The sequence below is a fragment of the Corapipo altera genome, unplaced genomic scaffold (genome assembly GCF_003945725.1).
Source record: "Corapipo altera isolate COAL_440 unplaced genomic scaffold, ASM394572v1 224, whole genome shotgun sequence".
Taxonomy (NCBI): Eukaryota; Metazoa; Chordata; class Aves; order Passeriformes; family Pipridae; genus Corapipo; species Corapipo altera.
In genome coordinates, this window is record NW_020884959.1 from 2076373 (window position 1) to 2219173 (window position 142801).

The window sequence follows — 142801 nt, forward strand, 5'->3', positions numbered from 1 at the left end:
AGCTATATGAGCATATCAAATGATAGCACACATATGAGCTATATGTGCATATCAAAAAGTGAAACTGGAGGTGTGTTGAAATCAGACAACACTGTCATGATAAATTGTCACTCAATAACATTCTAATGGTATGCTCTGTTTTCCCTGGTTGATGCCTTCCTGCTTCCCAGTTTCAATACATTATTAATAATGTCAATAAACAGTTAGAAAAATCTTTCCAGAAAAGCTTTTCATAAACATCCTAAGTTTCACATGGCAAAGTTTTTCTATTTCCCAGAATTTTGATATATGTGATGACACAGAAAGAGTAATTTCCCTTTTTTTAAAAAATGACTTTTGCATATGACTTTATCTGACTCTGTAAGCATTCCTTTTTCTCAAAACTATGCTACTTCCCTATAACTGCTTTAATAAAATGTCTGTGTGAGAAGCAGGTTGCTGTTTTCACATTCAGTACCTAAACCACAACAAATGTATGTGCTCAACACTAAATCTTAGAGAACCTTCCTGAGGGTATTTTTCAGTTATTTGTATACATGAAGGAAACAGAAAGAATCCATTCATTCTTGCTTGTCTTTCCTATTTATAAGCATAATTCTCCAAAACTTCAATATCTTTTGCTTTGGTCATCACATTTCTCTGTGTTTCAGAATCCCAAACTATTTTTACCCCACCAGAACTAATCAGAAGAATTTACATTGTCAGAATTTGCAGATTTGGCAAAGAAAATGTAGCTGATTCCATCCTGCCCAGCATCCAGCCTAAAGGGCTGCTGAGAAGCCTGGTCTTCCAGATTCCACCGTTCTGGGAAGCACATCATTGGACTGCAGCCCTATGGCTTGGGATGTGAAGGCTTCCAGGGTCTGGAGCAGACAATTGCCACAAAATCAGGGAGCCCAAATCTGCCACTCAGCAGATCTGAAAGCCACAGATGGACTGACCTAGATCCAGTGTAACACTCTTCCACAGAGACTTGCTGGAGTTGAGAGGGGTTTGCTCCTAGGTGGAAGGAACCAAATTTTTAAATATCAGAAATCAGCACATTTAACAGAAAGGTATTTAAAACAGCCTTACACAGACAATCCTCTGAAGAGAAAATTTGTTTAAGTAACTACAAACACTGTGACAGTACCACACACTGGTGTCTGTGCTCATTTGAGGTGTCTTACACTGCACATCTCAATTAGCATGTGTCAGTAAGATCAGCAGTTATTATAAGAAATATTCTGGTTTAGTTGATAATAAAGAATAGTATACTACCCACAAAGGCAGAAAGCCCTTTTAAAGTTTTAAACTAATTAGCTCATCTTCATCTTTGAGAATTAAAGAAGCTCTTGAGTGATACAAATATTTTAATTTGTTTGACTTACGCTTCGAGCTCTTACATGTTAAAGATACTTCATCTTATTAACGCTGGAAATTTGGAAACCAAAGCTTATGGCTGCAATTAGGGCATATAGGAAACTTATAGAAGGGGATACAGAGAAGAGACAGTGGATTAAAGTGAGTAACTTCAACATTTTCAATATGCATCTTCTATTGCATGGGCTCTTAATTAAATAAATAGTTAGAACCAATAGTGTTCCATACCATTTAAAGTAGATTCTTTTCCACAGGCTACAGCAAAATTTAATAGTTGAAAAGCAAGAAATATTTCTCCTAACAGTGAAAAAAAAATCTACTACATCTCTTACACCAGTGTAATTTCCAAAAATAAGTAAAAAACCAGCAGTAGTTCATGTTTGTTACTAAAGCAAGCAGACACTCACTACACAGGAGAGAACTGCTGGGTTAGTGCATTTCATTTTCACACAGTAGTATCTTTTAATAGAGCCATGCTTCAAATTTATGAAGTTCAAATAATATGGAAGGGTTTATTTGAGGTTGTTTTGGGTTTTTTTAAAGCAAAAAATAATTCTGGTAGACAACAAGGGTAAGCTTCCAGACCTAAGTTTAGCAACAGTTTTTAAACTCCTAATTTTTTTTAAAAAGTGAGACTACCTAATTTTATTAAATAAATTTTATTAAATAAAATAATACTACTGGCAACTGCAATATCTTTCCTTTTAACTTACAGAGATATTTCTAAATTGTCTACTCCCTGTTATTCATGATTCAGATATTTATTTGGAATCTGGGGAACATGTGTTTCAGGAGAAGCAATGTTCATATTCAGCTGCAGACAGAGCTAAGGAAGGAGGACAATCCTGACCTTATCTTGCAGAAAGTGCTTAACCTGCTCAGCTGGTCTTCACATGGGCACAAATACAAAACCCAAAAAGAGAACAAACAATCCCAAGTATAAGATTTTAGACAAAAAAACCCGAAGGCATTCATGCTCTAATTCTTGATAAAGCACAAGAAAAAACACTTAACACAGATGTTTAAAAAAAATTAAGGCATGAAAGCACACATAGCAACAAAAATCCCACTAATGGCTTCAGCCAGGTTAAAGTAACTATTGACACTTCTGTAGCAGAGCAAATCCATGAGTGATGGCAATTTTAAAAAAAGGAAATACATGCATACATATGTAAATGTATAAACATATATATATATAAATATACACACATGCACACACAAATTTAATGGATTTTCCCATGAACTGAAAGCTACACATGAACTCAAGTACTTTGCAGGTGTTGGACTTAAGCTGTGACTCATTTCCTACTGAAACCTGTAAGATACTTATTATTGATTTCACAGCTTCAGTATCCCACTTTTTATAAATCAATATATAAATTTATATAAATAAATATATATAAATATATATAAAGGAACGTCTGAGTGTGCTCCTCAGAGCTCATGGCACTGCACGGATTATATTTCCTGTTTATCCTTTGAAATAAAATGTAGTTAAAAAGTTTATGTATAAAATTGTAATGAATAATCTTTTCCTTGTTTCCCTCCTGTCTTTTACAATCTAACATCTCCTCCCACATCATCATTCCATTTCCAAATCTGTTCTACTGTACTTTGATGTCATTGCATACAAATCTTTGCAGACCCATGACCCAGCCTGCGCAGTGTTTCTTCAGACTGTATTTATTTATTTAGTGCCCACTGCTGAGGCACCTGTTCAGAGTGTTGCATTGCAAACAATCCTTGTTAGCATTGGTGTGTTTGTTATAGAAAAATTGAAATTAAAGGGGAAATTTTCTATGGCTTCAGTAAGCTTTGGAATAAACACAATATCATTGTATAATAACTAATTAGACGCTTAAAATTCACTGTTAATTATTGAAGATTATATATTTGGGTTCTACTGCTGATGTAAATTTTTCTTCATTTTTCTCATATCAAATACTGAGTTAAGTTTTCTTTTTTTTTTCCTTAAATATTAATTTTTTTTAAATGCCTTATTTCAGTTTCTGCAAGGTGGAAAAATCTTGCAGTGCTTATTTTGAAGGCACTGCAATGTTTGCCAATTTTTTTTAAAGGTCAATAGCAAATTTTATGTCATTAAATTGTGCTAAAATTTTAATTTAGGCCAGAAATGACTAAGCAAGGATTTCATCAAGCAAGGATTTTGCCAAGCAGGGATTTCCAGTGTATCTTCCAATCAGAAGTACTAAACATGGAGTTTGCAGAGTGTTGTCATAACTGTAGGTATTTTGCTTTATTTGCAATTGCTTGAGGAAGGAGATGTTTTCTTCATTAGCTTATTCATGCATTGCCATTCTTCTGTTATGGTTGTAATATGGTGTCATTCCAAGGATGATTGTAAGGTCAATGTGAGCATTACTGAAAGAGACACACCATTTATAGTGATTAAAACCTTGTGGAAGAAATCAGAAGCATTTCTTGAGCCCTCTAGTGTCTGAGATGGAGTCTCAAAGGGCTCGGGAAGGATCCTGCTTATTGACATTGATACCCTTGAGATTTTTACAGATCTTTTACAGTACTTTTCCTGTCACTCTACTGATCTACTAATGTACATATAGTCCATTATTCCTGGCAATCCAGCTGATACTTAGCACCTTTCACAGCTGACATTCTTAAAAAATACAAAATATTAGTTTTAAAACAATGGGGGAAAAAAAGACTTTTTAAAGCATCTTTTTTCTGTTTACCATTTCTCATCGATATAAATGATATGCAGAATTCCGTGGATATATCAAATGTGTTTAAAACTTTCAGGAATCCACCATTTCTGCATGACATTTAAAGGTGCTGAATGTTATAAAGCAACTCTATTGATACTGAAAAATCTGTGTCTGTCCTTCCATGCTTTCACATTGGGCTGCCCAGTTTGCAGAGGAAATGATATGTGCCTCCAAGCTGAAAAAGAAACTAGCCAAAAATCATACACAACCTAAAGCACTGTGCTGCATGACTCCAGATTCCTTTAATGAACTAAACTCTCCCTTTTTGCTTCCCAAACGTCACACTGTAATGGACAATAACTATGACAACACCTTCTCAAAACATGAAAACTCATCAGCTGCCAGCTCACTGCTAATAAACTCATCCAAAACACCTTATTAAGTCATAACCTCCAAGTGTGTGAGCAAACAATGTGCAATCAAACTCGCAACACAAATATCTATAAAGCGAGATGAAGTATTAGGATTACTGCGGCTTTCTCTGAGCGAAGCCAAGCATATGGTGGTAAAATGGAGCATGAATTTACAGCAGCAGAGATGTACGATATAGATTAAAGCTTCATCTGTGAGAACATACTGCACGGAAAAAAAAACAAACCAACAAACCTTTTTTTGGTTTCTGGTTTACGGCACGATGAGCACCAAATGCTATTGCGTGGACCGAGGGCTCCCTCTGCTGCCAGCGGGGAAGGGAAAATGAACTAAAACCAAACCCTGCCTCCAAAGCCACTAAAAACGTGCTCCCGAAGCAGATTTTCAATTTATCAAGGACTAAACAGGCTATGTGAATGGATGAAAGGTTTTCAGGTAGGATGGACAGGCTCCTCTGATCCAATTAGAGCGTGCAACGTGGAAAGAGCCAAAGAAAATTAGTTCCACTCCACCAATTCTGTCAAGCCCTTGACACATTTTGTTACATTTTAAAACTAGACCAGAAATATTTGGTAATTTATCCTTATAGAAACCTCTGTTTTTAGGAAGTTGTGGATTATTCATCCTGGTGGAACAGGTTTTCATGTTCAAGTTGTTGCTTTGGTTAAATTAAATCTCAAAGCACAAGTGAAAGACCTACAGCCTCTAATGAGAATATGTGAGTGACCAGCACTGAGAGCTGAAATTTCAGATGTCAAAGTTACTTATTTAACATGACTGCAGCTATTAAATGACTGTGACAACAATAGCTGCTTTGAGTTGCTATTAAGGTTACTTTGTACCCAGCCTGATCAAGGCCAGTACCTTTGTCAGTTTTGTTTTGGTTTGGGGTTTTTGTGGGTTTGTTTTTGTTGTTTTTACGGGGTTTTGTTTGTTTGTTTGTTGGTTAGGTTTTTTTGTTTTGGTTTGGTTTGCTTTTTGTTGGAGGTGGTTTTTTTTGGTGGGGTTTTGTTTGGTTTTGTGGGTTTGTTTGATTTTGTTTTCTTTTGTTTTGTTTTTTTTTCCTTGGGTTTTTTGTTTTTATTTGATTCCAGGGACAGGGCCATGGCTGAGGGGCAGGATGTCTTTCAGTCCTTGTTGCTAACTGTGGGATGCAGTGAGCACAGCACAGTGAGGTGCTTTTGGGGAGTCACAGCCGAGCAGAGCCTGGGGAAGGACGAATCCATATTGCCCCTGTGGGATGCTTGGCCAGATCCTGCCCCTCTGCCTGGATTTTAGAGGCAATCAGAGGGCCTGTGGCAGACCCAGAGCCCAGAGCCACGAGTCCAAGGGCAGCAGTGACCGTGTGGAGTCACTGGTACCAATGGACACAGCAAACCCTCGGAGTTCCAGGAGCCTGGGAGCAGCTCCCTGGGATCACAGACACAGTGGACACACCCTGTGTGTTCACACACGGGGCACTCACAGGTCTGACCCCATCCCATTGCGACTCCCGACACCAGCAGCTCCCAAAAGAGGGGCAGCTCAGGAAAGACCAGGAGCTGCTGGAGAGGGTCCAGCAGGGGCCACGGAGATGATTTGGGGTCTGGAGAATCTCTCAGACAGGGAGAGACTGTGTTTAGTTTGGAGAAGAGAAGACAGAGAGGGGATCCCAGCAACCCAATGTCCAAGAGGTGTCAGGGGAATCCCAAACTCTCAGCGGTGCCCAGTGACAGGACAAGGAGCGATGGCCATGAATGAAACCATAAAAAGTTCCACCTCAACATGAGGAAGAACTTCTTTCCATGTAGGGTGGCAGAGCACTGGAACAGCCGCCCAGGGAGGGCGTGGAGACATCCCAAAGCCAGCGGGACACGGCCCTGCGTCCCCTGCTGCGGGCGGCCCTGCCTGCACCATCGGCGTTGGATTGGCCGCGCCTGGCGCGGGCGCCGCGCTCGGCGGGGGATTGCTCGGGCCTGGGCGGGCCTGGCCTCAGCAATGGCGGACGAGGAGCTGGAGGCGCTGAGGGCCCGGAGGATGGGAGAGATCAGAGCTGAGCACGGGGTGAGAGATCAGAGCTGGGCACGGGGTGAGAGATGGGGGAGATCAGAGCTGGGCACGGCGTGAGAGATGGGGGAGATCAGAGCTGGGCACGGCGTGAGAGATGGGGGAGATCAGAGCTGGGCACAGGGTGAGAGATGGGGGAGATCAGAGCTGGGCACGGCGTGAGAGATCAGAGCTGGGCACGGGGTGAGAGATGCGAGAGATCAGAGCTGGGACGCGGTGAGGCACCGCCCGTGCCCCCGCCCGGGCCGCTCTCGGCGAGCGCGGCGAACGCCCCTGGGAGGCTGGAGGGGAGCGGGGACAGGAGAGGCCTCTGGTGAGTGAGGGGGCGCGGCCCGGCCGTGCCGGGTCTTGGCTACAATCGGCACTGCCCGGGACCCGCGGTCACCTCCCCTCAGCAGCCCTCCTTCCCTGGAAGGTTCCGCACACGAGCGGTCCCTCCCCCGACCTTGCTCCACACCACTCGCTATCCCATGGATTACCTTCCAGCCATCTCGGTTTTCAGAGCTGAAGAGTCACGGCATGGTTCAGGTTGGAAGCGACCCCTGGGGATCACCCGGTCCAACCCCACTGCCCAGGCAGGGTCACCCGGGGCAGGGGACACAGGAACGCATCCAGGTGGCTTTGGAATGTCTCCAGAGAGGGACACTCCACGCCCTCCCTGGGCAGCTCTTCCAGTGCTCTGCCACCTTCAAGGTGAAGAAGTTTTTCCTCCTGTTGAGGTAGAACTTCTTGTGGTTTAGTTTATGTCCATTTCTCCTTGTCCTGTCGCTGGGCACCACTGGAAAGAGTCTGGCACCATCCTCTGACACCCCTGGGAGATATTTGTATGGATTTATATGAACTGGCAGTTTTGTTGTCCCTGTGAAGGCCCTCCCAGACCTCTGAGCAGCCCTGTTCTCTTTCTGTACAGTTTCCCATCCTGCTTCCACCCTTTTAAGTGTTACCTGTAAAATCTGAGGTGCAGATTCTACATAAAATTCAGTTTTTTCCTCTTTGTTGCTTGCTTCTGAATAGTCATCACTAATAGTGACTTGGAAGTTTGTCCCCTTTTATTTTTCATATGTATTAGTATTTAATGCAGGACCAACTCTTGCAGAACCCCCATCATTGACTTTTCATTGGCTCCAGGAGTTAGACTTGATGATCCTTGTGGGTCCCTTCCAGCTCAGAATATTCCATGATTCTGTGATTCTCTGATCTCAGCTGGGATTGGGTTTTCTTTTGTTTTGATAAATACAAAGCATTACATTTAATTTCACTTATCCTTAACTTACCTTATGGGTTTTGTCAGTTTTCTGGGCTTTGGGGAAGTTTATTAACCTACACCTAAGGGGAAGTCTGTGGATAGATCCAGGAGCAGCACTCACCCCACTGTTGGCATCGCTGCGCTGTGAGGAAAGCAGAGGGTGGCATTTTTATTTGCTGGGGCAGCAGATTCCCATTTCCAGGATCTCATCCATGGCCAGGCGGGTTCAGGCAGTTTTAGCTTCCATGGATGCTGCTGGAATATTTAAATGGACTGTCCTGTGTGAAATGTTCCTGGACTGTGGTGTTTACTCCACTCTCATTCCTTAGGAGCCTCCTGGTGATCCATCGCAACAGGAAGCAAAACAGAGGTACCCATGAGACTACTGAATTTTGGTCTTGCATCTAATAATAATTTGTAACCATTTACACTCTGGGTTTTTTTGAGTATTTAATTTCTTTGGAAAACTCCCCCTCATTTGTTTTGTTGTTGGAAAAAACACCTTGGCTCTTCGAGGTTGGGAAGAGTTCGTGGTACAAATCTTGAAGGCTGGCACAGCTCCTCCCAAACTGCTGCTTTGTCTGAGTGACCACTTTGGGTTTGGCTCCGTTACTGCAGCAGGAACAGCCTTTCCTAGCTGGTTTGGTTTTTCTGGGATAGCTGTTGCAGTTAAAAATATGAAACAAAATGCTTTGTGTGGGAACAGTGTTTAGTATTTGTGCTCAGGGGAACACTGAAAACAAATGTTTGAAGAGCTGACTTGGCACACAGTCCAAGTTTGTATTGACTGAAATGCATAAACTAGAATTGCAGATGGTCAAATATTGCAAATATATGAAGACTTAGTGAAAAATGCCAAATTCATAATGAGGTTTGGGTTTGTCTTGCCATTGCAAGGACTATTCCTTGTGCCTGCTCTGCCATACACTGCCTTGGGATGAATTCCACATGGAACTGAACACAGGATCCAAAGTGGGTAGTCTCTGAGATGTAATCATAAGCAGTAAGAAGGTGTAAGTATTAAATTCCATCTTGATTTCTTGGAAGACATTGCCAGCTGTGTAACTTCAATGTACATAGAAGTGCCCTTGAGAGGAAAAGCTGTAAAAGAAATCATGTAACTATAAGGTTTGAAGTGATCTTCCATGAATCAAAAGCGTTCTGTAGTTTGCTGTTCTGTACATGTTATTTTAGGTATTTGAAATCCCACTTCTAATGTGTGGTTCATTTTCCCTTACAGGGAAGCAGAGATAAGAAATACTATTTTAGCCCAAGTTCTTGATCAAGCAGCCCGTGCAAGATGTGAGTATCCAAGTAACTTTCAAAATTCCTCACCTAGTGGAGGAATCCAGCAGGTGCTTGTATGGAGGCCAGACTAGAAAAATACTGTTGTTGCTGAGAAGATAAAACTTGCAGCAATATCAGTGATTGGAGGGGAGGGTTTAACTGACATCTGAATAATGTTAATCAATTTTTTTTTTTAATTGATAATAGGAATTTTAGGGAAAGTAAAAATTGGTTAATCTAATAATGAACAAATACTTTAAAGTAAGAAATATAACTGCCTTGTTTCTGGCATAAGTGAAAATGCTTTTTTCAATTTATTTCATGACCCTGGCATGAAGGAGACGATTTCAAAGGGACATTTGTCACTTTTTAGTTACTTGGTGAAGGTATTTGAGAATGTTTTAAACCCAAATGAGCAGAGCCTGTTTTTGTTGCAGTAAGCAATTTAGCACTTGTGAAACCAGACAAAGCAAAAGCAGTAGAGAATTATCTTATACAGATGGCAAGATTTGGACAGCTAGCTGGAAAGGTGAGTATCTTTTCCCAGTTCTTTCTCACATATATTCATTTTCAAACCCAATTCACTCTAAAAAGAAAAAAAGGATGTTTCTCATAGCTGTAAATTAAATAACTGAAAAGGTGATTGAGAGCTTTTAAATGTTACTATATAATTCCATCAAAAACCTTTCATAAGAAAGGAAATTGTGATTCATTGTTTTTTGATACCAAGCATTTCTCAGAATGTGTTTGTACAGCTGGTCTTTCACTCTCCTAGGTATCAGAACAAGGTTTGATAGAAATACTTGAAAAAGTGAGTCAGCAAACAGAAAAGAAAACAACAGTGAAGGTAAACTCTCTTTCCTAAATGTGATGTTGTTACAAAACAGCAGAAAAATAACAGATATTGGACCAGTTTGGTTCAGGGCAGAACTTGGTATTGCCACCTCTCAGCCCTGCACTGGTGAGTGCTGGGATGAAATCAGAGCAGGAACATCTGCAGCTGGGCTGTGACACTGGCAGCCCCACTGGGAGAGGAGGGATGGGGGATGTTCTGTCAAATGCAGAGTGGGAAAGGCTTGTGCCAGCCTGGAATTACTGTGACCCCTCTATTTTCACCTTATCTGTTTCATTTTAGTTCAACAGAAGGAGAGTACTGGATTCTGATGAAGAGGATGATTATTAATACCACTGTAAGGCTGCCAAACAAACGCCTGCAGAAAGGCACCTTGCTGTTATCAGGCAGAACACAAGACCTGAACATGTTTACGCTTCTTCACTTTTTTTTTTTATTATTATTATTATAAAAGGCCAACAAATGAACTTGTAAAATAAATTTGAGAAGGGGGATTTTATAACTTAAATTTTTGTAGTCTAAGAGTCCCGAGCAGTGCGAGGTTCCCCACGGCTTCATGAGCATGAATGTTTTGTTGCCCCTTACTCAGTGTGTAAGCTCTGCTTTCAGCCACTGCACACATTTAACTTGCTGCTGGTGGAGATACCAAACACAGCAGGAGCCAAGTGAGAAGCTGGGAACAGCCACTCTCCAGGAGTTTAAAATCTTGCCTCCAAGTCCCAGAAGTGTTAGAAAGGAGATTTCCTGAGCCCCTGAAGGACCCCTGTCGAGCCATTCAATGGCTCTCAACTCCTTAGTAGAAATTTAAAAATAAAGTGAAGGCATCAAATAGTGTTTGGATCAGGGGACTCCATATCAGGCAGTCTGTGTAAAGAAATGGTAACAGCAAACAGCTGAACCACTGCTCTGTGAAGTTCTTGGGCTATCTCCAAAAAAGCAAGTTAACTGTGTAACAGCACTGTTCAGACACTTGGTATCGTATGTTCTTAAAACTACCTCCACTTTTATCAAATGGCTGGAGTGTTTCTTACTGGAAAAAAAAAAAAAGACCATTTTCCTAAACTTTCTGCAACTCCTGCATGCATAAATTAAAACTGAACTTGTGCTACACCTTTATTCAAAAATATGGTTATGGAAGTTAGTAGGATAAATACTGTAATGTGTTGATAAACACTCTACCACCACAGACCCCCTTATCTGACATAACAGGATCATGTATGATTCCACCTGCAGTGTTTTTTGGAACAGAATAAAATTATTTCAAGTGAGCACTAGTGGGTGTTTTTCATCTTATGTGAATGTGTTTAAAAAAGTATTAAGCAGTTGTTATTTTTGTTTCATTTGGACTAGATCTGGAATTTTTCTTGAATATCGAGGTTATTCTTACAGGTAAGGACAAGTGACTTACTCTGGGTCATCTACAGTGTCACAAGAGGGAAGAAAACCTGGTTTGTCTCTTTCCTTTCGGGTCTTTTGGCTTTTAAGAGCTGAACATCCATCCATTCTTTTTTTAATGTGAATGTAGAGCTGGAAAAGGAGGTTATGTGAAAATGCTCAGTTTCACTAACAATTATATTTTGTACACCTCTGTGCCTTAAATCCCAAACCACACAAACTAATAATCCGTGAATGTGGGAGGGAAGAAAATCATATTGAACTGAAGAGTAAATTCCAGGAGATCCTTTAATTTACAGCTGGATGCAAGGTGAAGTCTTCAAATGCCTAAAAAAACCAAGCAAGGAAATCTGCACAACAGATCAATGCTTGGACAAAAGGACTCAAAGAAAACAGCATTTTTCAAGAGTTATTTTACTAGTTTTTGCTTTCTATCATTTGGCACAAATCCAAGGCACATCAGAAAATCATATGAACTCATAAATTATTAGAAAAATAAACACATTACCATCAAATCCAAATGTCATTTGACATTTTAACTCTTAGATTAAAAAGTTATTTGAAAAACCCATCAGTCTGTCTTCCAGCTTTGTACTTTGCCAGGCAGGTTACTAATACCACAGTTAAAAGAAAGTTATCCATAAAAATAGTTTGGAAATAGAAATAAAAGGCAAGCTGGATGTGATGAGCCAAGAATAAAAAATCCTGCACTGCCAAACCTGGCTTGTTCTATTTACATGTAACTGAACAGTGGAAAATGAAGTTGAAATCTAAGCAGCCACCTCGTAGTTCCCTGTGAGCTTTCAGAGATCACCCCGGGGAATGGGGTGGGATTTGGCCTATTCCAACCAAAGCTCACTGATGAGAGAAGTACCTTTCATATGGGAATGTCACCTTTTTAAGAGCAGTCCAGAGCAGGCTCCTAAGCAGTTCTGTCTGCAGATGTTGCCCAGGTTCAGAATCATGAACAGTTGTGCATTTTGGCACTACTTGCTTTAGAGGAAGGGAAAACCCAACTATTCTGTGTGTCCCTACACGCTTCTGCATTGTTTTTTATTAGGCTGTGAACAGCAAGTCCAAAGTTCAGCTTTGTCAAGGGCTCTCCACTTTTTCCCCAGTATTTTGGCTCCTGTGTAGGATCTTGATGCTGCAGCTCTAATACAGGGGAGCATTGCCAAGGAATCAGCAAGGATTGCATCCCTTCACATTAATAATGCAGTGCTGCAGATGTTATGCACTATTGTCTGCCCAGCTACTGAACTATACAGAAATATATACTATAATGGTTTGTAACATTACAATAAAAATAGAGACATTTCAGTTATCTCTGGCAATAAATACCTTGTTATCCAATATATCTTTTTATATATATATAAATATATTCTCAATGTAGTGATAAAAACTGAAAAATGCAAAAATTATTCAAAGACTTTTAAAACAAAGTGGGTGGCTGAAAAATACAATACAGGGTTTCATTTGGTTTACTGTTACACAGAATTTTTTAATAAGTGCTAAGTAGGATAGGAAGGTGATTCTGCTGTCTACATCTTGGTATGTCCCTGTTTGTGAGATCAGTAATGATCTGGCTGTTAGTTACCTCCACCATAAACAGGAGTCAGTCTTCAAAGTGCTAAAACATTCAGTTTGTGCTGCAGAGCTGTCCTGTCCTCTGCTCTGAGCACAGGCCTGCGAGTGGCACTGACGTCTTTGACACACAGTGAAAGGGTAACAAAGCTCACACCACCGAGTTCCTCAGCTTTTGGCATCCAATTCAGTGACCTGAGACGGAGTCCTCACAGCAGTCTTGTGATTGTGAAACACCCAGACTTCCAGGGCTGGATGAACCACTGTCACTGCCATCCTCTGCTGGAAGGGGCACGTTAACTGTGTGTCTGCGCTGCATTAACTTGCTCCTGTGAGGAACTTCCATCGTGTCATCGTGTTCCACAAACTCCCCACTGCTTCCCGTGTCCACACCCTCAACTGTGCTCTGGGCCAGCGTTCCCACAGACTTTAACTTGGTTTTATCAAAGCTTTTAATAGCCATCTGTGAGGAGAGAGGAAGGGGATGTTAAGAGCATTACCTACTTCCTTCATTACAAAGAAGTAAAATGAATATGGTGTTATAATTATCACATCAATTGCATGGTATTCTTTATACTGAAAATGCAGCAAAGGATTAAAAATGGCAGACTTTGTAGGAGAGTAATTATACTTTGGCTATATATGAAAAAATAAGAAGAGGCCACATCAGTACCAGAACTGAAAACAGAACAGGCATTCCAAAACTTATTTTCACTGCAGTATCCCAACATCATCCTAACTCTTCTAAACACCTTTTGTAATGCAAGTCTCAAGGTACCTGAAATTAACAGCCCTTTCTTTTACTATTAAGAAACATGGAAGTAGCAATACAGACATGGTCAACCAGGCACTGCTGAAGGTAAAGGCAAAATTTCCCTGCTTCCAGTTGTTACCGGTGAGGGAAGAGACACCCACCCTTCCCCCTCCTCCCTTAATGCCTCTTTTTGGTCATTCCAACTATTGTATCTTCCATTTCCACACCTGCTCCTGATTTTTCCTTTACAGAGGGGGTGGCTCTCCTTGATTACTGACACAATTGAGAGCTGTGTGGCTCGTGAATTCATTGTACAGCCACAGCTGCATGAACTCACCACAGCACGTGGCTGAAGAGCTGTGTTTCATGGTCACATATTAGTTTTTTGACACCTGTGTAATGACATGACACACTGCATTCAGTGAGCCACAGTTATAAAATCTAAATCCCATGTTTAATTAAGTAGTGGAATATTATCATTAATACAAGAAATAATAAAATATTACAGCTTTATAGCATTAATTTGGCGTTCTCAAGGCTCTCTGCAAATGTTCAATCTCCTAAGGGCTCTATGAAATAGAACAGTATCCCATTTTCTAGATGGACATGAGCAGCGAGTCTGCATTTCCAAGGCTGTGTCAATCTAATGATGGGCAGCTGCTGGACTAACCTGGGCAAACCTGCTTTGTTTTGGACAGGTTAGTTTTTCTCTTGATTAAAGTGTGCTGAGATGGTTCAGCAGAAGGTGCAACAGGAGCCAAAGGCAGCGTAAGGAGGAAGAGGGAGCACATGCTCTGGGTGAAGGGCAGCATCCAACAGCCAGGTTGGTGTGGGGTGGCACCACACTCACAAGCAATCTATCACATATATTTGTGTCACAGCTGACAATGCAACATGCACTTTGCTGTCACCCTTGCAAGCAATCTCCTCCTCTTACAAGCAGATTTATGCAAGCCCTGATTTTAATCTACTGAAAAATGTGTCTGTTGCCAAAGCATCCCTGCTTGGCTACAGCTCCTACAACCTGCATGGTTTTTCAGTCCTAGGTTTTGCTGTAATGACACAGAAAACAAGAGATGAAGCCTGCAATAAGAGGCTTAGGAGGTTTAAAAGTAAGAATAAGGTGTTTAAGAGGTGTTATTGAAGAGCACCACTGAAGTTTGAACAACGATGAACCAGCAGCAATTTTCCAAACAGGTCAAGTGACTCAACACCCATCACTAGTAAAGAAACTTTCCTCTTATATGTGCCCATAGTAATAGAAAACAAACATATTTGCTATATCCTACAAATAATTCAAGCAAGTATTTCCACTTACCTGGTGCAGTAACTGATAGTCAAAATTAGGGACACTTTTATCTCTTGTTATTGTTCTCCGTAAATGTTTTTCTCTAAAGAAAATTTTAAAGAAATGAAAGAGATTAAATGTCTTTACATAAGCCTTTCATAAAAGCCTCTATCACAGAAGCTCCACAAGGTGGAACTCTCTCACCAGAGACAGGTTGCTCCCTTACACCACCTTCCCTGTATTTTACTACAGAATAAATATTAACATTAAAAAATATAATAGGCAAACCCCAACCATTGAGTGAACACTAACATTATATTTTTAAAGCTGTCTGGCTCTGAAACCCTTAAATGATGGTACACCAAGTATTAGTGCAAACTCAGTTTTAAATACATTTAAATATACTTGTAAGTGCTCCTTCAACTCCCAGTGAGCATTTCGTGCCCAGAACATCTGCCTGGGGATGTGAACGTGCAAGCCTTGGGGGATTAACATCCACTGTCACACCAGCATGTGATGTGTAACCATGACTGACCCTCTCTGGGCTTTATTAGCAGCTGTATTTCTTGTTCATGTATGGGAAACAACAAACATACTCTGAGGAAGCTCCTCTGCTTACTTGTTAAATCTGTTAATTGATTGGACCAGTTGAAGTTGTCTGCTTATGGGATCATCGGCTTTCTCACAGGGCTTAGAATGCACTGGGGGTTTAAAAGAACAGGCAGCTAAAATTACAACTGAGTCACGCTTAGGAATTAAAAAAACACAATTCTGAATGAAAAGTGGCATCTTCTGACATTAGATTTTAAATTTTACAGCAAAACTGTAACAGTACTAACTTGAATCAGAGTGGCAATTTGACTCTGGAAATTTTAAAGCATTTTAATTTGCAGGAGTAAACATTCTTCATCAGATTAGCATGACTGGCCAAGCTTCTGCAGAGACTGTGAAGTTTTACAAACCTGAATTAACACACAGATGCCAAACATATCTTCAATTGTTCTTTTAGAACTATTCTCATAATATTTGAAAGAGCTATCTCAATTTTAGGCATCAGCGCACTGTGATTAATTGTGGCTTTCCATTAACCAGACATTCACAATCTTTCCAAGGGTGGAATGCAAGAGTTATTTTGAAAACTCATGGCCGCTGAAATGGGCACTCCTGCTCCTCATCTTCCTAGTTCCTGCTCTGCAGCCTCCCTGTCCTCTTTCTGCCTGGCTCAGCACAAAACTTGTTATGTCCCTTGCCCCAGGTCAGTGAACTCTACCAGCTTCAAAATGCACCTGAAACACTTGTGAGCCAGCACAAGGGGAGTAGTGGATAACCCAGATCAGAGGGTGAGAGGGGAGGAGGGATGGTAACACCTGTCTCCCGTGGCCATAAGGCACTGCAGCAGCACAGCTGCACTGTCACTCTGTGCCACGTGCCTCTGCACATTGTCTGAGGCTGTGCCACATCCTGCCACTGCTCAAAGTCCTCTGCAAACTGTGCTGAAAGGTTCAGACAGTTCCCTCTCTAGCTCTTATTTCTGTCTCAAAATATGAGAGACAGTCATGAATGAAGAGTCACTCCCTGACCTGTTTCGGGGCAAATTAAATGACAAAGTCATTTAAACCTGTTTTACTTTGCACTGAAATGCACAGTTAATACATGCTTAATTATATAATCTCAAATGTGGTGTGTTTTTTAACTTTAAATGCTTCTGTATATGAAATTTGCACACATACCCCAATAAAGTAAAAACTAACTTTGCAGCAATGTCATGAATATAACACAAAGTCTGCTGCAGTTACAGTATTCTAAGTGCTACCTATCATAAATATGCAAAATAATTGACAGTTCTTTAATCATATGTAAATCAATTACATTAAATATTTGATGTATTTGCATATGAATTCTTAAATCCCTTTTTATTCATACCAGTGGAAATATGAGAGGTACCTTTTTTCCTTATCTTGACAGTAGCATGCTGCTCACTCTCCTTCTCTCCTTCTGCTGATGTGGGTACAGAGCTTGGTGCTGCTTCCAGCAACTTCATGATATTTGAGTTCTTCATTTTAAGAGTTTCCATATTTTTCACCATTATTAAAGAAAAATATCAGTACAATTTAGGATTTTAGTCTGTGCAGAGTGTGTCAATTAATTGCTGCCAAAATGAATGTAATACACATGAAAATATTTCATTATAAACATAAACTTGAAATTGTATCATTTTCAGTAGGGGAAAAATCAGTGTTCCACAAGTTGCACTGTACCAGAGCGACGATTTAGTAGCCTTGACCTCTTATTTTAAACTATACAATTTATGGTTAAGCTAATTTCAGTTCAAATGGTAATACACATGCTAAAATTGATTCAGTACAGAACTTAGTGGTCATTATGCTACATCTCAGGCTATTTAAGCATATAAAGAGAGGGACCATGCATCAAACCCCTTAAGGATGAAAAAATTCTGTATCATTTAATATTAGATAGAATGAGAATGTTATTGCTATTAATAAAGGGGAAGCTCACAGTTATCTATTGCAAGATAAAAGGTATGAAAAGGCTTGAAGGGCAGAAGGCGGTGGGTGGAAAAAGGAAGATTGCTGGCAGTGCAACTGATTAGTGAAAGGTGTTCATTTGCCAGCATTTCTTCTGCTCTCTCTGCCATTACATAATTTAATGTCATTTTTATTTACATACGTGCTTTCAACTCTTTCTAGACTCATCCTTTTTGCCTAGGATAACTTATTTTAGAAACAGGTTTCACATAATCATTTGTACGTTGTACAATAAAGAGGCATCTGAAGTCTTTGTATCACACGTGACTGTTCAATACAGAAATCTGACAAACATTGTCCTGGCAAACACTTCTATTTGCTGCCTTTCCCCCGTTGTGCACAGGGAACTTTGGGAATGGAGGTGGCTGCACTCACGGGCTCAGCACAGTCTGCAGGGGTGCAGCTCCTGTCGTTCCTCAGGTGTGTCAGGGCCCCGCTCTGCAGGAGCAGATCCACCAGGGCCTCGTTCCTCCCCACCACGGCCTCGTGCAGGGCTGTGTTGCCCCTGGCATTGGAAAGGTTCACAGAGGCTCCACGCTGGATGGACAGTAAAATGAAATCCCACTTATGAAGGCAGGGTAGCACAGACTGGAGATGGCACATTATTCTGTTTTCCTCTCCTTTCCCATGTAGGAACAAGGACAAGGCAGTAGAGTCCTCTGCAGTCACCATAAACCATCTGATCATATTATTTCCTCCTCTCTCATAGCTCCTGGATCAGCTCACTTCATTTTTGCATATATCTACTATACAGTCCAAGTTTAGGAGATACTTAAAAACCCCCCAAAACCACAATAAAAACTCCTATGGGATAGAATCATAAGCCAGAAAACCCAACACCTGTCACATAAAAGTTCCATAAAAACAGCTAACTGTACAATAGTAAGGTAATATTTATGTAATTAAAATCTGTGAAGGGAAAGCATTGAAAAGAGTGAATTAACAAACCCTCTTTCTTTTTTCTCTGAGTAGTTTTCGCAGAAAAATGTCAAACTAAAAATACTGATCCTGAGTACTGGGTAAGCACAGATACCACCTAAGAAATACCACTCTGAACATTCTGTTTTCAGTGATCTTACCTGTAACAACAGGGCAGTAGTCTCATAGTGACCATTCAAGCATGCATAAATTAAAGGAGTATTTCCATATATATCCTTTTTGTTTTGTTTAGCATTGTAATCCATCAGACACTTTACCACCTATGGAAAGAAAAAACTTTTTAATTTAAGATACCAGCTAACCACAATCATGCAGTGAAAGCCCCCCCCCCTCTACTTTTTTTAACCATTTTTCGGAAATCTAGATTGAGAAAGGGATGGAAGAAAAAAGGATGGAGAAAACAAGTGTCACATTTGCCAAAGAGATGACAACCACAAACAACTCTTCCTATCAGATTAATTTTAACACACACTTTTAAAAAAACCCCAAAACTTAAGCAACTTCAAGAAAGTCCAGAAAATAAAACTCGAGTTATGTGGAAAATATACATAACCAATAACTTAACCAAAGATCAAAACCAAACCACCACAGCAGCAGTACCCATCAGACTTTTCCCAACTCATAAGAACACTTGGAAGGAGTTCTTTATGTTGTAAATATCCCATGAACTAACCTTCATTAACCTACAAGTGCAAGTTGTATTCTTGTTTTTATTTGCTTCCCTAGTGCTTTTGCCTTCCCATCATCTTCACAGTTCTTTTTTCCTCCTGCAGTCCTCAGCTCCTTATTCTTATAACCCTAGTTTTCCACTTTTCTGCATCTTCCCATTTGCTTTTCTGCCCCTGCTTTTTCGCGACTGTTATTCTTCCCCTCTCACTTACTCTTCCTCGTGTATTAAAACCCTACCCTCAGTGAGGGACGAGGTTATCTGCTACCCTCAGAGCTCAAACTGGCTCATAGTCTACTTTAATGAGTCGAAAACACAGCAAATATTTAATACTGTGGCTACTAAAGATACCAAGAGGTGCACATAACCTCCTTGAAGAGAAGGTATAGAGGAACATACACAGGAAGATTCAGCTTCACAAGGCATTTTTAAAGTGTTTGAAGTATGACAGTAGCTTTTGGCAGCACTTGCATTAAACCAGTATTTCAGATCATTTAGTAAGAAAAGGTGTCTACTGAAACAGTTTCAGCGGAAAGATCCCCTTTTCATCTGGAGATTTTAGACATTGAAAGAAAAAGCAGAGTCACCAAACTAATTTTCTCTGTTACTGGTTTAGTCTTGTTGATAATTTCCCACAGCAGCTTTTTTGTTGGTGACTAAGCGTCAAACAGCTTTATTTAGAGGATGAGTTACCTGGAAGTGCCCTTTCTGGCAGGCCAGGTGAAGAGGAGCTGCGTGTTTTGCATTCTTGGCACTGACACTGGCCCCGTGTTTCAGCAGGAGCGAGACAAGCTCGGAGCGCCCGTGCAGCGCTGCCATGTGCAGCGGAGTAAAACCATCCTGGTTGGAAACGTTCACTCCCAGCCCATTGGCAGAGATCCTTGAAAATTTCTGTTGAGGAAAAGACACCACGAAACTATAAAGACAATCATGCTACTTTCTGTTAACCAAAGAGCAGCCAAATACCTGCTAAGTTTATACAAACCGAGGAGATGGATGTTACAAGAACTTCTGCTACAGAGCCTAACTTGAGGACTCCAGGAAAAGTCAGCAAACCAGAGCAGCTGGGTGGTATTTTTGAACAGAACAATGTTATTGTTCTCTCTTTTCTTCCAACATAATAACTTCATAGACAGAAACTCCAGGAAAAGTATTCATGATATTAAAAAGAGACTAAAGCAGCACAGGTTGAGACAAAGTAAAACTCACAGGTTTTTATACAGCTGTTAGGATGCTCATAATGGATATTAGTTAATGAGTTACTTTCATTTATACAGACATTTATGCTATTCAAGACAGACACTACACACCTGTTTTACTGCTACATGAAGCTTGAGGTAATAAGGATAAAAACTAAAATTAATTTTACTCATCTGGAAGCAATACTGGCCCAGAGAGCAGATTCCCACAGGGAGTCAAGATAAGGAAACTATCTACAAGACAGCTTACATAGCAGTACAGAATACCTTCTTTCACTCCTCTCACAAACTGTGGGTGCCTGACATTACAGTGCTGGACAGTCATTCTGCCTGTCCTCAGTGTGCTTTTCAGTGTGTGCTGCCTAACACAGGGGATTAAGATTAGTTAACAAGTTCCTTCTTCTCATTCAGCAGGCAAGTAAATTCCACAGCAGATGCCATTCCTTCCCCTGTTAGCAATAAGATGAGCTTCATGGTCTCAAGTTCTGGCACCTTTAGCACATGATCTCTGTACTGAGGGCACATGGACACCCGTTACCAGAGACTAAAGCACAGTGTGAATGTGAAGCAAGTAATTGGTTTTCTATTTCCAAGAAACTGGGATCATTCCTTGTGTAAAAAAAAAAAAAAAGAAAATACAAGAGTGTATTGTAAAGCCTGATTCTCTTCTACAGTCCATGATAAATAAGGGGGAAGGAAGTCTTTGCAACTGAAAACAAAGTCTTTGTAATTATATTTAATCTCTGAAGAGGTTTTAGATGTAGCCTGTAGGAAAGATGTCATGCAATTAAAAAAAGACTTTATCAGCATTACATTGATTACAGGATTAGCAGGTATTCCTTGCTAAACTGATTACTAAGGTAAGTAGTGTGACAGTTAGCAATGTAAACTACAAAAAAGAACCAGAGGCTTAGAAAAGTATTATTATTCAAAGTTGCCTACATATTCTAAAAGCAAACTGTTAAGCTTTCTCACTCCATTAGGTATTGAGCAAGTCTTTGAATACTGTTCCTGTATCCAAAATTTTCAACAGTGCAATTGAAAAAAGGAACAATTTCATGATATCAGATGAACTGTGAAGACCTGTATATAGCCAGTTCCTTTTTAAACAGAGATACAGAGGTGCTTGGCCATAGGAATGCTACTTCCCTGGAGCTAAAACTTACATTAAAAAAATATAAATCAATCTTTTTACTGAATGAATATTCCAACCTTTTGTGCTGGCCCGCATTTTGAGCACTGGCATAATGGATGGCAGAATTCTGGTTTTGATGTACTGACTGTGTCATCCTCATCTTCCAAGTCTTCTTCCACCCATTCCAAGAGATAACGTACCTGGCATAAAAAGCAAGTCCTTCTTTATAGAGTCCAAAGATTCCATGTCCTAATAAATCTGCATATGTAGACAAGTAAGATTTCACAAACATACACTTGTGAATCTCTCAGGGAGATATACAGCCACTCCTGGCATCAGCTGCCCACAGGCCAAATTAAATCAAATGTTACTGTTGACAAAGCAGTTAGAAAGTTCTCCAAGTACAGCAGTGAAGTGAACTATAAATGACTTCCTGCTGCCTAATCACAATTTTGGTGTTTACTCATTCTCAAACCCTCCAAATCCTTTTAGCTCAGATGATTTGTGCCATCTCATAGCAATGTGAATTTTGTTTCATCTTTTGCTTTAAAGAACATAAGAAACGACAAGGATGATGACATTTAACTAACATCCAAAACTTTGCAGGGGCATTAACTTTTCTTAGGTCTGTGAACTCCCAGGACACTTTTTCCTCATGTTTGAGGGAGAGGCCCTTCAGTGAAGACAATCTCAGGACTCAGAGCATTCACATCCAATTTGCAAACAGTGATAATTACTGCATGTCAATTTTACATTACATGTTAGGCAACAACAAAAAAAGCTGTTTATGAAATACATTTTTACCTTGAAATGCATTAATCTGCTGTTCACTAAAGACATCTCAGAATTAGCAGTGACTGTATTAAGTCTCCATTATTACAACACCCAGCAACGTTAAGCCTGACACCTACCCGGTGTATCATTCTGAGCTTGTAAGCTCAATGGGACAAACAATTCAGGAACTCAAGACAGAAGTGGGAATTAAATTGGTCTCATAATGCAATGGACAGTCCATCAGCAGTCACTTTGCCTAGGTGCATGCCAAGGACTAACATCACAGCACAAGAAAGAAAGACCAGGGCACTCCTGTGTTTTGGTGAGATCTCCCAGAGCTCCTGCAGATCCTCTGGGAAGTTCCCAGACACAGCAAGTTACAGGATTACAGAGTGGGTGTGAAGCATGTCATCTTGTGAAGGGTTTTCCTTTTACTTTTTTTTTTTTTTAGCAGCTTTTGAGAGAGCTGTGAAAAGATGTATCATTGCCTTGTTACTGTGAAGGAAGATTGGCCCTTTGCCTCCCCACTGAACAGCGGCGGCAAAATCGAGGAACTCCTTCCTGCTGGAACTGAGACAGAGGCACCTTTGCTGGAGTTGTGGGCTGGGCTTGGTGTCACAGACCTGGGCCAAGCCAAGAGCTCTACAGTTCATAGTCAAGAAGAGAATGGGGACAACAGAATTTCCAGCAGGTTCCTCCCACTCTATTTACTCTCACACTTGTCAGCAGGTTGTGCTCCAACACATTAACAATCTATCCAATTAAACACATGCAGCTAGAACAAATCCTAGGACAACCAGTAAGGGCCAAATACCTGATTCTGAATGACAACAAAACTGAGACAGAAAAAGGATCTTTTTCCACAGAGAATATTGCTTTCCCTGCAAATTCCATGTTGTCTTCTGGAGTAAAAAATAATCTTCTCTTAAGCTTGCCCGTTTATGGAAGGCCAACTTAGTGAGACTTTACTACTTCTAAAATAAATAGTGCTGCCACTTCACTTCCCCCTTTCCCTGCACACTGACCAAGACCCTCACAAGCAACTTCCTCCTCCTCCTGCCACAGTTCAATACTGCTCTCACTATTCAATATCCAGCTCTCAACATACTGATACCAGTGGCTCACAAAAATCTGAACTTTGAACTCCCATGCACACTTCTGTATAACTACAGTGGAACAGCTCTCAGTTCATTTAAAGGGTTTTTTTGCCAAAATATTAACTGTATTTTCAAGCAGACACGCACTGAACCACCTCAGGAAGTTGCCCATAATTTCCATTTGCCAGGTAATTTGTCATCTGAAACATGCTTTTTCCATTGCAGAGTAATACACTCCTGGAACGCTCAGCTGAGCATTCTGGGGGCTCTGTACCCTGTATGCCAGCCTTTGAGCTGCTCCACAAGATTTATTTTAGACAAGATATTTGCCTCTTTTTTTGTGGTGGATTTGCACATATCCCTTCCACTGGATATGCTGGGTACAAGGAATTTCAGAAGAGCATTAAATCCAGTATCTACGCTGAGACAATGTCAATTCTTCCTTAATATCATTGACTGAAGTTTGAGCAACCTCTGCTCAGATACTTCTGACAGAACAGGCTCTGTAACCTCCCAGGTCTGTTCTACTGTTATCCCACCCTAATAATAAAAGGGGCTTTTTTATTTGCTTTTTTGTTTAAACCTAAGTATCTCTGTGGAAAGCTGAACAGTTCACCCATCACTACAGAGCCATGGTGCACACCTGACCACTACATCAATCACTGAGAAGGAAGGACTGAAAATTCATGTTAAGCAGGATCAACCACTTCTGCACCACACCTCACTGACAGAGCCACAGGTCCCTGCCTACAGCAGGGGGTTGGAACAAGATCATCTTTAAGGTCCCTTCCAACCCAAACCATTCTCCAATCCAAAGCATACTTGCTTTTCAAGTTTGCAGGCTCTATGGTGATAACAAAGGTTGTTTTCTGGCTTCCTGAACAATCACATCGTAATATTTGTTTTTAATCTTCCAGTTTCGTAGCACTTCTTTTAATGCCTCCTCTTGCAAAGCTCAATTGGTTGTCACAGCAAAAACCTACAACACTTATGACCCTGCTGCTGGGTCTGTTCCTGAGGAGACAGACCTCAACAAACAAAATAAGAGCCCATTTCTCATTTACAGTCCCTATCCACCATTATTACAGGCAGTAAACATACCATAAAGAGTAGGTAATATTTAAAGCATTAGAGAACCTGGAAATTTAGGAATGAAAAAGCATTTGTGGATCTAAAGACACTGTATTACTGGAATGCTTCCTAAGTCAAACACAAACTGTAAATCCCAACATTCAATATCCAGAACTGGCACAGAAACAAGCAACTGGGAATAACATTTTCTATTGGATTTGCTGTCAAAATTAGGTTTACCTGAAAGCTCATCTTTCTGCCTTTTCTTTTGTTTTGTTTGACTGCATATCCAGTCCAACACTGACCTCAGCACACATATCTCATTAGTGCAATGCACCACACCCCCATCTACAATGGCATTTGACAGAGCACCTTGAGCACCTGCAGGCAGACAAACTGATCTTTCCCAAAGCATTTCTTTTCAACATGACTGCCCTGAGTGTTGTTCTTCCCAAGTTCTTTACATCTCCTAGAGGTAACAATACATACATTTTTAAATGACGGGGTTTCACAAAGGAATTATTCAATTTAAAGTAATTTCTTTAGTGCATGAGGTCATGGAAATGTCAAAATAATGAGCCTTAAGGCACTGTAGGTAAAATAATTTGGGGACGTGGAATGAATTTTTTTTCTAGTAAATGAGCTGAATTTGATCAGTTGTTGCTGAAGGAAGGTATTACCCAAAGCATTCTTCACTTGATATTATATACAAATAGCTTCCTCAATTGGAATGAGATAAATTGGAATTCAATAATATTCAACAGCCATGCTAAGACTCACCATTTCCAGATCTCCATCAGCAACTGCTCTCAGGAGTTTTTCCACCTATGTATGAAGAAAATAATTTATTTGTTTTGTTAGTATTGATATTAAGCAGTACACAGAAAATCCTGTGTCCTTTGCTAACCTCCTAAGCTCATGTAGTAGGATTACTGCTGGCCCATTTCATATTTATTGATAAAGTTTTAAAGGAAAAACCTTCTTCCTTTATGAAGTACAAAAGCTGTACAAGGCCTGTGGCCATTTGATGATCTCTGACTTGCTTAGTTAAAGATAAACAGTACTTATGTAAATTGAGGATATGTGACCCACACATAAACAAAGCCATGTAAGCTGATACATATTATTATGCTGCTTCAGCAGCAGCTGCCCCATACATTTCTGCAGTGAACCTAACATTAAAAACCCCTAGTCAAGACAAATTTCTACCCTAATAAACACTAATACTCTTTTGGACTCTTGCTGACCTACTATAAGCTACCAGAAGCACAAAGGATGGCAGGGTTTATTGTGCTATTTGAGAAACAACAGTTTAACCTGAAAAAGATTCTTTCCAATTGTTCCCTTTACATGTGCAGATTGCTGGTTTATTCCTGTGCTAAAAACCAAACACGTACAAACCTAACTTGACTTTTAAGCATGAAATTCGTTTTCTTACTTAAAATGTGAAAAGATATAAATATCAAAGGCTGTGCATTAGCAAAAGCCAGGTCTCCAACTCAGAGAGTTGTTGCAGGGGACCAGCATTAGATCAATTAAATATGTGTATGCTCAAGCCAGATAATGCCTGAGCGGGGCTGCTTGGGGAACATCCTCTCCTGCTCAGGAGCCCTGCAGAGACAGAAGAGACACCTGAGGGAAGAAGAGATGGAAGGTGCTCTGCAGTGCACTGATGCCATTCCCCTGAGCCCTTGGACTGCTTGTGAAAGCAGGACAAGGAGATGCACTTGTCTGCCCACTTTTCTGACTGCCTACTCTCACATGAAGGAGTGCAGATCTGACCTGATAGCAGTGGGATAGGTGCCAGCAAGAGGGCAGGGAGAGTCCATTAGTCCTGTCACTGGGTAGCTCACCCAGCCCCTGCAGATTGTTGAAGAATCATTTAATAAGCTTTGTGAAAGTCTGTTTCAGCATTATAGCAAATTATTCCAGCACTGTGCTAGAATCACCAAAGATGCTGCTGCGCAAACAAAGTTGTTTCAATATTAAGAAACACCTTTCAAGTGGAAAATGCCACGGAGTGACAGCTACAGTCACATTTCAATCTTTATCTAGAAATGACCACACCTTGCAACATTTGACAGAGGTGTTTGGTAAGGCAAAAAAAGGAAGAATGAGGCTGAAGTTTGTGTTTGACTGGTCTGATCTCAGACACAAACAGCTCAAAGATCAGAGGCTAGATTAAATTTCTCCATTTTTATCTCCTTTCAGGAAAGCTGTAAGGTTTTATTTTATTACTATCTTTCTAATACAGGATGAAGGTCCTTGAAATCATGCACCAGGCACTCAAGGCATAATCTACGATTCTATGATTTTCCTTTCCTACCTTTGAATGTCTAAATCTAAGCCAGTCATTTAAACTCCCCCTCTGGTACCTACAGAACAGAATGCAGGAGACAAAGAACACTTGACTGCAATTCAGGTCAAACTAAGCATGTCTGAGGTTAATTCCTCTCTGGAGGTACCAATTTCTTTCCACTGACTAAGGAGGGAAAATAGATGTCTGAAGTTAAGACAACCATCTTTCAGACATCTGAAGGTGGGTGAGCTGAATCCCAACCTAAAATGGACTATATATACTAGGGAGATCTGTGCCTCCCATAAATTTCCCCATAACATACACGGTTATGGAGAATAAAGACTTTTCAGGAGTCAGTTTTATCACATACAAGATGCCAAACAGTAACAGCCAGTGACCCACAAGCTCTGATAATTTCTTTCCAGAAATAACAACTTCCTTACAGTTCTAAAAACTGCCTCAGGCCCCAGCAGTGGTACAACATCTGTTACGCAGTTTATAGATAATTTAATAAGAGTACTTTGGGCAAAATGTCTGCTACATGCATTCCCCCATCTTTCCAGTTTGTTTTCTCATTCCTCCATGGAACAGAAGTACCTTCCTTTAAATGTAAAAATAGATGAAACAAATCTACTACAATTCACTTGAATGCCCAGTTTTTCACCTGCTGAACAGAAATTGTGCAAGGACTCATTAGTTCCAACAGAGCAAGTCCCAGTTTACAGTCCTAGCCCTTTTACTCTCTCTTTTCTAAGTCATAAGCAAACCACATGACTGGCTCATTTAAGTGAATAGTTTAATTCAGTATTGATAACAAAGGTCTAACTGGATCCCCTTAATCCCTGGTGTGAACCCTTAAATCTGGAAAACTGACCATATCAGCTTTCCATTACTTCCAGTGGCATTCCCTTCATGGAGCTCTCCCAGGATCAGGCTCTTGGTCTCTTTGGGTACTAAGAATAAGAGCAGTGAGCCCACGTGAAACTTGGCACACAGAAATGAACTAAAGCTGGATTACAGGAGAAGGTCATTAACCCCAAGGACCTCAGGTGTAAGCTGCTTGTAATCTTTTTCCCTGGTTTGAACTACAGTCTTAGCTCTTGGGTGTCATAAATTTGGTCCTTCAAGGAAAAATAAATCTTCAGTCTACCTACTTAAAGTCATTGACTCTGTACAAACAGGGAGGTACATTCCTACACTGAGCCTCTCATAGAGCAACTGAAGTGGGAAGTAATATTGTCCAGTCAAAATTTATATCTTTGTGTTTCTTCAATGTTTTTAGCAAACAGAAGCTTTTGGCAAGAGAAGAGCCTTTTAACAGCAGGAAAGAAGGAATCTGAATGTAGAGGTGACATGAAGAGAAACAAACATACTAAGGAGGTCAATTTGGAAAAAATTGCATAGGAGAACTATGGAAAAAATAAAGAGAAGCAACAGAATGAGTGGTGATATGACTGTCTTAGGAGGGGATTAAATGGGAAATATGGACCTGAGATCCCAAATGAAAAGATTCAGAGGATGGCATCTTGGTTGGTGTGGACAGAGCAAAATCAGCAAACACATACATGCAAGATATTTAATATATAGTCTCTATTCTTCACTTGTTGCAAAATTGATTCCCACACCTATTTTGAAAGCTTGTCTTAACATTCCAGTTTGTTGTTTGCCAGCATGTCTGTACTAGTCTCTTTTCCCTGACAGATTTTGTAAGCTAACAATAGCATCTATTTCCTGGAAAGGACAGTCAGGTCCTCGGGGCACTGTACTTTTGTAAACCTGAACAAATTCTCCAATTACACAGTTAACTTCAGTAAATCTGAACAATTACTTCAAATATGCTTTCAATTTTTCCCCAGAAATAACCAACAGATCAGCTGATACCATACAAAAATAAGTGCTCAGTTATTGAGATGAGAAGCCCCTGAGGTCAGCAGCATGTAATTTTCCAAATCAGACAGAAGGCTATTCCTGAAGAAGGAGCTTAAAACTGTGGCAAAATATCACTCTTCTAGCTTCCTTCACTTTGCTCATTGTCAAAACTTACACCTCAGTCTTACCTCTTTATAACTGTTTTTTACTTCTTCTTGCCTTATATCAGTTGATGCTGACGACAGGCTTGAGACAGATGATCCTCTGCTGAAAGTTTCTGTTGAGAGCTGAGGAGACCTAAGTGGTGACTTATGGTTGGAAAAAAACAAACAAAATTCAAACAAACAAACAAAGTTACATATCAAATTGCAGAGGTTAAGAACAGGCAAAAAAAAAGTTTAGCAACTTGCTTTGGTTGTTACCTCAGAAGCACTTTGTCCTCTTTCAAACGTTAGATAGTTTAATTCCATCAGTGACAAAATCTGCATAAAAATATTAAAGAAAATCAGTGTAACTCCATTTGAAGAAGAATCCACTGACTGAAACACAAGTTAGGCGACAACCTAATATTAGTAACAGATTATGACTGAGCAGATTAAAAGTACCCGTTTACAAGTTCATGTTCTATCCCACAGACTCTATTCCTGCTACTACAGTTAAAATGTGACCCTTCTTCTTCCAAGTGAAACACACATTTTCACTTTAATGGCAAAACCCTATCAGCAGGTGAGCATCTACACTCTGTGGCTTTGCATCAGGCAGGATTCAGGCTAGAAGATAAAGAGGAATACCTTGGAATTTAATGCACACTGTAGGGAAGTCTCCTTCATCCGGTTTTGAATTTCTGGATTTGCCCCATTCTGCAAAAGCACTTCTATGATCCCTTGATAGCCCCAGCGAGCAGCAATATGGAGAGGAGTGTCTCCCTTCTCATTGCCAATATCTAGTCTGCAGGAATGCACATCATAGTAGACTAAAGCTTTGACACACTGGAAAGAAAAGGAAAGCTATCAATAAATTATGGTGGTGCCTCTCAATTCAGATAACATGTACTGTTCTAAAAAGCTTTTTTCATTGCTGCTCATATAATTCACTGCCTAAAGAGGAGGCTTAAATGGTTCAGTGTCATTAAATAAAGAGTTAAATAACTAAATTTGCACTGTACTATCTTTAATGTGAATTCATAATAAAAATTGCAACCAAATAAAGTCCTGATCTAGAGCATTAAATAGTTTAGCCTCCAAATCTTTTTATTTACTTTTGAAATATGTAAGTTTAGTGCAAATTTGCATCACAGTTTAATTCCATTCCATTAGAATGTCCATTTAGTTTGTTACCAAACAATTACTTACATCCTCATGACCGTAAGTGCAGGCTAAATGAAGTGGAGTATTTCCATTATTGTCCTGAACATCAGTACTTCCCTTATAGTGCAATAAGAGCAGCTTAAAAGGAAAACAGAAGTAGACATTTAAGTAACTAAAAAATTAATGGGCAAACAATTATTGCTCTGCAGATTCCTTCAGGGTCCTAGCATGATGAAGCACTTCATGAAACACTACGCCTCCTGTTTCAGACATCACCCTCTTGGCACTGCAGTACTGTTTGTGCCTCACCCTGAGAACCAAATAAAAGCCACTTCTTACATCTTCAGAGTTGCCATTGAAAAAAATGAATTCTCTACTGCAGCAAACACTGCAATACATATACTATTATATTTTAAGAGCCTATGCAAGTGAAGACACAGCTTAATTTACACAATGCTAATTGAAGACTATCACATATGCAAAATTCAAGTAGACAATTACTGTAGTTGCACAGTCTATCCTAAACACAATGTGAAGTCATTTCGCTCATTCCAGTGACTGCAATGGTTCTTCTGTCTCAATCAAGAGCTCTCCATTTGTACCATGTATTGGACATTTGTATTAATAAAATGGATAAATTATCAGGCATGTACAGCTGTCAATTGCTTGGTTATTACCAATGGCCGAAAACCTTGCAGTATAAGAAAAAAATAAAATATCTTGCAAACTACAGTGACAAAAGATTCTCAATTTTGACACTACACAGTTCTGGTAAAAGCTTCTCAGAAGACCTAAACGACAGTAACAGTAAAACAGCTCACTAAGCGTCATATATGTATTATTTAGTTAGGTGTTGGTGCTTACTGTAACATTTTGATATCCCTTCTGACAGGCAAGGTGAAGTGGAGTAGAACCGTGGTAATCTGTAGCATTGACAATGGCTCCTTTGGCTACCAGTAAATCCACTAGTGATGTTTGCCCTTGGAAAACAAGGAGACATTAAAAAAAAATAAGTAAACTTTGCAAAAGAACATTGCTACTTTTCAAATTCAAGCAGGAACTATAAACCAAAATACCCTGTATTTCTGCATACTATGTTTCTATAGACTGTATAGTCACTTCCCTGGTATTTGGGGTTTTTTGCTGCAGATTACTCAAGGTCATGAAAAGAACCTCTAGCTAAAAACAAGCTATATTTTTACCCTATGAGTAACAAAATATTTGGATTCAATATAATAACAATAGAGGAAATTATTTATAAAAAAACACCCACTAAGAAAATAATACATCTTTTAGTAAAAGATCAGTGATATAATGAACATTAAAATCCAGGCGTTACAGACCTACAATGCATAGCCAGCTGCAGGACAGAGAAAAGATTCATTTCTCAACCTGCCAGTTCTTTAGAACAAGACTGGTTTCTGATTTCACATTTATACTTTTTTCAGAGCTGAAGAAAGTCCTTTGTCGTAACCACTACAACAAAAGTAAACAGCCAGCAAATAAAAAATAAATTAGCCATAAGAAACTGAGCTTAAAAGAACATACAATAACTTCAGTCTGTGCCCAGATAACAGTTACAGCAGAAAAGAAGGAAAAAACCAATTTAATGCAATATTCCAATTTTAATTGTAAAGCTGGAAAACATGCTGACTTAAAGAAACATAAGGAATAGTGAGTACTAGTGGGGAAAACTAACAGCACTCACCACAAATAGCAGCTATGTGAAGTGGTGTGTATCCCCGGTCATCCCGGGAAAATGGAGTGATAATGGAGGGATCATTCAGTTTCCTGTAAAACACAATGGTTTGGAAGCAGCCCAGTTACCCACGAGGCAGTGGTGAGGAGAGAGAAAGAGAAAAATGGCCAAGGCCAACAAAAAACTGATTCTGGAACTTTTTATCCTTTCACATGGACAAGTTATTCTATACAGATCTTTACATTTCTTTAAGAGATGTGGTTTTGCCCAAGATGTGTAAGTTTGGTTCAAGAGATGAAACACCACATTTACCAAAGGACACGGAGCCTCCATCACAGAACTGGTGGGTTCCAAGGTATTCTGTAATCTAATATTTCCTCTGCTAATTCAAACCACACAGGCACACTCTCTCTACTCCATCCTGAAGTGCTACCAAATTCCTCTTTAACCAAAAGCAGCTTACTTTCTGAAGTAAAGATAAAGGCTTTTACCCAGCTTTATGTGTATTTGTGGAGATGAAGAGTGCTCACCCAGAAACCAGCCTCTCGCATTTGTCACAGTAACAGAGCGGGTGGCACATTTTCTGTACAGTGTCCTTATCACTGTCACCTTGACTTAGCAATCGCTCCACTTCCTCCTGGTTACCTGAAGCAATATGCTACCAAAAAAAACAGAAAAAAAGAGAATGAGGAACCAATACAAAAGGCCTCCTTTTAAGGAAAAAAACAAGAGTAATTTACTGAAGCACAAAATGAAAGGAACCCATTATAAAAGACGTATTCAAGCATCAGAAAGCAGAAATGAACAATGTCACAGCACAAAACCCCCTAATGGGCACTCAGTATTAAAAAGAATCTGTTCTTGGCTTACTTCACTTTCTATAAAAAATTAAAACAATCCCCATTGTTCTCTTTAGACTCAATCATGAAATTGAGCTCCCTCTGTGCAAAAACATTTCTATAAAATTACTAAGTCTCTAGCCATAAGCTGTGAACATATATAATTAGAATCCCTGCTTTGTGTCCTTGTAGAGGCAAAATTCTTTCAGAATGTCAGTATGAGATTAACATACAATAGGGAGTAGTTGTCAGGTGACCACATTTAAATTATTTCAGAAAACTCGTTCAATTTCAAGCACCAAAAGCTGTGACAGACAACCAGATACTAATATCACATCTGTGCAGTAAATGGGCCAAACAATACCAGCAGCAGTAGCATTTCATCCGTATTTGCTTCCATATTTCATGTAACATGCTGAAACCCCTAAGATTGTATTAAGTTAGATTGTATTAAGTTTTGGCACAGAAATGTACTAGACCTAAAAGACACTTTTAGCATCTACTAAAGCACATTTAGCAGCACTAATGTAATTAACACTTCATAACATTCCAGAAAGTTGCAGAAAGGGAAGGATATAAACATGCAATACATAGGTACATATGTATTTTACCATAGAAGTTATTAACCTTAAACAAGCAGTCTATCGGTGTAGCAGACATCTGGGACAACAAGTTCATCCTTTGTCTTAAAAGCAGCTTGTCACACAGACTCTCAGATTCCTGAAAATAAAATATATAGATAATCTATTTGTTTACAAGCATAAGTAAAGTATCTTAACAGTGGAATTAAGTTTTAAAAATATAAACACTCTATTTACCTTGTATGAATTATGAGACACACTGAAGCTTAAATCAGCTTCACATTTAAGATTCTGAGACTCAAAAGACTGTGCACCTGCTGTTCAAAGAAATAGTAAATAGATGTTCACCAGAATATTCCCTTACTGCAACTTGCTGTGAACTAATTGAACATTAACAAAATTATGGCTGTGCCACCCTAAAAAGAAAAGACATATAACAGACAGCAAGAACTGTAAGAGCTGCAACACAGCTTTCTGACCAGGAGAAAGTAAGACAACTTCATGTAAGAGATGACTACTGATGGCTACTAAAAAAGATGACCCAGATACAACTCTGACTCGAAGACTTTGCTGAACTCTCTGCTAGTTGCTGGAAAAGATTGCACCAGGCAAAGCATTCTGCAGCAGATTCATTCATGCAGTGTTTCCTACTGGGCACGTCTTGAAAACTGGAGTTTGAGCCGAGCACATGTAGCACAATTGCATTGATACTTCTCATTTTCTGAGATATCTGAAGATACACTCCAGGATGCACTAAAGAACATAAATGCCTCCCAAACCAGGTGAAAACTGAGTCAGATTTTGTAATGGGAACGTTGAGCCTCCCATGAAATAAAACACCTACCTAAGGAAAATGTTTTCTAAGAACATAGATGGAAACACTTGCCCACAGTTGATTGTGATCAAGAGCTGCATATGGTTGGCAGTGAATATAATTTCTTTGGATGCTGTTTGGGTAATGATTATCTCTCTAGAAATGGAAAGACTTCAGCCTCCATAAACCATAAGACCACTGTCCTTAAAATACCCACCCATGTATGAGGTAAACTTGATGGTTTAGGACCTGGGCTATGGCTTCTGCAATTATGTCTATGAAGACCAGATATAAATGATTAAACCCAGTGTGACTCCACACTCAACATCAGTATGAAGTTTAAGAACCTCATGAACTGCAAATATACAAAAAAAGTTGAATACTAAAAATATAGAGTTCAGATTTTCTAGAAATTAAATTATTCCTGTTTCAAAATCAACACAGATGCTTCTCATAAAGCTGTCTAAAAAACCCCTAAACTGTATTGTAAATAATGGCATTAAAAAATGTTTGTGAGGTCTAGAGATAAAAGTTTGTGTCTGTACTTCACAGGACATTGTTTGTATTTAGATATCCAAAGATGACACATATTCACAAACCTTTTCAAATCCAAGTACTTCAGTTAAAGATACCCAAACATATCTTTTCAGCATTAAAAGGCATGTACTACTATTTTCCTTGGATAATTTTTTCAGTGTGACCAGGAATAACTTCCCTAAGAAACATGCAATCAAAAGTTTAACTGATACAAGTTTCTGATGTCTAGTCAGAATTTCTAGTGTGGATGCTCACAGACAGCTTTATACTTTGACTGTGAGGAATCTAAGTAATCACCTGCAAGAACTACTGTAGTTTTAGTACAGTTCCTTCCACAGTGTATGTTTTCAAGAGAGGTGACTTTTAAATAATTATTCCATTTGGGGAACACTTAAGACAGTAACCCTAATAAAGCAGTATTATATATTTATTATTTAAGTCAGAAAAAAGAGGTCATCTGAGGTGATATGATCCCACATATCTTCAAAAGTGAAACACAGAATGACAAAAGAATCAGATATTGCTTGAAGCATTAGGCAAGTTTGGGCCTTTAAAGTCAAAAGTCACTTGTAACAGCCTTACTTGCAGTCCAGAATTTTTTTTTTTTTTTAAGAAAGTGTTTTTAGTGGGATTGTCAGGTATTTTAAGTGTATGTTTTCTAGAAAATACACATCCAAACCTTAATGATCTTTTTTATTGAACACTACTCTCAGTGTAAAGAAATGAAATATTTGTACCTATGAAGGTGTACCTGTGTAATGATCTATCCAAAGTGATTTTCACAGATCTCAACTGAAGACCTGGTGGCAGAAGCCAGGAAAGGAAGTCTCAAACACAAATTGAGGCTAATAAAGTGGAGACGGAGTGGGGATGATTTCAAACGAAATGCTGCCTATCCCATCATGGCTGGCTCTAATTCCCTATTTTATACCCGACTTCAACACTCTGAGCAGAGTCTTACTACACAATAGTTGGGCATAGGAACGTAACTAGCATCAAACACTCACTGACTGGAATTTTAATTTAACAATGTTGACAACTCCCAGAAAATAAAACTGATTTTTTTTTTGAGCTACCAGTTACAGGCTCCTCTCCTCCCCACAACCAAACTGCCTCACCACAATTTGCATGACCTTAGTGAAGGGATTTGGCAAGAACATCCTAAGTGCAAGTCACTTACTGATGTGAGGGTGATAATATGCCCATTATCCCACAGGGTACAGTAGTTCCCTGCTGAGTTTTCTTTCTGTAGTTGCTTCATTAGGGATTGGACAGCAGCATTACTCAGCTGCCAGAAGCTCCATCTGAAGCCAGCTATAAAATTAAGCATAGCCACATAAAGGGCTGTAATGAAGCCCCAGGGCACAGCAATGCTCCTGCTCACTTAAATCCCACAACCCCTTCCACCACAATCTGGAAAACCATGGGGCATCAACATGACAGCTGCTGCTTTAAACAGAAAGTTCATCTCCTTTACCAGAGAAGGAAGGAAATATCTCAACTAAAGTCCCTGAAGGGAGAGCAGTGCTTCTCCCTCTCCTCACTACCTTTTTTCCATTCCTGTCAAAGGGGTATTTACCACCTCATAGTCTTTCATCTCATTGTGTACCACATTCTCCCTTCTCCCACACCGGAGAAAAGGGTGGTCTAGCTCTTTTATTTTCTGCTGCATTGAGGGTAAGCCATCACCCACTTCCTCATCCTCGAGGTTCTACTGCTTTCCTCCTAATCTTGGGGTGCTGCCTTCAAGCCATGAAAGCAAAGCAGAAGGATGTCATGTTGCACACTCAGTGCACACACCCTGAAGTGAGAAAGTGCTCCAGGTCTGGAGCTGTTCCAGCTGAAGTATGGGCAGGAACACTCACTGCTTGCTCTTCTACTGGTGCAGACACTCATGTCCTCTTTTAGACTTCTCAAATACACAGTGCATCTTTCAAGGCAGGTGTCTCCCAAAGAAACAAATGCAGCACCTTAGTAGCAGTGGCACTTAAGTTATAATCACAGGAGGGCAATCTCAGCATAAAAACCTGCTATGCTTAGCTACATAAGGAGGGATAGGATCAGGCATTTAGTAGGAAACAGTCTTTATTCTAGAAATTTAAGAGCAATATATTCTTTTCTAGCTTGCTGATATTGTTGTGGAAGACAATTCTACCATGGTTTCAGTTCTCCATTGAGGCCTTGATATTTGTATACTGATTGCAGGAAGCAAAATTGTAGGGCAAGCTGTTTTTCTTTTGAACTAATGTTTTTATTTTTTTAAACACAATTCAATACAGCATTACAGACAAGAAATACCACTACAGTCTGTTTAAACAATATGAAAGTGTTGAGTTTGATTTTTTTTTTTTGAGTGTACAAAACAAACTTGCATGACAGGTTTGTGGAAAGACCCCAGACAAGAACAAACCCAAAAATAACAAGAGGTTAAAATGTTATTTTGAGTCCTGCTTTTTTAAGATTGTGCCCCAGGCTGTCCCACCCCCAGCCCTGCACACTGAGCCATTATTCTGGCCCCTGCAGTTAGATTCCAGTGCTTTGCAGTTGGGCAGACTGAGACACATTCAATTCACTCTGGTTCCAAGTCCACCCCTTTTGATTTCCATATCAGATCAGGACGACATAGTTTTACGACAGTAGAAAAGTTTACAGGAATGGTAAAACTGGATTCCTTTACTAAACAAGCTACAAAGTTCTTAGTCACAGAAGTTTCTAAAGTCACACCAATATCACCTTGACTGGCCTGCAGGGATTTGAACAGATTGACAGAAGGTCTAGCTGCTCAGTAGGAAATAACTCATGCATCCATAAACTTCCTGCCCCTGCTAGGTTAGAGATCCCAAGAGCCAAATTCAACCTTCAAATACCACCTTCTCATAGCCCTGCAGTCCCACTAATGTATCAACCTGGTGCACTGCACTGCAAACACTGAATTTTCAGAGCATGAAGATTTACTGAATAATTCTACGTTACACTGCACTCTCCACTCTGTTAGCACAGCTAAGCTTTTCAAAGTGACACAAGAATTTGTTTAAGCCATGCCTACTATCAAGTACTGCACTGCTTTCACAACCATGATGGAGTATAAACAGGAGACACCAGACTTACTGAAGACTCAGCTGTAGAAAATAGTGTTGTCATTTTTCCCCTAATCACATTAAGATGCAAGACTTCACATTTACCTACTTCCTCAAGGAGTATACAACGAGCAACAAGTATTGCTACAGGGTTAGGACTTCATTGTAATCATTAGGTACTTTCAGCATTTGCTTCAGGTAGTCACCTCAACTCATTTCTTTAGCAAAAAAAGGGAATTGTTATGTTAGCTATTTGTATCCTGTGTCTGGATTTACCCCTGCAGTGGAACTCAGTCCTACAAGATATCAGACAGGCATTTGACAGGGTTTAACAGTGGCTTACTGTGGGTCTGTCAGACAGGTTGCCTTGTCGTATGTATTCTATTGCAGCCTCAACTGAGGTTAGACAGTATCCCAGCTCATCCTTCACTGAGCTGCAAAGCCTGAAGTTCTTGATGTAACTCAAGTTGGCCATCCTGAAATAGAAAGTTAAAGCCATGAACCACTAAATATAAGACACCAGCATGACATATTGCAACTCATCTTAGGCTGTTCCAAGTTTTGTAGGTTGATCAGAACTCTGTTATCTCAAATATTCAATGAAATGTTTTTAACTGGAGATAAATATGAAGGACAAGATAAGAACAGTAGTGGGGCATTGCCTCACTTCAATGTTGCAAGCACCATAAGCACCAGTGCACAGTGCTGGCTGTAAGTAAAATGCTGATCCCCAACATACAGGACACAGCAACACTGAAATTCAGTTCAGGTACAGGTGGAAGGTTTAGGTAGACTTATACTGAAGATAAGGAGAGATAAGTACAATGGCATAGACCAGCAGGAAGCATTTACACATTCACATCTGGTTTCTCTATAAGAAATGTATCAAACATTAGAAGATGCATAAAAGCTTCGCAGCTCCCACCACTGATGAGAGAGAACCACTGAAGTCCATACTGACATGCAGATCTGGTAGAGATGGCCTCCCATTGCAACTTTTTTCTAGGCTGGGAATCAAAACAAAGATGCATTCCCGATAGGTCCTTAATTTAGTCACACCTGTAACACATCTTTGCTCTTTGTCCTAGTAATAAATAGTTTTCTGCATTACTGGAAGTGTAAGAGGGCCTGTTTTAAGTTATTACTGCATATTCAGAAACATTTGCCCCTACAGAAGCACTACATAAGATATGGAGTTCTGCACAGCCAAAGTAGTCACATACCAGTTTGGGATTTCTGTTTTTACAAGCAAATACAGCAAAACAGAGAGAAGATCATCTGCACACATGGTTTCCATGTTAACTAAAAAAGAAAAAAAAAATCTGATGTTACTCATGTCATGGTTCAAAGCAAGAACAGAAATCCTAAATGGGAGTTCTACCTCCTAAAACTAAAGGCCAGCTCTGCTAGTAGGGAATGCATTAAATAACCAAGGCAGCCTCCAAATATTCTCAATCTCTCACTAAAATAACCTGACAGAAGCCATAACACAAATGCAGTTTGTACTGTACAAACTGCAATATTTGATTAGCATCCCTCTCTTCCTACACAGAAGGAAATCTTGAGCTCTGGCTCTGAAATTCTTGAGGGCAAAGACTACACTCAAAGTTGATACAGTTTTCTATAACCTAGTAGACTTAGTGGAGAAAGGAAGAGATGAAATAAGGAAAGCATCAATTCACTGTGCTACTCTATTTGCTTAGTAGAAGTATCTTCTCTTTCCAAGCTAGAAAAAATAAATACCAGGTTAAGAGGTTCATGTTTTCCTATCACAGAATCAACCCTCTAATCCACAGTAGCACTTCCAAAGCAGCACATAGATTTGTTTGTCCCCCACCAACACTGCATTTTAAAAGAGATGCATCTTAAGAGTATCAATTTCAAGATATCAAGGAGCATGAACCAACAGACAAAACAATCTAGGAGCATTTAAAGGGAATCACCCCCAATTCTGCTGCCTGAGGAAGTGCCCCAGCTAATACACACATAAGCTAACCCAGGACCCCACCTTACCCCACAAGAACCAGTGCTGAAATGTCCCTGCCTCCATCGTGCTCGGTTTGGAGACCTCAGAGACCCCCAACTCAACTGTGTTTGATCCACAACTGCTGTTCAAACAGTGGGTTATAGACTGAAGTGTTTTGTGTCTGCTGCTTAAGAAAAAAAAGTTGAAAATGATTGATTCACTAATTACTGACCTCTTTGGCTAGGAGACTGCATAATAATTTGTACAACTTTACGCAGACAAAGTAGCTTCTGTTGAGGAGAAGTACATTTGTTCAACTGACCCAGTTCCCGCTTTGCACGTGGTATATTAAAACTACAAAATAATTTGAAAGGAATGATTAGCATACACAGTTCATGTGCAGGATGTCCAAAGCACATGTTTTAACTTATTCAGAGCTGAACTGAAGCATGGTTTTAAAGTGTTTTCATTTCTACTCCAAGCACACCTCCATTTCCGTACCTTGCAGATGAAGAGGGAAGCATAAAACTATAAAAGCAAAGCAAACCACCACCAATGCAACAATTGCAAAGCTTTGTTTTTCTATCTCAAAGAAATGAAGATAAACTCACAAATGTCTGAAGGAAGACACTTTTTAGCTGACCTGATCCTATTTAAGACAGAATCTCATTGACTCCTCAAAGGAGTCCACAATCATCTCCCTCACCTGAACTCAGGTTTCACTCCAATGTCTTTTTGCTGCAGGTCTTGAAGGCTCCTGGTGATTTTATTAAAAGCAGCATCCTATCAATAGAAAGGCAACAGTTTTTTTAAAATGTTTTAGATTCATGTACCCAGCATTTAGCAACCAAAGAAACTTACCTCACTTGCCTCAATAGTTCCCACGTATTTGAAGACTAGATCATAAATAGCATGGTGGATATACATCTGTAGAAAAAAACCCAGTACTTTAGGCATGAAAGGGAGAGTCAAAAATAGCTTGCTAATTATTTTCCTTCATTTCAGATTCTTACTTCAACTGCTTGTTTGATCAGATTCATCTGCTCTTCTTGCTTTGCAAGCATCTTCTGGAAAAGGAAAGCCACAAAAACAGCATGAGAAAGTCAGATAATTTATTGCTTAAGTACCACTGTACTATGTATTTAGGGGAGTAAGCATTTACCAAGTGCGAATCTCTCAAAAGATGCTGGAGACATTTGGTATAAAGTGCATTCACAGAATCCTGGGGGGAGAAAAGGTAAAAAAAAAAGAAGCCATCAGATTCAGGTGAATGTGACTTGAAGGAACAAAGCTTAAATAAGCAAAGACAGGAAAGGCTTCTCTTCCTCAGAAATGTGCACTATGTTAAGAGTTTTAGCAAAAATAATTACATTTATCAAAACATTAGGATGTGGTAATTCACATTTAAGAATTTCACTTTCTCCCTTCCCCCACTTACTCAACTCTAGGCTACTCTGACACAGAAAAGCTCAGAACACTCAGACAACAAGAGCAGTGAAACAAATTTTATCTAGCAGCAAATTAGACATCAAGAAGGAAGATACTGACTATATAGTGGCGGAGGCTTTTCCTTTCATGTTCTTTAAATGTTCTGTAGAAAGATCCTATGTACTTATCAAATCTCTCACAGTGCCTTCCCAAGAACTCTCTAACATCTTCAATATTTTTAAGAGAATAGGAGTTTGAGGAAGCTGCAGATTCACCTGAAATGAAATCCAAGAATTAACACACAGGGTTAATATGTATGCATGAGAAAACACATTTTGTCCCTACACACACAGCCAACTCACGTGGAATAAAACATTAATGCAGCTTATTGCACTTTTAACTATGGGTATTGCTTTTAATTAAAAGAATTTAATGCATCACATTTGAGAAGTCTCTCTTGCTTTTTACGTCAAGTATTTATTTGGAATAGCTGAAACAGATTTCACTTTTTTTTTCCACTGGGGTAATTTACTGCCACATGCACTCAGTTTATGAGTTGTGTAAGTCAAGCTTGAAAGTAGAAGAAAAGCACATTACAGTGTGGACTGAGTGCACATGCAGGAAGTCAGGGTGCTTTAAGTGAGCTGTAGAAATCCCGTCTTGGATTTTTACATAACCTGTTCTTTATTTAGACACGCTTTCTCTGAATGGGAGGCCAAAGTTGCTTCATGTAAACATTAAACTTAATCCACTTTCCTTCTGAATAAGACAACTGAATGCCTCACTTAGAATCCATATTGCTTTTCCAAAGTTTTTTTTCTAGGCAAATCTTTCATTTGCAATCAAAGCCAGTCAACTAATAAAAGGCTTAAATCATTCATTTCAAATTACTTTTGAAATTAGAAACTACTTCTTCTCCAAAAGGCTGCTATAAACTATATTAAGTAATGGATAAAAAAATGCCACAAGAACAATTTTTGATATATAGATTAATATTTATAGAATTTAAGGCTATATGTATGCCAGCTATTTTTTTCAGAGCAACTTCCATACTTCCCTCTCAGTACTATTTTCACACTATCCCAGTGTTATTTTATGTTGTCATCACTTGTTTCAAATATCATTTATTTAGGAAGACTTAAGTTTTTATTTCAGAAAAAGCTGAAGCTTCTTAGCTTCTTAAGGAGTTTCTATTCCTCTTAATGAGTAAACACATAAAAGTTCACATGGAAATCCTGTTACATTCACAGCATTAACAGTAGTCTTGAAAATACTGTTCCAGCCTTAAAGGGTACTTTCAGTACAGGAAAGAAATTAAGACATTCAACCAGGAGAGCTGCTACACAACTATGCCAGTCAACCTCTACCCACTGACAGAGTGATCATGAAAGAATTTCCCCCTCCAGCTTTTTGTGCATCCACCTTTCATCTCAAGACACACTTCACATTTAAGACTAAATCCCTGTTTTAAGGAGTCAGCACTAAACTGAGCACTGCTAAAAAAAAATCACGATGGATTAAGTACTCCACTGATGATTTTTAGTGCTGAAACTTGGGGAGAAATTCAACAGAAGTTTGCCCAGCAGCAACTTCATCATTCTCTCCAGCAGCACACCAACATCTGCCTCAGGAAGTTAAGGAATGCTGAGGGCTTTCAACCAAGCCAACATTTCTCAGAATGAACAAATGTATTAAGCACATCAAACACACTAATTTGCCCACTGTGCAAAAGCAGCCACCAAGTTAACACTTTGATACATACTTGAGCTTTCTGTTTTTTCCAGGGGATGAGCTATACACAATATACTAAAGCTTTCTTCCTTTTCATTGTAAAATGTTTCCTCAAAGAGAACAGGTACTGAGAGATGGTAACTAAAACCAGCTCCTAAAATGATGAGGTTTCCTTGTATGAAGATCTCCTGAAACAAAACAAAGACCAGATCAAGTGTGAAACTCTGCTAGAAGAAAGTTACTCTTTAGCTTCTGCACTGCATAGTTAAATTTCAAGGGAAAGAAGAGAAACTTGCAAGACAAGAAAGCCACAGATCAAAAAGATTTCACATTCTCATCTGTGTAGACACCAAAACCTCCTTCAGTCTACAGTGGCTGGTTAAACCTTGGTTACAGGCACTGTCTTTACAAGTCTACTACTAGAGGACATTTCAGAAGTTCCAGACAATCACCAAGATCTAACTGACTATTTGCAGATTTTAGGGCACTTTTAGTAGAAGGGAAATTGAAAAAAACCCAACTTAAAATTAGAACCTAAGCTCAGCTCAGAAAGACACCACACATCTTGTCTATGTTTCTGACACTTAGCTTTATCTCCCCAAGTAACTCCAGTGAGGACATCTGCAACAGGAAGATCTAGGTGACAGCCTGCAGACTACAGGTGCAAGTTCTCAGACTGTACTGCAAAATAACAAGTGAAAAAACTGGGATTCTATGCAGTGTCAGCCTTTTTTGGCATGGCCTGCTGCTACAGCAGTTACTTTGCACTCCCTGAACTAAGACAGACTTCAAATACAATTCAATACCATCATAATTTTGTCTTAAGCCTTGGTGAACTTGCATCTGCATATAATATAGGCAGGCTACTACTTGCCTGAAAGCTGAAGAGACAGTTCTTAGCTAAGTGATAAAGGCACTTCTGCCACTCAACAAAACTCCTATGAGTAAAAAAACAGGTAAATTGACAAATTTGCTTTGCCACAGTAAGGAAGTCAGAGGCTGTGTTACCACCTGAACAGGACATTTATTGTTGTGGGCATGCCAAAATATAGCTTTTTCTGGAAAGCAGTATATCCCTAAAAAAGCAGTATAACTCCTGGTTACCTCTCCTGTAACCATAGGTTCACACTATCAGTCATCAGCTGCAATGAATCACTTACTGCAGTGTCCCCAAGCTACATTCAGACATCAAAAGGGAAATAAATACCTTTCCATTTAGGGTTTGAAAGTTTTCTTCTAGTGGCTTCAGAACATAAGATTCAAACTGGCAGGTAGAAAGACTGTTGCTTGAAAGGCTTCCTTTGCATGGAACTAGCACCTGAAAGAGTTAAATCATGCTTTAGAGAAATGCCATGTATTGCCAGCTAAACAGCAATAGCTTTTGTCCTTTTGAGGCAAGCACTTAAATCTGGTTTATAAATATTTACTGCTAAACATGTAGCCACTATAGGTGCTTTTGCTTAAATAAAAGGAAAGGCTATTGCTAGACACAGTCCAGTAACTACCCCAGGGTTTCATTTAGTGACTTATCTGAAAAAGAATGACAGATGCAACTGAAGAAACAATACTAAGAGAAGGAGATGAAATCTTCAGTTACTTAGCACGAGTCACACAAATAAATTAAAATTAAGCAGTTAATAAAAAAAGTGAAGTATATTTTCAAACTACAATGAAAATCCATCAGAAAAAAGAAAAAAATTAAGATGAGAAGCATCTTGGATCTACACCAACAGATTGGCAGTTTGGGACTAATGCTTAATTAAAAAGTAACAAATTTATCATCAGGTAACAATAACCTCCATGTTTAATGGAATCTCCACACACTTAATCTGGAATGATTAATTGCAGAACACCCAGATTAGAAATCTCGAGGACTGGAGTTTTTATTCCAGCTCAGTTTAATAGCTCTATTTTGCTATGCAAAATGCTGTTAGAAACAAGTGACTGTCTGTCCACCAGGAATTCAAAAGGTCAATCCCATTTTCAGTTACAAGCATGTGAGAGAATACGTAACTTCAGTTCACAGCAAAGAAAATAAATTTCCTGTAAAGTTTAGAAACAACACCAATTTCAACCTTTTACTACCTCAATATATCAGAGGTCCATATCAGTAAATAACAAGTAACAAACTAAAAGTTGTTCTGCTTCACTTCCAAGTTTTGCAGGCTTGAACTAATCTTTACATGTTTCATAGCTGACATATGATTTAAACTCAAATACCTAGCATTTAATAATCAGCTTTTAAATTTACTTATTTATACGTACAATTCCATGGAGTTCTGCAACTTTGCTGCACAGATCAGGACGTCGCTTCTGAATGGCCAAATAAAAGGGATTTTTCAAGATATCTTCATCATACATAGCCATATGGACTTGAGATATTCCAAGGAGATTTTCTAAAACACATAAGGAGAATGGTTGATGTATCACACACAATATAGGAATACCTAGGGGATTAGTTTCATTCTCCTCTGAAAGGACAAAGTTTCAGGTCTTGATGTAAGCAGACAATGGCATACTAAGCTATAACTATGGTTACTCAGAAGTTATTCAGCCTTTTCATTAATATACATTTCCAATTCCACACTTATCCTCATAATGTTTCCTTAGGCCTTCCAGGTGTTGGAGGCTAACAATGAATATAGAAGAGAAGGAGAGAAGTTAAGATCAGAATTATTACCACTTTGACATACAAGCTAACTTCTGCTGAAATCTAAAACAAGCCAAGAGACAAATCAGCAGCTCTTTCACAGCAGATTCTACTGCCCCACAGGACATTGATGCTTTTGCATTATGCTCATGTAAGTCTTAAAACTCACCTGCATAAGGATTACTGACACACAACAATGAGACACCCAGATAGGGTAACACACATCCTTGTGTAAGGCAATCCTCAACTTTCCAGGGACAGTTACAGAAGTCCAAGGAGATATGAAACCCCATGTCATAATTAAAAAGTCACCATGAAATAAATAATTTCTCGTCATCTCTATGCCTGGGGAAAAAGTCTCAATGACTTGTGGTCAGGTTGATGCACAACATTTGGCAAAATAGTGAGCAAAAAAGGGACTGGAGTCAGGAAACCCAATCTGTAAGCACTGGAAAAAGCTGTCACCTGGTGTGTCACAGTGCCCTGGAAAAGATGATCCCTAAGGCACTAGACTCTCAACTGCTTGCTTTCTCAATTCTAATTGTCTACGACATTCTAGAATACAAGGGTACAAAAAAATCTTACCAAGAGAATGGCTGGAATAACTTCCGTTATTTTTTTAACAAGAATTGAGATTAATGGGCTTACAAATGCTTACAAGCTTGTTCTACATCTTTGCCCCTCATCCAGTTTCCCTTAGGAATCAACAAGTTGCACGATTTCCTCACACAGTTTCAGCTGCACATCCTGGAAAAGGGTGAGCTACAAACTTTAGTTTGAGCAAGCCACCCTTACACAATCAGTATCTCTCTGTTTCCTAACATGGAGAATTATACCTAGCACATTATTTACTCAGTGTGAGCTCATTGTATGGCAGTTTAAGAGAGTGGAAAAACACACCCCCATTGATTTTAGATAGCCTTTGGGTTTCAGCCCTGCTGTTAACTGATCTACAGCCTGTTAACTGAGCTGGGCTCTGGTTCTCCTAATTAGGCATAAGAAGAGCTGCCTTAGAGAGCTAAACACAACCATGATCAGTTAAAGCTGAAAGCCATTTCCACTGTTAAATTATCACCACTGACTTACAGCTTGGACAACCTCAGCCTGAACCACTGAAGTTTGGCAGTGGCAGGTAAGTGCCTCAAGTAGAGTTTTCCTGTGCAGTTCCAGACAAAATGGTCCATCCACTCTCAAAGCATACAATAAGACCAAGAGCTTCTATGAAAGAATACTTATTCAGAGAGCTCCCAAATTAGCATTCCTTGGAGTACAGCTCTGGAGTTTGCCAACATAATAGGGAAGAAGATGTATGCTCACTGACACTTACAAAAGACCAACCAAGTTCAGTAATTACAAGACTGCAAACCTAGAAAAAGTACAGCTTCACACAAGTTCAAAGTGACCCAGCAATCTGCATTTGCAGGCCAGAAAGTCAACTAGGTCCTGGGCTCATCCCACAGCATGGGCAGCAGGGGAGGGGGGAATTTGCTCCTCTGCCCTGCTCAGGTGAGACTCCACCTGCAGAGCTGCCTCCAGCACAGGAAAGACATGGAGCTGCTGGAGCAAGTCCAGAGGAGGGGGGAAAAAAAGATAATTGGAGGGATGGAGCACCTCTGCTATGGAGACAGGTGGGGTTGTTCCACCTGGAGAAGAGATCTTACTGTACTCTCCAGTACCTAAAGGGGCCACAAAAAATGCTGGAAAGGGAATTTGGACAAGAGTCTGGAGTGACAGGACAAGGGGAAATCACTTCACTCTGAAAGGTGGTGGATTTGGATTAAATATAAAGAAGAAATTCCTCCCTGTGAGGGTGGCAAGGCCCAGAGATGCTGGGATGACATGGCCCTGAAGTGTTCAAGGACAGGTTGGACAGGGCTTGGAGCAACCTGGTCTAGTGGAAGGTGTTCCTGCCCATGGCAGGGTGCTAGAATGAGGTGATCTTTAATGTCCCTTCTAACATCAATCATTCCATGATCTGTCCCACTACAGTGTCTGGGTAAACAGGATTACCACCAGTAATTCCACCACTGATGATGGTTAGAAACATTTCTTGGCAGGCAGCTGCAATCCCAGTTCAAGCTGTGGGATTCTCCCTCAGCCTGTGGTGGGGGAAGGAGAAAAGGCAACACAAGCCCAGGGGCAGGTCTGCTGCAGGAACACAGGTGTCTCAACACTGACCTTAATAAGCACTCCTAGTTAGCCACAAACACAACCTGCCTGCTGAACATCTGGATAGGGCACAATTCCAAGTGAGATCTTAAATGACTGTAGCTTACAGTCCAAACATGACTCAGACAATTCAGTATATGTAAGTAAATACAATTTAGTACATATAAGTCAAGGACCAAGCAGAGCTGTATGTACACACGTGTGCAGTCTGCAAAATAGTTTGCCACAGCAAGATGTATTTGGGAGTACCACATGCTTTTTTTGGATGCTTTGATTGCCTAATCACATGAGATGAAGTGACTGGAGAAGAATCTGAAGTGAGAAAGGCAAGAAGGTCCTGTAGCAGAATCCAGTCCATGAAAGGCAGTGATGTTTATGCTGAAGAAACTAAATGAAACAGGTAAGAATTTTTTTCCCCAGGTGTATTAAAACTTTCAGTGAAGGGCATTTTTTCCACATCTATCTCAGAAATAGGCCTTAACTGAAGAAAAACAGGCTCAGATTACAGATCAGGAACACCTTTGAAAAGAGAAGATAAGCACATGGTTTAGATTGCTTGCAAGGGGATCAAGTCTCACATAGTAAATCTCTAAGAATGTGTTAGACAAACCTCTCCCAGAGGTGATAATGGACATAGTGAAGCCAGGAGGCTGGATTATATGGTCTCTCCAGGCAGTTTATAAATCAAGCTTTCATTAATAGAGTTGGCCCACTGAGGAAGCTTCATCTGCCTTTTGTTTGATAAATTCATGTATCTGGTCAAGCAGCAGAAGATGAGGTTGCTGTGTTCTCCCAAGACAGTGATGGAGAAGGTATTAAACCACAAACTGTGCTGGGGAAAAAAAAAAAAAGCACATTGACACAAGAAGGCAACCGAGCATGAGACTGCAGAGTAAAACTGCAGTGCACAAATGTCTCCAATTGCTACAACTACACTGCCATTTCTTCAGCTTAACACATCTTCAAGTTCAAAGAGTTCTTCCCATAAAAGGAGGTGAGGAGAACAACACATTCCACACATCCTCCTCATCTAGAAACCTGTAACTCACCATCAAAAACACCCAACTGATAAGCTCTGGCCAGAAAGAAATTGAAAAGAACATTTCATTCCCCAGCAAAACAGGGGGAAGGGATTTAGGGGAGGAGGGAAGCTCCCACAGGTTTTCTACCTGAGCTTATGAAGTCTGTAGGACTGACCTAGCTCTTCGATCATTGCCTGCAACTTAAAAAAAAAACCAAACAACTAAGAAGAAAAACACAAGCAACTGGAGTACTTTAAGAATCACTGTTGACAGACCATCACAGGAAGAGCTTGAAATTATAATCTTAAATTCGTGGTGTGTGTTACACACCACAAATAACTAGTTTTAAAACACTTAGTTGGAGCTGTAGAAATTCTTTCACTACTGGGTTGACACAGTTGAATCACCCTGGAGAGCTCCAGCAAGTAGTGAAAAAAAAAACCAAAAAAACAAAACATATTCAAACACTGAATTCCAGCATTTCAGCTACTGTAATGCAACTAAGGTGCCATCAACATGCTATACCTCAAGAAGGGAGCCAAAACTTTTAGTTCACATGGATATTTGTCAGCCACCTCGAGCAGAGCAGATTGCAAACTCCAGGCTGGTCCTCACACAGCAGAAAACCCCCACCAGCCACATTAGTACCGTTTTGAGAATCACAATTCTGAATTTCCTTCCCTTTTCTCTCTTCTTTACACCTGCAGCTGCTCAGTACCACATCAGTGGATATCTATCATATTTGTATTAAAATGCAAGTATGAAGAACAGGTAGAATACTTATTACTTAAAACAGTTTAGTTACTATATTCACTTGGGTCTCCATCACCTACCCACAGCATTCTTCAGAGGGCCAGAAACATGGATGTAGAAACCATTTACAATGTAAGTAATTAAAAAAACCAAAGGCATTTAGTCCACAGACTCAAGAGAATACATTAAAGCTTCCTCAAATCTCAGGCATTTTTGAGATTAAGTCAATTTCTTTCCACCCCAAAAGTTAAATGCATCTGCAAATACTGGCTAATGCATTGCTATAATTATAGGAATGCATTAGAATCCTCCAGTGAGGGTTTGTTGGCAGAACACAACATCCAATTTCAACCTACTTTAACTTGGGGGTGACACAGACCTACTCTTCCCAGTTGCACCTTGGACAGCTTTAGATTTACTAACACTGAGAAAGCAGAAAATGAACAAAGCCTTATATACATTACTAGAACTGTTTAATGCTTAACAGAAAGCTTGTTAAAAACTGTCAAACTATATTCACTCTTAAGTCTACTAAATTCTATCATGCTGAGCTATAAAGCAATACTCAAGTACTAATGTTATATAAAAGGTTTAAATGGAATCATTAAGTGTGTGGCTTCATGCCTGTAAACACTGAAATAGCTCAAATTGCTGGAAGAACAGAAGCTGGCTGGATCAGACAATCTAATAAGTATTATGTTACAGCTTAAAAACCCCACAATCATAATCTTAAAACAGCCAAATCCTTTATAGATCAAAAGCAGAGTGATAATTCTAATGACAGAACTATGGTACAAGGGATAGCTGAAGTGAAAAACATGGAATCTAAGCTTGTCACTGTTTTCTCCAAAACACCACAAATTAAGCCTTATTACCTTTGGTACTGAAAACAGTGAATAGGAATTAACTCTGACAGTTCATTTTGTCATTAATGGTGTTTTCCTTTAGAGATCATCAAGTGAGGTACCTTTTCTAGATCTTGAAGGTTTCAGTTCCTTTTTAGAAGTACTTTGAAATTTAGACAAACAGCCACTAAAGTAGATGATGTCATTTTATTGGCATTGTTACTTGGCAGTTAAATCATGTCCATGTTCAAGTTATACAACTATTTACTCAAGTTTTAGGCACATAATCTTCTGAACATCCTGCTATACCCCTACTAAAGACTTAACAAAACACACTGGAGAAAATGCCCTTGATAATGGAGTAAGAGATTGTGTATACAAACACTTCAATGCTGAACAGGATAATATTTTAATATTACTACAGCAGAACAAAATAAAACAGCTACTGAAGGTAGCAGAAAGTATCAGCCCAGTTCATCAACCTTAGGATATTACACTGGGATGTGAATGTCAAGTACCTCAGAGCCCTCTCCACACAAGCCCAGCTTCAAAGAAGCAGAATGCCATGTTCTCCAAAACCTTTAACACCAGATCCATTAGCATGGCATGTTCAAGAAGCATCAATTCATTCAATTTTACTTGCATGGCAATACTGAAGTTTCACATGACAGTATCAATTTCATCTTATCTTGAAAACTCTACAACAGGAACAACTAAGGCTTAGTAAACCAGTGACTAGAATATCATTTGCTGAAATGCTCAAAATAATGAGCAAATCAGAACAAGCAGCAACTTATTATTAAACTAGGAGACTTAGAGTAGCAGACAGACATCTCTAACAGCTTTTATCATGCTAGCAAACTGCACAGCCCTACAGGAAAAAAAAGAGGAAGCAGTTGTTCCCCAGTTGTAAGTTAAATTCTTTTTTTAACCAAAGTGCTTCCCCCACACACTTCAAGAGCACGACTTGTTCACAGGAACAACCAAAGCTAGGCAGATCTTAAAGTACTAAGCAAGCAAACAGTGAATTTTAAATAGTCTCAGTCCGAATACAATCCTAGTTACTTCTGTAATCACTGCTTTACCTGCACTATTAGTCCTCATTTACTCTGCTTCTGGGCCAAGGTTACAATCTGAACTTGAGCCCTAAATCAGCAAAAACAAGTAAAAAAAAGCAAAAAGATAAAAAAAATTCTGTTTCTGAGAACTTAAGAAACCTTACTCCCCTTCCTAAAGGACGAACACTGAGCATCCTATGAAAAACACCTCGAGACACATTCCAGTGCACCTTGCTCACCACGAGGGAGCAAAGAAGGAAACAAGCTATTCCTACCCCTTCTAGGTTCAACTTCTATTGGTTTCTGTGAAACTGAAGTATGTCAGAATAACACCTCTGAATTATCAAATTAGAGAGTAATCAATTTGCATCAGTCAGCTCAAGGCTCACTAGCAACCAAACTAAGTTCTATGACCCCAGAACATCAGCCTGACAGTGATGGAACAGCATGTGGAAAGGAGAGGTCAGCAGCATTCCAGGAAGATGCTCATTCCTCTCAGCATCTCCCTACCAGGTATGCAATTTTTCCACTGAAGAGCTGGTACAAGATCTCTTGATTTTGGTTTTGCCTCCACCCAACACTCCCCAGGCCTTTTTAGCCCTAACACCTCTGGCCCTCCTACCACTGCTCCCACCCTGCTCAGACAGGCCTCCTCCAGACCCTGCAGCACCTGGGCAGCACCACGAGATGGGCTGGAACCAGTTCCTCCTGCAGCTTCTCATTATGAACCCCACCTTGTAAACTTGAAAACTGAGCTCACCCGTGAAAAGTAAGAAAGTTCACCCTTTGTATTTTAGCAGTGCATTTATTTGCACCATAGTTCGATCTGGACACATTCTTACTTGCCCCAGACTTGAGGGCAGAGAAAATATTTGCTTGACTCTCCATAGTCACCTGTTCCTTTCCCCCAAAGGAAGGACATTTCAATATGTGGATCATCCTTCAACATGCAAACCTCCCACTTCCAGTCCCTCCCATATATTTGAGAGCATCTTACTTGTCATTAGCCAAGTATTAGGAACAAGCTGCATTATCCTCTTCACAACAGGATAGAGACTAGATTCCCAATTCTCAATTCTTGCAGGCTTAGAAATCCACTAGAGTAGCTGCCAAAAAACTTTCTTGGCTTACCAGTATTGAAGCTGCACTTAATTCTCAGGTGGGGAAGCCTGAACTACTCCCAACCAAGCCCTAGACCAAAGTGCAAGTGGTGGTCAGTGAACCACAAACAGTTACAATGAACATTTAGAGGAAGAACATTAACAGAAAATACAAAGTTCCCAAAACAGCTTCTCAAACAAAGATGATTTCCCCAAATATTAGCGAGCTGTATGTAAGGCCACCTCCTCAGGTTCACAGAGGTGCCAACACTGGTACTTCTTTGGAGGGGAAAGAAAAACAGTGGAGTTGAAATGCATGGATAAACAGAGATTTAATTAAGCCAAATATTTTCATTCTTTAGTTACTGAAGGAAAACATTGGTATATTTCCCCAGGCTGTGCACAGGTCACAGAAAGTAATTTCTTGCCTAGTTACAAACCACCACCACTCACAGCAGGCTGCTATCAACTCCAACACTAGGGACAAGCCTGTAAAGACACCAAGTCTGCAGAGCCAGATCCAGCACAGAAATACAAAGGAGCTGAAGCCAGCAACCCCATAGCCATTCACCTCAGTTCCAATGGTCCTTAGACAGGCAACTGGGCAAGAATTTAATTCCTTCCCTGTGCATCTCAATAGAAAAACCAAGTCCTTGCAGGCTAGCACTAAGTCTTACCTCATCACTGCAAGAAACTTAAACATCAGATAATTACAAGAAGAACTAATTATGAAATACACTGTAGAATTACAGTAGATCTCTCCTTTAGGCAGCAGAGCAAGGGGAAGGAAGGCTGGAAAATAATTCAGCAGGTAAGTTATAACTAGCAAAACAAATTACTTCAACCACCACTAGTGTTTTGATGCTACACAACGCACCATAAACAGCCTGAGCTAATTAAGAGCTTCCTGACAGTAAACATCAGGGCAGAGATATCAGTCTTAACATTCTCCCATGATATAAATTAGGATTCTTGCTAAGGATGAAGTCCCAAGCCACTTGACCAGGAAAATGCTTGGCCAAAAGCAAATCAGAGAATAGTTATTTAAGGAAGTGCATAGTTTATCAGTCATCAGGGAGAGGGAGGGGGTTGATGTCGCATTTTATTTTCACTGTATTTCACCCTTATTTTCCTTCTTTGTGTCAGAGTGGCTCCAAGCTTTCCCAGGCCACAGCAGCCTACAGACAAATCTCAGTATTATGAGCTTATTCAAAAAGCAAGGCCCTCAGACAAGACTTACCAACCATGTAAACAAAATAAACTTGCATCTACCAAAATTTCTACTCTATTGAAATGAAGACATAACACTTAATTAATGATGCATCAAGAAACATCACAGAATATTTTGCAGACATTTTTATGGGTACTTCACATGAGGAATATGTTCATTTATGTCTATTGCAAGAAAGCCTTGGCACAGAACAAGGAAATACATTTCTCCTACTACTCGTTATGCTGCTTCCTAAGTCACTTCTGAGGATTTTTACACTCCATCCCAAAAGTTTTCTCAGGATGGTATTTTGGCTAGTCAGCATCTTGTCTGATAGCAGTATCAAAATTTGGATTTTCAGAATATCATACCTAACAAACTACAACTGAATTTTAAGGTTTCCCACAATCTAAACAAATCCTATAACTGCACGCAGCTCAACTTAACTTAGAAGTAATGCAAATGACAGGCTCTTTCTTCCACATGACACACTTAAAGATGTATTTAAGCATTACCTTACCTGCACCTGATACAGATTATAACTACTGCTACCTTCAAGTTTAAGTAGTCACATGCTTCTGAACCAATACTCCCTCCCTCCCCTTCCCAGACACTTTCAGAGAAGCAGCTTCGGGATTCTCACGTGCCACTTCAGTGCCATGTGGCAAACTTTAAACACAGCTACTACAGACACACACAAATATGCACAGTTTAGTCAGCAATAAGCTTAACACTTATGTCACACAGGACTCCAGATTCAAACCCAGAGCTAATCCTTTTTCCACCTGACAATGATTAAGCAATTATAAGACTTCACTTACAATCAGGTCAAAATCATCCCATGTTTCTTTATGCCTACAAGGAAACAGGCATGACTGATTTGCTTCTTCGAGGCTACCAACATACAAATCGATAGGGTGCTACTATAAATTTGGCAATTTATAGAAATTAAAAGGTGGTTTCTTCCACAGGTAACAACCTGCAGCAGAAGCTACACAGGGCTTGGAACTAGGGCCAAAATTAAAGCAGGACAAAATATTAAAAAAAAAAAAAGTAAAATAAAAAACAGTCAGTGGAGCCCAAGCTACCAAGATATCGAAGGAGAAACATAGTCTAGACAAGACTCTTCAGGTCGTGCTTGGCCACAGGAAGTCAGTCTGCCTGGACTCTGCTCCTAACATCCTAAATTATCTTGCTCATAACACACACTGCACTGCAAGGGAAAAGATAAGGGAGAGGGTCAAGCTCCCCTCTTGTGGTAGTATGGCTTCACAGCTTTGTCAAGCTATTAAAGCATCAGAAAACCACTGTGCTACTCACAAACACTTAGGTATGTGTAGTAGCTCTCCAGAAGTCCACTCCAGCAGGCACACCGCATGCCAGAGACAACACGGTTTAGTTCACCAAGTGGCACTCAACACCATCAACTCCATTCCTGCAGACGCACATACAGGCACGGCCTAGCGCCCATCGCCGCTCCCCGAGCTGCACCGCAGCGCTGCCAAGGGCAGCAGCCGGAGCATCACTTCTGCTGCCGAGACCCGCTGTGTTTCCTGCGCTTCCTGACGTGCTTCACTCGAGCGAAGCGCGGGCGCCGCGGGTCGCACACCGGCCCTTCCTGCCCCGCTCGCAGGGGGCGGCTCCGGCCGCAGCCGGGCCCCGGAGCGCCCGCGGGACACGGGGGGCCGGGCGGGACCGACCTGCCCTGCACAGCGCACACAGCCGGGCTTGGGGCTTAACACGGCAGCGCCCGACCCCGCCGCGGGAGCGGGGGGCACTGACCAGGGACACGCGTGTGTCCTCCCGCACGGCCCGACCCCGCCGGCGCTCCGGGCAAAGGCCGGGCCGGCACCGCCCCGCCCGTCGCGGTGCCCAGGCCGGGGCCGAGCGGCTCCTGGAGCGCAGCACGGCGGGCCAGGAGCGCTCCGATGGTCCCACCCCGGCGGGCGGGTCCCCGGAGCGGATCCCGCGCTCGCTGCCGGGCAGCCCCGGGGCAGGAGCGCCGCTCGCCCCGGCTCCGCCGCCTCTCTCCCCCCTCGGCCGCGCAGCCCCCGCCGCCCGCCTCCCCCCGCCGCCCCGGCAGAGCCCTACCGGGGTCCAGGGCGGGCCCGGCGCGGCCGCACGAAGCCAATGGCCGGGCGGCGGCGGGAGGGAGCGAGCGAGGAGCCGGGAACGCCGCGGGGTCGCTGCCTGCGGAGGCGGAGCCTGCGAGGGCTTATAGGGCCGGGCCGGGCGCTCCCCGCCATGTGACCGCGGGGCGCCCGGCTGGGGCTCGTTAAGTGGCGGCGGCGGGGACCGTCAGCTGCTCGGCTGTCGCTCCCCGGAGCTTTAGCCTCCGCTTTTTTCAATTTTTATACGTTTTTCTTCTCCGGTCCCTCCCGTGCGCTTGGCGCTTTTCAAAGAGCAGCGCCCCGCTCCAGCGCGGTGCGGGACGCGCGGCCCCGGGGGCGCTGCGGGCGGCGGGGGCGATGCCGCCCGCCCGGCGGGGCTCCCCGCGGCCCGACCGCGCTCCCGCCGCCGCCACCGCCTGACCGGCCCGGGGACAGGGCGCTGGATGCAGGAACGACCCGAAAGCACCGCTTGCCATGAGTGCTGGTAGCGCCCGGCTCGGGCAGCGCCCGCGGCCCGGCACAGGGTAGTCGGGCAGGCAGGCGGGCGGGGGCGGCTCCGGGCGCACCGCGACCATGGTGAAGGAGGAGTGCAAGGCGCTGCTGGACGCGCTCAACAAGGTGACCGCCTGCTACCGGCACATGGTGCTGACCATCGGCGGCACCTCGGACTCCCAGAACCTGCGGGAGGAGCTCAAGAAAACCCGGCAGAAAGCCCAGGAGCTGGCGGTGGCCAATAGGAACAAGCTGACCACGGTCCTGAAGGACAAAACCGTGAGTAAGGAAGATAAAGCCGAGTTCGAGAGGCTATGGGTGATTTTCTCCACGTGCCTAGAGATCCTGGAGATCGACATGAGGAGAGCCCTGGAGCTGGGCCACGAGTTCCCGCTGAACGTCCCCAAAAAGCACCTCATCCAGACGGGAATGAGCGGGGGAACCTCTGGCGTGGCCGCCAGAGCCATGAGCGTCCAGAACATGAAATACGAGGCCGAGCGCAACATAGACGTGATGGATTTGAAAGACCTCGAGAACGAAATCAACCAGGTAGGAGAGATGATGTACGAGATGGAAATGAAGGTCAATGTCCCCCAGTGGACAGTGGAGGCTAAGCAAGACCCGGGGGCTGAACTAAAATCCACCATCAGCGTGGGCGCTTCTTCTATTGGCATGATCTCTGTGGAGGAAAACAAATCCTTCTGCGATATCAGCAAGGTTCTAGCTGGGATTGTGTTCTCTGCTGTGCTCATCATCGCCATTGTCCTGGCAGTGTGTGTGGTTAAACTGTCTTAGGGTGGTGCGAGCTCTGACATGAGCGACCCCCTCCAGGTCTGCTTGGAGTGTTTCATGCCTCACCTTTAATTTCAAAATGTGTCACTTGGATGAGGTGAGCATTTAAACGGAGCACTTGAAGGAACAAGGCAGAACTTTTCACCTCTCAGTATCCTAAAATGCACGATTTGCTTCTTCATGCTTTTTGAAGAAAAGGGATGCAAATCAGCCTGCAGAGTAGGATGTCTTCATTTGCTGGACTTGTAACAGTTAACTGAAGTATCAGGGTATTATCACTACTGGCTGTAACAGGGATTTGTCTGCTATTAATAGATCACTATTCTCAGAAGCCTGTATTTTTCGTTGTTTCACTATTTTTCGTTGTTTCTGGTGTTTGCTGCTGGTCACTGTTTACAGTATTGGAGAGTAACAAAAACTTGGAGGTTAACACGGGTGTTTTGTTTGACCAAGTGGATAGAATACTTTTTTTTCCCCCCATCAAATACACAAAATATTGTTTCAGTGGAAGAAAGGGGTAAGGATGAAAACCCCAATAAAAGAATGTGACCAACCTCTGTTCTTGATAAAGTGAATGGTTTGGGGAGAGGGGAGAAAACAGAACAAGCAATGTCTGTTGATTTAGACTGGATTGTACAGAACCCAGTTGCATGAATTGGCAGAGCGCATGTGAATGACTAATCGCTTTCCAAATCCAGAGAGAAAAATGGGAGAGCTGCATGTTCAGAAGAATACTAGCAAGCCTTGTGGTTCTCATTCACATTTACCACAATTTTATCTTTCCCTGCAGAAAGGCCGATTCTTGCCAGTAGTTCAAATTTTTCTTTCTGTGGCAGCAGTTTGCACTTTACAATTAATTAACTATGAAAACAGGAGAAATGAATGTACCCACAGCAGACACAGTAACATTTAAAAATAGATTTTAGCAAACAAAAATCAGATTCAGTTAAAGCAGACCTTTCCAACAGGATCCCCTCTCCTGTTGCGAGGCAGGGACTGAGGCTTGTACGGGTACTGTCACATTTCTGCAAGCTCCCAGATTCTTTGCAGAATGTGTCTCTTTGCTAAAAATGTGTCTCAGTTTCATATCTCATTCATGTCTGATTAATGATCTGGGAAACAGGAAGCCTCTAGGATTGATGCCATTTGATACACTGCAATTTTGGGAAGTAAATGCAACAGCAAAAAACTTCCCAGCGCTTCCCTATAAAATTGTAAACATTTAAATGTAAAGTTGGGAGGACAGACACTAACTTTGTAGAGAAGCTTCATAATGTTTTGTAGAAGGACTGTGTGTTATGGTTATTTATTAGATAACTTATGGAAGTATCTTCTATTACTGTGAACACACATTATCCGTTCAGGAATGCTTGGTACATGCACTACAGTGCCATAGGTGTATGAGGCACTCCACAGCCAAATATAAAGATCCCATAATATTGGGGGTTTAATAAGTCATTCTTCATTGTTTATTATGGACATATTATCAAAATAATAATCAGACATGCTTTGTGAAGTTACTAGACAACAGTCTTCATGCTTGTTAAATAAAACTGACAACACTCATATAAACACCTAATATTTTTGAGTTAAGAACGAAACATACCTTGAAAAACTGCAGTAAACAGTTTATTCTTTAAAACTTAGGAGAACTGGATTTGGGAGAAAAAAGTGTATTTGAATCTGGTCACTTGTAGGTGAGAAAAAAATAGTAAGCAGAGGCCTGAATTAGAAGCTATAGACTATCCTTACGTTGAGGGATAATGTGAATTCTGCACACTTATCCATTCTAACTCCATTCTCTTGGGAATTCACAGTGTTACAAGACAACTCCACATTCCTTTCTGTCGTGTTTCACTCATTCCATAGGATATGTTTTATATGTAGTTAATCTATGTTCATAGAGATCCCTGACAGCTTTCTAACAAAGTCAAGTCTGTATTGGTGCTACAGCTCCAGCCTGCCTAGACAAGGTGTAATTCCTGTGTGTTCATTTAAATGAGATGATCTCCTTCACAATCACAGTGAGTAAACATATTTAAGGAAAATGCAGCAAAAGCTGCAGGAGAATGTACAGATTTGGATTGCCACCACTAGTCACTAAGGATCTGGGGTATTTTCACTCTTTGTGCTCTCCTTTTACTTAGTTCACAGGAAGGTGGATAAGCAGTTGCACTCTATTCTGTGCTACTTCAAAACTCCATGTACCTTGTGAAATCAGATTGTTTAACCACATGTTTTCAAAGCCCAAGTAATGCAAGTGTGGTTTCTGGTGGATAAATAAATGGTAACACTGACAGCATTCATTATCTTGTATCTCGGTATCTCCTACACACTTAAACATAGATAAACAGTTTATCCATGGTTAGTTGTGCAGAAGAATTTTTAAGAATAGGCAATGTCATCTTCTAAAGCAAGCCTCAGTGAGCTGATAAACTGGAAGTTTTCAGTCCACTGCATTTTTTCAATTTCAACTTTTTGCTACAGGACTCGAATTCATATGAGTGGCCTATAAATATATATCTTGCTTTATTATGAATAGGCACACAATTAGAACTTAAAGGACAGGCCTTGGAAAATGAATTTTCAATTCATATGACAAAACACAGATGCAGATTTATTCATCATTAGTGTGTTTCTAAAAATCTCTATCATATTTAGGGTATCTGAATAGAATTCTAAGAGAAAATTGGCACTGCTGACATCGATAATGTTCCTGCCACTTATCTCCTACACTTGATACAAATGTTCGTTCCATGTGACAGAGTTCTGGCACAACAGTGCACAAACCCAAAACAAATGAAACTACCATTGCCCAAAAGTACTGAGGCTTCTTTTAAATTAAGAAATAGAAATGTAGATTTGCAGTCTTAATTTTTTCCTCCTACCGGAATGCAACAGAAAGGAGACTGAAAATGCTATTTTGTAAGTGAAAAATGGGAATTGATACTTCAAAATACTCTATATTTAAACAGCGTGATGAAAAAGCACATACTCTCATCCTGATCAGTGAGAATGTAATTGTAGTACAAAAGAAGATGGTTATTCATTAACTTCAGTGTTGATCTACTCACATTAAATTTGCTGTATACTGAAATCTTATTCCTGACTTGAATTCTACTGGTTTTGCCTGTGCATGGGTGGTATTTTCTACACTTTGAATAATGCAAACCTGTTACTGTCACTATTTATTTAAAAATAAAGTACCTCCTTATAACTTACTGGTTGGCTTGCAGCAGTAATTCAAACCAAACCAAACCAGTTGGACTGAGTCCAAAGGATCAGAGGGATCCCAAGATCAGAGGAATGGAGCAGCTCTGCTATGAGGAAAGCTGAGAGGATTGGGATTGTTCAGCCTGGAAAAGGGAAGGCTCCGGGGTGACCTAATTGTGGCTTTACAGTGCCTGAAGGGAGCCTGCAAGGAAGATGGAGAGACACTATTGACAAAGGCCTGGAGTGAAAGGACAAGAGGGAATGGCTTCAAACTGACAGAGAGCAAGGTTAGACTGGAGATTAGGAAAAAATTTTTCCCTGTGAGGGTGGTGAGGCCTTGGCACAGGTTGCCCAGAGAAGCTGTGGCTGCCCCATTCCTGGAAGTGTCCAAGGCCAGATTGGACTGGGCTTGGAATCACAGAATCAACCGGGTTGGAAAAGACCTGAGAGATCATCACATCCAACCCTTGATCCAACACCACCGTGGTTACTAGACCACGGCTTGGAGCAACCTGGGATAGTGGAAGGTGTCCCTGCCCATGGCAGGGGGTGGAATGAGATCTTTAAGGTCCCTTCCAACCCAAACTATTCTGTGTTTCGATGAAAACCTGGAATATTAGAACAGCTTGTCAGTAAGCTCTTAGAAACTAAAGTTCATATTTCAGCCACAGTAATAAAACAGTACTAAACCCTCTCATTAACAGTTTTCTTAACATAAACACACCCTTCTCAAGCTCATAAAGTTGAATATAGTGATGTAGCTTGATTTATACTGCAAGGGAATCGGCAGTGTGAAAAGTCAGGAAATCTCTGCCTTAGGAAACAGCTACAATAACATTCAGGCTCACAAATGATGCTGTCTTCAGCACTGCTTGCTCAGTGGTAAGTACAGAACCATTGGCTTGGACAATTGAAAACCAGGGAACATATTAGACCAGAACAACGGATTAAATTCTCCTTGTGTTAGGATCCAAATTGTCCCTTTCAGCCAGCAAAGCTGGCATTTACTTTAGCAAAAAATACACACAACCTAAGGAGCGTGAAATTTGGTCCTGCGGTATTGATGGCAACAACGATCAACAGTTGTGTCACACTATCAGAACTGAGTCTGTTAAATGCAAAAAACTGTAATTTCATTCCAGGATTTCCAGTCTATCACCACAAAAACTCTTTACATTGGTTTTCAGTTTACTAACCAAAGGAAGACAGAACCATAATTAAAGTGGTTCTCCTTATGTGGGAAACAATGTAACATCAAACTTCTGCACTATGAAAATAAAATTAGATTCGCAATTCTTCACGTAAATATGACAGTATTTTTTACAGTAATGCAATTATTTAAAACTGGACTAAATGACTGATGTAATTATCTTTCGGATTAAAAATTAAACACGTGCTTATTGTTTATACTCCAAGAGCACTGGTTATGGGCTTGCTTTTCCTTCTCTTGGAAGGTTTCTATTGTTTATGTCCACCTTCCAGAAATACCTGCTATTTAAGTGCTAATGGAACTCTTAGTCAACATATTTACCCTTCACAGATTTTCATTATGTAAAAAGTCATCCAGTAAGACCAGTGGATTACAGATCTCTAAGTGCTTTCTCTCAATACGATTATATAAGTCTTTTAATGCAGGAAGAGATCTGGACAAAATAGTAGTCTACACGTGAGCAGCATTTGCTATGGTAAATGTACAATAAAAGTGGGATTACAAAAGAATGTCTTTCACATAAAACTATCTGCATGTGTTTATGGAAGGACAAAAAAAGGAAGGAGATGGACGTATGTAGTAAATATGTTAGTGAAGTTTGCTTTCTGTTAAATCCAACAGCACCCCAACGTTAAGCTACAGCTTCTCTATAAAAAGAGGGAGTATCTTATGTCCAGTGGGACAAAGAATATAAAATATCCCTGAGTGGAACTGACCATCTATTCTTTGATTAACTCAGTACAGAGTAAGAGTAAAATTATTTTTATTTGATACACATTGGTACCAATTTTACAAAAGACAAGCCTTTTTTTCTCTCTCTGTTTCACACTACAAGGGACTTTTTTTCTGGAAAAAGGCAGTCCCACAAGGCTGGATTCCATCATCCATCCTGACAGCTTTCTACTGGAATGCAGCTTCATTAGCTACCACTGATGGAACCTGTGGAAAGGTGAAAAGTCACATGGCATTTAACCAGCGTCAAGGCTCCTGTGGATCTCCTCAGCCAGCCAAGCACAAGGGGTTCATGCTGGAAGCAATGTGACTGAAAGCCAGGTCGGCAAACACAAATTCCCTCACAGCACCTCCGAAATTCTGCCACCCACAGAGGCCAGTTAGCAAATGCAACTATGTTTATTGATCCCTTCCAGCAATTTGTCAGAATATCTACTATGGTTTTCCCAAAGTGACAGAAATTGACTTTTTGAGCCTCCACAGGTGGGTTCTGTGGTTTGTTTGTTTGTTTTCTTTGTTTGAGTTGTATGTTTTATTTACATTGTATTGCCTGGCATTGTTTATCATGTACTTAATAATAACATCTCCACCAAATCAAACAAACAAACAAATCCTCTCAAAGCTAGTTCTAATTCAACCACAAAGAAATGGAAGTCACAATCATAATATAAATATGGTCTGTCATTTTGATAATTTTTCCACTGTGCTTTAAATTATCCCTGGAGTCTACACTCACTCAGGTCTGTCTCACACACACATGTTCAATGAACATACACAGTTGAACCCATTGATGTGTCACAGCACTAAGGAATTACATAGCCAAAAACATGGCTTTAAAAATTATGGGGTTTTTTTGTAAGAACAGTAAACATCAGATCTTACAGCCATCTATAACTGTCTTAGGGAAAGAAAATTCAAATGCAATTTCTTTGTATGATCCAGAAGACTCTATACATAAATAGCATAAATGTTGGGGGGAAAAAATAAGAAAGGGGGCAATGAGAAAAGACAAAAGAAAATATTTAACTATTTATACTGTATAAAGTGACTGAGGACTACCAGAGACACCAAACATGATACTCCCTTAGCAACTTAATCTAATATGCTAATTGCAGGTGTAACTTGAGTTACAAATACACATTTGAATTCGGGGTCCTAGAGGGAATGCTCCAAATCATTCCTCATATAAGGCATCACTACTCAGTCTGGCAAGAAATTATATGTGTGAAAACTATTCATGTAATTGAAAGCTGCAGAATTAGAACCATAATTTCTGTTTCCATAAGACATGTAATCCATTATGCGGCTGTTGCAAATAGAACATTTCCAGTTGTTAATACTATCTGTAACCTAGTTTTCTCATCTGCTTTATTTGTTGGAATATAATTTTGTATGAAGGTAGCTGTATTTTTAATTTTCTTTTTAGTCAGTCTTTGTAATGGTGGTATAATCATAAACCTGCATTTCCTAGATTTGACATTTATTCACAATGTGTACAGAAGTAACTGGAGTAGGGAAGAATGTCTGCCTTAACTTGCACTTGGCTATCTTTGAGCCCAAAGGACTGCTTCAGATGCTGAGCACAGTCCTGAACAATGCAGTAAGCACAGCACTGCAGCTCTGCTGACAGCCCTGGTGTTCTCTCTGTGTCTGAGGCTGCAAACAGCAGCCTACGTGCAGCCACACATTCCACTTCCACTCCCCTGAACGAATGCCTATGAAGTCAGACCCGCTAGATTTAATACCAGTGGATACCAATAAAACCAGAGGAATGTGCCACCAAAATAATCAGAAGGATGGAGCACCTCTCCTACAAGGAAAGGCTGAGAGAATTGGGATTGTTCAGCCTGGAGAAGAGAAGCTTTGGGGTGACCTGATTGCAGCCTTCCAGTGCCTGAAGGGAGCCTGCAAGGAAGATGGAGAGACACTATTGACAAAGGCCTGGAGTGAAAGGACAAGAGGGAATGGCTTCAAACAGATGGACAGCAAGGTTAGATTAGATATTAGGAAGAAATTCTCGGCTGTGAGGGTGGGGAGGCCCCGGCACAGGTTGCCCAGAGAAGCTGTGGCTGCCCCATCCCTGGAAGTGTCCAAGGCCAGGTTGGATGGGGCTTGGAGCAACCTGGGCTAGTGGAAGGTGTCCCTGTCCAGAGCAAGGGGGTGGAATGAGATGGTCTTTATGGTCCCTTCCAACCCAAACCATTCTATGATTCTATGACTTGTTTGCCAGGAAATTCCTGCTTTTCATACTAGAACTTGTGAGACCTTAGACTGTCCTAGATAAGAAAAAAAAAAATCACAAAAAAACCATTCCACTTAGAAACTTAACATTGCTATTCTCTAGTACCAGATTTTCCTAGATATATTCCAGGGCTATCAGATATGGCATTTTTGCCATAGTAAGACAGTTTTGTGTATGTTCTGGTATTACAGATGATTTGAAAGTGACACTGTTCATTATTGGTACATGACTACTTCCTACTTAAAATGCCTTTACGCTGAAATGATCAGACTTAATGGACCCTAAATCTTTTTGATCAGCCATCAAGCTCATTGGATGTTAAATCTTGAAAACCCTCAGTAGTTTATTAATATTTCTCTAGTAAAGCAGCTTTTAGGCAAAGCACATCCCTAACAAGATGTATACTTAACACGTAAAATAGTTACTAGGAGTGAAAAAGGCAAACAAATACAAGGAGAATATCATGATTTTAGGTTCAAAATACCCTCTAGTAGGAAACAGGCATACTAGTGGGCCTTGTGGTTCCATTGCTAAGACGGTAATCACAGATGAGCAATAAGGATTAAGTTAGTATGAAAAAGGGACACACAAGTTACAAGATGTCATTGGTTTTGTCTGTATATTCAGTGATGAAAATACAGGAAGGAGAGGGAGGGCAGGCTTGTATATTGTCGGGCCACATGTTTTAGCAACATCAGCAGGCTGGCAGCAGGGTGAACTTATGGCCCAGCTGTGCCTGGGTACCCCTCGAGTTCAATTTTGGGTTTGTCAACTGACATATTCCAGCATCCCACTAATTCAGTTGCTTCTAAACATCCTTTCAGTTCTGGTGACACACATCTCACAGGCATCAAGTACATGCTCACATACAAAATCAAACGGAGAAGTTGTCAGAAGCATGTACAGGTATGTGGGTATTTGCCAAACGCAACCTGGCAAGAGAAGAATTATGGACAGGAGGAGGATTCCCCATGTTACATGCAAACACCATTCTTACATTTCTCAACCTGTGTCATCAGCTTTCTTCTGCTTAAACTCCTTACAAATTAAGAAAAAATGTTAAATTAACAAAAATAAAATATTTCCTAAAGGTTCAAAGGACTTTTTCCTGGCTTTGCTATCTTGCGTGAATAAATGTTTTTTTTCAGGTAACAAGGTACTTTAAAACCTCAAAACAGAAGACCTCTGTATAATCATTAAGTAAAACTCTACACACTCCTCCCCCTTGAAGCCTACTAGAACACATTCAAACAACTTAGCGCATGCTACGTTTAATTACAGACCTAAAATGACTTTTGTTATCAGCATGGCTTGCTATGGAATTGAGATAAGGAGATTTCTGCGAGGCCAGCTGGCGGGTCAGCAGCGGTATTACGATTACAAATCCGAGTCCTTGGTTTCTGACCCGGGGCTGACTCCTGGGGCTGCAACTCCAGCCCCTCCAGCGGTACTCGGGCAGACTCTGGGCTCCGAGGAAGCTCAGCATTTACGCGTCGTCCCGCTGTAAACACACTCAGGAAGGGCGAGATGCCCCAAGCCGTGTTTCCCAAGCGAACCGAAAGCCATCGACACCGCCTCGTTCCTCTCGGCCGTCCTGCCTTAACCCCCCTGCGTTTCCTTAGGCTTTCGCCCTCGGAGGACACGCGCTACTTACCGGCTTAGGGCTGCTGCGGGCTGAGGCATCCCTGCCGCCGGCCCGCCTCCTCCATCCCTCCCTCCGCGCGGTCCCGCCCCGCTCCCGCGGCTGCAGTGGCTCCTCCGGGAGCGCAGGCGGCGGTGCCGCCCGGCCTCCCCCGCGCCCTCGGCCCGGCCGAGATGAACCCGCGGCTGCGGCACTGGCGGGAGGCGGCCACGCTGCTGCTGGCGGCGGGCTCGCCGGGCCGCCCGCCGCGCTGCCCGCTCGGCCCCTTCGACTACGAGCTGCTGCTGCTGCGGCGGAGCTCCCGCAGCGGCTTCATGCCCGGCGCCCACGTGTTCCCGGGCGGGCTGGCGGAGGCGGCGGATTTCTCGGCCGAGTGGCTGGCGGTGCTGCCCGCCGCGCCGCGCTGCGGGATGGGCGCCGTGAAGCCGCCGCCGCCCGGCGGGGTCCGCGCCCCGCTGTTCGCCACCGACCGGGAGCGCCTGGGCTCGCCGCTGCCGGGGGAAGTCGCCTTCCGCATCTGCGCTCTCCGGGAGACCTTCGAGGAGGCGGGGATCCTGCTGCTGGTGCCGGGCCGCGGGCCGGCCCCGCCGCTGCCCGCCGAGCGCCTGCCGCCCGCCGCCGAGCTCGGGCGGTGGCGGCGCCGGGTGCAGGAGGACCCGTCCTGCTTCCTGCAGCTGTGCCGGCACCTGGGCTGCGCCCCCAACATCTGGGCGCTGCACGAGTGGAGCAACTGGCTGACGCCCGTGGGCCGCGGCGGCCGCCGCTATGACACGGCGTTCTACCTGTGCTGCCTGGAGGAGCGGCCGCCCCACGCCTCGCAGGACGACCAGGAGGTGACGGCCGTGCTGGTAAGAGGGTCCCCCGCGCCGCGGGGATGGGGATGCCTGGGATGCTTGCACGGTGCGGATGCCTGGGATGCCGCACGGACCGGCCGGGGGTAGTTCCGATGGGCACGGGCGCTCCTGCCCCCAGAATCACAGTCAGTAAAGGCTGGAAAAGATCCCTGAGATCGGGTCCAACCTTTGACCGAACGCCGTGGTGTCAACTAGACCTTGGCACTAAGTGCTACATCTGATCTTCCTGAACACCTCCAGGGACGGCGACTCCGCCGCTCCCTGGGCAGCTCATTCCAATGTTTAATTACCCTTTCTGTGAAGAAATCTTTCCTAATGGCCACCCCGAACTTCCCCTAGTGCAGCTTAAGCCTCTTGTCCTATTGCTTCCAGTTCCCTGGGAGCAGAGCCCGCCCCCCACCTGGCTCCGCTCCCTCCTCCTGTCAGGGAGCAAGGAGATCGAGGAGGTCCCCCCTGAGCCTCCTTTTCTCCAGGCTGAGCCCCCCCAGCTCCCTCAGGGCTCCTCACAGGACAGATCGAACAGTCCATCAAAGCCATCCTGATAATGCGCCCTTAAGACGTGAGGAAAGGGAAGGGAGGGGACCCTCTCTCCTGCACCCCTGGAGCTGCCACTGCCCCCTCACCAGAGGTGCGGCTGGAGCAGCTGCTGGCAGAGGGTGTTCTGTGAAGGTCGTTTTACCTGACACAGGATCCGTGTCCTGTCACATCACTTTCACCTTGAATTACCGTCTCTTTCAAAGGCGGATGACAAGTATCACTTTTTTACACGTTCATTCGTGCAGAGCAGGGAAGGGTTCTCACATGCCCTTAACACAGTATGCTGGGAGAAATCCGTGTGGGATGTACAGGTATAGTCCACGGCTGCAAGAGATGCTAGTAATTTTAGTTTTCCAGAGTTAGATGGAATATTTTAAGTAACATACAAACTTGCTGAAATAGTCTGTTAAAAATTTTGAAGCTTTGGGGTTTTTTACCTTTTTTTTTTTTAATTAAGTGAGCAAAAGTAACAAACTTTACAAAGAAACTTCTTTTATGGTCAGTTACATTGGGGTCCTTAAGTTTTTCTAGAATTCTGAAAAGTTCAGTAGCAAGTTAGAAGTAGATGAGAAACCAGACAGTTCTGTAAAAGCTTACCTAACAATTTTGTTATCACTGATGCTGCAATATGTAATTTTTTAACAGATTTTCTACAGAAACTCAAAAGTACCTGAGATCTCATCTTCAAAAGAGTTCATGTTTGTTATAATTTTGCTAATAACAGCATAAATGCACTGCAAATGCTTATGCACACATTTATCTTACCAAATTCACCATGTGAGATGAAATCAAGATCACCAATAGTTTAAACATGCAGAGTAAGCTTGAATAGCTGGGTGTTCACGCTCTGAAAACAATGAATGTAAGAAGCAGATGTTTAGAGGTACTTTTAAATCTCAAAGCATCAGTAGCAACCTCTGGTGGCACTGAGTTTAATGTTTTCTGTTGGTTTCAGTAGACTTTTAGTCAGTTCCCTAAAACAAATGTTGGTTTCTAAACCTGGCGTGTCTAGGTGTAAAAAAAACCAACTTATTTTTATTGGAAAGAAAGGAGTAACTTTTATAGATGGCTTACATTTTTCAATTTTCAAAATTTCTTTGTTGTTATTTTGGTATAGTTTATACATGGGGGGTTTTTGTGTTCAGAAGATGTTGCAAGCTCTTTTTCTGTAAAGCCTTCCTTGCTAATGATTTTTCACGTTACTCAGACTTTCTATCTGCTGATGAAACTACTGTTTCAAGGCTTGTTTTCATCTTACAGTGGTCGTCACCTCCGGAAGCCATTGAACGCTTTAAGTCTCAAGAAATATGGTTTCCTCCGCCGCAGTTCTATGAATTTTGTAGGCTCTGCAACTTCTCTTCCCTCAGTGAGTTACACAAGTTCAGCTCTGAGCGAGCTCTGGAGGGCTGTGAGCACTGGATGCCAGTGATGCTGACTGCTTCTGATGGCTCCATCCAGCTGCTGCCAGGTAAGGGAACACCTGGAGGTTCTCTTAAATATACAGCATCTCAAGCCACATGACATAAACCATCTGTAAGGAAAATACTCTTTTAAGTTGTGTTTGTACCATTTGGTTCCTTGTTTGCTCCAGTTCTGACAGTGGCTGCTGTCAGAGACGAGCCAGGGGGTCACAGACAGCACACTTGTTTCTTACTTATAATGTCATCGTCTCACCATTGTCATAATGTTTATTTATGAAGAAATTCTAGCATTTTGGCTTTTTTTAATCTGAAGGATGCATTTAGAACTCCTCCTGTTTAGTCCTTTTCAGTGGGAATTCTCGTTTACTTCAGTTCTCCGTTTGTCTTTCTAAGGACAAGGGACTCGAGCACAGCTGCATTATCAGTCCTCACAACTGCAGTGACAGGGCACTGCACTAAAACAAGACATTAAGTCGCCTTCCTCCTGCCCTCTCTCCTACTTAAGTCTCTCTCATTTCATAATCATGTACAAGCAGCGTTAAGAAAAGCTGCATGTACTATTTATTATTTTCTGATTGCTTTTCATTAGGCTTTCTCTTTTTTTTTTTTTTTTGTCACAATAGACCTCTAGGATTTCTGTATTTGGGGTCTATTAGGAGTCTTGCACAAAAGTAGTTTGCCTTGATATGGCAAAACACTGTTTTCATCAACAAAACAAAGCTTCTTAGTATACTTGAAAAAGCGTTTGTCCTGTTCTCCGCCTGTTATATAAACTCCTGTCTCCCCAGGCTGCAATTATAGCATATTAATGCTATCAGGAGCTCTGGAACATTTAAGTAAACACCTCAAATGTGCACTGCAGTTTCACTGATAGACGCTTCTGGAAATTTATGGCTCTAATTTTAAATCTGAAGATGTTTACAGGCAATTTACTTTTGCATTGCAAAATAGATTTCCAGTGAGTTTCATGTCCCAATAAATATTAAAAAATTGCCAGTTTCACTCAATGAAAAAGCTGAAAAATACAATTGGCCATCTCTAACTAAAACTTTTTTTTCCACCCCTAGGAGATGAGTTATATCCAGAAGATCCAGATTATACAGGAGAAAAGAAAACAATTATGTCAACAGATAAGAAGATTGAAGAGCTTATGAAAGAGGGCAGTATATTTCACAGGATAGTAATAAAAACCATCCACAATTATGCTGTCTATGTTAATATTCAAGCAAAATATAAGCATATCAATCCACTGATGATAAACTGTGATAGTTCAGATTACAAGAGCAAATTGTAGTACGTGTTTGGTTTAAATCTAGAACAATACATATTCAGTGTGGTTTTGGTGCTTTCTGACTGTTGCCAAGTAGTCAGGAAAATATTTCTCTGTCCTGCCAAAGCATTTTGTCTGTGTGTGTGTTTGTGTTGTCTGATTTACATGTACCTAATTCTCTGAGTCTTTGAAACAGTTGTGCCACTGATAAGTCACAAAGCTCCTTTTCTCACTGAAAATTTTAAGTATGTATTTTGTTCAGAACAAGCATGCTTTGAGTTGAAGAATTCTTTTACTATGCTTCCCAATAAGTGCAATGTGTGTCTACAAATGAATGAAATCTCTCATTCCATATTTGTTGACATCTCCCAGTCTAGTCTCTCTTTCATTTTTGGGAAAAGCAGTGTGTGTAGGTATATATAGAGAGATTTATTAGCTATAATACAATTTTTAAAAGAATATTATAAAGTTCATTTTTATATTTGATACACCTAAATTCTTTTTACTAGTGTAATTATACAAAACTTTACAATTTCCAAAGGTAGAGATAATTTAAACAAAGTCCTCTATCAGATCAAGTGCATTATTTTTATTGTTATATTTTTTTATCTTCAAGTTGCTAGCAGTTTAAAAAAATAGAAAAATTTAATTTTTTAGCTCCAAAAAGATACCCACAACTTAAGGGAATAATGTTCCTCCTTGGAAACACTCACTTCCATATTCCAGCATCCCACATTTTGCTTCTTAATTACTTTACTAAATATATTTGAGATTTAAGAACTCCAGAGGAAAGACTGCTGCTTGATTTTTGATTTGTTGGATTTATCTTTTTTTCATGCAATAAGTGGAGTCAGTGGAGCAATGATGTAAATTCTTTATCTGGAAGAAGAACGAGTGATGACTTGAGATTAGTCAGTAAAGTTGTTCAGAAGGCTTTGTTCCAGTTTTTTGTTCTGTGTTCCAATTAAAACTTGCTGCAACATCTTCATTAAATTGGTTTGTAGTATTCATTTGGATTGGAAAAAAAAGTGTGTCTTCTGTCTCAGAACATGCCCAGATTGTTGTTCATTTTGCAGAGCTCGTTGAGGTTTGTAAACCTCTCCTGAACACGGACCATGGGAAGCAGAGCACTGTGTATAATGTATATTATCCAGTACAATACCTCCTTCCAAATATTCTGGCCAGGTGGGATATTCCCTATTCTCCAGTCACTGCCATGACTTTTCAAGTACAGTGGGGAGTGCTTTAGGACCCAGGCTTGCCATTACCCTCAGAATCCTGGGATGCATCTCATCATGTTCCAAGGACTTATCTATGTTCAGGTTTCTCAGATGTTTTTGAACTTGGTTTTCTCCAACAAGGGAAGGTACTTTTTTCCCCCTACCCTGAGGTTGTGGGACTTGAGAGATGTGGGAAGAGTGACTGCCAGCAGAAACTGAGGCAAAAAAAATTGCCAAATGTCAAAGAAACCCTGTGAGCCTTTTCCATGTGGGTTACCACTGGATCTCCTGTCTGATGGATTGGGGGGGGGGTGGTGTACATTTGCTTAAGTCCTCCTTTTGTAATCAACACACCTCTAGGAGCTATTACTATTATTCACATCCCTGCCACATTCAGCTCCACCTGTGCCTTAGCTCTCCTGCTCCCATTCCTAAACACCCAAGCACCATCCCTATATTCTCCCTTATGGATACATATTCCTGCTTCCAGTGCTGGTCTTTTTTCTTTTCTTTTTTTTTTCCTGTTGTCCCTTCATTAGTTAAAAGAACTACCAGCATTTTCAAATTACCATTATCTCACAAAGTGTCTCTGCTACAAAGGAGACTTTAAGTCTCAAATAATTCCCAAACTCCAAAAACTTATTAATTTCCCGTAGGTTCCGGTAGAACTTCCTTTTTCAAGTTGTTTGCCGCAACAAAGGCTTTTATGTGTTATCAAAAGGATCTCGTTTTCCAATTTATATACATCGAAAGGCCAAAAGCTGGACTGGAACCTGCTCTGTGGGGTGGAGCTGCGAGCGTTCCTGCAGCATCTCCAGGGTGTCCTGTCTCACTCCCGGCGAGTGCCGTTTTCCCCTCCAAGCCTTTAAGGAGCCGGGAATGCGCCATCCGGGCGCTCAGAGCCCGCCCTCGCGCGGGGGTGGCTCTGGAGGCGGGAGGCTCCGGGGGGAAGAGGCTTCTGGAAGGTTCCTCGGGAAGCTTCCCTTTGGAGCGGCGGGAGCTGCGGGAGCGCGGTGCGTGCGAGCCCGGGCACTGAGGCTCGGCGGGATCGTTGTCGCGGGGAGAACCACGGAACTATGGCAGGATGGGGTGGAAAGGGGGGAAGGTCGGGGCGGGGGAAGACGGAATAAAGAGGAAAAGCTCGGGTTTTAGCAGTCACATGTTCCCCTGCTCCTCGTGTTAGTGCCTCCCGGTGAGCGGTGTTCAGACGGAGCAGAGGGATAGCGGGCGGTTCGTGTTTTCCAGGAGGCTTGGCGAGCACCGGGATTGCCAGAGAAGGCTCTTGCTGCCTCTCGGGGGTTGGTGTCACCGCAGCGGGTTGGGGCGAGGCGTTAAGTGGTTCTTGCATTTTTACAGGGTAACTGCTGTCCGCGGTGGGTGGGGGGTTTGAGTAAATACTTCTGTTCTTGCTCAGTTCTTAACAAAGCGGGAATGTTACCGGGAGTGTGTTGGGAGCGCTCACCTTTTCTGTGTGTGTGCTTCGTCCCCGCTGCTTTGTTGGTCCGTTTTCTGTGCTTGCAGTAATCGTTTTCTGTGCTTGCAGTAATCCACCTGCGACATTAGCTGAGGTTATTTATGCCCCTCGCATGTTATTGCTGAAAAAAAAAAAAGGCGTCTATTTTAAATGTCTTAAGGCAGCACAGTGTATCTCACTGTTGGAGTGTGTGATCATCATCATCGACACCCACTTTTCACCTTCTCAGAAACATGCTCCTCAAAAATGAATTACTTAGCCAGAAAGAGCATATCCTTAGGTAATGCATGTGTAAGCACTCTTCTCTACTAGCAGAGGCATTATGAAGTGCTTCATCTATGGCACAGCAACAAATGAGCAGTACTTAGGATAAAATGGCACATCCTTATTCCAATGTGATATTATTTTCCATTATTTGTTTGGTAGTTTGGGGGGATTTTTTTTTTTTTTTGGGTCTGGTCAGAAATGAGGTGGAAATGCTTTTTTCCTAGAGATTCTTAAAGGGGTTTTAATTAAATCCCCACATATTAATACCTCTGTGTGACTCAGGAGCTTGGTTTGTGTCGAATGACCTTAGGTAAAGCCTCCCAAAGAGTTTAGGCTGTTCCATTGTCATGTTAAACTGGGAATAATTAGTGCTCAGTCTTAGCAGAGCTTCTTGCTCGCTGTGACCGCAGGGTAGCTGTGTTGCTGCTTGCTTAGTGTGATTTGTTCAGCAATAGCTTTGGAAGTGGAAGGCCGATGTCTTGATTTTCCTTCTTGAAACATTTTATTAGGCACTTATTTCCAGTGGGAATTAGGTCGCAAGCTAGACACTGCGGGGATGATACCACGGGATGCTGGTTTGTGTCTGCAGGTAGTTTAATTATTCCGTTGTAATCCCTAGGTTTGGGACTCCTCTTTAGTGTTAGGGTGTGGGTTGCTTCTTTTTTTTTAAACACGTAAATATTTCCCATTTAGTCATGTAGGTAGCTTGTAGCAGCCCTTGTCTGCAATCAGCCTGTGTCCGTTGGCCTTTGAATGGAAGAGATGGCAAATCTTAAATATACTTCAGCATAGCACCTCATTAAGAAGGCTGGTTGAACCCTTTGAAATACGTTAACAAGTTGCCTAGATTAATACACCTGACATAGATAGTAAAAATCCACAGGTGCTTTTAGGTGTCTGCTCTTAAGATACACTTCAAAACAAATGGTGGCTCTAAAAATTGTTAATCAAATGTTTGCTGTTCTTTTACAGCAGTGATGAATGTGCCACACGGGACAAACGTGGATGTTGTGGTATTAAAGGTATGCTGGTGTTTTTAAAGTCTGAAGGACTGATCTTTATTTCCACGTGACTTTCTGGAAGTGAGATTCACAAACAAGGTGCTTGTGTATGTCCATTCACCAGTACTCCTTGTATCTGTGGGGTCAAATGTGGGTTATAAACATTTTGTCATTTGTTTTAGGTTTTGTCTTGTTTTCTTCACAAAATAGCTGTTTGCATATCATTTACCACCATGCCGTGATCCACCCAGTGCTTTTCATGATTTCTGAGTTTTCATCTCTCTCCTTAAACAGGGAGCTCAGCATATCCCTGACAGTGCCTCCAAGTCTCCCCAAACACCTACGTTGTCTCTACACAGAAATTGTACTTCTCAAAACAGAGGATAAACAGCAGTAGGCATAACATATGTGGGTTCCCACACTGTTATTGTTCTGGCCTTGGTATTACCAGCTGCAAGGTCACTTGAGCAAACTTACTATCCTCCTCACCATTCTTCCACTTTTTAACCTTTCTTTCCAAAAAAAGAGATGCAGCTAAAATCTAAGATAGTTGTGCAATGCAGTCTTAAATTGTGTGTAGTGTAGTCTAGATTATACTGAATTTCACAGGAGGTTGTGGAAAACACAGAATACAGCCAGGACAGCTGACCCCAGGGATATTTCCTGCCACAGGATGTCGTGCTCAGCAATAAAAGCTGCAGGGAAGGAGGAGGAAAGGGGGATGTCTGTGGTCATCAAATTTGCCTTTCCAAGTCAGCACTGTGAGTGATGAAGCCCTGTTTTCCTGGAAATGGCCAAGCAACTGATTGCCCATGGGAAACAGTGAACACAGTCCTTATTTTGCTTTGCTTGTACGTGCAGCTCTTGCTTTGCCTTGTCAGCTGTTACTATATCAACCTGTGAGTTTTTCACTTTTATCCTCTTAATTGGCTGCTCATCCTGCAGCAGGGATGTGAGTGAGGGAGCAGCTGTGTGGGGTTTAGTTGTCTGGTGAGATTAACCCACAACAACTCTGGACCCAGATGAGCTGGAACACTGGACTATGAGGGTTTACAAAGGCTGGGCAGGAAGCTGTCACCCCATTTTAAAGAAACTGGCCATCATGCAGACTCTGAGCACAAAAAAGTGCCCATTGGTGGGGTTTATCACATATTTTGAGGGTTTTTATACGAACTCTTGAAGACTTCATAAGGAAGTAAAAAACTTTGTCTTTGCACTTTGCCCAGTGTTTGGTTTAACCAGCTTTTAGAAAGTGCTGCTCTCTTGCAGACTTCATGTGGCATGTGTTGCAGTGCTAAAGAAACTTGGAAGCTGAGAATTAATCTCATGAACTAACGGTGTGAAGGTGAAAGGTGGTTTGCTTGGTAACATTCTGTATGCTCAGTATCAGTCACCATGATTTTGAAGGTGCCTCACAAGAGATGAAGTTTTGTTTGTACATTTGCTGCTCAGATGTTCTTAAAAGCATCTTGTCATTTTAGCAGGAGTTAATAGTACTTGTTCTCTACCCCTTGCCCCAGATTGAAGATCCAAGTTGCTTTTGGCTTGCTGTGAAAGAATGTGTGCCAGGCCAAGTCTATGAAGTGGCATACAACAACCTGAATGCTCAAATGACTGAGTTCTATAACAAATATAAAGATGCGAAGGAATTAAAACCAGAGGCGATAGAAGGCGGCCAGGTAAAGTCATTGCTGTATCGTGCACATAGAAATAGTCTGTTCTTTGCATTGGTTTAAGGTGAAGTGACAGATGCTTGCTTTTTTGGGGCTTGTATTGCTACGTAGAAAAGTAGATAATGGGATCTCTGTGGGTTGTGTGTTCTCATCTATAAGCTTCATAACTGCACACGCTGCAAAGCTTGCATTTTGCAAAGAAAATGTAGGGTTGTGTAATAAATGCTGTGTTCTTGCCTCTGAAAGACCTTTGAGTGTAATTCAGACCATTTGCAGGAATCTGCTGTCTTCTTTCTTCCTCAGGTTTATGTGGTTTTCAGTGAGGAGCTCAAGTGCTGGTGCAGGGCAGTCTTTCAGTCAGCCCAGGGCCACGCGGTTCGTGACCAGCTCAGATGTTTCCTTGTGGATTATGCCCAATACAGTTTGGTTGAATCAGACAAGTACGTGTCAGAGTTTTTTATCACTGTAAGATACTTGTTAGTTAATGGATACAGATGCTATTAACACTTAGTCGGGTTCACGGTGATAAGGCTTTGAATTGAGGTGTGGGTTGGGTCCACAGAAGCTGCTAGCTGGGTGATAGGCTCTTGCAAGTGTGGGTGCAAACCAGTCCTTATTTTGTGAACTTCTAAAGATGCTTTCCATCTTAGGCTTCGTTTTTTTTAAAGATTCAAAATAGAAATAATGTCAGTTTGTTATGACTGAAATGTATGACTGCTGGGTAACGCTATTTGTATATTCTTTCCTCCCTTAGTAAGTGGGTCTATACTAAAAAAAATTTTAAAGTTATGGTCAGTGAAAATCAGTTACAAACCATATGTGGAAGCAGGAGTTCACTTTCTATAGCAGCTTTTGACATCTGAACAGAAATCTGTGGGGTTTTTCCCACTGCAGTTTACTAATTGTTTACTAAGAGTTTCCACAGGTTCCAGGTTTTTGACAAAGCCATTAGGAAACCTTCTATTCCTAAAATCTCGAAAAATCTATTCTAGAGAAACCTATTCCAGCTCTTAGTTTTAAAGTTTGTTTCTTTATTAAAATATGCAACTTAGAGTACAACAAACTTAAACAAATTGGTTTTCGTAGTAGTCCACAGAATTAAAGCTTATATAAAATACTTAAAAATAATTCTTAAGTTAAATAGTGTTTTTAAATTGACTGTTGCTGTGTTGGGAAACAACATGACAATGCCCCAAGTTTAAAATACATTCAATTAGAAATAAATGTGTGATTTACTGCTTTTTTCGTAACACACTAAAAGATTAACAAAAGTGATAAATACATGCACCTTAAAAGCTTGCTGCATGCAGTGTCTTGCTGATTATTAAAAATCTCCAACCAAACCGAGTGTAAAGGGTAAGATTAACTCCCTGGTGATACATGTGTAACGAATAAATTCGTTTTTAGGAAAATGAGTACAAATGCAAATTTGTGTGTGTATTAAATTTTCTTGTTAAGCGTACCTGGTTTCTCGCACAGAATTAAAGTCTGCAAACTGGAATATGCGGTGCCAGGTGGTGTATGTGGTAGTGGGAGGGTTAAAAAGGAAGATATTTATAAGATAAATATCAAAAAGACTTGAAACTGCAGTGACAAAGGATCAGAAAGATTCCAAGTAAATAGGATGTTCGTTCCTATCCAAAGTAAATCCCTTCACCAGTCCTGATGGTGCTTCTCTTAGGGAAGACAGGGGTTCCAGGGTGGGAGCCAAATTCCTGGAAGAACTGTGTTGTCAGATACAGGGTAACGGGAGGATGTGTCTGAGACCAGTGACTTCTGGAGAACAAAATCTGCCCGTAAAGTGAGGTAATTTCCCCTTTTGTTTTCCAGCATTCGAGTGGTAGTGGGAGTATTTACAAGGCTCCCATACAGGGCAAAGAAGTGTAGCCTGTATTGCACGAAGCCAGTGACATTGCATCTTGACTTCTGTGAAAACACTGCAAAAATAGGGTACGTTGAGTTTAATAAACACATTCTATTCATACATTTTTAAGAAAAAGGTTTCTAGGAGGAGGTTTTAGTGCAGAATTTTTTTTAGAAAGGATTACATTTCAAGAAGAACACAGGAAATCAGACTTGGAAAACTGGCTCTCCCTGACAAGAGGGTGGAGCCAGGTGGGGGGCGGGCTCTGCTTTTGAGTAACAAGTGATAGGACAAGAGGAAATGGCCTCAGGTTGCACCAGTGAAGGTTTAAGATTGGATTTAGGAAAAACTTCAGCACTGAAAGGATTGTTAAATGTTGGAGGGTCTGCCCAGGGCAGTGTCAAATTCACCCCTCCTGGAGGGATTTAAAAGATGTGTAGATGTGGCACCTGAGGACATAAGTTAGTGCTGGACTTGGCAGTACTGAGTTAATGGTTGGACTCGATGATCTTGGTGTTTTTTAGCAACCTAAATGATTCTATGATTCCATTATATTTTATGTTGGATGTAGGCCATCTTACCTGGACCAAGCAATATCCTGTAATTTTGCTCAGTTCCTTTTATTGGTGAGCTGAAACAATATTACCAAGACTGAAGTAATGTTCTAAATAGTAGGATTCTGCTTATGTGTAGTTGGTGCACTTTGTAAATTTGGCATGACTTAAAATAATTTCTTTACAAGCACAAAGTTCTTTCTGAAATGACCATTTTCATGTTTGATGATGTGGGACAACTTGTTGTGTTTATTTTCCTAGACCAGCCAGAAGATGGGATACTGCTGCTATCCAGTATTTTCGAGACCTTCTCAAAGGTAAAAAGTGCTTCTATTTTGGGGAAAAAAAATTGTTAGAGAAATATAGTACTTGTGTATAGACACAAGTTTATTATATTTATGTATACTTGATTATATTTAAGAATGTTGTATGTTAAACATAAAGGAGCTGCATAATTTTTTTTGTATAGACTAAGGCACAGATGTTTGTGGAACTGCATTTTGAGTACTGTGGGCTTCCAGGCTGCATAAATTTTGGTGGTTGACTAGATTGTATCTGGCCCTCAGGCAGGCTAAATAAGGGGGCATTCATGTAACAATTGCTTTGAACATTGGAGCCTTTCTGTGTATTTAGTGTGAGTCTCTGAATCAGCATCACGTGGTGGTTTGTACAGAGGTGGCAACACCTGGCATAGGAGTTCACTCATTCCATTGTTTTTTGGCAAGGATGTAAACACCAGCTCAGAAGAGGAATATCTTTGTAACAGTTGTTAACAAATAGATTGAGCTCCACATATTGTTATCCAGTTTGTTCTTGTCCCTTCCCGTGTTTGGTGTTCCAAGTGACTGTCCTGCTTTTTTTTCCATATTAGGCCTTCCCTTTTGATATGAGACAGCTTTTGGTCTTAGTAAAAAAGCAACTGTTTCCTGGAGCTTTGTACTAGCTAACTTGCTTCTACCTGAAAAATTGCCTCCCTCCTTACTTACCAGTATACCAAACTCCACACAGAAGGTATTTTAGGAAGGAGGGGATGAGTTATGAAAGCAAGAAAAGTTCTTTAGGCTGATAATTTCACACACCGAGGCGTAGCACTTCTTGCTATTTACTTCCCCCTCCCTTTACACATATCAAAGTATCACTGTGCAAAGTAAAGGTTAGTAGGGAGCAATAACAAAATAGATATTCCTAGGCTGTCCCATAAGTAGTAATCCATACTTGTTTCAATTGCTAGTCCATCATTAGTGTAGGTACAACTGCTTCAGGATTTGGGAATGGACTTTTATCGTCTGTGTTTGCTTGAATGAAATGCTTAACAAAGCTGTACAGATGTGCACAGACAGCTTCTTTCAGAAAAAGTAAATGTCACTGTTGGAAAGCACACATTGGTGCTCCAGATTGTCAGTGTCTAAAAGATCAACCAAGACTTCAGCGTAGAACTAAGAGCAGTTTGTCTTGAGAGGTCATTAATCTGTTGCAGCTCTCAATCCTCATTCAAAGAGTAAGGGCAACTTCCTTTTAGGAACTTTTTATTGTTAACTTTCTTGTTTATTTCACATAAAGCAAACATTATTAGGTTTGTTTTAGCTTCTCTGCAGGAATAAGTTACGCATTGAATTGTGATTTCCGGTTTTGTCTGTCTTGGACAGTACAAATAAAGATAGTTTGATTAAGGGCTTAATCTTTTTTTTCTTGTTCTTGTGTTCACTACTACATTTAGAGGCTACTGAGGTTAAAGCCAAGGTGCAGGCACTAGAAGATAATGTGTTTCAGGTCTTCCTTTTTGTTACTGTAAAAGATGAAAAGGTAAGATACTTTTATATATTCAAACCTATCGATGCACTTTGCTATTAGTTTAAGACTGGAAAGCATGACTTGTGGGTTTTGCATTTTCTATCAGATACAGTAGATGCTAAATCATCAACTTATTAGAGGTTTATTATAGTTCTGCTTGTAGACTTCTGGAGAAATTCCAAGAGGCAGATATTGCATTTTCCTGTATGTGAACTGTTTTTTGGAAGTTACTGACAAGTGAAATCCAGCCAGTACTTCAAGTGGACAACTGTGTAAATCATTTGGTGCACTTCTTGTGATGTCACCTTTTTGTAGTATCATATTTGAACATGTTTCAGTAGGGCAGCTGCATAATATTCTAAAAATAACTGGAAGTTCATGCTTTTGTATACAACTGAATCCTCCAGTTGTATTTGGAAAAACAAACCCCAATCTAGTTCCACTTGCCAAAATGTGCAACTTGTGCCAAATCTCTTCTGTAGCTACTGCCAGACTTAAGCAGCTGTATGGTAGATACAAGAAGTTTTAGCTTAATATTACTTTATTTCTACTAGATTTTGATGTGTGCTGAGTCCAAAAGAAATAAACCAGCTAGATTGAATTAGGGAGTTCTTTTAGATTTGAAGGGATCACAGAAAAAGTTAATTCAGTACAGAATTTTGGCCAGAAGCATGAAACTCACAACTAATTAACACCCATTGAAAAAACATACAGGAAGATAGGACTGACTTTCCTTTTCTGGAGTTAATATTCTTCAGAAAGCATTCACTGGTATTGCTTGTGTCTGGGATTCTGTTTGGTTGGTTGGTTTGAGTTGTTTTATAATTTATAAAATCACTGCTGTTATTTAAAGCTTCAGATAAATTCTAATCAAGTATGTAGGGGTGTAGCTTATTGCTTGCTGACAGTGATCAGTAAAGAGTTTGTTTTACAGATATGTGTTAATGATGATCTGGTCACAAAGTACTTTGCTCGTTATGAGGAACCTAAAGGGAATGGAGAGAGTTCTGCAGATGATTCAGACATCAAAGCGTCACTAAATGCTGAGTGGGTTCCAGTGGAGTTTGTGGGTCCTACATTTGTTCCTAGGCCAAAACTGCCGTTTGGGGAGAAGATACCACCACATCCTGAGACAGGTGGGAACTGTGTGTGGGGAAGCAGTACAGCCATGAACCTTGTGCCTCAGTTTGAGTCCCTTTTTGTGCTGTATAGGCAAAGGGAGGCTGAGGTGATCACACAAGTGCTTGTTGTTATGGTAGTAGCATTAGGTGTTACTGATACTACTTGTGGCATTGATCAGTGATGCATTACTGGGTTGTTTGGAATTTGGAGGGATTGATTTGAACAGAGTTACTTCTGAAAGGAATGTTTACGATGACTTGTGTCACTGTGATTCATGGCTTTCTTGATAAAAGTAATGGAACCTTCCATCCCCTCCCCTTCTTCACTCAGTTCACCTGTGTAGTTATCCTTACATAAAGACAACTATTTGTTGTTGGTTTTGCCATTAGGAAATGAAACAAGCAACTAAACATGTCAGTGGCAACTCACTGTAAATAAAAATACTGGCTTTTTATGTGTTCAGATAATCAAAAATGTGCATCTGCATTTTTTACTCTACTTTTCTAGGTCTTGCTGGTTTTAGTTCTGTTCTTGAAGAGACATCCCAAAGGTCAAGCAGAGTTGTAAATGAAAATACTGTGCCCGTAAGTATTACGTTTTGTATTAAAACGTGAAATACAAACTGAATTAAACATATATAGGTCGGATTAGGAAGACTGTAGTCATCCAGTATAACACGGATCTGTATTTTAAATGTTGCTTTTGGACAGTATTTTAGTGTTAAAATGTGTTTCCTTGCTAGATGGGCAACGCAACTCCGGGTTTGCGTTTGGAGGAAAGTAAAGCACTTCAAACGGACAGGTATGGTGCAGCATGTTAAATATTTTAAGTGATTGTGTAATCAGATAACTGGGAGCTGTAGTCTGTTTCTAGTTGCTGCTCTTAGGCAGCTAAAGGGAAGGTGCATACACATCTTGTGGGGAAGGAGGGAATTTGAGGCTGCTGATGGTTACCCAGACTACAAGAAAAATAGCAGTTCTTTCTAATCAGTAGCTTAACAACAAGGATATGATGGGGAAGTATTTTTCTGCACACTGAATGTGTTAACTTGCTTTATTTTGTTCTTAGTGTGATTTATAAAGTTTTAAGACTTAATGAAATATGACTATGAACTTACTTGTGCAGTACTTTTAATGTACTGCATGTCAGTTGATGCATATGTGATAAGCCCCAGGAGTGTTTTCTATTTCAGTTTCTGACTGATGTAAAGATCAGTTGTTTCATGTTTTAAAACTTTTAAGAAACCTTTTTCCTGCAGTCCAGTCCGTTTTTCTTCTAAAGTCTTCTAAAGTCAATTATCTTTGAACAAAGTTCTGTAGGATTATTTTCACTATTTTTTTTTTTTCAGAGGGGTGATTTTTGATTTCTTCCATGTTCAAGGGTTTTTCTCATTGGCGTAGATAATACATCAGAAATACTTTGCGTTGCGTCATGACATTTTGGAAATGATGGTATTTATAAATGACATTTTACTTTTGCATTTATGTTGGATTTAGTGCTCGTGTGTTTCTCAGGCTTCCGCAGTTGTTAAGTTCCAATTCCCTGCAGACACACGCGAGTGAAAATGGCCAGCAGGTATTTCAAGCATCATCTTTCATTTAACTTCTCTTGTGCAGATGTTTTGGTTTTGGTAGTGTTGGGTCTGCAGGGGTGGGAGGACGTCAGGGGCTGATGGCATCTGCGTTGGTAACAAAACCCAGGGCAGGCCAAAGCCGAGCCAGCCAGCCAGGCTGGGGACCCTCTGTGAATGTAAGATGGGGCAAAAAAACCACAGGGGAGGGAACAAGAGAAGAGAAAGATGAGAAACAGAGGTAATGCCAAGGTCAGAGGAGTAGGGGGAGCTCCATGCAGGTGATCCTGAAGGGACTGCAGTCTGTAGAGGACCCATGCTGGAGCAAAGAAGTGAGAGGGAAGGAGCAACAGAGAGAAATTGCCGTCTGTGTTGTGCCTGCAGTCCCTGCCTGGTGCTGCTCGTTGCCTCAGGGGTGGAGCCTCGTGCCAGCTGTACACAGAACATCCACTGCTGCTCTTAAGGGGTTTAACATGGTTGTGTTAAGACCCTCTTGAAAAACCTTTTTTTAAGAGCTAGTAATAATGAGTATTTGTCCTGTCATTGGTCTGTGTAACGTATCGATATGCATGAATCATATTTAAAATTTTATGTGGCTCATTTTCATCAAAATACCATTTCTTAAATACAGTGAGTGCTTTTGAGTTGAATGTAAGCTAAACCCCTTTTGTTAAGTATTGCCTTTGTCATCTATTTGTCATTAGTTTCAGAGTTTTCAAAATCTTGGGGAAGGAAAAAACTTTGTGTTCCTTAGCAAGAAAATTGAGCCATCATCAGTTTTGAAAACAGCACCACTTTCTGATGGTCTGAAAAAGGTAATGCTAGTGTCATGGTGTTACACTGATTATCTTTTTAAGACAAGCATCATACCTTAACTTTATATACTAAATACTACAGTAATACCTCAGATTGTTTGAGGAATGTGTAGGAGATTGTTCATGTGGTTGAAGCTTCAGAGAGATGCTGTAAGAATTGTACACATTTCTTCTGGTATATCAGCCTCTGGTACAAGTCCTGGGATTTGAATTTTAATGAATTTAACAACTCAGCCCAGAAGAACTTTTTTCATGTTACCTGCTAAGGACATGTAGTCTGCAGTGGGTCAAAAGCTTTTAAGTCACTTGGTGTTATGTTTGGTCATGTATTGTTAGTGTTTAAGCACACAGTTTTCATGTGGAACTCTTTAATTTCTTTTTCTGCAGGAACTTGCTCAGAACAAATTTTCAGGCCCTAACTTCACAGAGTCTTACTGTTGGCCGCCAGCAGCCTGGGGATATGATGTTGTTGCCATCTCCCACCAGGGAAATGATCCTCTATTATATATTCCACCAGTTCTTACATTTTTGCAGATTAAAAGTGCCTACCAAGCCTTGCCACACACGAGTGGAGTATGTATATCCTAGAACAGAAACCTGTTACTCCTGTAAAGTGCAACTGTAGAATAGTGATCAGAAAGCCAGTGAATGTTTGGAATGTGATCTCAGTGTATGTTCATGATACCTGCCAGTGTCTGTAAGGCCTCTGCTTAGAGGCTTACAGAGGTGGGCTGTGTGAATGGGGGAGTCCCAGACTTATTTATCAAGTAATCTCTAACAAGTGGTTCATGTCCTGGCACTTCAGTTTGTGATGAAGCTTTGTTTCTACAGGAGTGGTATGTAATCATTAAATCAAAATGGGTATTAGCTGTTTTAAATACTATAATTAATTTTCTAACTTGTGTTAGATCACAGAAATAGAATTGTTGAGTTTGTAAGGGACGTCTGAAAACAAGTCCCAGTAAACAAGTAGGACAAGATGCTCTGCTTCTGTTAAATGTTTGGACCTTTTACTGTTGCATGCATCTCTTTGGGTCTGTAACATGTGCATTGAGGAGGTGCTATAGTACTGAAAGCCTCAGTTTTGAAGTACTTAAAGGCTGTGTTGTAGATTGTGGCTTTGCCCTAAATCCTGAAATAGTACAATTCTTAAAGGTTCTTTACTTCTGTCTAGTACTGTGGTGTCAAATTTTTTTGTACCTGTGTATTTAGCCACTAGCACTTATTGTATGTCCTGGATGGAAGAAGGCACAACTTGTTTTTGATCTACTGAAAACGTACCAGAAAGGCTGCAGAGACCTTCATCCAATGTTGATAATCCTTGGGCAGAACAAGGAAGCAACCAGCCATGTGGAAACCCGAGGCTGTGAGAATATTTTCTGTCATCCTAGTTGGGCTTGAAGGCAGTGTGGGCTGTCTTAATTGCAGGAACATGTGAAAGAAGCAATTTCTGCTTCTTAAGTTTTTGGTTCTGTAAAGTGAAGGGGATTTTGTTTGTTTGTTTGTTTGTTTAAATAGTGGTTTACAACTTGTAATGCAATAAATGCTCAGTACTTTGTGCATGTATCTCAGTAGTATGCAGAGGGTGCTCCATGCAGAAACAGCACAGAAGTAATTAAAAAGCTGTAGGGAGACTTGTCCTGCTTAAGTGTATGTAGTTAGAACATTTCAGTTTATTAATCTAGTTTGATCCCTTTGTTAAGCCTTGGTTGTTAATTGCATTTTCAAAAGTGGCTTTTTTTGCCAAGGGAACAAGAACCATGGATAAAACTATATGTAAGATTTTCCATTTCAGCCGTTTGTATTCTTTCATCCATCATTCAAGTTTGAGCCTGGTGGATGGATCCAGATCTTTTAGTAATAGAGCTATTGGTGTATTTGCACCAACAAATTTGCAGGATTGGTGTGGTTTTATTTATATATATATATATATATATATATGTGTATATATATATATATATGTAGGTACTCATGCACACATATGCCTGTAGATACCTAAGCTACAGTGTGTGCTTTATTCCACTTTTCAAACTGAACTTTTCTAAAGTTGTCCTTGCACATATTTAATTATTTCCCTTCTGGCTGTTTGATTCTGAAGTTGTTATATCTACTTTCAGTACCTTATTGGAAAAAAATGGCATCCTGCTTTGTGAACTTGTTAACCTTCAGACATTTCACTGGATTCCAGAATCTCAGAGCTTTGCCCACTCAGGTCTTGGAAGACATGCAGGGGTAGAAAAATACAAGGAAACTTAAAAGAACTGTTGACCAGAAGTCAGAAAATGGAGTTGAGTGTTCTCTATTTAAAAAACAACAACAGAAAAACAAAAACAAAAAACGCAAACAAAAAACAAAACCCCAAACCAAACAACAGAAAACTCCCTAACTTCGAGATGTTGCATCTGAAATTCAAATGTGACCTTTTTAAGAAAGCTGCTGTGTTCTTTGGTGTCTTAATAATATTATTTCAGGTTGTAAGTTAATGTTCAGTCTTTTTTTCTGACTGGTAGGTGAAGTAATAGTGACTACACCAGACAGCCTTCTGAGACTGCTGGAACACAAGAGCTGGTTACTGTGTAGACTTTGCCATCTTGTTCTTGATGAGGTTGAGGTGCTGTTCTCTGACACTACTGAACAGGTAATGTTGTAATACAGTAAGCTGGTAAAATGCTGTTCCAGTTGTACATGTCTGAAACAGTGGCACATACTGAGGGGGGAAAAAACACTGGAAGATGTGAGCTCTGATATATTAAATCTGACTTCCCCTGTTAGGTGGGGTTTTGTTTGGTTGTTTTTTTTTTTTTACTTGAATCAAAGCTCTTGATCATCCTGATGTTCCATAGCTGGACTGTTTGCATTTATTTAAGGTAGTGCCATCAGGAACAGATTCATTCTGTCTTAGTGATTTTTGGGTGCACCCCAGTGATTTTATGGTGCACCCCTTCTTTTTTTATTTGTAAATTACTATATTGGCAGGTTGGGTTTGTCTTCTGGTTACCTCCTAGTTTTTGCTGACTGCCTCTGGGCCTCTTGTCTAGCCTTAGTACTTTGCAGATTTGAACAGATCCTTTTCCTGAGGTTTCCATCTTTGGACAGAATCCTGCATTACAGTCCTGTATACGTGCACATGCTGTTACTTCATGCTGTCATGTCACTTCTCTTCCTTCAGAAGTCATTTAAAGAATAGGATAAAATTGTACACAGCAAACACTTCCTTTTGGGATGTGAAATTTGTGGTTTGCTGTGGTAGTGGTTTTGTGACTGGGAAATCCAGTGTGCTCGGTGTTGCTTTTCCATGCTGTCACATGCTCCCTGGAATAGGATGAGAGGAGAGAAAACCCCTTTTTTTCTTTGTAGGTGTTTACTATATTAGATTGTTACAAGAAGGCCACTGCTCGAGCGCGGGGGGGTCCAGTGCATCAGATCATTGCTGTGGGAACTCAGTGGAACAAACACATCCCAGCCTTGGTGGAGGAGTTCATGAATGATCCTTACATTGTGATAACAGCTGTTGAAGAAGCTGCCATCTGTGGGAATGTGCAACAGGTAAAAATTGGGGAATGATGTCCCTGCTTGTCTGTGTGGCTGCAGATGGTTTGTCAGAAGCAGGTGGTGCTGTGGGTGCACCTCGGGCTGCTGGGGTGCACCTCCCACGTGTGAGCTGAGGTGGCTGTTCAAGTCCTGTGTGAGGGACTCACTGAATGAGCTGAAGGTCTCTTACCTTCCTTGTAGGACTAAGGTGAAGATAGTCCCTTGAATATTTCATGGTTAGTGCAAATGAGTCTGAGTTTGATGTGAAGTATTTGCGAACAGTATAATTTGTGACCAGAGTGTTATCAGAATGTTTTTGCAGTTGTTAACTGTGAGTGGCAGAACTACAAGGTAAGCTGTGCCAAAGCAGACATAGTAAAATAATTATTTTGTTGCTCTGTGCCACACAGTACTGAACTTCTGACCTGAAATTTCCAGAAAGCCTATTATATGTTCTTCGGTGTCTTCTCACCTAATTTCCAGTCAGTGTGGTGTAGCCCTTAAGGATAACACAAAATGGTTTAAATGCAATTTGAATTTTTCTGTGTCTCAAAATGGAATAGTTTGGGGGTCTAAAATGTTGGGAAATCTCCAAGACTAGACATTCCTGAGCATGACAGGAAACTAAAACACTATGAGTTTTTGTGAGAAGTCTTAATGAGTCAGCAGAACAAAATATGTTGGTGTGTGGATGCATTAGTTATTAAGAGTATTGCAGTGGTGCAGAATGCTTTGGGAGTGTGAAGCTTTTTGTAGAATCATAGAAGGATTCGGTTGGGACTTTGAAGATCATCTCATTCCACCCCCTGCCATGCACAGGGACACCTTCCACTATCCCAAGTTGCTCCAAGTCCCATCCAACCTGGCCTTGGACACTTCCAGGGATGGGGCACTCGCAGTTTCTCTGGGCAACCTGTGCCAGGGCCTCTCCACCCTCACAGGGAAGAGTTTCTTCCTATTATCCCATCTAAACCTGTTCTCTTTCAATTTGAAGCCATTCCCCCTTGTCCTGTCACTGCTCTAGTAAATAATCTTGCCCCATCTTTCCCTCCTTTTCTGTTTGTAGTGGTGCTTGAAAATCCAAACTTAAATTAGTAAATCAGTTCAAATTGATGTAAAACCTTAGTGTGGGATTTTGATGATGTGATGGATTTTAATTATGCTTCTGGAAGCTGTCCTGAATGCATACATTCTGAGAGTTGTATCTCCTGTAGGTTCAACAGAAGACCTCCCACTTACCAGAGCTGCCATGTACTACATTCTCTTTAGTATTATAGAGTAAAGCTTAGTGGTTATTAAAAAGAAGAATTATATAGTAAAATATGTATGGGTTACATGAATTACCAGCCCTCTGTTTTATTGTCTCTAGGTTGTGCAGCCTTGCATGAACAGCAGCAAAATTGCTGAATCACTCAAAATACTGAATCTTACCCATGCGAATCTTCAGAAGGTGCTGATATTCACTGACTCAGTAAATGAAGTAGAGATGATTCATAAGGTAAGAAGGTATTTAAACTTAAATAGATAAGTAGGGGGTTTTTTAATAGTGAAGTTAAACAAAAATACCTTGATTTCTGAGAATAAAGGAGGAGTGTGAATTTGGAATTTTAATTATTCCTGCTAAAAGTAACCCCAGCCTGCCCTGCTAGTGGAGAAAAAAAGGCTAATTGATTCCTGAATTCTTACCTGCATTCTACCTGTCAGACTGGGACTTTGAGTTGAATCAAACTGACTTTTTTCCAGCAGAAGCTGGCATAGATGCTGTGATACTTGAAGGCTTCTTCTTATGCAAACATCGGTGTATCTGGAATGTTTACTTTTTGATGATTGTTAATGGAAGCAAATCTGGTTCAGGCTTGTGACTATCTAACACATTTTCCTTGAATACTTGAGAGTTCATTTCTTCAAGCATATCAGAATTGCTTGCCTGCCAACACTTAAGGAAGTGCTTGTTGATGCTAAAGTCGGGTTGAATCTGTTCATATTAATCCTTGCATACACCAACTTCGAGTATCTTACCTGGCCTGTGAAAATATTCCAAGGGTTGACTTTAGGAGTACTTGTTCTGAGAGACTGGAAGGTGAGTCTTCATGTTGTTAGAGGGTGAAATCAACTCAGAGAGGACACATTAATGTGAGAAAAGCTTGAAATGAAATTTGTACTTTAAGTCTTAAACTTATCTGTCAAATCTATTAATCCATGGGAACCTGAGATTTTAGTTTTCTTTTTCTACCGAAAATTAAGGAACTTAATTGCCATATTATATTTTTTTTTTCATATAAGGAACCTAAATTTCATTAACTCTTTCCCTGTGCGTCTTTGCAGTATCTGAAGTGTGCTGGATTCTAGTAAGAGACAGTACTTTAATAGAGTTGATTAGAGACTGCTGCATTGGAGAAATGTGTTAACTTTTCACTTTGTCATCCAGGCACTGAAGAGCAACTCAATAGTTACCTTGAAGAAACATAAAGAGAGCAAGTGTAATGTCAGTTGTGTTTCAGAGAGGTGGAGAAAAATGCACGGTTCTGGCACTCCTGTTGTGTTGGGTGAGGATTCTCTCTCTGTCTTGTTGGGGTTATGTCTTCATGCTGAGTTAAGATCTACACTAAGAACTTACACTGGGTCCTCTCATTACTTCCACAGAAGCAGATCCCTGTGAACTCTTTCCAGTTGTCTGCTTACTTTTTAGTGCTACAGCTGGTGTCTCTTGTTTTCTTTTTCCCGTTACTGTTGTCCCTGCATTAGTTAATAATTTCCAGTGTTTTCAAAGAATTTACCATTATTTCACAGTTGTCTCTGCTACAGAGGAGATTTTAAGTCTGAAAAAAGATATATTGTAATAATTTTCCGTAAGTTTCAGTAGAATTTTCTTTGCAGTTTTTTTGCAGTAACAAAGGGTTTTATCCATTTTCAAACTGAATTTGTTTTCCATTTTATACATTGAAAGCAAGAAGGTGGGCTTCTCTCTACTTTGTGGGTTCATACAGAGTTGTGAGCATTCCTGCAGTATTTCAAGTGTGTTGTGTCTCACTCCTGCGAAGTACTTGGCTGTGCTCAGTTCTGTGTATTCTGTGATGCTGACAGGAGATGCAGAATTATGCCAGATTACTAGAGCTTGGCAAGAAATGGTGTGTCTGCCATATGCTGATGGAATTTATTGACTGCAGAAATATAAAACCTTATGGAAGTATATTGGGAAAAGACCTTTTTCTTCATTTTCCAGTCAGTGGAAGGGGAGAAGGAAATCAGCCATTATTCATGTGATGTGATACTTCCCGTACCTGAAGTTACATGTCTGTGTGAAATGTGTTTTAGTTTTAACAGATGACTGCCTGGAGCCCTTGGGAATTACAGATGCAACTTGTGTGATCCATTTCAGTTTCCCTTCTCTAAGAATCTTTGGCCAGCGCCTACAGAGCATGACTGACAACTTCTGCACTCTGAGAAAGGTTTGAGTAAACCTTGAGTGGGTTAATGCTGCATTGGATTATTAGTGGTGGATACATAAAAGCTTTCAAAAACATTTTTTTATGATTTTTAGGATTCTTCTGTAGATCAGGAACACACAAATGCCAAATCAGTCATTCTGCTGACAGAGGACAGTCCATGTCATGCACCTGAGATTCTGAGCTATTTGAAGCGTGCAGAAGCTGAAATTCCACAACAGCTGCATGATTTGGCTGCCAGGGTGCTGGAATCTGAAGAAGATGAAAAATTTTCAAGGCCCCTGTGTGCCTCTCTTAAAACATTTGGGATTTGCAGGTAAGGAAATGTCAGGTTTTTGTGCCCTGAATGATGACTGCTGCTGATTCCTTGATGAATTTATCTGAAACATGTTTTGCTCATGATTTTTTTTCTTTTTTTTTTCCCATGTTGCCTGTTGCAAGTCAAGTAAAAATAGTTTACAACTGAAAACAAAGAGCTTTTTTTCTAAACCTGTGATGTTTTTCAATGTAGGAATAGAACAGTGTGTCCAGATCGGCATCAGATTAATGTATCAATAGACATGGCCCAGAATATCCCAGATGAAATGATAAAAACACCTGAACGTGTGATGGTAAGTTAGTTTTCCTTGGGTTTGGTTACCAAGAGGACAGGTCTTAAACAGCTACTCAGCATGTTACTACTTTTTTTTTTTTTTTTTTGTATTCCATTAATCTTATTGCAGTATGTACACCATTTGTCTTGGCTGTTTGTTGTTTTTTAGTTTTTCCCCCCTCTCCCTTGCCAGATTTTCCTTGTGTCCTTAGCTTGAACTGAAACTGTTTTGCAAGTGATTGAGTTTACCTTAGATTTTTCTTCTGCTTTGACGATTCACATTCCATGGGAAGATGACTTGTACTCTGTTTATTCTTTCCCTTTATAATTTAAGACCTTATACTAAAATTAACAAAGATGAAGGCTTACAGAAACTTAAGTTATAGTTCTTGTAGAGGAAACACAAAGTAATGTTTGGGAGTGAAGGGGAGTTGAAGTGGAGGGTGACAGATGTGTTGTTGGAAGTGAGAATTTTTTCTTAACTGACGTGCTCATGCGAACTTGATGAAAACTAAGCATTTTCTGGCCTTGGAATTTGAAACTTGTGTACTCATTTACAGGACCCACAGGAAGTGGGATACAGCTCCTCTCTTCTAAATAGAACTGTTCAGTTATTTCCTACTAAAGTGTCAGTGCTTTGGTGCTTTTTGCTGCAGAGTGCTTCTGCTACAGTGTTGTTCTATTTTTTTTTTAATAGTTCCACATTCAGAAAACCTTCATGGCTATTGGGGTGAATTTGCTATGGTGGTTCTTTGCATCCCAGCAGCAGTTTGTGTCTCCAGCTCCCTTAGAAACTTTACCTGAGGTGCTCTCACAGCAGCACTTGTGGCCACCTCCATTTCCTCTTTCAGTTCTGCTGGTTGTGGCCCCAGAGCCAGGGTGTCTGTCTCACAAATGGGTCATCCCTTGGATCAGCCACTTCCTTTTTTTCTTTGGAGCCTGGTGTGATGTTTCCTTCTTTTAGGAAGGAAAAAAAAAAAAGCACCTGGTGCTTTTTTTAGGATTTCTGGTAAGTGGGAATTGCCTGTCTGGCCCCTGCCATTCTTCCTGTCTGGCCTCACATACCCACTTGCATCTCAGCACTCCTGCCTGGCACCGCCTTTTGGATGGAATCACCCAGCACTTTATGCATAGGTGTTGACAGCTGTAGACCTGTAGTCTTTCATTTAAGTCATTTTAGTGCAAAAAGAGCAGTCAGTTCTTCTAAAACGCCCTATCAGGCTGGAGAGCACTTAGAGTTGAGTTGGAATGGTGTGGAATGCCTTAGTGGTGAGTAACCTTGGCAGGGTTCACTGGTGTTCACTGAAGTGGAATATCATCAGCTGAGACCTAACAGTTCTTGCTCCTTGAATCCCTGTCCACTGGACTACAGGCACTTAGGATTAAGAATAATAAGATTAACAATAACTCATCTTCTGAAATGTGTGTGTACAGCAGCATCTGGCACCTTTTGGGGCTGGAAAGAGGTAGGTGATCTTGGGTATAAAGACTTACGTTCCATTGATTTAAGGAATCCTTCAGCCCTCCTTTCTGCTTAATGTGTTTGATCCTTTCAGATTCTACCTCTCCACATTGTACACGCAACAAACTACTTTGGCCGAATAGTGGAGAAAGAAAAGGACCAATACACAGTTCTTGCTGAAGAAATGCAGAATTATTTTAAGGTACCAGGACAAAGGATTTCTGTAACCACCGTGGAGAAGTCAGCATTTTATGGGTTATATGAGGGAGCCCTTTGCCACAGGTAAAATTTTGTTGGCTTTTTACTTTATTCATGTGTGTTTTTATACAAAGCCTTTTAAAAATTTGACTGCTCTGTTAAAAAAAAGTCAATCCATCCCCAAAAGGAGCAAAAAAACCCACTGCTGTTCAAATCATGCTTATCAAAAGCTCTCACGTACTCTCTAACTTGCTGAATGGCAAACAGGATGATATCTTTCCCCCCCTTCCCTAGTTACAGTGCTGCGAAAATGCCATTTTTAAAATGAGAGATTAAAAAATCCTTTCACAACTGGTTACATGAATAATAATTCTGTGTTTCTTTTCCTACTAAATGAAGGGTTCAGGTGGTAGACATTCCAGCAAAAGAGGAAGAACATTTTTTCTGTAAGGTCACAATTAAATATATAGATGAAGGCAGAACAAGTCAAGTCAATAGTGATCAGCTGCTTCATTTACCTGCAAGGTTTCAGAGTCTGCCACCTCAGGCTGTGGAATTTGTAGTTTGTAGAGTGAAACCCATTGATAATGAAACTGAATGGAACCCAAAGGTAATATCGAGCAGGTTTTGCATGCTATTTCCTTTATGTTCTTTACCTTCTCTCTCTGTGTTACTTTCTACAAGGAAACAGTTACAGACTGTAAAACTTAGGTACCAAATTTCTGCTTCATTAGTATTACCACTAAATATCTGCCAATGGCCCAGATTCCAGGAAGTCAGTTTCCATTTTTGTTTTCCTGCAAAATAATACAGTGAAATTCATGGGATTTTCTTCTCTGTGGTTTAAATGGCTTCTGCCAGAACAGGTTACTGCTGCTTTTGAATCTGGGGGAGGAACAGCAGAAGGGTAGCCTCTGTAAACTGACTTCGGTTTGAGTGCTCTTTCATTGAGGAAGCTCCTTTAAAGGCTAATACTATTCTAAGCTACAATTAAGGTGGAGTATTCCACTGTTTTATTCCAAACTCTTTATTTATTTGTTGAATACCCTTTTCATTGTTAAGCTCAGAAGATTGTTTCATTATAGTGAGTTTTATAGTTAAAGTAACTGTAAAGCTGTGTTGGTATTGATACATCCCAAGTGCAGTGATACCTTGTTTTTTCCTAGGTGACTGATGGCATTCGTCACAAAATTAAAGGAAGACTACATCATGCAAAAGTAGTCCATACCTTGGGAAAGACAGTTTGGGTTGACCCAGTGGTAGGTACAGAATGACAGCACTATGAAGTCTTGGTATCTTAACTCCATTACAACAAGAGCACCCATTATTCTCTCTCCTTGTGTCTGTTCATGTAGTGATTTTATCCTGTGTGGTACTCACATAGTGGTGCTGGTTAATTTGCTGTGGTGCTGTCTGAGCACTGGAACAGGTTGCTCAGGGGTTGTAGAGTCTCCATCCCTGGAGGTGCTTAGAAGCAATCTGGACATGGTCCAAGACTAGTCCACAAAGTTTTTAACAAAAGTGTATTTTGGCAGTACTACTTTTCAGGAGTTTGTCATGTAAAATCAGTTCTGCAGTTCATCACACATCCCCCGGAAGAATGAAACTTGGATGCTCCAAGATGGTTTCCTGATACCCAAGAGCTCTTGAACTAGATTTAATTTATTCTGTTTACATTTGAGTCTGCTGTTTCTTACAGTGCTTGCACTACTTTGCTGTCTAGTGTAAATTTTTTTGCAAATTAAAAAATACTGAAGCTTTTCTCCTTCATTTTCTTGTCCAAAATAGGAAAAATGGCTGCTCTTCTTCTTGAATTTTTCTTGTTTTACAGTTTCACATATGTTAACATCCAGCAGGTGACTTGGTCTTGTGGAGTGAGTAAGCTGAAAAATTGAGTAGAAAAAGATCTGGAAGTCATTCTCTTTAGTTGCTTCTTTTCATATGGTGTATCTCAACCTTTCACCAATTTTGAGGCTTCGGTTTTTCTTCACAGTTTTTCTTACTGTGCCCCTCACCCTCCTTTCCCCAGCAGTTTGCTCTTTGGGACTCACAGTTACTCTAACTATGTGATGTGTATTTTTGCTGTCACTTACATGATCAGGGCTGGGATTGTTTACTTCATTGCCCCCCTGGTTCTGTTAGACAGGACACACTGCCAGGTACTTGAGCTGTAGTAACAACAAAAAAGATGATGATACTTGGAAAACAGTTGAACGTGAGTGGGTTCCTGTGTGAAAATCAGAGAAAACAAATTGCTTACAGGTGTAAGTCAGTAGGGCTATACTTGAAGTTTGACTTAAAGAGCATCTTTGAGTTGGAGTTGAGACCATTTAAGAACTGTGGTTTGTGTTTGTTGTGTAATTCAAGGTCAGGGTTTCCAACCTTTCCAGTGTCAAGGTGTGGATCAATGAGTACAACATTCGATCTGAGATTCTGTCCACCGGTCTGGGAACTGACAATCCAGAACATCTGGCAGAAATTCAGAAGCTGTGTAGGCACGTGCAAGTGTCAGATTATGCAGAGAACTTGGAGGCCTTGTAAGTGTCCACAGATTTTTTCAGATTTTCAGATTTTTCAGATTTTTTTTTTCTGAGGAAAAAATACTATTTCATTTTAACTGAATATTTTTGTTACTAATACTGTGATTTTCATTTAAACATAGAAACAATTGTGTTTGTGATGCGTCTGCTTCCCTTTAACTGTTCTTTAGTCACATAACCACAAGAGAAAGAAAATTCCAGCTCTAGAAAACATTAGACTAGAATTTGATGGAGACAGTTGAGTTAATGATGAAAATAATGGATTCTGTTCCAACTCACTATGGTCAGTGGCTGGTTTGAATGCTTACCAGTCAGTACCTAGTACGAGTCAGAGCAGTTGAGCATGTTGTCTGTGTGTGTTCAACTGCAGAGTGCAAGCTGGAAAATGTAACCAGTTTCCTTTGAAATGATTAGAGCTGTACATTTAACGAGTGTGGCTGCAGGGTGGGTTCTGCAGAAGCAACACTGAACTTTTTTTCCTTTGCCTGTAAACTTCTAGAACTGAGTAAATACAGTGTGTGGTGGGAGGGCACATCTCACTCTGCTCTGCTGCAGATTCTTAGGCCCTTGATGTAAAATGTTTATGAGCCAGATATCTGTAGCCTTTTTGTTCTGGCCCCTGCATGGCCCCCAGTGCAGCCACTTAATCTTCAGTCTGGGGAGCCGTCATTGAAAATAAATTTCAGTATTTCTGTCTGACCAGCCAAGGGTTTTAAAGTACTTACAAGGAAGAAAAAAATCTCAGTTACTTTCTTCCAGAGTAGCTATTGCTGGGTAAACAAAGAAAGGTCCTGGAATACCAGCACAGGCTGTGCTGTCTCAGGGTTGAGCAAGTTCATTTAGGCTGTTGGTTCTGTGACTTCACTGATCAGCAAGAGGAGGAACCCTGACCCCATCCATACTCCATTTCCATCTTAGATTGAGGCTCTTGAATTCCTGTCTAGAACTGTGCTGGATTTTAATCTTAACCAAAGGATTTGGCTTTTCCCATTCTTGTTTAAACTTGGTGTATGAGAACAGTGTTTGCACTGCTGATGCTTAGAAGGCTTTTTTTTCAGGTTTTATTCCTTACAGAGGACTCTCAGGCTGTGAGATTTCTGCTACCTCCAGGCACAACCTTTTTGCATTCATTTCTCCTTTCATGCTGTTAGTGAACAGGAGAGGAAGGTTGGGAACCTCCACATGGTCACCTAAGCATGTAATGCCAGAAACCAGCCAACTTTATTGTGGTACTGTGTGCCATGGCTCCATCTCAGATATGTTTAATGCAACTACTTGGATCACTTTTTACGGATCACTAAGCCTGATACTACTGTTGAAACATTCAGAACTTATTGCAGGCTTTGTTAGTAAGCTACAAGTAAAGTAAGGGGGACTCAAGAGAGCTTCTGTAAGGTAAAGTTCACTGGGTATCATTTGTGGTTTTCTTTTAAAACATTGTTTTCCTGTGTTCAGAAGCATAAAGGAGGGCACAGCATGTGTAGAAGAGAAGGCATCCAGTCCACAGGATATGTCAATAGAAGAAGCTTCTCCTGAAAGTTGTAATCCTTCTGGGAGTTATCCACATGGTAAACCTTCTCATAATTTCCTGTGGTTTTCAAACTTGAATTCAAGCTTGGTGCTTAAAATCTGTGGAAATATCAGCTTGAGTAACAGTGTTGTTCTCTGGGAGGTGTTTTTTTTTTTTTTTCCTGAGATTTGAGGTGGCAGAAAATAGCTCTTCCCTCCTCCCCCCATTTCTTTTTAATCTAATCTGAAGGATGTGGTATTCAGTCAGTAGAGGCTTAGAAGTGTTTAGGCACAGAAGGGAGACACATGAGTCTGGAGCAGGGAAAGCTGAGAGATGAAAAAGTTGCAGCAGACAAAGTCAAGTGAGATCCGGGACTGCTTATCATGGAAGGCTTTTTTTTTCCCTGGTGTGGTAGAGTCACATTAATGCTGTGTTTCCAACTGTGGTGGTGACACCAGTGTGAGTTGTTTCATCCCTGAAAGTCCCCATCAGTTCCCAAAATGGCATGTTTCAGGTCTCAAATAAATAATGTCTTGAAACTGCAATAAACTTTTACCTGACCTGGAAAACTGTATGTTTGGTGTTTTTGGTTTTTGTTGTTGTTGTTGTTTTTTGTTTTTTGTTGTTGTTTTTTGTTGTTGTTGTTGTTTTTGGTTTTTTTTGTTTTGTTTTCTTACAGCAGCTATAATACTCTTGTTAGTTAAAATTTTCAGTTAATCATTAACTTTATGAAATCATTCAGGATAGGAAGTACCCAATATAAAGGCTAAATACAGTCTTGCAGTAGTAATTTCGTTGCTAGCAAGTTATTTTAATGATGGTACTGGGGTATTCTGCAAATACATGTTTCTATAGTATAGGTCTAAGAGATGTTTCTGGATGTTGTCTTTTCAGATGATGTAGCTCAAACAGAGGAAACAGAAGACTCTATGCTTCATCAGCATAAATGGTAAGAAAATAGTGATTTGTTCCCATTTTACTTTTATATGAACTGCCAGACAGGGTTGTATTTGTGTCTGTGGTCAACTGAGAAGTTTCTTTTGTGTGTCAGAGATTGATCTTGCTAGCACATACCACAGTATTTGCTGCAGAACACATTAGAAGAACTCTTTAATAAGCTACAAGAACCACAGTTAGCTTTTTCTTTGGCATTTCAAGACCAGACTGTGATGTCATCCTGAAGTGAGTAGGTGTGATTCTTTTGGATCTCAAACAACTGAGTGTGTCTCCCCACTTGAATTAGTCAGTTTGCTCTTCCAAAGATTTGGGACTGTGGTGTTTTTGTAGGAAACTTGAGTGGTGGGTGCCCTGTCACCTGCTTGCCTGGCACTGCTGCTGGTGTCAGTGCCCCTGCAGATGGGGACACTTGGCTGAGTTTGTGGGACTTCATGGGAAAACTCTGGCTGTGTGCAAGACAGCCTGGTTAGAGCTCAGTGGTTTTCTGTTTTGAAAAATAATCCCAGTGAACTACTTTTCTTTCAGCTATCATCCAGAAATCAAGTGGTTTCAAGATAACAAGACTGTTACACTGAAGGTAAAAATACCAAGTGCAGCTGACACTAAATGCGAGTTCTCTAAAGAGAAGGTGGTTTTCAGGTAGGTTTAAGGAACTTAAGTATAACCAACGAAGTGTTATATGATCAGTTTGCATTTAATTTTTTAAATTTTTTATATTGCAGTGCTAGGTCAGAAGAAAAACTTTATTTGGCTGACCTGGAGTTGCAAGAGTCTGTATTTGCAGAGAAGTCCACATGTGTGATTAAGGATACAGAGGCTGTGATTGTTCTGGCAAAAGAAAAACAAGGAGCGTGGTGCAAATTACTGAAGAAAAAGGTGAAGTGAAAATTCATTTGAGAGTTATTGAATGTTTTGAACACATTTGTTGTGCCTCAGAGCAGGTATTTCAAACAGTGTTTTTATCAACAGAATATTCACGTGTCTTTAGATTTTGAACATTGGGAGGAGTCTGAAGAGGAAAGCCCTTTTTTAGTTGGTAAGGACTGAATGAGTCTGTGTTTATAATATATAAAATAATGAGCATCCTCGGTTTTGCATCAGCTTTCTCTGAAATACTGATTTATTTCAGAGATGTGACACTTACCACATTGCTCAGATTCTCTGAAAAGAGGTGAGAGGCTCTCTGACAGCGACTTCGAGGCAGCAGAGCATTTTTCTATCACACAGAAAAAAAGCAGTTGGAAGTAGTTTTGAGTATTTTGGTCTAGTTTGTAGTCTGAAGTGTGTTTTGCTAGGTTAGGATCCCTTAATACTATCACATATTTGTTCTGAAGTTCATTTTTTCTTGGTTTATAAATGTTGCACTTTCTTAATTAGTTTTAGGTGCTGGAAAACAGACTTTCCCTCCTGCAGGAAGTGAGGAATGGTTTGACTCATCAGAATACAGTGATACAGAAAGTGATGATTAGTTGGGAGGAGAAGTTCCTTTCTCCTCTGATGAGAATTATATTGTTAATTTTTAATTAAACAGTTAATGTAATTGGTGATTGTTGGTTTGATTGTTAATGTAATTGTTACTTAAAAACAATTGTTAATTAAAAATATTGTTGATGTAATTGTTAATTAAAAATATTAATACACTCAGGACCTGACTATAGCTGTGCTTTAATTCTGACTGTCACCTGAGAACAGGTATTTGCAGAGCTGTACCTGTTGCAGCAGTACTTAAAAGCTGATGTACCTGTGTTTTGGTCTTCCTCTGTACTGCGATGCAAACAAAAAACTGTCAAATCACCTACTTGAAAAAAAAGAGCCCTGCGGCTGATGTTTTCTTTTGCCTGTTTTGTTCTTCTTTGACATGTCCAATATCTAAATATAAGGTGATTATTTGTTTTTTGCTGGTATGTTAATCCACTGGGTTATTTAAGGGACATAAGTTACCTCTAGTTTTTGTTTGAGAAATAATGCCCCTTACATGAAGTGGAAGCCAAAGCTGGGTTTAGCCATACATTATTAACAGCTGAAAGTGGCAGTCTATAAAGAACAGCGTAAAAATACAGCAGTATATTCCAGTAATATTATTCTGGCCTCAAGCCCAGGTCCTGTCAGTGTCTGTGATAGTCGAAGCAGCATCATGAGGGGTTGTGAGCTCTGAGAGACTTTGGCCATCAGCACGTTTCCATCCTGGCCATACCCACAGTCGGGAGCTGCAGGGTTTTTCCCCGATGGTACCAGTTCGGCGCTGGTCGGTGGTTTACCAGGGCTGCACGGGGTGGTGGCTGATCCCGTGTTGGGTGGGAGCTGCTGAGTTTGGTTGTTCCCTGCGGACAGACGGGCGCTGTTCCCTTGTCCTTCACACACCGAGCACCAGAGTTCGGCTCCGGCCGCTGCCGCCGCCCTGTGGCACTGCCCGGTGCCGCAGCCCCCGGGCGGACCCGGAGCCCCCTCCCGGGGTCCCGCTGCCGCCCCTCGGGCCCGGCCCAGGCCGTCCTGCCGGGCGGGCCCCCTGGGCTGCTCCCTCTACCACTGTCCCTGTGCCAGAGGCCGGGATGAGGACGCGGGCGGCCGCTCCTCCCGGGGGATGCTCCGCTTGCACCCGCCTCGGCTGCCGGCGGTGGTCAGTGCCCGGCCTGGCCAGCAGTAATTCCAGAGGGAATGCGCAGTCACAAAGAGCTATAAAATTTGGGGAAATAAGGCTGGTTCGTTATGCTTTTGAAAGCATTTCTTTTGTAGCTCTTACTGATCTTTCCACCTGCACAGAGGTTCTCGTGGTTCGCAGGAAAATGTGCGTTTTCCCTTAAAAGTCCTGGATCAGATCGCAGCTCTGAGGGTGATCCCCATCGGATCCCACCCAACTGGGCAGCCACTGCGGGTGTTCTACAAGATGGGGAAAACTGCTGGAGAACACTGGCAGCGACCTGGAGTCAGCAGAGGCACCGGGGCCAAGGGATCTCTGCCCACAGAACTTCCTTAGGACACCACCAGCACAGGGCTGGTGCTGGCTGTACCCTCTGGCTTGCTCTGGGAACTGTGGAAGGGGGAACTGAGCACTGAGTCAATGTGCTTTGAATACTGGGGTGGAATTTGAGTCCTCCTACTCCACCTTCTTGGTGCAGCAGGCAGCAAAAGAGATGGCACCCTGTGCCCAGCCGTGCCTGTGTCCCAGGCTGTCCTGGTCTAATCCCAGTGGGCAGCTGAGTCCCTCGCAGCCGCTCACACACTATCCTCCATGCTGAGAGGGGGGACACGATCAGAAAGGTAAAAATGCAAAACATCATGGGCTAAGACAGTTTAATATGGAAAACAAAGCAGAACCAAACAAGTGATGCAAAAAGAGTGGCTCACGACAAGCCACACAGCGCCTTGCTGGTCTGGGAGCAGCAGTTGTGGGGCTGAGCAGACATCATGAGGTGTGGGATAATCCCTTGAGTTAAGGGAGTCTGCTGTCCCAGCTGTGTCCCCTCCCAGTGTCTGGTGCCCAGCCTGCTCACAGTTGCTGGGCTGAGGAGCAAAAAAGGCCTCAGTACTGTGCACTCCCTGCTCAGCATGGCTCGGGCAGTGCTGTGTCACCCACACTGCTTTGGTCACAAATCCCAAAGCAGTGCACATTCTCAGCATTGTCACCAACTCCAGGCTCAGTGAGGTCCCCATCTCTGGGCTTGGTGCTGTCCCTGTCACACACTTGCACATCCCCAACCCACAAACTTTTCAAGGTCCCCACCCCCTTGTTCGGTGCATCCTGGTCCCCACTCTCAGTGCTCTCCACATCCCCACAGAGCTGGCCCCACTCCCGTTCCCATGCTTTCCATTACAGGCGTGCCTGCCATCAACAGGGACCCTGTCAACACACAGGAGGCCTCCCTCCCCAAATCGGGGGACAGGGGCACACACAGATGGGTGGTGGTGATGTCGTGGCAGCCACTGTGACATCATCACCAAGTCCAGCATCAAAGGATACTGGGCATCGGTGTTATCTACAGAGGTTAGGAGAGGGGTGTGGAGAAGGAGCTTGCCCTGGACTGCTCGAGGGGGAGGGTAGCTGGAGGGGCTCTGGGCCCTCACACACATCCCTCTGTTCCCTCTGGGTTGGTGGAGGAGCATCAGGAAACCAAAGCCCAGCACTGCTGGGGCAGAGGCTCTCCCAGTGCTCACCATCAGCCTGTTCCATTTCACAATGGTGCAGCACAACCTCAGCTTGGGAGGCTCCCACGACACCGACACCGTGGCCATCAAGAGAGACAACTGCTCCCACTTCGGGCCCATACGGATCCGGCACCTCCTACAGCAGGAACGGCGGGCGAAAAAGCCCTACAGCCGTCCGGGAACGTGGTGCAGGGCCAGCTGTGTGCCAGCCCCCCCTGCTGAACCCCCTCACCCGGCACATTAAAGTCTGCTGGTCTGCACTGGGAGATCCCACACTCATTTGTCACTCATCCTTCTCTGCCTTTCTCGAGGGAACTGTTAAGGGAGGGGTTGTCTTCTCCCTCGGGGTTGGCAGTGCCTTCCATGCTTCGGCCTCCATTCCCTGTCCTGGCTGAGCTGGGGGGTCATGGCACAGCCTCAGCCCACCGGGGCTGGGTAGGGCTGCCAGCTTTTGGGGGGTGCTGCCAGTTTTGGGGGGACTGCCTGACCTGGGGGAAGATGCCTAGTTCAGGGGTATATCTGGAGGTTCTTTCTGGACTTGTGGGACTGTTGGCAGGTTTAAGATGTGTCCCTGGGCTTGGGAGAGTTTGTGGGTTTGGAGGTTGCCAATAGGTTTTGAGGATGTGCCTGAGTGTGGTGTCTGCTGCCAGTCTAGGAGGAAACTCCAGGGTTTGGGAGGGTTACCATGTGTGTCAGATGTGTGCTGCCAGATTTGGGGAGTGCTGCCAGGTGTGGGGTGCATCTGGATTTAGGGTTTGTTCCTGGATTTGGGCAATGCCATCAAGGTTTAAGGGTTATTTGTGGTTTGGGGGTTCCAATGGGTTGAAAGCTGTTAAAAGTAAGTGACATAGTGACATTTCATTTGTGAGGGATTTGAATCCAGCTTATATTTTAAAGGAAATTCAGTGTGTGATGCATTTGCAGAAAGTAGTATCACAGGTCCTACACTCCCCTCTCATTTCCCTTTGGATGACTGTGCACTGTTTGTCTGTTTCTTTTGCCTTTGTTTCACTCTCTCTCTGAATCTCTGTCATCCCAGTGAAGCACATCACATCTGGTTTGCAGTCATAACTCTATTTCCTTGGCAAGACTGTGGGAATTCTCCCCCTGTGCACGTTAAGTACAAATCAGTGGACTGTTTTATGGACTTTGAGCTAATTTTTGTTCTGCGTGAAAATCAATTTGAATTCAGTAGGAAGCTAGCATTACATTCCTTTACATCCTGACATCTACTGATCCTGTAATGGAGTAGCAAAAAAAACCAGCCACAGTTGCCTAATCTACTAACCTAGCGTTAAGATGATCTAATGAGGAAAAAAAGCATTTATGGAAGTGCAAATTAACAGACATATTGGATTTCATTTCAACCTGGAAAAACCAGTGTATTGGTATGTCCCTATCAGAGGAGAAATTTCCAAAGGCTAGACTCTCATGTTCGCACCAAGTAGCTGGATTTTCAAAAGGTCTTAATTACTGAGTGTTGAACGCTGTTGGACCTTGGGTCTCAAGTCTAAATGTACTCCTTAAAACCTGGTCATGAGTTCCCCTGAAAGTCATGCACAAGATGTTTGATTTAAGGTATTCACCTTTCCCTACTGAATGAGAACATATATAATTTTGTGGTTTTGAAGAGGGACCAAAGGGAGACTTACCTCCAAAAATAGTCTGTGGCTTGTACAGACTTTAAAAATGAAAAATAGATCTTTAAAGAGTAATGGTTAACAATAAGCCCTCATTACTCATTTTTAAATTGCTTTTCTTGGCACAAAACACTTCTGTGGTGGAGCCTCTATTCCACAGTTGGAAAGAATCCAGCATTTTAACTCTTTGATACAACTCACAAAACTCTTCACAATTATTCTGTCTTCAGTGGTAATATGGAACTCTCAAAATAGATTAATAAAAATCTCCAAACACACACTTTTGTAGGCCTAAGCTACACACAAGACTCTAATGGGGGTATCCTCTGCTACAAATATTCAGCAAGTGATTGGAGTAGTCAAATGTAACATATAACAGCGTTAAAAAGCAGATCTCAGTCCTCTCAGCTAAGGATCATATTCCTGAATGGTTTTCACATGATTCATTAGCTTCTAACAACTAGTGTCATCCCTTTGGCAGCAGAGCTTGATAAGGTACTATTTAATTTTTTCCTCAATAAAAGTCAACTGTATCTTGATTTTACAGAGGAATGTGAAGATCCAAACTATTTCCTGACACAAGAGGGGAGCAGAGATGCCTGTGGAATGTATATAGCACTGTCAAGCAGGAAGGTGGGAAGAAGCACAGGTAAGAGAAGTTCTTAACCTACCAAGATATTTCCAGCAAAGTTTACTGTATCATGACAAAAAGACAGTATTAGAATCACCTTTTAGTAGTACCTGGTTGACACAGCAGCTAAGGAAGACTTATGAAACAGTTTGTGTGTTCTTGCTTTCTCAGGTTTGAGTTTAAAGACAAAAGGTGCACCCACAGCATCTGGGTCAGACAGTTGCCAGCAAAGCTTTTCTGCTCCATGACTAGTGACTACATAGCTTCCAAAGAGGAAACTCATGTCTAGCTGTCTCAGGATGTGTAACTGAAAGGATTTGACACTGTAGACATACCCTAATCAATCAATCCTGAAAATTATCTGCTCTCATCAGCTGTTCTGGAGAGGATAGCTTGTATAGTTGCTACCAGGTAAAGCTGATTAGAGATCAGAAATCATCTTTTTCTTTTTTTTTTTCTTCCTTTCTCCCTAGCCCCCTTCTCTGCATCTAATCTCTCTTTCTTCTTCCCTCCAAGAAAAGAAAACTAAAAAAACCCCAAACCCTCAAAAATTTTCTGCTTTGCTTGATCATTTTTCTCCTGCTTTTTTTTTGCTTGACCACAAAACCAGACAACTCATTATTCACCCAAATCTACTGATGAGTTTCTTTCTCAGATTTTATGTACCCTGCATAATGAAGAACATCTGTACCTTGAGTAAAGCTTGACATTTCCCTCCCTATTGACCAATGGCCTTTTTCTCTTTTCTTTCAATGCAATACTACTAAATGCAATGCCTGGGAAAGAAAACTGGCAGAGTCTCCAGGACATTCTATTCTGATCACCTTCCCTCAATATTTCAATAGAATTACCCAATTCATATGGTAATCATTTCCTTCTAATCAGTGTTTCATATGTGACCTTGCTTATTCACTCCTACTTATTCCCACTTGCCAAGAAAGCCAAATGAGGCTATTGGGGGCATATGTCTTTCATGGTACTAAAAACAGATTGATCATGCTGACAGCTTGCTAAGAAAAAGATGTTTTTCATTAATTAACACTTATAAATAATTTGTCAAAGGTTACACAGTGCTTGATGTATTCCTTAATAAACTGTTATTACATGGACCAGCCAACCAATAAATTGCTTATAACTACAAAAGCTCTTCTGTTGTGGTCAGAGTGCTTCTCAACCTTTCTGAAAACCAAGGGGCACCTACTACCTCATGGAAATATGTTTCATATGAGTTTATTATATTTTTATTACTCATATTAACATATCTCTTTATTTTGTCTTGTGGTGTCTGGCCAACCATCAGTGTTCCAAGTTGAGGTATACTGATATATGGTACACACTGCTCAGAGAAGGTGCTATTAGCAGCTTCTTCATTAACTCTTTCTAGAAGTGTACTTATGAACTTAGATTCTACTCATTAACCTGTTGAACAGCTGCAAACACACACACACGCATACATGTCAGCAGGTACAGTTTATATTTCCTAAGAAACCTTCTGATTTTATTTTAACACTAGTACAGCACCAAGTTTCAGTAGGGCATCTAATGAAGACCGAAAAACCTGGATTTAAAATTCTGAAAAAAGACAGCAAAGCTTGTCTCTGGGGGACAGGGACTGCATCAAGTCTCCTAGTGCCCCTGATATGTTTGTGAGATCCAGTGGATGCTACTTAAATGCCATATATTGGCAAATATATTGCGGGAAAATTTATAGTGCCATGCAGGCCAAAGTCTGGGAAGATTCACATGCTAATAAAATCCCTATGAGCCCATTGTCTTCCATTTTTCCAGTGTCTCCATAGCGGAGTGTACAAAGAAAAACTGAAGATGTTTTCTTTGGTACCTGCCTCTGATCTCAAAAGCTGCATTCGCTTCATATGCATTCCAGGATTCCCCAATGTAATCTGGGCTGATCCCAAGAACTCAGCTGGATTCTCCACAAGAACCATCCACTATCACAGGGGTTCCTTTGGCCAGTCTCAAGATAAATGCTTTCTTACAGGATCATCTGAAAAGGGCCTTTTAAAGACGATATTCATATGTGATTTCCTTACTAGGGAAACCGCATGAAGTGGTTCACCTTCTTTATACTGGGAACACCAGCAAAGCAGCCCATGAGAATGTAGTCCTGTGTCAGTTAAACTCAGGAATAAATTACAAGAAAACATAAACAAAAACATTACACCTCACTGAAAGATCCCTTGTCCAGATTAAACACACATCTTTAGGAAGATCTCAAAGTACTGCAGCATATTAGTAAAATTTTGCACCTGTTACCATTTTGAACCAGTTATATGTGTTCCACCTTACAGACATGGGAAGCAGCCTAGGAGGTCAGGCAGTTGGAATTTAATTTCATTTAAAGCAGTGGAGAAATTCCACTGAGATTTTTGCATTAGTAAATGCAAAAGAGAATTAGTACCAAAGATTTTATAAACTGGAGACTAAGCAATATTCATAACATTGTCTTTACACAACAGATTTTATGAAATGTAGGATTAAGAGAGGACAAAGGGCTTCTTAGCAATGCCTTTTAACTATCTTTTATAATGTTCCAAAATGGTCACAGTGATTCTTGGTAAGCAACATTCTCAGCAAATGTTGTGTTTTAATCAGCAAAAGAGCATGCTAGATGGTAGCAGGTCATACATATGATGATTAATAATAAGAATGGGTTGATAATGCCAATAACTTCAGAGCCAAGAGAAAGTTAGGCATGAGTAAACATCTTTGAAGACAATGTTTGAACCTCTGACCTTGGTGCTTGGAACAGAGGAAGCTGTTTCTCACCTAGTGGACCTAATTATGCCTCAACACTACAGACTACAGAGTCTTAAATCTTTGTGTCAGCCATATTTTTATAGGAAATAGTTTAACTTTGTGTAGCATGTATGAAATATATTTGCAGTAGGAACAGATGTAGTTTTCATTTCTCTAACCAATTAAAATTGTAAGATTATAAATATAATATACATATTTGAACCAAGACAAATATCTCAGTCTTCATCAGGCCACAGTGAAAATATCTGAAATAGTACCTTCTCAAACTTGGACAGGTTTCCTAAAACACATTTGCCTCCAGCATCCATGTTTGCACTTCAGCATATTGTTCTGTGCTTAATCAGATACAAGCACAGTTTGTTTCATTCGTCTAATCTTGATATTTTTCACTTTGCTATATTTGGCTTAGACTGATTGCTCAGCTAAATATGTAGAATGGTAATTAGTTTAAAAGCATGGTAGATTTATAGAGCAGTTCTACAGTAACTCATTATTGGCTACACTGATCACATGGTGTGCACTAACAGAATTAGTCTGGACACACTGGGGTAAATAGGAAAGATAATATTTGTCAATCGAATGTTTAAAACAGCATTACCTGACCCAGGAATCAAAAATAAAGTTAATTTGAGATTTTTTTTTTTTATAGAAAGGAAATTCATGTTCCCTTTCAGAGGACAGAGTAGTTGTGGCAGGAACAACCCTTGCCCTCCTCTCTCTCCCAGCTGACATCTTTGTTATCTGGCACCTGGATCCTCCCACCTGGTCAGTCCCTGTGCTGTTCCCACACACACACATTCCCACTCAGCTGTCCCCACATTCCCACTCAGACACTGCACTCAGGATGGAGGGATATGTCTGTGCTCGAGACGGTGGGATATTCATCACATGCCCTCTTGGAAAAGAAAGACACCCTAGCGACTGAGGTACTGGTTCCAGAAGAATTAATTTTCCTTTCCTTGCTCAAAATTGCTTTATTTCAATCCTTAATTTCTTAATGCTTCAGTTATCCCTTTGTAAAATGGGGATAAAATCTTCCTTTTGTCTATCTAGACTGTAAGCATTTTGGGACAGGCACTTTGTTTTGCCAGGTACACCAGAAGGCTCTGAACACAGGACATCCTCATATTTTAAGTTAGAAAAGGAACTCTGGCAACATATAAGAAAAAAATTAAATCAGTTGTCTTTTGCAAAGGGCTAATTCTGCTAGTTCTTCTTGACCTGATGTCTGCATTTGCTAGTTTAAACTTCTCCAGGAATGAAACCAGGGTGATAGCCAGTAAAAATAGAAGAAGGATGACAAGTCTTGTTTTGGCCCAAAGTCTGTTGAAGTAAATTGAAAAACAGTCCTTTTGCTTCAATACTTCGTAGATCAGGCATTTTCACTTGGAATGGACTGAAGGATTTCACAAGTGAAAGGTTTCCACAAGACCTAGTTCTGCTCCTGTGCTTCCTTCACTGGGAAGGAAAATCTCACTGCTACTGAAGGAGGAGAATGAGTCTTTTCATTTACACTGGATTTTCTGAAAAAGTAAAAGGTCCTGGCAACTCTGCCTTTTGAACAAATATTTTCTGCAGAAGCACTTGAGAGTGCTTGTCTTAAAGAAGATTGTGCTTCAACATTTGTGTACTAAGAGTTTGGGGTATTCTGGTTGAGACCCCCTTGATTTCAACAGGAATCTTTCCATTCACTTTGAAGAACTTTGGGTCATGCCCTAATAGTGCAACTCTAGAAGGTTTCTATTCCATTTTCCCTAAAGATGTACGTTTTCTTTTTGCAAAATGATTATCATTACATGGAAAAATAGTGTAGTACTTTCGTAGATTTACAAAGATAAATGCCACTGTGCCTCTGAGGAGGTTAAGTATCCCTGGAAAAGCTATTTTTCATTATATTTGTTTAAATTAGAGAGGGGGAGATTAATTTTGAAGGGTTTAGTAATTACTAGCAGCTCTCATAGCTGTGATACAATATAAAGGCAGCTCATTTAAAAGTACATCCTTTACTTTACAACTAAACCCTCTGTAGAGTCTTGTCCCTGTTGTGCTGCTGCTGCTTTTCTTTTTAATTACACCTGTATTCATCTCTGATTATCCTGACAGAGGTGATATGTGTTTGTGGAATTTTCCACATTTCTTCTGCATAAGCATAGAACAATAAATGGTGGTGCTTTAGTATGTGTATCATGTTCCCATGTTTTAGGTCTGAATATCTCTAGCTTATAAGCAGCCTGCCTATTTAAATATGCAATCCACAGGTGCCTGGCCCTAATGTATCAGTAAAAGGCTTTATTCATTATCACAAAAAGTTTTTTAAATCTTTTCTTCCCTATCCAGGGTTCAAATGGGAATCACTGTGTGAGTGCCCACCCCATGACACAGCACCCCTCTGCAAAGCAGGATGCCCCAGCTGCGTGCAGAACTCCAGCTCTTCCAGCCCTTCAGCAGCTGGACACAGCTGGACACAGTACTGGGGAGCAGGTGGCCTTGGGGCACGGCTTGGTGGGACTTCTGCAGAGATGGGAACCCAGAGTTGGAAGTGGAAGGGGAAATGTCACTGGGAGAACACAGATGGTTTCAGAGAATGGTAGCGGGAGACCAGTGTAGAGAAGGGAGCCTGATGGGCTCGAATGGAAAAGATGGGAAATGCCACATGTTTATCAGGAGAGGAGAAAGGTAGGAGTGATGGTCTGGGGGAAAGAACTGGTGCAACAGTGGGGCAGAGCAGGCCCAGTAGGCAGCAAACACTCCCCCTCACCCTGAGCTCATTCCTCATGGGCACAGTTGGTCTTTGAGAGGAAAGTGGCAGTTACTTTGACAGGACAAAATTTGTCTCCCTGCTGTGTTTTCACTTTGTTTTCTGTCTTGCTCCCACTACAGATATTTCTTGAGGAAATCTCCCACCATCTCCTCTCCAGTTCTATCCACATGAATTTTCCACCATCATTTTCCCTGTTGCTTTATGTCCCTTTGTTATTTCTTAACTAATCATCCTGTTGGGAAGCTTCAAATTGATTTGTGTAAGGTGGGTTTTGTCTTCATGTACTGAATCACTGCTGAACAAAGTTTGGTATCTGTGTCTGCTGGCTGATAAACATCCACCAAAAATATCCATAAACATTCCTGCATACAACTTCAGAAGCTTGGCTGAAATGGATTGAATGGGACATAAATGTATAAACTCCTCAAAGGTAAACAAATTCTGGAATTGCTGGTGAGTTTTCAATTTGACTGTAGCTGTAGGGATATGCTGAGATACTGACTTATTTCAGACAAGCCAGAGGTAAAGAAGCCATACAAAATTACTTCAAACTTTTAATCACTTAAAAATGTAGGTAACAGGAGTACTGACCCCAACCTTAGCAAAGGCTAGATTTTGAAAGAAAATTGTATATAAATGGTGACTTTTTGCTTCTCTATTTCAACTCGGGAGCTAAGTGAGAGAATTCAAATATCAGGCCAAATACAGAAGCACAGGATGAATGAAAATGGATTAAAATGAGTTGAAAATTAATTTAATTACAACATATTACAGTGATGCATTCAATAGTTGCATCTCATACAGCATTTAGCAAGTAGGAATCCAAATTTTGTCCTGTGGCCTGTAAACACAACAGTAAAAAAAATGTTCCGTTTTTGAATCCTCAAGAAAAGTCTTAGGAAAGAATGGCCTTCACATGGATGCATCAGCTGTCAAAAATACTACAACAATTAAATACCAGTAACTGCAAATTTATTGCATAATTTAAGAAAATCTTGCACATTTAAATGGTAAGAGGTAGGACTGAGCCTCCAAGCAGCAATATATTTAAATATTTAAATGAAATTCTTATCCACAAGAGAGAAACTGCTATTTATGACATGAAGGCAAATCTCTGTTGTGAGGTTAAGAACAGCAAAGAGCAACCAGAGCATTTTACTTTGTTTTCAAATGTCAGGCGTTAAGTTGGGAAAATTTGCATGTGGCCATGGTTTGAGCTGTGGTTTGGCCCCACTCTTTTGTGCCACTCATCCTGCCTTTCCCACAGGGAGAGGTGGGATGTTGTGTCCAGAAAGGGGATCCTCCCTCCCTCCCTCCCTCCCTCCCTGTGCTTTCAGGCAGTGTGACTGTCTGGGTGATAAAGCCTGTCTGATGCTGCAGGAGAGAGGGATTATTAAGGCTTTACACAGTAGAGGTGTGATCTCGTTCCAGGTTGATTTCTTCTATGGGAATGTTCCAAATGACATCTGATATTTAACCATAATTGAGACATTTAGAAGCAAACTGATATTTTAGAACAGCCACTCCCCTGTTTTCTAGCATTGTATCATTGTGAGCTGCATGTAGCATAAAAATTACCATCACATTTTTCTATTTCATTCTCCATTCTTAACCCATAGGTAAAACTCTTGCTCACGGATACATCCTATTAAGCTCTGTCATGATAATGGCTGTTTTTCACAGGAGCTCACATAATGCCAAAGTCCCTCTTAAGCTCTGGAACTGAGAGGATCCCTACACCTTGTATTGGGACAGATCATCATGCAGCAATCTTTTGTAAATAAAGTACAGAAATAGGAGGTGAAATCCAGCAACCCAAACATCAGGTTGAAATAATATGCCAAAATATGATACAATGTGAGTCAAAACATAATATATATCTCTGTACATAATGAGAGCACTCAGAAAACATAATATTTTAGCATCTGAATAAAAAATAATTTAACAGAGCAAACTTATATCTCAGGAAAGAGTGAGTATGATGCAGGAGATGGATAGTTTTAACTCCCCACACTCTAAGTGGGAGGGGTTACTAAGCAAAACTGCATGTTAACCTGAAACATGGCTATGGTCTTTTGTATCTGTAATTATGGGATCAGGAATTCACAAATGTATCTTTTGGCAGTACGACACACCTCATCCACCCACTTGCCTTGGGATGAAAGGGAAAAAAACACACAGTTTTCACGCTTGCCCCCATTGGGCTGGGCACGATCCCAGTTGAAGTACTGCAGAACCATGCCATTGACATCCACAAATTTCCCTTCATTTATCATGTCAGTGACCCCCAGCCAGAACTCGGATGCTCTGGGCGTACTTCTCTTGCCATAATCTCGGAGAATGTTTGTTTCCTCGTTATTCCTTGGGATAGCCAGTGTCCCTCCCTTGGTTATGCAGTCTTCATTGGCTTCATGGAAATGCTTGGTGCCTTCTGACATGAGGTAGCACTTCTTATGGGCCTTTGTCCCACGGAGACACACTGGGAATAGAAATGAGTTTGTACATTCAGTACAAGTGTGGGCAAGAGCTTTCAATAATGGTTCTTCTAATGATAATTTTCTAAAGGTATGTTGAAAATGGAGCAGACAAGTCCCTCAGCAAGTGAAAGGCTTTGACTTCACAGAGTGGAGTTTCTTCTTTTACTGAATAATCCTGTTTTCACACATTTTTTACCTTATTTCATCAGTCTTGAATGGATAAGTTATGGATGTTTGTATTGCTGGCAGATGTGAATTGGTCATCATGAAACCTTTAGAGTAGAGACAGATCTTTATAGTAGAGACAGATCTAAATGTCTTCTAATATTTATGCTATTTAAGTGCTAAAGTAAAGTAAATTTTTATACCTTAACTAAGCTCAGTTTCCAGCAAGCAAAGGCAGGAGGAGTGAAAAGTGCTGTATTAAATGTGTCCTGCTTACCAGAAAAAAGATTGATTTGAAATTTTTAATGCAAATCTTTGAATGATTGCTAAAAGTGTATTTCCACTTGCAGAATTCATATTCACCTCTTTAGGTGTTAATTTCTTTCCAACAAAGTCCCCCCCTTCAAACTCTAAATTCAAATGAAGTAAAGTGACTTACATCTATAAGCACTTTTAAAAAGTGCACACTTATTACTGAGCTTGCAGGACAATCTGGACCAAATCTTCTAAATATTTGTATTTATAAATCTGTTTGCTTTTACTTCTAGTGGAAAATATAAGGGAAGTCTTGATGTAAAGTCCAAATGCACTAGAACATTAATTTGGCATATGCTCTGTAACTGGAATTGCCTTGCAGAGCCGCTGTCGGAGTCCTTCCAGCCCAAGGTCTGTGAGGGAATCCTTAAACTTTGCTTTCCAACTCTCCTAATGCAGATATGTGAAAAACTGATTCTCCCAAGAAAAATACTTACAGCAAGAGAGCCCTCCTTGATGGAGTGTTCCTTCTGAGCTGAGGAAGGTAGCAAAGGCCTTGAATAAACTCCTGTGACAATTATTTTTAGAATCCTACATGTGGCTACTTGCAGATTATTTCATTTATTGCTTAACCCCATCTTGTACTTACAACATCTTCTGCCCTGATGTTTTCTATAATCTGTTTCTAATTCCTGTCATCTGTTCTTGTAAGAAAGTAATTATGTCTCTGATCAACAGGATATGGAAATCCACTTTGGACCATATCCTATGTCTCAGTTTTTAGTATTTCCAGTTGTAATACTCACTGCATTCCTTAGTTGCATTTCATGGTCATAATTTTATTTTAGGGCTTAAATTTCAAATTTTAACCCTTCCAACTGCTAATGGCCAAAGAGGAGTAATGAACATATTTGTTAAATGTGGAGTGCTTTAACAAATGTTTGTGGAAAAGATCAGAGAGACTTTATCTACTTCAGCAATGCTGCATCAATGATAAAGACTGTCCATCTTTAGAGAGAAAGTATGTGTTGCAAAGTGATGTGTGGCAGCATTTCACATTTCACACCATGTAAAAAGGAGACCTAGGAAACTCAAGCAAAAGAAGATTTTTAATGTGTATTTTAGAAATGTCCATAAGCTAAAAAAGCAGCTCCTTTTTCAGTTATCATAAGGACATTAACAAATACAGTCAGAGCTGGGGTGGTGATAGATCTCTTTTTGTCAGATTTGGAATCCAGTTGAACAGTGTGGGTTATGAATTTAGAATAAAGTTCAAAATAAGTTTTGAGGATAAAAAAATCTCCTGACTCTGGTTTCATTTCTAAGCCACTGCGTGCTTATTCTCAAGCTCCTTCTGGAAGCAACACAAGAGTTCCTTTTAAACAAGAGTTACTTGTCTAGCACAGGCTCTCTCTTTTAAGAAACTTCTAAAGCCTTATTATAAGACATTTGAAATAAAAATATTTTGTAAAGCTCAAAAAGCTCTATTTAACTCAAGGCATAGAACTGGACAACCCAGATATTACCATTCCTAAGGAAAATATGTTCTTTTTAATAGGAATGATGTAATTTCCTCTGTAGTGTCTTCTTATACAAGATTAAATGCCAAATTTTATGTCAACAGCTGTGAAAAAGCACAACTGTCTAGTAGGTGCGTGTGTATTTATCCTTCTGATTTTGTTTGGAAATTTCCATCTGGTTATTTAAATACTTAAAGGACTCTGCACATTGGTGCAGGGCATTTCTGAACTCGCAGTGGATATACCTTCAAAGTTTTATGGCAACATTCAAATTTGAACGTTGCAAACTGCACATTTTAAATAGCTTCCTTTTGGGGGTATTCTGAGCCTTCTCCATGAATACTTTTGCCTTTCTGGTTAGCCCATGTTCATATGAAAACCAGGCACCTCACTCTGACCATTTAACCCTCAAACCCAGAAACCCTCGTTGTGTTGCCTTTGATGATATCAAAACTCACAGCTCTAAGTTGTCCAAAGACAAACATAATTTTTGTTCCAGATTGACTCTTGCTCTTAGTGAAGAATCGTCACTTGTTCAGACTTGATTTTATTTGAATCCTTGCTTCCACACTTGTCTCACTGGTACAGCTGTGGCACACCATGCTCTTAAGCAGTTGTATACCTTCGTTACAAAATCCCATGAAAGAAAGGAGTGGGAGTGAAGGGGAGAGGAGAGGCACTGAGAACTTCTGGAAGCCATTGACCAGTGTAAGTTGCTTTACCTGTCTGGAGTGCTTGCATTTCTTTCAGAGCATTTACTTCTCGCCACAATTTGTCAATCTGGGTCTTCAGGTCATCTTTTTCTTAAATAAAATCAATATACATAAAATAACAGATATGCACACACACACAAATTAAAAAATTACATATTAAAAGCTGTTTCAAAATATCATGGGTTGCTGCATTGCTGAGATGTGTTTTGATTATTTTTAAAGATTTGTCCTTAATGAAAGAATTCCTGCAGGATTCCTACAGACCTGTGTTACCTCCCCAGTCCTCCAGCTGCACCCTGGAAAGCTCCTCTCCACATTCCCTGCTGCCTGTGGGTATAAACCTCGCTGTCCTTCATGGCTTCCCCAAGGCAGGACTTCAGGTTCTCCAATCTGTGCTACTCTGTGCTGGCACAAAAGGTGTATAAGCAGTCTGTCCTTAGGATCCCAAACTTAAACCCCTGGAGATTCCAATATCTATAACTGCATGGCTCCAGAGCAGTGCAATCTTCTTGTACAATGGCTTTATCAAAGAGTTTTTTTCATTAGCCAGGAGTTCAAATATTTGCCACCAGTGTAACCTCCATCATACCCTCTTTTATTAGAAATAAGTCTTTAAATTAAATACACAGACATCTCCAAACAGCATTCTGTGGTTTTGTATTTGCTCTGTAAGCTTTGGTGTGGGAATTGATCCTTTATCTTTTCCTGCTAATCCTTTTTCACTGGTTTGACTTGCCATTTCACAGTACTTTCCACACAAGTAGAGTAATATTCCACAAATATTAGACAGATATTCTGTTAAAATTAGAAAATGGTGCAAAAATCTGAACAATAATCCTTGGAGACTGAATACTTTATTCTGCTTTCCCCCCCCGAACATGAATTTCCATTTTTCTGATTTTAATCAATATAACTGTGTAACTAAGAATGACTGGCCAGAGTCCTCTCTCACCTGTACCTGTGAGTTCTAAATAATGTTGACAGAGGTAAACAGACATAACAGAGCAATATATTTGCAGCTTCTATACTGCTCTATTTCCATAAGTCATACTGGCACCTTATTCTTGGCTTTGCTAACTCACATATAAATGTTTTAAAGACAAATATAGTACAGACTCAAATGTCCTTCGTTATTAAGCATTTGTTTAATGTAAGTTTCTGGTTCATGCAATGCTATTTAAAGTACACAGTAAATTTGCATAGACTATAAGCTTCTATCCCTCCTCCCAGTTAAGACCCAGTACCTTTCACTCTACGTTTGCTGTGCCTCCTGGCTTTGAATTTGGAAGCCTGGCTGATGGTCTGATCCACCAGTAGTAAGCTTATGAGTAGGAAAATCATAAGTCCAGTTTGTGCCATGTCTCTTTGAAAGACCTTAACAAGGACCTTCAAGAGATTCTCTTCAGCAGCTCTGAGAGCAAGTCACACAGACACATCTCAGTGGGGACCGCCTGAGGTCAGGTTTATAAAGTGTGGTGGTAGGGTTGGCTGTGCTCCTTGCTTACGAACTGTGTGTAATACTTAAGCTGGCTGTAGCATAAGACACCTCCTTGTTCTCATATCCCATCTGAAATTCCTATTTCCATTTTGAGCTCAGCTGTACCAGCACTGAACAGTGCACTGATTGCCTCACTTGTAAGCGCCGTATCTCCTGTTTTAACGTTGAAGCCAAAAACGTATGGAAGATCAGATGAATGCCCAAAACCACGCTGTGCAATGCCAGCCCCAAGGAGGGGGAACCAGAAGACTGCTACAAATGTCACAGGCTCACCCAGAATGGCTCTGTGCCAAGCTGGTTAAGTCATGACAGTGACCATCCTCTTACACTGAAACGAAACCAGAACATCCCTCCCTGAGTAAATGCAAACACTGCAATTACAGACCCACATGGAGTATATATACAGTAAGATCACATTATGTGAGGGGTGCATTTATTGCTTTATGAAGAGTTAATAAATGCCTGATAGATATGACTGCATTTCTGAGTTAGAACAGTCCATGCAACCAGCAGGGTCTAGTCAGGGGAACAAAAGGTAGTAATGCTCTTCCAAAGGTTCCCAAGTCCTGCCTGTAGGGTCCGAGGAAGAGTAAAACACAACATGCTTGAAGCAGTGTCTCTCCAGAGACACTTGAGAACTCTCTGCATTTGGATCTCTTTCATTTCTTGGGCTCTGTGGACTTTTGTGGGGCTGCCTTTAACTGGGGTTGCTATGGGAAGTAGAACGTCTTACTGATTTCGGTGGACAAATGAAATTGTCACAAAAACGTGCCCATCCATCACATTTCTCCTTTTTTTTTTTTTTTGTTTTTGGTTTTGGTTTTGGTTTTGTTTTGTTTTTTGTTTTGTTTTGTTTTGGTGTTTGTTTGTGTTTGTTTTGGGGTTTTTTTTGTTTCTTTTTTCCCCAGTGAGAGAGAACTTGTCTAAAATGTTGACGCCAAAGCCATTGCTGGATGCTGGGTGCTGGCAGGTGCAGTTCATGCCCTTCAGAACTGTTCTTCCAGACATCCCTTTGCCATTTCTGCTTCGACTACATTCTCCTTTTTTTCAGAACTGCAACAGCAAGAGACTTACTGCTTTATTAAATGAAAGCTGAGATTTAGGAACATGCTGGTGTTCCTAAATCCTAAACGCATACTGGCTTTTTCCAACCCCCACATAGAGTCTAAAAGCACTTCATGACTTATAATGCACACCTACCCCATGTGTCCTCGACACCTTTAAACAACTTGCTGTACTCTCATAGTTGGTAACTAGTAATTATCTCCTAATCATTAGTTAAGAAACTCTCCATAAATGCATCCTGATGTGATAAAACTTAGTTCCAGTGGTCCTGCTCCAAAATATTTAAGTATTAACATATATTTGGTAGGGAAACCTCTGAATTTTTGTGGTTGCTCAGTTCTCAGTGCTATTACAGAGCACAGCACACTGGAAATGGCTGTTGTGGGTCCCACCCATCCAGAACTGCCCAAAACATCCCACAGAGCTGCACATTTCAGTCCATGGTAAACGTGGAATGGGCTGGCATTCCAACAAGTACACTAGGATCTGAAATGTTAGCTGGTGGGGAGGAAAACAAGGAGCTTTGCAAGGGTCTAGTTCAAGATTTGATCTGTCATTTAGAACAAGCCCTAAGTTCAGGCTTGATCCATATTTTATTCCAGTGATATTAGGGCATCAATAGAAGTTAATTAAGGGCAGATGGCTGAATCAATAACTGCCTCCAGTTAGTTTTTCACTTGGTGCCTTCATAGATCTTGTGGAATTGCACCCAAAGCTGATCCTGAACCACTGGAGCTTACAACCTGACTAATTAAACTAGTGCTAATTCTGGGTTACCTTGATAAGGGAGCTTTAAACCCCTGGAGCTGTTTCATGCGGAGCTTAACTGTCCCACAGGCTTTGGGGGAGGCAGGACCAGTAGCTGGAGTCAATAAGCCTTTTAGTGTGAGTGTTTAAGGTCTCAGGATCAGAATGGATTTGTTCCTGCCCCAAGGAACCTGAGTTTGCTAACACAGGCTTCTTTTCTTTCTCTGAAATGAGTCTGACAGAGAAAGATTTGTACTGTACTGAGGTAACACACACCTCACTAGAAATGGAAGGATAAAGAAAACACAGATCTGGTATTCTGACAGTTCCTGGCCAAGAGTCTGAGTAAAAACCCTGTTTTTTGGAGTATTCCATGTAATGTCCTTTTAAGAACAGGGCTGAAATTCTGTTTTGAAAGCTTCAATGCCCTCGTTCACTAGTCTCTCTGACCATTTAACTGGTTTGCAAGTAGCTCAGCTGGACTTCACCCCTAAAAAGGGAATCACAAAGCTGCCCTTGCAGCTTCTGGGATAGACCACAAGGATATAGGGTCTAGAATTCATCTAGAGTACCTGAGAAATAGCTTTCATACTTATGACTAATCTACAGCAACTGAGGAAGCAAGTTTAACTTCTTGTATATGGTATGTGGGCAGGAGAGCCAGAGAAAAGTCAAAATATGCTCCTGAGAAGATGTAACCTCCCAGTGCTACTGTGAGGAAGCAGGAAATGGAGCCACACAGGAGGCCTTGAGCCTCCCTGAAGTGAGTACCTGGTCTTGTATGGGCTTGAAACAAACATTATAATGTCATTTAGAGATGGAATTTTTCTTTTACTAGCATAGTTACAGTAATATAATACAACCCAGGGAGTGAACATAATTATATATGGATAGAAGTAATTTATTCCTGGAACAAATTATTCCACTTTCCATAACAGAATGTGCTATACAAATATAAATATTCTCATAGTTTTATAGCTGCATCCAGACTAGGATGGAATCATGCTTTTTTTATTTGCACCAGTACAGTAGAACTTGAGCATACAGACAAAATTGTGGTTTCTCTTGAAGTGCTTAGTTCACTTCAAAGCACTCTTGAAGTGCTCTGTCTGGTAAGAAACATCTTGCAAAAACCATAGCTGTACTGCACTGGCACCAGGGGTTTTGGCTCCTGTCTCCCCACCTCATTCTGTTTGCTTTCAGACAACTGGACCATTCAGAGCAAAACCATCCTTTGGTAAAAGGTTTATTTTAGTTTCTCCACGGAGAGTCTTCAAGGGAAAACATCTATTTACTTCAGAGACAGTTCTACCTTTATATGGTCCTGTTAATTGGCTGAGAACCGTTCATTCAGCTGCTTTTTCCTCTTCATTCTCAGCCACCCAGGGGCTTCTGGAAAGAACAGGCAATGGGACAGAGTATGAGAAATCAGTGTGAGATGAGGACTGGATGCTGGGCTGAGCTCCTGAAATAGGTCTGGCTGCAGAAGTACCACAGTACTTTTAAAAAGTAAAAATCTTTAAAAAGATTTAGTACTCCAGTCTGTTGGAAAGTGAACTGCTCACATGTTGCCAGTAGACTGCCTGTGTTTTAGTGAGACCTACAGTCCCCTCGTGCTTCAGAGCTAATTGTGCTGGGGGCTGTTTGACCAAATGGGAAATGGATGGGCTGTATCTGTTACTGGAGTCAGAGCAAACACTTGTTTTTTGCAGCATTTCAATTCTGGAAAATTCAGCTCAGCTTCAGGATTTGTCAAAAAAAGCCTTGTATGTGAGTAACCATTTGCCCCTTCTGCTCACTATAAAGAGAAAATGAAAACTGAACAGAGCTGTTGCCAGGCTAAGGAAGTGCAAGCGGGGCAATCTAAAGAGCCAGTATGGCCAAAAAAAGTAGGTAACACAAAGATTAGTGAAAGATTTATCACCTCTGACACATCAGTTTTTACCACTGTCTTGGATGCTAAATGGGATCCACTGGTTGATTATTATTTGTTTCAATTTAATGTAGCAAATTTTGCAAATTCTCCAAGTCACGAATTACATCACGTTTTGAAAATTACAGTAAGCTCGGTTTCTTTGGCCTTGAAAAGTCTTGCAAGTCTTTCTTAAGGATTTGATCTCAGTCTAGTCAGGTATGAGGCAGGATTATGGCTGACATCCCAATACCAAAGCTATTTTGGGGAAATTTGTGCAAACAAACCATGTTTAAAAAAGGGAAGGGCTGGCCTTATGATATGTGAGGTTTTGTGAAAATTATTAATGATATTTCGGGGGTTTGCCACCAGTTTCAAGTTTTTTCCTGTCATGCTAATTTGGTGTTCTGAAAGAAAATTTGCTGTGAACAAGTCATCTGCTCTGTCTGTCAGCATTAAAGGAGGTCCCAGGTTTATTGCAGAACCAGGCTGCCCACCAGTGACCTGCACTGAATGTCACGGAGTTTTGAAATGAGGGCATTCATGTCTTCTTTAAATATGTGATGCTACTCTCCCAGGCATGTGCCTCACCTTGGCACTGTGGCACTGATACTGGGATTGATCAATAAATTGGCTTCTCAGGGTGGTATTTTCCTGTTCCAAACTGAGCTGTTATTACCTACAGGTCTGGTGCTTTTCACTTCCCAGGCTTTAAATAGAAGCTTCAAAAAAAGAAGAAATTGAAGATATAAATAATGTATGTGTACTGAAAAGGAATTAGGGCAGTATTTTGGGCTTCTGGAATAAGTGCTCTTTGTATCTCTGATTTTGGGGTCATTGTAACAAAGCACCTCACAGCTCCGTCTCAGCAAGCAGAGAAGAGGGGAAATGGTTTGCAAGAGGCAGCAGAAAGACTTGTCTTACACCTATCACAGATATTTAAGGCAAATAGCATAATCTTTTCTATGTGACCAAACTGTCTCACCTGTATTCCTTTAATTCTCATGTAACAGCAGTGAGTATGGATTATAGGTTGTAAAGTGGAGAAAATGCAGTTTATCAAAGTCAGAAGAGACTTGGAATTCAGAAGAGATTCACCAAATCTACACAAAGCAACGTGAAGAAAGCCACTGAGCTCTTCTTTTGGTTACCTGTCCACTGCAGTCTGCTTGGACATGGTGCCTTTTAAAGATGTTCTGGTACCTCAAAGGAATCACAGAGTTGCCAAATAATTTTTACTGCAAGCTTTTAGCTGCAAAAATAAGAAGGTGCCTTGTGTTTTCTCTGATTGTCATTGTCTAGTTCTTTAAGCAGGAAGGACCCCAAAGAAATGGGTGTTTATTTAGAGATATATGTTTTGATGGCCATGTGAAATGTGCACAGAGAGCAAGCCATAATCCTCCTCAAAAAAGACCTTTTACAGGTCAGCTGACTCTGGCATCTCTAAAAGATAAGGGAGTTTAGGAGAAAAATTAAAGTAGTTTCTTTGCAGTCCAGGTGCAAATAGAAGAATTGAATAGGGTCTTTTAAAATGCTACTCCCACGGACTTGGCAAAGTTACCATGTTGGGAATTCCTGGCAGCAGCTCAGCTTTTTTAGCCCTTGGGATGTGTGTGAGAATGTCTCTCTTTCTCTTTTGTAAACACAAATTACCTGTTGTGCTATTTTTTCTCCTGTAATGTGTGCTGCCTTTTTTCCTTCCTGGAAATGATCTGAAAACATCCTGAACATTTAATTTCTCCCCTTAAGTATTTAATTTTTGATCATCATAGTCTCCCCAATATGAGGTTTTCCAGCTTCACATTAACATGATTTTAATTGGTTCTGCTCATCCTTACATGGGCCAGACAAACTGATCTGGACAAAGCCTTGCTTTAGGGCACTGTGAAACTCTCCAGACACTCTGGGTTGCACATTCACAGGTTCACAGCAGGTTTCCAACAGTGCAGCTTTGCACACACTGCCAGGAGGGCTGGGCAGAATGGGGATTATGTTTTGGCGTGTGTAGGTGTTTGTAGGATTTTCCTAAACAGGATGGAAAATCAGACTTTGTCAGGAGTGTGATCATGTCTGCCTTTGGTGGCTGCACTTTACCAAGGACTTGGAGGTTCTGCTCAAAGGCTGAGGCTTTCTGCTTTGCTAATCCAAAACTTGAGTTCCCTTCTCATATATGGTCATATTTATTGCCTTTGAGCTCGCCAGCTCCTGCACCATGGCCTTTTTCCAGAGGTGCTCCCAGAGATGCTGCCAGTGCTGCTGCTCCCACCCGGATGTGTGGCTGCCCACTGACAAGGAGATGCTTCGACTGGACTTGATGATCTTAAGGGTCTTTTCCAACCTTAATGATTCTGTGCTTCAGCTGGGGCTCCCAGCCTGGCTCAAGGCAAAAAGCCAAACCATGGCTCTGCTGTTCAGGGCCGTCACAGGATCTGCAAACACCTTACCCTGCTTTACTCTATCTTAGAAGCAGCCCTACCCCCATGCACAGGCATAATCAGCTCCTGTGCCAGGCCCTGGGCTTGGAAAACATGGGATGTAGTCAAATAAACCACTGCTCTTTACAATGTAAAGGAAGTTTTCAGCTGCCTAGTCAGGAAGGAAAAATAGTACCTAAATGTACCTGCTTGGGAGATGCCTGCTTGTCTCTGCTGGCAAATTCAAGCAGTGGAAGTGGCCCTGGCTTGCTGGAGGCTGGGGAAGGGGCAGCTGGGGGCAGGACAAATCCTGCACCAAGCCTGACCCCCATACACTGTGCATGTCCCTGCCCCATGATGGGATGGAAGTGCAAACCACAAACCAGCAACTGGATGATGCTCACACAAGGATGCTGAGAGTGGAAAAGAAAAACTAACCTGTGTAATTTTCACTAATGGCCCAATACTTCCAGTCAGAAATAACATTTCTCTCTGGGAGGGCTACCCACTGGGAAGCTCTAACAGGACCTGGAATCACAACACAATAGAATTTTTAAGCAAGAGGTTTGTAAACAAGGTTTGTAAGTAAAGAGGGAAAGAGATTTGTGTGATCCCCCGTTGCTTACACCCATTAAAAGCTGAAACCTGTCTGGGACTTCAGTGCCAGCACATGATGCTACGTATTGTCCATGTGTGTCTGTTGCATGACCTCACACATCAGGGATGAAGTGAGTTCAAAAGCTGCATTCACACTTGGAGTTTTTAGAAACTGAAATTTGATTCCTCAGCAGCAACTAGAATGGCAGGAATAAACAGGCTATTCAAATATTTTCGAATACTTTCAAATAGAAAATACTCTAGCATTTTTTGAGCAATTTAGGCACTGTCTCAGTATAAACCTCTCAGAAATATTCATTATTCATTCTATCATGCACATTCTTATTGCAGTTTATACTCATTTCCAGCAGATGTCTTCAGTGCCCTAGGAATGATCAAGAGAACTCTGATTTTATATTGCTTATCCATCGAATTAAAAGAGAAAATGTCAGGCTCTCCTCTGCCTGCTTAATGCTCAGGGTAAATCCACCTTGTTGTATAGCCTCACACCAGTGCTACCCAGTGAAAGATCAAGCTCAGATTATACATTTTCTAGATGCCTCTTTATTGTCAGAAGAGCAGCTGCAGACAAACACCCATCAGGTCAATCATGTCTGTACAACTGGGGTGTCCGTGTTGTACAGACATTGTACAAAGGAAAGGGAGATAGTTTGTCCTGGCTTTGTCAATACTGTTTCCCAAAATAATGGGGTCTGCATGGAATATATCAGCTTCATGCAACAAGGTGACATGATTTCACAAGTTACATCCCCACTGCTCCATCCCACAGAACAAACCCCTTGCTCAGGTCCTCTGACTGCGTCTGGTTTGTGGGATTGTGGCACATGGAGGGGATGCTGCACTGGGCTGGAAACATGTGGGAGATGGGCAATGATCTGGGAGTGTGATGTGAGGGTCACACATAGCCCAAGCAGTGCACAGAGACACAAACATCTTTGACATCACCCAACTCTACCAGAGGAATCTCATTTTTCCAGAAGAAAAGAAGACAAGGAGAAGTGGGCATTTGTGTCCCACTTTTCAGGGCCAACAGGCATTTTCAGGCAGTTATAATGTTACAGCATGAATTTCTTCAGTTCTAAGGAATGGTCTGTCCAGACCCATAATCCCTGCTTAAGAAAATGCAAATGGGTGCACCCTCTCAGGTACAACTGCAGCCACATGCCGTGGTTCCTCCCCTCTCACATGCACTGGGATATCAAACATTGATATGTTTGATAAAGCAGAGAGTTGCTTTTATGGCTTTAGCAAGCCCTGTGCCCTCCCTTGCTTAACAGACTTGCATATTACTGGGAGGCTCTCAGCCTACAGGAATGGGAAAGTGGAAATTCCTGTCAGTTAAATTCTCACTGAAGGCAACAGAGCTTTGCTAGCAGAATCCCAACAGTCTTTCCTGCTTCTCTGATAACTAATGGTAAAACTGTCTGGGGCCATCTCTCCGTGGAGAAAAAAACTGGCGCCAGGTCACCAAGGCTGGACATGCACAAACGAGCCACCAACATGTGTGCAGCACTAGATTTGAGCTAATCCAGCCTGCTGAGGTGGTCAGGCTGTTTCCAGGTAAACTGGTAGGTGCACAGTCCCTCCTTCTGCTACATGGGTTTAACAACTTGGGGCTCCACGGGCTGGAGGAACTTGGCACTGCACGCTGCTCCTTGGTGTAGATGCTCCCCAGGCTGCAAGAACGAATGGTCTCTCAAGGCAGCCCCTTGGCAAGGGATCTCATCTGACCAGGACACAAACAGCTGTTCTAAAGAAAGGCTGGCAAATTCACCTCCCCACATGCAGGATCTGTGAGATAAGTGCTTGCTTTGCATATCCAAGCATCCTATACCCCCTGGCACTTGCTGCAGGAGCTTGGCTGCCCTTAGCACACTGCTTCTGGCAGAGCTGAGGGCAGTGAGTCCCCTGGACTGTCAAATGCAGCACACCTGCAAATGCAGAGGAACAGCTGTATTCTCTGTACAAGGATTTTCCATTTTATACTTCATTTGCTTGTTCTAGCAGCTCCATAAAACCGGTATAAACCAATATTGCATCCTCAAGAAAGATAATTGGGTTTGGCAATGCGTATTTTAGCATGGAGGGTTGAGTAAGGATTTAAAAAGGAATCCTGTGGGTTTTTTCCCCCACCAAATAAGTTGCAACATGGACATAAATACTACTCACTGAATTTTTAATGCTGCAGCTATGATCAGATTCATTTAGAGGACCAATCAGCTTGATGCTGTCCCTATCAAAGCCAGTGGGAGCAGACCTGTGAGATTCCAGTTTAAGTTGAGCTTACCATTTTAATGGGAATAAGGAAGGAAGCTTGCAACAATTACCCTTTTATTTTCCTGTTTTGCTTGTTGATTAGTGAACAGAACACTGTAATGACTTTATGCATCTCTGACGTGTTGAACAAAATACAGATCAAAAATCTCGTATGAATCACATTATGTATGCTTTATTAAGTTAACCTACAACCCCAGGGAATGTGCTGTAAGAAAGACAATAATGAAATGAGACTAACATTTAATAGGGGAATGGTGAGAACTGGCCAAGAGCAAGTGTTGCACAGCACAGCTGGTGGCATCCAACATGTTTAGGTGAGCAGATGCAGAGCAATCATTCAAGTGAGACCTTAAGGACAATTCCTTCTGTAAATCTCCTGCCCTGTGCCTGTGCTGAGCCCGAGAACTGCCCCTCTCTAGTGCCACCCTGCACAAAAACACCATGATGTGCAGGTCCAGTGTCCCCTGGCAATCAGACTTCATGAGGGTTTTCATTCTTACATTTCAGGATGCAACACCATTTCCCAGCTGATCCTCAGGTGGAGCTGCCTCAGTTCTCCACGAGGTGAGGATGAACCAGAAAGGCTGGATCTGCAGCCTCCTCTTGAATCCAGGCACCACTTGCAGGTAAAAGGCTGGGTTTGGGGATCCGGGTCCCTCCTTTCCCTGTGAGTCCCTACCAGAGGCCATTACTCAGATGTGCATGGAGAGAATGACAAAAAAAAAATAGTAGAAAATTCTTACAATGGCCACATTCAGTGTTGGTTTGGGCTCTGAGTTACCTGATGGAAAAGCAAGGAAAATTTAGACTATTGTCTCTCAAATGCCTGTATTTCTATGGGGCTTTGCTTGACCAGGTCTCAGCTGAGGACATTCTGAACTCAGTTCTGTGCATCTCCATTGCTTTGGAGCATGTATGACTTGAGGCAGCTTTCAGCCATGGAGGCAAAGCTTCCAGCTCAGCTGCTAAATTAATCAGGATTCCTTGGCAAATGGAGAATTAAATGCCAGAGAACCGTAAGTCCTTAAACCAAATGGCAGTATTATGGCATTTGGATTAATTTAATTTTTCCTGTCTACAGCAGAATGGTTCAGGAACTCAAAGGGATGTTTTTATACAAGCAAAGATACTTGGCGAGTCACAGAAGACTTATTTATTTTGATTTATTTTTTTTTTTACAGTGGGAAAATATTCCTAATATGAAATGCAGACATTAGAAGGAAAAAACAGTAGCAGAGAAACAGAAAAATAATCTGCCAAATCAAACTGACTTAGAAAAACACTTCACTTATCATCATCTCTCTTCTGTGTTAGCAACAAAAAAATGTTTTCTCTCATAAGACTCTGGAAAACATCACTGACCTGAGAGGGCCTCCAGGCACAGAATGCCTGTATCACCAGAAGACACCCCACTCACCATTCAGCAAACTTCACATACCAACCATTACAAATATTTGGTAATTAGCTTATCACCTGGCCAGGTTGTGGGCTGACCATTTCAGGCAAAGTAGAGAAATCCTTATCCTAAATAATGCATCCAGCATGTCTGCCATCTCAGAAGATGCTGTGTCATGTCCTGCTGCACGACACGGGGAGCCACAGCTCTCCATGTGGGAAGTGCATTTACACAGATTACCCGGCAGACGGGTACAAAAGGATTTGTACTGGAACCTGCAGCTTATCAGGAAGATGATGTTTGGCAGGGACACAGCTGATGTCTGGCAGAATGTAGCACATTTCCAGCTCTGGCAGTTGCAAAGGCAGAGCTGCTTCCAGCAGGGCTGCAGGAGCAGGAGGCTGGAGGGCTCCAAACCTGGGACCTGTGGTGGGCACAGCAACTTACAACAGGAGCAGTGGACATGGGTGGCCCAGGTGCTTCACAGCTGTGGCTCTAAGAGCAAACCTGCACCCAGCAAAACACTCAGCTTCTATTCCCCAACCCCTCAGCCCTCATAGTAAAACAGTTTTTCCTTCAGTACTTTTCCCCTAGTTCTTTTGGGTTAATTGTAGTATCTCAGCCTGGTCACTAGGCAAGAAAAAAGAGCTCTTTCTGACAGATCAAAGCCCTCTAAATGTCAGAAGGAAAATCAGCAGGTCCCCACCCCTACAGCTTGCCCTCTGTCACAGACCACATCCCCCAAACCACAACCCTCTGTCCCTTTCCATAGTTGGCAGCTGCTGGTCCTAAACTAACAAGTGCCAGTGGCAGCTCTTAATTTAATCCCATTTAATCCCTGGCTGCCCAGTTTCTCCAGTGTTGTCTGTAACAGGCGTTAAACACTACGAGGGTTCAGAAGCTGAAAGGTTAAAGGGTCTTCCTTTGACTTCATAGATGATGCTTTAGTTGAGACAGATCCAAAGCTTCTACCAACCATGCAGCCTGTTCCCCCCTGAATGAAAGCTGTTCTTACATGATGGAGGTGTAGGAGTTTTTAAGAGACAGGCCAATCACTATGAGGTTTGTCAATGCCTGTTCCTTCCCTGTTTTCCCTCATCTTGCCCAAAATGCCTGAAGTTCCTATAAGTGAGATGAAAGGTTTCCAGACGTGAAGGGCTAATCTAGCTGTGTTAAATCCACTTGGAGTTTGTCACTCTCTGTGGGGGATGAAAATGAACATGACCATATTCTTCAGAAGGTAAATATTAATTTTCCTGAAGTGCAACCAGAGAACAACAGTGATGACTGAGTATTGCAGGGACTCTGGAGCCCCTGCAGAGAAAGGTTGGGAACCCCAAGTCAAACCTGGTGAGAGGTGAGGGACTGGTAAAGTATCTCCAAGGAGGACAGGGACTTCAGCAACAGCACTGTGGGTGTCATCTTTTGAACCTTCCCTTTTTTGGCTCTGAGTAGGCCTGGTTGGGGTGGGATGGAATGGTACAGTTGCCCCATTTAACCCCCAGGTCTGTGTCTGTGGGCTGTTCTGCAGCCTGGCAAACATCCATGGCTTCCTACAGAGAGACAGGAGCCAAACTGAGCTCTGAGTACCAAACAGTTTCCCTGAAGTGAGACAGGTTTCCAGTGAGGTGGTAAAAACCAGAGCCAGACCACAGAGCCTCCAAGGCTGCTCAGGAGTGTGACCCTCTGGACAGTGACTGAACCAGCCCTGTAACAAACCACCTCAGGGTCTCCCTTCCAAGCACACACAGGAACCAACATGTAACACACGCTGCAAATCCTGCTCACATGTTACTCTGGGGCAGAGATACACAATTCATTTATTTTCCTACATGCATCCTCTAACTCTTCCTCATATGCACTGCTCTCCCAGCACCTTCCAGCGTGCCAGGGGGGAGGTGCCCAACAGTGTTGTCACAAAAGCGTTCAGAAACCCCTGCCATCCACTGCAGAGGGAGCTGACAGAGCCAGGCCAGGTAAACACAGAAGCAATGGCTTGGGTAGGGTCAGCCAGGCACCATCAATCAGCAGGACAGGACTGAGGAGATAAAGTGACATTTTGCATTCATTTTTTAACCTGTCCTCTCAGAGGAGAACACTGGGATGTTTGCCTAGGAGTTAAAATTACTTGGGAAAAAGGTGCTTTGATGCAGATAGCAATTAGAGTGTGTTGATTGCTTTGGCTCTTTCTGCAGTGGAACAAACACTGGCTGACATCGAGGGACCTCAGTGCTGCCAGGGGGAGAAACTTCCACACGGTTTTCCTGGAGCTGGGGGGATTAGGGGTTTGTGCTGGCAATCATGGCCATACCAGAAGAATCTTTTTTGACAAAACCCAATCAGGATGAATTGCTCAGCTCACAGAAAACGAGAGGGGAAGCACAAAATGGTGAACTGGGAACCAGAGGCACTCAGGATCCTAGGCAGATCTTTCCATTTCTTCCAGACTGATGCCACCAAAAGACAACCTGCTGCATCCCTGCTCTGTGTTAGAGTGTGTGACAGAGGAGTACAGACAGCCCAGGGAGAAAGCTGGTAAAGGCAGAGTTTTATTGTAATCACAGAGAGTTTGCAAAAGGCTATGGCTGTTTGCTTTCAGCCTCATCTGACCCTGTCATTAGGGATGCACTGATCATTATTTGCTTGTTAGGGCTTGAAAACAGAGGGCAGAAATTTACTCTGCTCCTCTTCACACTCAGAAGTGTTCCTATCATCTTTTAGATTATAGAGCAGATTCAGTAACTACCGATGTGAGACTTTCCAGGGACTTACAAGCTTTGGAATGTGTCCTGCATGACTGGAATGAACCAAAGCAAATACCTTCTCTTTGTTTAGATACTAAACCGAAGGTTTTTTGGATCATTTCTTCCCTTCATGGGAGAGAAAGCCATGTACTCAAGTATAGTGTAAGGTTTGGTAACCATCACCAGTTCTTTCAAAGACATGGTGAAAACCTCCTTGAAGTCCTGAGTTAAGACCAAGGCCCAGGAGAGTGGGATTCAAGATTCAATCATGTCCTCCTGCTTTATTAGCTGATTTGGTGGTGGCTGCTTTGGACTCTAATTTAAAATTATACCCTCAGAGGATCTCAGTTTCTGAAAGGAACTGTCTCTCTGAGGATAACTGCTGTGGCAATCTATCTCCCAGTGCAATCTGAGTCCCAAAATTCTGGAAACCAGTTTCTCTTCATATCAAATACACTTCCCTGAGCATTTAATGAATGGTGCTTATACAATATTTTGAATTTCTTAGACTATGACATTCAACATGTTATATCCAAATTGTTAAAGTTCTGTAAAGTAGCACACAGCCATTTTAACAATCTCAATTAAAACCTTACCAGAAAAAATAAATTCTTCCTATATCCCACAGTGACCAAAACAAGACCTCAAATTTTCCTCTCAACCAATTCCAAGTTAGTTCCCTAATGTGACCATAATATTAGAATAAAATATGGAGGCCAAGGATAATGCTATGCTCAACATTTTATTTATATTTTTGTGTAAACATAATTTGCTTTGTAGGCACAATATAACAAAAGCTCTAAAGCAACAAATACAATTAAACAGTGTTTCAGTTCACTTCAATCAGGCTTAAGTTAAAGAGAAGCTTTCACAGTTCCTTTAAGGCAAATTGAGAAATAATTTGTTTCACTTGAAGAAACTACCCAATTGTCTCAGAGTTGTTTACACAACACTGTCAGTAGTAAGCACAAACCTTCATTTCTGCTACAGTGAGACTTGGTCAGTTAGAAGTCTCGGCTTCACCAGTTTGTACAGCACAGTCTCCACCCCTCCAGGTGCGATACTACTGCTTGTGGTCTTCTAAAAGGTACTTAGGGCTTGTGGGCCAAATTCTGCTAGCACACATCCTGCTTCCCAAATGGATATCAGAAAAACTTCCATTCATTTCAGTAGTAACCCTCCTGCATGCCATGTTAATAGCAGTAAAACACAAGAGCAGAGTTTAGCTTGCTGATGGTCATCCTCAGCTGTGTTGCACTCAGGTAGTTCCAGAAGTACTCCTCTGTACTCACTGCAATTACCTGATATTCTGCTGATCAGAAAATGGCCCTAAAATTGGTATGAATCAGCATGAAGAGTAATTTTGCCTTGCTAACAAAACCAGAAAGAACTAGCCAAAATTATTTGATTGTTGTCCCTGTGGTGTCTGTGGCCACGACCAAGACCACCCATCTTTATTTGTCTTGCAGGGTACTTTAAGTGTAGAGCCCACCAGACTGTGGTTTAGAACAGAAGAATGGGTTTGCTATTCTGCTTGCCCTACTAATTTAAGGCCTTGAGAATGCCACTTACTGCCAGCTCGAAGGTCACCAGCAATATTGCTCACTTTGGCGTCAAATCAAAGTTCCTAGTTATGTTAAGGTCTGTTGCAGGACAACATCATTACACTAACTGCAAAACAAAATTGGGCATGTTTCCTACTGCTGTCAGCTTATGAGTCATGAAAACTTAATGGCCTTTCCAAAAAGTCCAATTGGCAAGCCCAGTAAATGGAAAACTGTCACTGAATATATATGTTCTTCTGTGGATAAAGTCCCTGCTTGGGCCCGATATGGCACTGGAAGTGTAGGCAAGTCTAGCTTGAAAAGAAACTCAACTACGATGAAGTTGTGCATCAACACCTAGAGAAAATGGAAGTTCTGGTTTGATTAATATTTCAAAAGCTTTTTTTGGCATTTTTCTCCACCGTTATTTCTTCTTGTTACCTTTGAATTTGTTTAGCCCAAGGGAAACTCCTTCAGAATGAACCATCTGCACAATTATCTGGCATTAGAACAGCGACTTCATGAGTACAGTGTAAAGAGATGGACATTAATACTCAGGCAGCAAGATCAAACAAACAGAAAAAACCAAAAGAGATTCTTCTAAAACCACATATAAAAGTCATCCAGACCCAGAAATCTTTTCACATTGACAAAAGTCTGAGAAGACCTCCCTCTCCACTTTTCTGTATTAATTTTTTACTTCTATCACTAGAGGCTACTTGTAGATTTAGGTAAACAACTAGTCATGTCTGAGTAAATACTTTCGTTTGCAGAAAAAAGAAGATCAATTCAAAGCTGTATGGCATTATGCAAGGTCTCTGTCTCTGACAGTCCTTCAGCATTTCTACTGTAGGTGATTGCAGTAATTTTAAAATAATTGTTTTAACAAGATATTTGAGGACCTGAGTAGTTGCCACTTGGATAGGTGAAAGACATGGAAAAAATATTAAATTTTGTCATGTTTAGATATAGTTTCCACTAGTGGGAGGTAGATAAGACTAGCTGGTCTCTGAATACTTGATCCTGCGAGAAATTTACAAACATAACTGTACATATGGAGCAGAGCTTTTGACAGAACAATTCACCTAGATAAAATGATCCCTGTGCATGATTTGTGGTAGGATTAAGGCCTAAACCTCATTTTTTGCAGAGCTAACTTCTGCAGGAGTTCAGCTCCAGCTTGATAGTTGACCACACATTAGAGATTTCAGAGCAGCAAACTCTGTCACCAAATTTCTTTCCACATACTGATGAGTGATCTTACCAATGCAATTTAAAAATGAAATTTAAAATTGGTTTGGGTTTTGGACACGGATGAGTCAATGTGTCCTTAAGTAGAAGAGGTTGACAAAAGTCTCTCAATTAACGAGTTCTTGCACAGTTTCAGATTCCATGATTCTAAATGAGGTATTTTTGAAAATGAAGATAGGATTGCTTATGTAATGATAAAGTGTGACTGAGGAAAATGAAAACTCATCTTTGTTGCAACTTTTATTTGTGGTTCTCTAAAGGAAAAATATTTTAACACTGAAAATCCACAAACATAAAATTTTCCCTCCAGTTACTAGAATCTTCCAGACAGCAAGTGGGGAATTTTTTTTTTGTTACTGTTTCCAACTTGCAAAAGAAAGCTCAAACCTCCCAAATAACTTCATGGAAAATGTTGGAATTTGCATGAGAAAGATGCCCATCTAAAATTACACAGTAAGTTAATAAGGCTTTCAAACAGAAACAGAAAAATCCATGGGACTCCTACAGGGAAATTGGGTATCACACAGAATGTCATAATACTGCACTGGATGAGAATGGCACTTGAGTTCAAAACAACAATGATCAACAGCTCATAGCTCAGCTGACTGCAAACAAATACAACACACACTGTACTACAGCATTTGTTCACTGATGCACAGAAGAGATTTCCCAGTCTTGTTCCCTTCTACTTCACCACTCTCCTGGCTCCACCGCCTCTGGTGTTACTGGATGAAGGGCATGCGCTCCTTGTTCTCATTGTCCCCTTCATGGTCCTCCTCCTCCTCTCCAGCCTCGCTTGTCTCCGTGCTGTCGTTGGCCATCTGCACCAGGAGAGACGAAGGACATCAGAGCACCTTTCTCACCGTTTGATTCCTTCTCATTTCAGTTTGATTCCTTTGATAAGTGACTTTAAGAACTCAAAGACGGCAGACTCGCCACGTGAAAATAAACATTCTGCCCATGCAAAGCCTTTGCTGGCACTACAGCTAAATCCATAAGCTGTTCCCTCATGGCGTACAGCTAAATTACCTAACAGAAAACTGCTTTGCAGGACAGTTGTACACACAGACTCTGCTCTGTGCACTTGTAGCAAACTGATAGTAAGGCTCTCAGATAGGAAACAGCTGTGTAGAAGTTTACAGAATGTGAGACCTCTGTTTTACAATGCCCGTATCTGCTCTTCTGGAAACAGGCGACTTAAAAGCAGGGAATGGATGGCTCCATCTGAGGCACAGTGTCATGAAAACTCAGAAAGCAATTTTTCTCTTTTATATATTAAAAAAACCCAGTGAAACTTTATAGAGCAGTGGATATGTGGGTGCTGGTAGAACACCCCCATGACAGAGTGCAGAACTCAGATCATACAGGAGTGGGAAGAAACTGCACTTCCATATTTTACTGAAGATACCTGTATAGGTAGTAGGCAAATGCACAAATTTGTAGTTCAAGACAGCACCTAAGGACTGTACTGTGTGGTTTTTCACTTGGAAATATTTATTACAAGCTGTGTAAAGGTGCAAGATGCTCCAGTACTTCACCCTGAAACAGTGTGACATCTCCCTGGAGGCACAAGAGTCTGGTTCACTGGGGGGGGGGGCAATGTTTAACAACACAGAGTAGTGTGACTGGATTCTCTCATATACCCATGTTACCTCTTGTAGGATGCAAAAGATTCCTGTATTAGCTTATAAGTACTACAAAACCAAATAAGCAAGGGATACATTTACTTTTTAAAGAGAAATGCAGTGATATTGTTCCTTCCCTGTTTGATTACCAGCCTATGCTGGAGATAAAAATCTCAAACACAAGCTGACTCTAATGCTCTGAAGTTACCCATATTTTTGACTTAACCCCCTTTCATGAAAGTGTTTCAAATTGATTATCACCATCTTACCAGTGGCTGTTGTGAATATCAAGAGAACAGATGGAGAGTAAGTGTAATAATGTTGTGCTATGCATTCTTGTTTACAGTTTCAGGATGCAATTCAGCTAGAAAATAATGCCCAGTTTCCACACGTGATGTCTCCAAAGCCTTCCTTTTCCTTGCAGCGATTTTGTGTGAGATTTGGGGGCAATTAGAGGCTGAGCTTGAGTTAGAGCTTAACTGTAATTCCATGTTATTTTCTGTTCTTTTGAAACAGGAGATACCTCAGGCCTGAAAGCAACTTCATACATCAGTATTGATTTAAAGTCAGTTTTTCATTACCTCCTTTACTGCTCTTTCCTACATCCTCAGTGAACGCTCAGGCGTGAGCCTGGGTTCCATTCACTGCTGCTCTCTGGAAGGTTTCAGTACCATGCTAAGTGCTCCAAATCCCAGGGGAGCAGGGCTCCATCCTTACTGTCTGCCTTCAGGACATTTCTAGAAGAATTCTGGCATTATACTTCATATATTATAAAAACCAGTAACCTAAATTCCTACCAAAAGTATATTCTGACTTTAGTATGAGGATCAGAAAGCATTTTAATGTTTGCACACTGAAGTAACAGATTTTTTTCTGTTCAATCAACATATTAATACAGAATTTTTTTTTTTTTAGTGAGTGAAACATCTATTTTGGTTTTGTGAAATGTCTATTTTGTTTTCCATCACAAGGACAGAAAGACATGTGGCAGCTTTACCCTGATTCAAGACTTGCAGACACATTTTTGGAGAAGTAGATGGTCATTCAGTATAGAAAAGCAACTCCTGGGTCTTCAGGAATTACATTTCACTTTAGGTTAATACAGAAATTATGATTACTGGTGGTATTTAGGTGCTATGGATTTAGAATAAATCAGTATTAAAAAAAATTGTACAGGAACTGTCTCCAAAAGTCACTGCCAGGCTTTAACATGTGTGTGGCTGTACAGCATGTCTGCAGTGCTTTGCACTCACCAGGGGAGTGGGTGCTTTCTCCACATCCAGAATGAGTTTTCCTATATTTCCTCGGTCATGGATTCTCTGCATGGCCTCCTTCACCTGAAAGAAAGATCACCTATTGATAACTGTCAGTCACACACAAGGAGAAGCCCGAATTCCTCCCTTCCAAAACCAGCAATACGCTTAAGGCATACTGTGTGCAAGGTCACTCAAAGAGCTGCTTGAGAAAAGACCAACAGTCAAACATTTTTTAGTGAACTTGTAAGGCCTGGTTTTTGCATTGTGTTTGCCAATATGGGATGTGAGTCCTGATGACAGTTTCTGAATAACTTAACACATCCATAATGTTAATGCAGTGCCAAAGTGATGGAGAGATGAGGTGCAGAGAGAACCACAGGGAGGTGATCCTTACAGGGTGTTCATTACATTCTATCTTTCCAGAATATTTATCAAGAAGCCTTCCTTCGTACTGAAAGTATGAAATGTTTTTCTAATTGACCTATGATATTTTTCAATTAATTTCCTTTGGGTTCCCACAGGGGGAATGCCATGTCCAGACAATGGCTGGGATTAATGCAATACTGTGGCGTCTTGCTGCATAAGCAAACATTTATTTTTTTTCCCATTTTTTAAATTTTTTTTTAAAAAATGTTAAATAAGTGGTGTCCTACTGATACCACTAAGACCATCTGTTTAACAGCTGGCTGCAATTAGTGCATGTGAGAAAGGAACAAAAACCTCTTCTTACGAGTGCACTGGAGAGATACTTATTTTGATGTATGAAGTTTCAGAACTCAGGAGAGCTCAGTGTTGATGAACTGAAATTGTGTGTGTGCTCAATGTGCAGGATACAAACACTGCTAAATCACTGGCACAGGCTGCTCAGAGAGGATGTGAACTCCCATCCCTGGAAGCGTTCAGGGCCAGGCTGCATGGGGCTTGGAGCAACCTGGTCCAGTGGAAGGTCTGCCCATGGTAGGGGGGTGGAATGAGATGAGCTTTAAGGTCTCTTCCATTCTATGATTCTATAAAGCACTGAAAATCAGAAAATGTCAAGAGTTTCCTCATTTTCATGGTGGGAAACTTCAGGAACTGAAAATATACACATAAAGGCTGTTCCATACCCTCATCACACTACTTTTTACCAGCATTACAGGGTTTGTTGAGACAAAAATGAGTTTTATGTTAACAGGATTTACCATCTGTGACATAGTTCTTTGAACATTTTAAGAATAACAGTATGTAAGTTTGAAAGAAAATGCTGAGTTGGGAACTGGTAGGTCCCACAGTACATTTAGAAGCCAGGTCCAGGTCCCTAAAATAATACCTGAATGTCTAATGCAGCAGGATGTATGAGATTTTTAAAGATACTAAGCAAATACAGTTTTCAACTTCCAATTAAATTTAATGGATGCTGGGCACAAAATGTCTTTCCCATCTGTCTGCCTTACTTGGAAAGCTGACTGCAGTGAACTCAGTATTACCACTTGAATTTTGCAGAGATGTTCCCTCAATTGTTAAACACCAGACTTAAGAAAAATTCTATTAGAACAAAAGAAAAATTGCACTGCAAACACAATGGCTTTCTAACTTAGGGCATTATTGTAAATTAACCTGAGAAAACACAGTCTTATGAAACCCACTGGACAGAAGGCTGACCTCTAAATATAGTCCACAAAATCACAATGCCTTTTATGAAGGTACCTTAGAGCATAAACACCACCTAACTATCCTGTCAGACTAGTTCTGCACCGTGGACAATATTCCTTTAAGAATATCCAACAAAGACTCCGAAGAAGCAGCAGCTGTATAATTTTTTATGACTGCTGTTAACCAAATCAAGCTTTTAGGAGGTTACAGCACAGCATAAATAACAGATTTGGAGAAATCAGCAAACACATTTGCCCATCCATTGGAATTTATAACCAGAACATCATGTGGAAAGCAGGGTATGCAACATTTATTTTAATTTGTTCCATATCATATTTAGCAAGGTAAATTTGAGAAAATGTGTTTTCCCTGCATTTTTCACATATCAAATTTAAGTCCCTGGAGAAAGGTTCAGGAGTTGTTTCCAGGACACTTGTAGGTATCTTGCAAATGCAAACAGCAGGCAGAGGCAAAGGGAACAATAAAACTTATAACAGTAATAGTGGCTATGGAATCCAGATGGAGCTATTAAAATATATAAAAACATAGAACAAAATTTGAAGAGCTGATACAACATCTGTGAATTTTAGTGTTATTTGCAACTTACCTACCCAGTAAGTCAACTTCTCTAGTAGTGCAACGCCATTCAGCACTCCATGTCTGGGTTAAGAGACCATGAGCTATTTTATAAATGAGTAGTTTTTATGTTTATGGCTCCTAATGGCCCACTTATTGAACCAAGACTGCAACTACTTGTTTCCCAAGGTGCCTGAATATTAAAATTATTCTCTCTTACCCTCTAGAAGACAGAGAGGATTAAAAACCTTCTTTGCTATGCAAGTATGGTTAAGGTTTAAGTTGTTCTGTGCAGATTGTATAAGAGAATTTATTTTTTCCTGTGCCTTTTGTGGAGAGTGGAGCTTCTCTAAGTTTGTGCCCCAGTGTTTGCATGTTCCCAGTGAAGAAAGTGCATCACTCTGCACTTGGTTAAAAACAGACCCAGGTTTAACTGGTAGTACAGGGAAGCATGTGGGAATCCTGGAAATTACTGGAGGATCCCTGAAGTGGCTGAAGTTTGATTCAAAATAAATATCCCTTCTAGCAGCAAGGATCACAAGGGTTTCTCTCTTCTTACATCACTGTGCCCCTAAATCCCTTTTCACCAATTATTCCATATTGGTTGCTATTTGCATTTGTCAGTTCAGAGCCAAGTAAATGGATTTTACTTTTGTTTATATGGATGAGTTAATTGAAATTCTTCTTGGGCAGTATTGTGAGGAGTGTTCATTGATCCAAAGATCTTCCATTGGAATAAAAGACAAAAACTCTCTTGGTCTGTGTTTGCTTTCATTATGGCCCAGCCCTTAGAGGGTCTGTGTCTGAACTAATGCCAAACTACAGATTTTAGCCTTGAGAGCCCCCAGTACGTATCACAGAGCTCTGCACTGGAATCAGAACTATTCTTACACAAGTGGACCACTGGTTCTTGTAGCAATGATTGATAAAGCAATGTGTTGATAAAGTATCTCTAAAAAAACCCCATACTTCCATTTTTTCCTTAGCTAATAATTTGTGAAGTTTTTATTTTACTAAAAGCAAAAGTGAATATAACAACACCCATAAATTATTCTCCTCTGCTGAACACAGCACCAGTGTATACACTGGGAATATGGTGTGATTTTATTGTAGCCATTCTGTCTTTGGTGAGCTGATAGCAATTTCAGTTTAAAATAAAGCACAACCTTGCATAAAAAAAAGGTAGAATACTAATTATTTTGGTTTCTTAGTACTGGTTCTACAGTAGTAAAGTACTAATAGTAGCACAGTACTAAAAGTGAAGCACTAATACTACAAGTTAGATGTCAGCTTTTATGAATCACATTATTTCCACAAATTACTTAGAGAAGTTTAATGAAGTGCTCTGTCAGCACTCCTAATTTGCAATACTCTTCTCTTTGAGAAATATATGTAAAAAAGCACAAAATTAAGCATGTTGTTATCTGTAACCACTCAGACAAAAAGAAAGGATCTCCATATTGAAAATACAAATAGCAGGCACAACACATTTTTTACTCCAACAGTATCTTCAATTCTAAAGCAATGAAAACCAAGATGTATTCCAAACAGAACAACTAACACAACATGCTATCAGAGGCTGATATGGTATTTGGATATTTGGAGCTAGCTTCTGATTACACTGCTTTTGATCTCAGGGTGTAAAATCAGTCCATTTTAAATTGACTAAAAGGTTTTTCCCCCCTGAAATGCACCTTGTACGCCTGCCTTTGCTCCCTTTTCCCCCTATGTTTTCTTGGATTTTTCTTGTTTGTTTTTAGCACTATGTTTTCTGCAGGTGGAATCAGTAACTGGGACAGATTTCTTGTCTGGTTTTCGAGTCATTCATTTCAGGGTCTCCACCTCTGCTGTCCTGGTTCCTTTTCCTTTGGAAAGTTCCAGAATAGAGATGGTTTTGTGGGTGTAAGTCTGACCTTCTATAAATAACATAGGCCTGAAACAAACAATTATGCTCCAACTTTCTATTGCTGTACTCAAGCCTCCACTTATTTACCCATTTTACTTCAAACTAATTTGTTGGCTGTTTGCATTCGAAAGTAAGAGCCAACAATAATCTCTACTGAGATATTCATAAATGCTTGCTGACATTCAGTTGGCTCTGGAAATTGATTCTGCTGTTAGAATATAGCAAGAGCAGTCTACTGCCTTTTTAAATACAGGAAAATATAAATGGAAAATGTATTACTAATTATCTGTTGCACCACTTCACAGTGTGAAAGAGAAATGCAGCCTGCCTAAGAAACGGATGCTATTTTCAAGCCTTTGGATATTATTTTAAACATAATGATCCATTTCTATATTTGGCTCTTACAAGGAACCAATCTCAGGAGTAAAATGAAAGAGACTGGGAAGTTGGAACACAAAACCACTTGCTTTGCCAGTATAACACACTGGGGGCTTTAGGCCCACGTCAGGAATATGGATGTTTAATAGAGAGAAACAATGCAGGCAACATGCCATGGAAAAGCTTCCTAGTGGAAATGTCAAAACAATGCTTTTATCATCCTACATGAAGCTGTTTAGCACAGTAATATGATTATTTGCATCAATTTTTTAAAAATAAAGTTAATCATTTACTTCAGGAAAAAAAGGAATTGAAAGACACGTGCAATAGAAGAGTGGATATTCTTTAACTGAATGAGGTTAAATCAGTCTGTTGCACAAAATGCCATCTACAGATTGCAGTTTCATTTTTACAGACAACTTCTTTACCCCCTCACTCTCAGCAGGTTTATTGGTTGGTGGCAGAGGATTGTGTTCTTTCTTTTCTTGGGCCCCTCTGATGACAGTGGGTTTCCCTGAGGTATATGAAAGGATTTCTGCTTACAATAAAGGAATCCTTCGTTCCCCCTTTTGGTAAATCAGGCCATAGTACAAAAGGCTAAAGAATCTTATGCCAAGGTTACAAACTTAATCCAAGCCAGAAGTGAAATTAGTTCAATGATCTCAGTGTAATCTGTCAAACTCCCCACTCATTCTACACGGTGTCGTCATGTGCTGTCGAAAAGGTGATCAGCATCCAAAGGAAGGGAACATCCCTCACCTCCAGATGGGCACAGTGAAGCAGAGCATCAGCTTAGGTTATGATCTACAAACTGTAGTTTTCCCCCTCATTAGTTCCACACCTTTAGGTTCAAGGTTACTGCTTATTTTTACACATCATCTCAAAGAATCACCTTTTGCCCTCTGTTTATACACTGAGAATGTCCAAACCTTCCAGCATGCCAAGATTGCTCCCCTCTAGCCATGAAATAATCCCCTCATCCACTGTAACCTGTGCTGCACACATCACCCCAAAGCCTCATTTTCCAGCTGCATCCCTCCCCTCTTTAATCCTTCAACTTATTCTTCAAGCTAAAAGCAAAGACATAAGTAGCAATATTTACTCTCTGCATCTGGCCACCAAACTGAGTCTCTTCTGTCCTCATCACCTCCTATGAGCACTTTTGTCCAGTATTATTTTAAGGACCCACATGGTTTTTTGTGGTTTTTTTTTCCCCCCACAAATAAAGTGTCCAACAGAGACATCTCCAAAACTTCAGTGATTCTTTACAGCAATTCCCCAAACGGCAATGTCACTGCAAACCTCAAACCCTGCACTTACTGGCTCTTACCAGGTGATGCTTTTGGACAGTTTCTGAAGCCTGGACTGTGTCTCCTTAGGGGGGTGCATGTCATGTCTACAGAACCCCCATCTGATTCTAGTCCAGCCTGCTCATCACAGCTGGAGCACCCAGAAATAGTAACACCACCTTTTAACCATCTGTTGTTGCCCAGTCTGTTTCATAAATAAGTAAAAGAGATGGAACAAAGCATTTTGCAACAGCAAAATAGTTTTATCTTGAAGGCTGGCTGGCTTCTGTTCTCCAAATAACATGGAGAGAAAGGAGGGAGCACCCTTTAGGCTGCTTAACCACCAGAAACAGAATCATGTCTCTTCCCAAAAGGCTGGTTTGTTTGTACTCTGTTGTCAACAAAAGTTCAGAAGATAAAGAAGTAGCATAATGCAGAGGCCAGACACAAGAAATACAGAAACTAGGAAAGGGTTTGCTAATAGGGTCAGATAACAGTCTAAATATATGGGCATGTGCTAGAAATTAAAATTCAGAAATAGGTTAGAAAAGACAAAGAACTATGAAATTATCTCATGGGACCTTTCTAACACTCAGCCTGGTATTTGGTTTGGTATCATGCAAAACAGATTCAAAATCTACTTCACAGTCCCACTGTTCAGTAGATGTTGGAAACAAAAGCACAGCATGACAGTTACTTTTTGAGGAGAATTTGGAATATTCTTTGTACACAAACAGATTTTGGTCCCTGTTTCTCTCTTGTAGCCTCCCTGACATCCCTGGGTTGTGTGTGAGTGAATAAGAGCAGGTACTGGGAGGGGAGAAAAGCCTCAGCTGATAAGGGAATACCTGTAGTGTTCAACTCGAACCTATGTTCTGTAAAATGAGTATTATCCTTCAAACATGATTTTCACACAGGTCAGCACTTTCGGATCATCTCTCCCATCTAGGGTGAGCACGAACTTTCCATCAGGAGAACTCAGTATTTTCCTTATGGAAGCCAAGAGAGTTTCCTCCTGTTACCCTTGCCCTGGTCCTCTTAAGTGCAGCTAAAACAAACAGGGAAAGTTTAGATTCTGCTTGACTTCCATGCAGGCTCTGTCTGACAGAGCAGAGTTGTCTGCAAGAGCACTCCTCACCAACAATTAATTCCTCTCTGAGCAGCCTGCAACTGCATCATGCCTGCAAAATCACATGGACAGGATCTCCATGGTGACAGTGTCATGTGGTGTGCAAACATCAGCTGGCTAGTCAAGGTTACTTTGGCAACCCAAGTGTCACAGGTAATGATCCAAATCCCCTTCAGATTTATGAAGGAGTAATCTGAATTAAAAACATGCCTATTTTTCATTCTAGGACTTGTTCTGTTCTGTTGCTGTTCATGACAGACACTATTTCAACGAGCCCAGATGTATCTCCATTAGAATTACAAACACTAATATCAAGAATAATTATTTAAGCATCATTTCTATGCAGTAATGGAGAAAAAAGATGCATACAGCAGTCGCTTCTAGCTGAGATACCACATAAGCAAAGCTTCAGTACTATAACTTTCATTAGTGCTAGAGAGCAAAATAATTTTTGCTATCAGGCTCACTGATGTGGTCCATTAGAAAGCTGTGCTGTCTTTAATATGGACTGTGAGCTGCATTCTAATTGCAGATGCTCTTGTCGGACCAGAAGAAGGGTTTTTCTTTCACGTCCTTGGTACACATGGCTTTTAAAGCTAACACTGCACTCCATACAAAGAAAAATCACACAGTCTGTCCTCTGGATTACGTCTGTTTAGATTTGGTCTGCAGAAGGCAAGAAACTCAAGGAACTAAGGAGAACAGTTGCTCAGCTTGCTGGCAGCTCTGGGGGCAGTGACCTGGTACACCATTCCCTGCAGACTCTGCCAGGGTGCTTGGGAGCAGGGAGCAGAGGTAAATCTTCCTTTTCAGCCACATTTGCCACAGCCCTGTTAAGGTGGCTTGGGCTAAGAGAAGGGACAGGCCACAGGCTCCCTGGACAGCCAGGACACACATATGGCCAGCAGCCACTGGCTCCTTTGCACTAATGACTGTGTCCTTCTACTCTCAAAAGTGACATCTGTCAAAATTTAGTTCCCTTGTTTTGCTGGCATATTTCCTCCTTGACAATCTTGAAATGTCTCTCTCATGTTTATGCAATATG

General features: G+C 41.1%; 7 protein-coding genes across 13 annotated transcripts in view; 4 read left to right on the forward strand and 3 right to left on the reverse strand.

The window, feature by feature from the left end:
* Positions 1-6419: 6419 nt before the first annotated feature.
* On the forward strand, positions 6420-11181 carry PDCD5 (programmed cell death 5). The gene is made up of 6 exons (XM_027663917.1): positions 6420-6521; positions 8100-8140; positions 9011-9072; positions 9495-9586; positions 9833-9904; positions 10193-11181. Exons 1-6 carry the CDS (start codon positions 6456-6458, stop codon positions 10238-10240), a joined length of 381 nt encoding a protein of 126 aa, XP_027519718.1. The 5' UTR covers positions 6420-6455; the 3' UTR covers positions 10241-11181.
* A 522-nt stretch (positions 11182-11703) lies between these two features.
* On the reverse strand, positions 11704-65817 carry ANKRD27 (ankyrin repeat domain 27). 5 transcript variants are annotated; one of them, XM_027663913.1, is made up of 29 exons: positions 65760-65817; positions 44772-44902; positions 43714-43824; positions 42538-42694; positions 40896-41050; positions 40510-40569; positions 40361-40414; positions 40209-40274; positions 40054-40130; positions 39580-39701; positions 38605-38683; positions 37725-37857; positions 33000-33092; positions 32064-32191; positions 31543-31625; positions 30699-30814; positions 29880-29972; positions 29319-29516; positions 28950-29009; positions 28716-28835; positions 25140-25184; positions 21495-21617; positions 19777-19974; positions 18557-18676; positions 17853-18014; positions 16876-16984; positions 15551-15632; positions 14962-15034; positions 11704-13352 (listed from the first exon to the last, which is right to left on the reverse strand). In XM_027663913.1, the coding sequence occupies exons 2-29, from the start codon at positions 44871-44873 to the stop codon at positions 13077-13079; spliced, it is 3195 nt and encodes a 1064-aa protein (XP_027519714.1). In that variant the 5' UTR covers positions 44874-44902; positions 65760-65817; the 3' UTR covers positions 11704-13076. The 5 variants fall into 5 exon arrangements, with proteins under 5 accessions (XP_027519714.1, XP_027519713.1, XP_027519712.1 ...); XM_027663912.1 differs by lacking the exon at positions 65760-65817 and adding an exon at positions 55405-55484; XM_027663911.1 differs by lacking the exon at positions 65760-65817 and adding an exon at positions 54765-54870.
* On the forward strand, positions 55781-59929 carry RGS9BP (regulator of G protein signaling 9 binding protein). Its single transcript, XM_027663916.1, has one exon. It carries the CDS (start codon positions 55998-56000, stop codon positions 56709-56711), a length of 714 nt encoding a protein of 237 aa, XP_027519717.1. The 5' UTR covers positions 55781-55997; the 3' UTR covers positions 56712-59929.
* Positions 65818-65905: 88 nt separating the features above from the next.
* On the forward strand, positions 65906-70822 carry NUDT19 (nudix hydrolase 19). Its single transcript, XM_027663915.1, has 3 exons — positions 65906-66595; positions 68399-68606; positions 69627-70822. Exons 1-3 carry the CDS (start codon positions 65921-65923, stop codon positions 69851-69853), a joined length of 1110 nt encoding a protein of 369 aa, XP_027519716.1. The 5' UTR covers positions 65906-65920; the 3' UTR covers positions 69854-70822.
* A 918-nt stretch (positions 70823-71740) lies between these two features.
* TDRD12 (tudor domain containing 12) lies at positions 71741-98998 on the forward strand. Of its 3 annotated transcripts, none has more exons than XM_027663907.1 (31): positions 71741-72062; positions 73763-73812; positions 75312-75470; positions 75768-75904; positions 77295-77414; positions 78144-78199; positions 79600-79685; positions 80608-80809; positions 81303-81379; positions 81538-81596; positions 82292-82370; positions 83070-83180; positions 83568-83753; positions 84393-84546; positions 85691-85818; positions 86538-86726; positions 88081-88209; positions 89140-89257; positions 90027-90160; positions 90253-90473; positions 90669-90768; positions 92306-92493; positions 92809-93019; positions 93576-93668; positions 94777-94946; positions 96405-96517; positions 97354-97408; positions 97942-98055; positions 98139-98292; positions 98386-98452; positions 98800-98998. In XM_027663907.1, the coding sequence occupies exons 1-31, from the start codon at positions 71756-71758 to the stop codon at positions 98883-98885; spliced, it is 4053 nt and encodes a 1350-aa protein (XP_027519708.1). In that variant the 5' UTR covers positions 71741-71755; the 3' UTR covers positions 98886-98998. The 3 variants fall into 3 exon arrangements, with proteins under 3 accessions (XP_027519708.1, XP_027519709.1, XP_027519710.1); XM_027663908.1 differs by having other exon boundaries at positions 82310-82370; XM_027663909.1 differs by lacking the exon at positions 71741-72062 and adding an exon at positions 72155-72241.
* Positions 98999-111231: 12233 nt separating this feature from the next.
* On the reverse strand, positions 111232-115919 carry CLEC3A (C-type lectin domain family 3 member A). Its single transcript, XM_027663931.1, has 3 exons — positions 115744-115919; positions 114509-114589; positions 111232-111848 (listed from the first exon to the last, which is right to left on the reverse strand). Exons 1-3 carry the CDS (start codon positions 115856-115858, stop codon positions 111457-111459), a joined length of 588 nt encoding a protein of 195 aa, XP_027519732.1. The 5' UTR covers positions 115859-115919; the 3' UTR covers positions 111232-111456.
* A 13974-nt stretch (positions 115920-129893) lies between these two features.
* VAT1L (vesicle amine transport 1 like) overlaps positions 129894-142801 on the reverse strand; it is a 55478-nt gene continuing 42570 nt past the window's right edge. The window contains exons 8-9 of the mRNA XM_027663901.1: positions 134844-134927; positions 129894-132786 (exon numbers count right to left, since the gene is read on the reverse strand). Of these exons, the coding sequence (XP_027519702.1) occupies positions 132688-132786; positions 134844-134927 (183 nt within the window). The 3' untranslated portion in view covers positions 129894-132687. The remainder of the gene's footprint in view (positions 132787-134843; positions 134928-142801) is intronic.

Coding starts and splice junctions, on each gene's coding strand:
- ANKRD27 (XM_027663910.1), bottom strand. CDS start 47,960: ATGTCCATTATCACCTCTGGGAGAG. Junction 40,275..40,360: donor TGATCAAACAAGCAGTTGAA/GTAAGAATCTGA, acceptor TTTTTTCTACAG/ATGTATATCCACCATGCTAT. Junction 19,975..21,494: donor AATGCGGGCCAGCACAAAAG/GTTGGAATATTC, acceptor TTTCCTCAACAG/AAATTTTCAAGGATCTCTGC.
- RGS9BP (XM_027663916.1), top strand. CDS start 55,998: ATGGTGAAGGAGGAGTGCAAGGCGCTGCTGGACGCGCTCAACAAGGTG.
- PDCD5 (XM_027663917.1), top strand. CDS start 6,456: ATGGCGGACGAGGAGCTGGAGGCGCTGAGGGCCCGGAGGATGGGAGAG. Junction 6,522..8,099: donor AGATCAGAGCTGAGCACGGG/GTGAGAGATCAG, acceptor CTCATTCCTTAG/GAGCCTCCTGGTGATCCATC. Junction 8,141..9,010: donor CAACAGGAAGCAAAACAGAG/GTACCCATGAGA, acceptor TTTCCCTTACAG/GGAAGCAGAGATAAGAAATA.
- TDRD12 (XM_027663907.1), top strand. CDS start 71,756: ATGTGTTATCAAAAGGATCTCGTTTTCCAATTTATATACATCGAAAGG. Junction 81,597..82,291: donor AAAGCACTTCAAACGGACAG/GTATGGTGCAGC, acceptor TGTTGGATTTAG/TGCTCGTGTGTTTCTCAGGC. Junction 90,161..90,252: donor ACTTCTGCACTCTGAGAAAG/GTTTGAGTAAAC, acceptor TATGATTTTTAG/GATTCTTCTGTAGATCAGGA.
- CLEC3A (XM_027663931.1), bottom strand. CDS start 115,858: ATGGCACAAACTGGACTTATGATTTTCCTACTCATAAGCTTACTACTG. Junction 114,590..115,743: donor CAGCAAACGTAGAGTGAAAG/GTACTGGGTCTT, acceptor ATTTTATTTAAG/AAAAAGATGACCTGAAGACC. Junction 111,849..114,508: donor AATGCAAGCACTCCAGACAG/GTAAAGCAACTT, acceptor TTCTATTCCCAG/TGTGTCTCCGTGGGACAAAG.
- NUDT19 (XM_027663915.1), top strand. CDS start 65,921: ATGAACCCGCGGCTGCGGCACTGGCGGGAGGCGGCCACGCTGCTGCTG. Junction 66,596..68,398: donor AGGAGGTGACGGCCGTGCTG/GTAAGAGGGTCC, acceptor TTCATCTTACAG/TGGTCGTCACCTCCGGAAGC. Junction 68,607..69,626: donor CTCCATCCAGCTGCTGCCAG/GTAAGGGAACAC, acceptor TTCCACCCCTAG/GAGATGAGTTATATCCAGAA.